Here is a 144,179-nt window from a genome sequence, read left to right on the forward strand (position 1 = left end):
TATCCTTGATTTAAAAGTCCTCTTGGTACCTGGATAAATCCATTCAGAGCCCACATTCGCTTGTGAGCACCACTGGCATTGTCCACAAATTTCCTGGGTAAACGTTTATTCATTATTTACAGCTTCATCTTTTTCCTCAAATTTTTGTAAAGACAAAACCTCTCCGATAGTTCGTCCTCTCTTAAAAGAAGCTGTCGGGTATTGTTGAAAACATGGGTGAAGTTCTAACACAGGCCAATGGGACTTGATACTTTGAAAAAATCTACTACTTAAATCTGTATAGGGGAGTACACAAACCAAATTCTCATCTATCTCATTATTTTTACTTTCTTGAATCAATAAGGATCTTTGAGCATATTTAACACGGAGATATGCTTTCCTGATAGATTTTTTTGGATATTGTCTTTCACGAAATCTCTGAGTCATTATTTCTGATTGTTTTTCAAACTCATCTCGATCAGAACAGATCCGTCTTATTCGTAAGAACTGACTCACTGGTATGTTATACTTCAAAATGTAAGGATGGTAACTCGAGAAATGTAAGAAATTGTTCCGTTCAACTTCCTTCCTATATAGAGTAGTTTTAATAGATTGATCTTTAGTAATCATTAAATCCAGATATGCAATCTTATTAGGATGTGCTGTCATAGTAAAGGTGAGATGCGGATCCAAGGTATTCATCCATGTAAGGAAATTTTCCAATTCTACATATGATCCACCCCAGAAGATCAATATGTCATCCAAATAGCGTTTCCATAATTTTACATTTTGAAATATTGGTGCAGGATATATATAATCTGCTTCAAATTTAGAGACATAAAGATTAGCCACCAAGGGTACTAGGGTCGCCCCCCATCGCGACTCCTTGTATCTGATAATAGAAATCACCTCGATACCAGAAATAGTTTGATCGAACCACCAGTGTAGCTAGTTTCATGAGCCAATCTGTTTTAAAACGGCCCAGTTCCATATTCTCCAAAGTTTCTTCAACAATCTGCAAAGCAGCATGTTGTGGTATTTGTGTATATAATGAGGTAATATCAAGAGTTACTAAATAAGTAATTTCAGAGATATTATTCACTATCTCCAGATTTCTTAACAGATGGGCAGAGTCTTTCAGATAGGAAGGAGCTTTCTTTACCTCAGATTTCAAAAAGTGGTCTACAAATTTTGACAACGGTTCTAAAACCGAATTTCTGGTAGAGACGATAGGATTCTTAAGATTTTTATGAATCTTTGGAAGTAGATATATTTTTGGAGTAGAGGGATAAGGCTCCATTAGGAATTGAGCCTCCTTCTTTGTAATCATTTTCCTTTTTGAACCTTCCTCCACTATTTCTTTTATCTCCGATTTCAGTTGTATTACAGGATCTTCATCTGCTTTAGAATATGCAACTGTATCGGCTAGTTGTCTCAAAACTTCTCTATGATAATCAGAACGATCCCAAATAGTAATAGCCCCACCTTTATCTGCTCTAACTACCAATATATCAAACCTCTGTTGTAATTCTTTTAGAAACAACACTACACTCAATAATGTGCCAAAAAATCCTAATATAATTCTTTTAGAGCAGTAGCCTCACTTCTAGAGAGATTAAACTCCCTATATTGGGAAGAATATATCTTCTCCATAATAGCCAGATCTATCTCTTTGGACAACACTCTCCTCTTCCCTGTCTCATAAGCTCACAACCTTGGGGTTCTAACCCCTCTCTCTCCTTCTCCACTCAGATCCAACAAACTACTAAAGTCTGTCACTTCTTCCTCTATAATATTACCAAAATCTGACCTCTCCTTTCTGAGCATTCTACTAAAACTCTTATCCACACTCTCATTATCACTTGCATAGACTACTGCAACTTGAACTCTTAGGTTTTCTGCTCATCCATCTTTCTCCATTTTAATCCGTGCACAATTCTGCTGCATGACTTACATTCTGTGAGAGCTGCTATGCTCACATTACCCCTCTCCTCAAGTCAATTCACTTGCTCCCCATCCATTTCCAAATACAATTCAAACTCCTTTTACTGACCTACAAGTGAACTTACTCTGCAGTTCCTCAATATCTCTCCACACTTCTTCTCCCCCTCCCCCCATGCTACACTAATGAACTCCATTCACTGTGCAAGTCCCTCTTATTTGTACCCTTCTCCTCCACTGCCACCTCCAGACTCCATCCCATCTATCTTGCTGCAACATATGCATGGAACAAACTGCTTAAGTCATTATATCAGACGCTGTCTCTAGCAGTATTCAAATCCAAGCCAAAACCCCACTTTATTGATGTTGCCTTTAACTCCTAACTCACACTCACCATAAAATTTCCTATGTCCATCCTATCATTCTCTCCACAAGAAACTCCCCAACACTTATATGTCCTGTCTGTCTGTCCAAATGAAAAGTAATAGTTTAACTGTATTAACTGACTATTTGAAAAAAAATGTATTTGCTCAGTCTGGCTATAAGTACACATGGAATGAGGGGAAGTATTCCCAAGAATGTGATTTCAGTAGGCTTGAGAAACAGCATGAGGGAAATTTGTTCCTCAAATCTATCGCATCAGTTTATATTGAAATTGTACCCACAGAAAAATACAGCGGCATGTCTATAGGTGTCTCCCCCCCCAACACCAAACACCCAAAACCTGCCCAAACTCTCCCCCTACCACAAGCATAATACCCTTCAGTATCCAGAATTAAATTGAACAAACTAACACAACAAAAAAAAGGTGGGGTGGTCTTGGGTGGGCAAATCAAAATCACTATCCTACTTCAATATTAAGCCCAGGAAACCACCCAAACCCTCCACACCTATCTTCCTACCTAATTTCCCACCAATCAAATCCTTAAGTATACGTACATGCATTTAGGTAGTAAGAATAAGGAACACGAGTATAGAATGTCAGGCGCAACTCTGGGTAAGAGCGAACAAGAAAAGGACCTGGGTGTACTGATAGATAGGACCCTGAAGCCGTCGGCACAATGCGCGGCAGCGGCAAAGAAAGCAAACAGAATGTTAGGCATGATAAAGAAAAGAATCACGAGTAGATCGGAGAAAGTCATAATGCCGCTTTATAGAGCAATGGTCAGACCACACTTGGAATACTGTGTCCAACATTGGTCTCCCAACCTAAAGAAGGATATAAAACTGCTGGAGAGGGTGCAGAGACGAGCAACGAAGCTAATAAGAGGTATGGAGAACTTGGAATATGAGGAACGACTCAAGAAACTGGGACTGTTCTCCCTTGAGAAGAGGAGGCTGCGAGGGGACATGATCGAGACGTTCAAAATGCTGAAAGGCATCGATAAAATAGAGCAGGAAAATAAATTATTTACATTGTCCAACGCGACACGGACAAGAGGACATGGTTTGAAGCTAAGGGGGGACAAGTCCAGGACAAATGCCAGGAAGTTCTGCTTTACACAGCGAGTGGTAGACGCCTGGAATGCTCTCCCAAAGGAGGTTATTAAGGAATCCAATGTGCTAGGATTCAAAGGCAAATTAGATGCACATCTCCTTACGAGAGGCATAGAGGGATATGGGTGACTAAAACTACATCAGGTGTATACCTGACTGGGCCTCCGCGTGTGCGGATCGCCGGACTCGATGGACCATGGGTCTGATCCGGAGATGGCAGTTCTTATGTTCTTATGTACCAATCCCCAACTCTCCTACCCCAGCAACTAGTCCATAATCAATCCCAACATTGCACCATCTTACCTATCCTCCCTCTTAACCCATTGCTGATTTTCTCCAACCCCCATCCCATCAGCACAACCCCCAACCCTTCCAAGCTTATAACAGTGACAACCATAGTTATTAGCCCACCACTTAATTAGTGGGCTTCTATAGCACTGCTTCTAGACATGCTGAATGTGTTTCCTGTTTCCTTTCTAGCCGTCTGATATAATCAGCATGTGATTGCTGCCTGGATTGCTGCTAGTCTGTTCCTCTGGACTAAGTGATGGTTCCAGTGCTAGATTGAGCATAGCACTCCCCTGAAAGCATTCACCACTAGGATGAGAAGGCACAAGTTTTCCATTTCTTTTTCAGCATGTTAAAGAAAAACAGCAGAAGGCACAAGAACATGATAAGCAAACATAGCCTAAAATGCTGTCATTACCAAGTTTCGCTCTTGTATTACATGGTTAGATGTACACTGCGATGCAAACTCCTAAGCTGACATAATCAAATGCACTCTGATAATCTGTGGGTCTCCCCTTTGGTCTTGTGCTTCTATCTCCTAGTTTCCCTACAACTTCAAGATCTTATTTTTCTATCTTATACAGATATTTTACCTGGTTCTACTTCAAAATATTTCTTCTCTTTACATTTGCTTTTGATGTAACTCCAATCCAGCTAAAGGAATGTTTCCAAGATCTTACATCCTCCAAATGCGCATACTTCTTACCAACAGAGTTGCCCTTTGAGATGAGGAAAGCATCATGCATCTTGCAGTTCAGGAAGATGGTTAAAACCAGATTATTTGGACAAGTGTTTGCCTCATAATTTGTTTGGGTTTTGGTTTTTTTTTTTGTAATTTTATTTTTACTATGCTCTTTCTGAGCTTGCTCATTTTAGAGTTGTACATTGAACAGTTAGAGGGGCATAATCGAAAGGGACATCTAAGTCCGTTTTCATCTAAGTCGCAAGTCGTCCAAAGTAAAAAAACAGCCTAGGACACATTTTCGAAAAATACGTCCAAAATTTTTTTTTTGTTTCGAAAATCATTTAACTATACGTCCTGCCGATCTGATCGTCCAAGTCACTAAATCGTCCATCTTTATACTACATTTTCGCCCAACTTTTTGTCCAAGTCAAAAATGCCTAGAACAAGCCCTATTGGATGTGGGAGGGGTCTGCAAAGTGATGGACTGAACACCCAGACATGCCACCTAAATAGTGGGGTACTTTACAGGGCACTGCTGTGAACTTCACAAAAAGGATGCCATGTCTTCTCCTTACTACAGCTCCCTTATAGGTCATGGTGAGTTGCCCAAACCACCTCCAGATTTCCCTAGACCCACTTATCTACCACCCCAATAGCCCTTATTTGCAGGAGCCACTTTTATGCCAGTAAAAAAGGGTTTGGGGGTGTATAGGGGAGTGCACATGTTTAAGTATCAATGCAGTGATTACAGGGGCTTATGGGCATGGCCCTCCTCTCTATAAATCCCTAACCCCCCTCCCCCCCACCCAAGACGACTTAAGCCGCCTCTGTGCTGGACGACTAGGATTTCCTATGCCAGGCGGCCAGGTGATAATGGTCTGGAGGCTGAATTTTAAAGGTGTGATTAATATTTTTATGGGGGTGGGGGGGGTCGGTGATCACTGGGGTAGTGTGTGGGGGGTCTGTTTTATGTGTTTGCAGTGCTTATCTGGTGACTTTAGGTGGGTTGTTGTGACTTAGACCATGTCTTAGACAACGTCCAAGTTCCGTCGATCCTGGGCTGTATAACTTTCGGTTATACATTCTGTACGACTAAGTCTAAGTTGGCCCACGTCCCACCCAACTCCCGCCCTCAACACGCCTCCCGAAACGCCCCGTTTAGCTTTGGTCGTTCAGCAGCACTATGAAGGCCTAGGTCGTTTTAGAAATATGTCCAAAACCCATTTTTATTATCGGCACTTGGACGAATTTGGGAAATGTTCATTCAAGTGCCGACTTAGGCCGGTTTTTAGACATTTTTCGCTTTCGATTATGAGCCTCTTAGTTTTTTTTAATTGTATTAGTTGTTTTTATTGTTAATCTCAAATGTCTTTAGAGATTTGTAGTTATATGTATTTGTGATTTATGTTATGTATGTTGCATTGTTACCCGTTTAGACTTGCTGGATATGCGGGCTATACATTTTTAAATAAATAAATTAAAATAAAATAAACAGATAAGCTAAACTAAACTAAACAAAGTGCCAGGTTTTGAAAAGCCATCCGAACCACCTGACATGTCCTCAAAAGGAGGACATGCCCAGGGAAATACAGACATCTGGTAACCCTACTCTTTAGTCACCTCTGTTCTCCTAGTCCCCTTTCATTTTTGTTTTATCTGTAAAGTTCTGTTCTTCCTTTGATTTACAGAAAATTGATTTATATTGTTCATAAACTGCTTTGATGTTATTTCCAAAGGCAGTTTATCAAGAGATCAAAAAAGATAAACATAAATATTAGGGAATGCTTCTTTACATTACAGAATGGTCTAGGAGCAATAGCTGATGTAGAAAATGTTGGTTGCATTAGCAGCAGGGCTTAATTTATAGAGAAAAAAGAAGTACTGTGGAGTAGAGAATGACACGGGGACAAATTTTTCCCTGTCCCCGTGGGAACTCATTCCCCTGTCCCGTCCCCACAAATTATTTTCCTGTCTTTGCCCCATTCCTACAAGTTCCGTCCTCATCTGCACAAGGCTCAAACACTTTAAGATCATAAGTAGCAACATTCTAGAGCTCAGACTGTGATGTCATAATGCCTCATTCCACCAATACCTAAGCTCCGGCCTCATCTGCACAAGCCTCAAACACTTTAGATCATAAGTAGCAACATACTAGAGCTCAGACTGTGATGTCATAATGCCTCATTCCACCAGTGCCTAAGCTCCGTCCTCATCTGCACAAGGCTCAAACACTTTAAGATCATAAGTAGCAACATTCTAGAGCTCAGACTGTGATGTCATAATGCCTCATTCCACCAATGCCTAAGCTCCATCCTCATCTGCACAAGCCTCAAACACTTTAAAATCATAAGTGTTTGAGGCTTGTGCGGTTAAGTCGGATCTTGCAAGAATGGGGCAGGGACAGCAACAACACTCAAGGGGAAATGGAGTTCCTGGGGGAAAGGGGAAAAATTTGTCTCTACCATGGAGTCTGGAGACTCTTGGGTAGGCTAGGAGCAACAGAAGAAGGGTTGGATTAGGGAGTAGCGACTGTTCTCTACTCTGCTCCAGGCTCACCACCTCCCCTCCTTTTCCCTGCAGGCTTATTGGAAGGGAGTAGATAGAATAGAATGTCCCTGCTGCACTGGAACCTGAAAATAAGTGGTGGAACTGCATTCTATAGAATGACACAGGGACACATTTGTTCCTGTCCCCGCGAGTTCTGTCCCTGTCCCATTTCTGCAAGCTCTACCTTAACCGCATAAGCCTTGAACACTTAGGATTTGAAAGTGTTCAAGACTTGTGCAGATGAGGACAGAGCTTGCAGGAATGGGACACGGACAGAGTTTGTGGGGACGGGACAGGAATAGAGAGATTCCGTGGAGATGGGGAAAGCATGGCCCCATTTCATTCTCTACTGTGTTCCAGGCCATTGCCCCATAAATTAAGCCCCGATTAGCAGTTCAATCCAGAAGTTGTACATTGGAAGCCAACAAATGTGAGGCTTTTTCTGTGGTCCTTGTTGAGAACCACAGAATAATACTGTAATCATGTAAGAAATATCATGCAAAAACACTGGCAGAAAGGGTGCATCAGATGGGAAAGTTCCAGTAACAGAAAAGTATTCTGAAAATGAATCTGGTCCGAGTGTTTAGTGGAAACCAAGTGACTAAAGAAGAAAACTAAGCATATCAGCGAGAAAGACAGCATAGAAATACCGTAGCTAGTCTCTTGTGGTTCGGTAAGTAATGATATAAACTTGATGCGTTCTCTCGGTCAGGTTATCTGTGCTCTCAAACAACCCCATTAAGGCCTAGCTAGCCTTTATGAAACTTCTTTTGCTCAATCAATGACCTTGTTGCCATGGCAGGCTAACACAAGGTGTCACTGATGATGACTTTATTTCCTTTCGCATTTGAAGTGGAAAGGGGGAAGACAGATTAAATGAAATCCCATCCATCTTAATGAAATACAATTATATTCTTCTTATTAATCATTTAAAAATCAATACATCTCTTCTTGGTGAACCTCACCAGAATTTGTCATTCCATGCCAAGCCTCAGTACGTCTTGTCTTGCAGTGATTTTTATAAGTTCAGTCACCTGTGTTTCTGGGTAAATAAAACTGCTTCTTGCACTGTGGTGGAAGACTAGAAAAGAACAGTGGATAAAGTGCTGTCTGTAATAATTTTGAACAGCGCAGTATTAAACCAGCAAGATGTAAGAAAACAAAATTCATTTTATATGTTGATCAAGAACAGCAACACATTATAAAGGAGAAATAAAATGGACCACATTCTGTTTGACCAGAACAACTGGCGCCCAGTGCTGTATAGGCACTCAGGGGCTCATAATCGAAACAGAAAAACGTCTAAAAACCGGCCTAAATCGGCACGTGGACGATCCGTAACAAAAGTCGTCCAAGTGCCGATAATCGAACAGGGTTTTAGACGTATTTAAAAATGACTTAGGCCTTCACAGTGCTGCTGAACGACCAGAGCTAAAAGGGGCATTTTAGGAGGAGTGGTGAGGGCGGGATTTGGGTGGGACTTGGATCATCCTACACTTAGTCGTACTGTGTGTATAACCGAAGGTTTTACAACACTGCCTAGACGGAACTTGGATGTTGTGACTTAGGCCATCTAAAACCAGGTCTAAGTCCACAAAAGATATCCAAAGTGATCAGATAAGCACTGCAGATACAAAGTACAGACCCCCACACACAGCCCCAGTGATCACTGCCCCCCCCCCCTAAAAAAATGTAATAACAACTTTACATATCTGCCTCCAGAACATCAGCACCTGGCAGCCTGGCATAAGAAAGCCTAATAGAGCCGCACAGGGGTGGGTTAGTGAACCATAGAGAGGAGGACCCAGGCCCATAAGCCACTCTAAACACTGCATTCATGGAGAAACGTGCACCCCCCAAAAAAAACCCAAACCCTTTAGTACTGCCATATAAGTGGCTCCTGCAGCCATAAGAGCTATTGGGGTGGTAGATAGGTAGGTCTAGTAGATTCTGGGGATATTTGAGGGGGCTCACCATGACCTATAAGGGAACTGTTGTGAGATGTTTATGTGGCACCCTTTTTGTGAAGTTCACAGCAGTGCCATGTAAGGTGCCCCACTACTCTGTTGCCATGTATGGGTGTCCGGTCCCTTACTTTTCTGGCCCCTCCCACACCCAAAAGGTCTTTTTCTAAGCATTTCTGAGTTGGACAAATTTTCGAAAATGGGGTATAAAGATGGACGACTTAGCGGTCTGGACGATCAGATGGCTAGATGTACAGTTGGATGATTTTTGAAAACAAAAATATGCTGGACGTATTTTTTTAAAATAGACCTTTTCCCGTGTCCGACTTTGGATGACTTGTGAGTTAAGCCAAAACGGACTTAGACATTTTTTTTGATTATGCCCCTCTCAGGGTCTATGTTATACGTGATAATCGGAGGGAAACAAGATTCTATGTATGTCATACCGCATAGTTGGTATATAAATTTTTAAATAAATAAACAGCATCTAGCAGTGTCTAACTCCTAAGCACCATTTGGTTGTCAATTAAACACGAGGCGCCATTCATAGAATTATGTCTACCAGTGCCTAACTCAACTTAGGTACTGGTATATTAGACCAAGGTTTTCCTGGCCTAATTTATTTATTTCTATTTATTTATATATTCATTTAAAAGATTTCTCAAACGCCTATTCCTAGGCGGCATTACAAAAGTAATAACTTGTACATTAAACAGGATTCACAAGAACTGACAGCAGCCATTCAGGGAGCAATGTGGGACCAGGTAGGAGTGCGAAAAGCTTGCGCCTACTTTGTGCGCCGCTCTGCCACTAGAGGAGGAGGCAGCTGTCCAACGAGGGAGGGGCAGGAATGTGGAAAGCTCCTGCTGATACAGCACTGGACCGCTGGAATTTTAAAAAAAGGTACCGTGGGGGAGGGGCTGTTTGTCTGTCTACCTGCCTGCCAGCCACTAGGCCAGTGTTTCGCCTGTTAACTGCCTCAGGGTATATAGGGTCTGATGATCTTGAGAACTTCATTCAGCAACCATCTACTTCGGTGTTTGTTGCTGATATCCCTCCCCTCCTCCTCCTTTATGTCCCATCCACTCAGAATCCCCAAAATTTTCCAGTTCTAATACATACCCACATCACAATAATGGGGAATATTAGGAGTAAATCTAGATGCTTATAGGACATCATTGCCACCCAACTCTCTCAGATATTGGAAGCACTTACCAGTGGGACAGGGTACACCATTTGGTTTAGAATTTTTTTTTCTTGGTTTTTTCCTCCTCTACACTAGGTGTGTCTTTATGGTCAGGTGCGTCTTATAGAGCGAAAAATACAGTACATTTTATTCCAATAATATTATGGATCTGAAAATCATTGATCTGGGGTACATGACTGAATGTGAGGAAGTGTTTTTTGTCAGCTACCTTGTGCAATTGCTGTCTGTGATATACGAGTTGTATATTGTAATTTTATCTAAACTGTAGTATTGCAAATGCGTAATACATTTGTTGTAGTGGTCCAGTCCAGTGGTCAATCCAGTCCTGAAAGGGACCAGCAATACGACTGAGCTGCTACAACTTCATCAATTTTTGCAGCTCACACAACTGGACAGGGGAAGGTGCCTTGGGCCAGGTAATTCTACAAGTGCTGACCATGGTGTCCTTCCCCCAAGTCCTTGACCATCACTCCCAATATCGGTACAATGGAATGCAGGTTGTGCACCAGCACACTGGCTACACTAGTGCCAAAATTTGCAAGTGGCATAGTCGCAATGTCCTGCATTAAACTGGAAGTAGAAATTGCCCTACCCTCACTGCTGATCCAGCGAGATAACTGAAGAATCCAATCAACTAAACGCAGATGGGCATGAGCGAACAGCCAGGGGGAATGAGTACAACCCCAGGGATCCCCCAAAGAAGAACATAGATCCCTAAGAGGCCCTGCGCCTATATCATTTCAACTAGCCAGATATCTACATCTCTGAAGCTCCAAGCATTCAATTTATCCACAATCAGACTACTACAAAACTGTTTGTTGTAATTCAGTCATGCTCACTACTCTGAGGGAACAAAAATAATATATAATTGTGATATATAATAAGCAACTACATTCACATCACAATATCAGACCATCATAGCACCATTTATGTCTGTACCACCACTTAAATCTCTAACCATTCTTTATGTATAATAACACCATGACTTATCTCTTATGGTGGTGAACTCGTAGTTGACGGTCACGAAACAGGCAGCTATGTGTTGTAAAGTGCTCATGCAACTTATTAAAAAGCTCCTGGAAGCCGAGAAACACAAGTCCTCCTCTCGACTCGACTTTTGTAGTAAGCGTGCTTCCTCAGGAAGGGATTATCTTGAATCAGCCCCCATGGAAAGAACAAACCATTCTGCTCTAGCTCGGCGGGCAATTAACTGACAAAGCATGAGCACTTTACAATATATCGCAGGTTGATAGAAGAGGGCCTAAATTTCATAGAACAGAGACCTAAAAGGCTTTTTTTTTTCTACCGCAATGCTTCTGCGGCAAAGCTCCATAATGTTACAATAATTCTCAATGTCTCATAATAAGAAGGGCTTAAAAGTAGGGCCACTGAAAAGTTCTCAGCCCAACCAAGAAGAAAATGATGTGGAGCCATGAAACTTACCTGTTACTCTACACTTTTTGTTTCATTTATGTCAATGAAACTAAAAATGTGAAATAACTTGTTGGTTTCATTGCTCCACATTATTCTCTTCTTGACTGGGCTGAGAACTTTTCAGTGGCCCCTCATACAGCATCCTGTTCTCTCACAGCTAGCACTGCTTCACCCTCTGGACTGTTCTTCAGTATCTGATTTCAGACACTCCATGAAGTCTTCTGCCACTCTGGAAGGATCTTTACTGCAAGTTTATCCTGGGACCTTTGTAAAAGGCCATATCTGTGTCAGGAGGTCACTTTGATAGTGTTTTATAAGCATGTGCTTTGCCTGACAAATATATTTCCCTTGCTTCTCAAATATTTTTTAAAGATCTAGTATCCGAAAGAGTAATACGTTCTAAATTGAAACTCAATTGTATAGCGCCAAAAATGAATCTGCACGGACTATACGAGGGGCCGCTGAAAAGTTCTCAGCCCAACCAAGATGAGAATGATGTGGAATCATGAAGCTTACAAGATATTCCATACTTTTCTTGACACTTTTTGTTTCATGGCTCCACATCATTCTCTTTTTGGTTGGGCTGAGAACTTTACAGCGGCCCCTCGTATTATGATATCATAATGCCTCATTCCACCAGTGCCTAAGAGCCAACCTCATCAGTGATGTCACAGTGGCTTGGTTTCCATATACTTGTTCCCATTTACTAGATGTATATGCTTCACTAAAACGAAAAGTGTCAAGAGAAGTATCTTTTCAGTGGCCCCTCGTAAGTTCACAATTTGTTGAAATGTTACCAGAGTGTTTTCTCTGCTGTAGCCTTTGCCCCTGTTTCTCCCTCCATTTCTTTTCCTTGCCTATTTCCCTTCCCTTTCATTATACAATTCTGCATGTGTTCCAGATCATGTAAAATTCTCTTCTAACATTTCCAAAAAGAAATCTAAACTGTTTAAGCTGAACATAAAAATCCATTGCATGTGCCAATGAATAAATTAGAGTTACTATACTTTGATGTTGACACAATAGTCTTCTGTAGTTCCTGTTTGTTTTCATCTTTCATTGTCAATAATGTGCTAGGTTTTATAGACAGCCAAACGCAGACCAGATGCTGTTCACAATAAAGAAGCAATTCAGAATTGTGGCATTTAAAACATATATGGCTGCTTAGCAAAATATGAGATAGTCTTAATAATTTGCCTCGGCCATTTTCTTCTCTTTGTTCTAATCATACATATGTTCTTTAGAATTAAGAAACATAGAAACATGATGGCAGATAAAGGCCAAATGGCCCATCTAGGGTGATTATGAGTCTCAGGTCATTTAAGTTCTCATGTATTAAAGAGTTCGTCCCATGAAAGATAATACAGATACAACAGGTAAAAATGCCACATTTCAAGTATTTGGAGGTCAATTCTGTTACATAGATGCTAATATTTACATGCCAATCATTCCCCGGATTCTATACATTGAACTCAAAATTGGGTGCCAAAAGAGCTCTACATTCTCCACAGCACACCAGCGTTGAAAGGACTTCCAGGACTTAGCATAGGCTGCCACTATCAATGGCTTCATAGCTCTGAGCAAAAAATGGTGACAACCACGTCCAAATAACCCTTGCTCATCAGGGCTGCCCACTCAAGAGCCATGCCATAAGTCCAAAGTGTTCCAGATTCTCAAAAGGGACAGGTCCTTGAGTGAGAAGGTCCACTTGGACCGGCAGTCTGAGGCCTTCAAACCTCTGGACACAAACTAGGTCCACATACCATGGCCTGCAGGGCCAATCGAGTGTCACTAACACTACCTACTCTGGATGACTCATGATCCTGCATATAACTCGACTGAGCACAGGCCACAAGGAAACACATATGAGAGCTCTTTCTCCAGCCATGTTGGACGAATACATCCAACCCCTCACTTCTGGGTTTGTATCTTTGGCTGTAAAAGTGAGATGGCTTTGTGTTTACCGCTGATTCCATCAGATCCATCTGTAGAAGCCCCCAGTTCTGAACTATGGCATTGAACACCTGGGAGGACAGAGATCATTCAGCCGGGTTGAGCGTCTGCTAACTGAGAAAATAGGCTTGCACATTTTCCATTCCCACTGCGTGCATGGCCAAGAGAGCTTGCAGATGTGTTTCTGCCCACTGAAAGAGGAGTTGAATTTCTAGGCACAAGGGGATGCTTCTGATGGCTCCTTGCCTGTTGACATAGACCATTGCTGTCACATGTCACATTGTCTGAGAAGACTCTGACTGCCTTGCCTTTCAGAGACTTTTCAGTGCCTGAAGCATTAGTCGAATGGCTCTGAGTTCCGCGTGATTTATGGACCACTTCTACTGAGTCAGCATCCAATAAACCTGCACTTGGTGTCTGGTGCAATGCCCCCCCTCCCCCAACCGTCAAGACTGACATCGGTCATTAGTATCTCCCAGGAAAAAATGTGAAGAGGCATGCCTCTGGAGAGGGCAGCCACCTGCCACCACCAGCACAAGCTTTCAAACTTTCGAAAACTACAAGAACGAGAGGGCAATCGGAAAAATTTAAAAGGGGACAGATTGAGAACCAATGCTAGGAAGTTCTTCTTCACCCAAAGGGTGGTGGACACCTGGAATGCGCTTCCAGAGGGTGTGATAGGACAGAGTACGCTACTGGGTTTCAAGAAGGGATTGGATGATTTCCTGAAGGAAAAGGGGATTGAAGGGTACAGATAGAGGATTACTATACAGGTCCTAGACCTGATGGGCCGCCGCATGAGCAGACTGCTGGGCGTGATGGACCTCTGGTCTGACCCAGCAGAAGTACTGCTTATGTTCTTCGCTACTGATAACCATGAAAGCGGTTACTGAAGCAAGTCCATCTGAGGACACCAACGAGAGAGGAGGGAGTCTTGGAAGAAGCTCATATGCACTCTTGCCCAAGGAACCACCTCTCTAACAGCTGTCATTGACCCCAGGACGTGCAGGTACTGCCATACTGTGGAAGTCAGCCTCTGGAGTAGATCCAAAATCTGCTTCTGGAGCTTCTGTCTATATGGCTTTGTAAGAAAACCTGGCCCAAAGCTGTATCGAACATGACTCCCAGGTATTCCAGGTGCTGGGTTGGCTCCATATTTGTGGAACTCTTTTCCAGTCAAATTACATGGTGAACTTTCTTATATTACGTTTAGAAGGCTACTGAAGACTTATTTTTTGGGGTTTAGCATTTTCTTAGATAGGATTTTATTTTTGAAGAAAATCTATACCTCTTCAGATTGGAACTTAGGGAGAGACTCCAGGTTGCAGCTTTTGTATTTTATATTTTTACACTTTTTTTTTAAATTCTTATAGCTATGTATTTTAATTTTCTCTTATGATAATAGAGTTCCTTTCTTTTTTGTTCTTAATTTTGTAAACCACTTTGATGTTATAGTGAAGAGCAGTCTATAAATATCAATAAACAAACATTAACTAATCCGTGGAGATGAAGCGGTATATAAACTTAAGGTTTAGTTTAGTTTAGTTTGCATGTGATTCTGAGATCTGTGCTTTGTGCATTCTCAGAACACTTCACTATGTTCTGAGCTCTGGGAGAGAGTTTCATTCTGGCATTATGAGGATATCATCCACTTGTGCACCTGACTCAATCCTGCTCTGAGAATGGAAAACCAAATGTTTACCACTAACTGACATTCAGTGAGAAATGATTACCACTCCTGATTATTATTGAAAATATTATTCAGCCTGTCATTAAGAGAAATATATATTTTGGATGAGTTCAGCACTTAAATTTTGTGTTATGAGGAGCCACTGAAAAGTTCTCAGCTTGACTGATAAGAATGTGGAGCCATGAACTTTACAAGTCATTCCACACTTTTCTTTTCAATGATATAAAATGAAACAAAAAGTTTCAAGAAAAGTGTGGAATACCTTGAAAGTTTCATGGCTCCACATTATTCTCGGTTGGGATGAGAAGTTTTCAGCAGCCTCTCGTAATTTAAACAAAACACCAGGTTTGCCTTGTGGTGAAATCTTTGCCTGAAAAAATGAATCCTTCCAGTATTTTCCATAGCATTTGCAGAAGTAGAATCTTTGTACAGAATTAGTCATAAAGAAGTCACCTCTGTCTATACCAGGGGTGCCCAATAGGTCGATCGCGATCGACTGGTAGATCGCCAAGACAAAGTGAGTCGATCGCAGAGCCCATCCCAGGCTCCGTGATAGACTCACTTTGCCTTGGCAACCTACTGGGCCGATCAGCCTTCCTCTCCCCGATGTCAATTCTGTCATCGGAGAGGAAATTCCGGGCCAGCCAATCACTACCTGGCTGGGCCGGAACTTCCTCTCCGACTGCAGAATTGATGTTGGGGAGAGGAATGCTGGTCGGCCCGATGCAGGGAATCATTGAGAGCTTGGGGTGGCAGCGGCTTTGGGGCCTGTTACCCCAATGGCAGCGACGGCTTGGGGGCCTGTTCCTCGATGGCGTGGCAGTGGCTTGGGGGAGGGCAGGGAGAAAGAAAGAAAGGGGGCAGGCAGGGAGACAGAAGGAAATAAGTGAAACAGAAAGAAAGAAATGGGGTATGAAGAGAGAAAAAAAGAAAGGGAGGCAGGGAGAAAGAAAGAAAGGACAGGAAGAGAGGAAGAAAAAGTTGGGGGAGGGAATGAGGTCTGGAGGAGAGGAAGCATACAGGCTGAAAGCAAACAGGCTGAAAGAAGGGAAGAAAGATTGGATGCACAGTCAGAAGAAAGTGCAACCAGAGACTCATGAAATCACCAGACAACAAAGGTAGGAAAAATGATTTTATTTTAAATTTAGTGATCAAAATGTATCCATTTTGAGAATTTATATCTGCTGTCTATATTTTGCAATATGGCCCCCTTTTACTAAACCGCAATAGCGGTTTTTAGTGCAGGGAGCCTATGAGCATCGAGAGCAGTGCTGGGCATTCAGCGCAGTTCCCTACGCTAAAAACTGCTATCATGGTTTAGTAAAAAGGGAGGGGGGTATATTTGTCTATTTTTGTATGGTTGTTACTGAGGTGACAGTGCATAGAGTCATCTGCCTTGACCTCTTTGAAAAAAAATCCAGAATATATATGATAATTAACATTTTCTCTGCGTACAGTGTGCTTTGTATTTTGTTTTTTATTTTATTTTATTGTTGGTAGATCATTTTGACTTGGTCATTTTAAAAATAGCTCGCAAGCCCAAAAAGGGCACCCCTGGTCTATACCATACAGGTCTGGGAGAGTACTTTAAAAGAGAACTACCAGGGATTTTGATTTAGGAATATTTCTCTAATGGGGGGGGGGGGGGGGGTTGGAAACATTCTGTTTTTAAAAAAATCAGTCCTTCTCTTTTATGATTCTAATGGCTTACTACAATAGTGAACTTTGGGTTCTGAGGTTCATGCTTTTGACATTATTGCAGTTTTATATACTGTATAGAACTTATGTCTTATAATGGTATCATAGGCCCCTTTTCCCCTTATTGCAAAATTATTGGAATCAACTAACAGTTTCCACATTAAAAACATAAAAAGAATTCCTTTTTTTATAATATGTGTTGTTTCCACGATTGCATCTGACCATGGTATTTGTAGCAATCATTTGTAATTACATACTAAACTATAAAAATGCAGACCAGATCTCTTTAAACATATTTCCATTCTGACTGGACTTTAAAACAATTATGTAGACTATAAAGTCTCTACAGAGCTATTTCTAAGTTCACAGTGGATGTGGGGAGAAGAAAATCCTTCTCTGAAAGTCTGTTGCATGCCTTTTTTGTTGAGGAGGAAAGAAAAAAACAATACAAACACTTGGCTGATCATTTAAATCATATGTACCCTAGACTAGATCCTAGAATTATTGATACTATTGTTGCCCAGAGGAAATTAAAAAAAAAAAATGGATGTGAAGGTACTGAGGAATGGAATATATATATGTAGTATAAGTGAAATAATCAGATAATATTCTTCTATTCCTCCTACTTTCATTTTTCTTTCTTTCCCTAATTTTCTCCTGCTGAAAAAAAAAAAAAAAGATTTGCAGTGTTCTTTGTAAAGTACAGGCATGGAAGGCTGCAACGAATCCTGTTACCTTGAAAGCAGCTAACAATACCCCGTGAATTTCAAAAAAACGTGAATGTGGTTTAAGGGGCTGATTGAAGGCAGGAGAGGGCAGCTAGGGTGCCGGCGGGTGCTGAAAATCATTTGTGGTATTTTCTGACTGCCTCTTCCTGGTACTAAAGTCAGGCTGCACCAATCAGGAGCTGCTTTGATACACCAGATAGCATGTCAAAGCAGCTCTTGATTGGTGCAATCATGACTTTAGTACCAGGAAGTAGCAGTCGGAAAATACTGTGAATTACTAAGTCCGCAATTTGCGAACCATGAATTCGCGTGGGGTTTCTTTACCTTCCTGTTGATTACTCATGGAAATATGTTGCTTCATATTATTTATTGAAAGTAGAGAATGACACGGGGACAAATTTGTCCCCATCCCCACAGGAACTCAATTTCCCCATTCTGTCCCCATGAGTCCTGTAAGCTCTACCTTAACCGCACAAGCCTCGAACACTTATGATTTTAAAGTGTTTGAGTCTTGTGCAGATGAGGATGGAGCTTGCAAGAATGGGGCAGGGACAGACTCCTTCTTATTTCATTCCTCCTATGTACACCATGTTTTGTGACCAGTCATGTCCTTAATGTACTGAGAATGTTTGATCTACTGTGAATGTTTTCGTTCTGTAACCCATTCTGAGCTTCCAGGAGGACAGGATAGAAATTGAAATCGAGGAAAATAATTCACGGGGACAGGATGGAAAAATGAGTTCCTGCGGGGATGAGGAAAAATTTGTCCCTGTGTCATTCTCTAATTGAAAGGTTCTATACTGCTACTAATGACTGGGGAGTCAATTCAGAGCGGTTTACATGAGCTTCTGTAATGGTGTTACAATACATGAGCTTCTGTAAAGGTGTTACAATACATAAGCTTCTGTAATGATTGTACAAAACAGAATTGGAGTGTTTCTGTGATGGTTAATACACTCATCCTATGTATATGCACACAGCATACTCATATTGTGTCCTATATTCATTACATTACATTACATTACAGATTTCTATTCCGCCATTACATTTCGGTTCAAAGCGGATTACAAAAAGAGTTATGGAAGAAGGGTTACATTATAAAACCTACTTACTTACATGCATAATACCAGTATCGTGTATTATGTTCATCCTAGATTTACACACTTCTGATAATTCTAATTATCTGTACTTATTTATCATATTCTCAGCATTTTGAGTATATCTTTTGTGTTCACCCTGTTGTCATCCTAGTGGCCATTTTCTCTATTGCTGCTATTCCCCCTGTCTGTTACATTATTAGTTAAAGTAGTCTGTGGAAAGAATGGTCTTTTTTTTTATTTTTTTGAAAATTCTATTTTTGTTGATTTTGAAAAACATATATACAGAAAGTGCAGAAGCACTTATATACAACAAATATTGATTAGAATAAACCGTCTATCTAATAATCCCTCCCGTCCACCCTCCCTCCCTTTACTGGAAGTATAACTTGTAATAATCTGGTAAAATAGATTAATTTATGACAACTTCAGTCACCTTGAATGTGTGTTACAAAATCATCTAATGGACCACAGATTTCTTTAAATTTCCGGGTAACGCCCTTATGTTCTGCTAGAATTTTTTCAAATCTATAGTACATACATAGCGTTTCCCACCAAAATAGAAAATTTAACCTATCACATTGCTTCCAATTTCTAGTTATCATTTGTAGAACCACACCCATCATTATCAAAAGGAGTTTGTCCTTATGTTTTTAAGAGGGTTTTTATTCATTATAGAAGTTCCAAACATAATTATTCCATATGTTAATGGAATGGGAACTTCAAGAGTAACATTTATCTTGCTCCATATGGATTTCCAAAAAATTAATATTAAAGGGCATTGAAATAAAAGGTGATGTAGAGTTCCCACCTCTAGATTACAGTACCAGCATTTATTTGAGTTTGCATTATTTACTTTGTGTAATCTCACCGGCGTCCAATAAACTCTATACAATAAAAAGTATAAAGTTTGTTCCATCGATGCAGCCGAAAGACAGTGCACTCGGGAGTTCCAAAGCTGGGGGCCATTGTTTTAATGAGATATTATATTCCAAGCTCCAAATATCTCGCAGACCTGACTTATGTTTTTTAGTTGAGTATTCACCTAGTAACTTGTACCAATTAGAGGCTTGGTGACCTTGGAAGTTCACTTGAAAACAAGAATTGGAGGCTATGTTTTCCTATTAATGATCTCCATTCAGGAAAACCTTTTATGATTTCTTGGTAAGTCAAATGTTTGTTGTAGTTGGGTAAAATGTAGCAGATTATTTTGGGGACATACATCATCTAGTGTTCTAATACTGGTGTTTATCCAGTCTTTCCATAAGATTTTTGAATTTGCTATCATAATTTTAGAATTCAGCCATAGAGATTGAAATTTTGGGCTCCTTTTACGAAGGCGCGTTAGGGCCTTAACGCATGGAATAGCATGCACTGAAATGCTGCGCATGCTAGCCGTTACCACCTCCTTTTGAGCAGGTGGTAGTTTTTTGGCTAGCGCGTGCTATAGCGCACGCTAATCCGGTGCGTACGCTAAAAATTCTAGCGCACCTTCATAAAAGGAGCCCTTTGTTTTCTTAACTGGGAGTGGCAACATAGCATCCAAAGATCTTAGAGCAGGGGTGTCCAATGTCGGTCCTCGAGGGCCGCAATCCAGTCAGGTTTTCAGGATTTCCCCAATGAATATGTATGAGATCTATTAGCATACAATGAAAGCAGTGCATGCAAATAGATCTCATGCATATTCATTGGGGAAATCCTGAAAACCCGACTGGATTGCGGCCCTCGAGGACCGACATTGGACACCCCTGTCTTAGAGTCTTCCAAGTAGCTTGAAAAATTCTATTATCTTCATAGAGCCATCAGATTCGTTTCAAGAGCAAGCTAATCCGGGAAACATTCTAAAAGTTCTGGGAGAACCCAGTACATACCTTGATGAAGAATATATGCTTGATGATACTTATAAAAATTTGGAAAATTGTTTCTACCATTAATTTAATTTTTTTGTAACGAAGATAAGGCAATTCTAGGGGACTTACCAGACCACAAAAAATCCAAAAGAGTTCTATTTATTTTTTTATAAAAAGAGATCTGAAAATAGATAGGAAGCATACTCATCTGGTAGCAAATTACCGGCGCAATCATAATTTTAATAGTTTGTACTCTCCCCCACCAAGTACGATGTAACGGATTCCATCGCTCACACATCTCCTTAACCATTATCAATTGGCAAGAATAGTATCATCTAATGTTCTTTGGATTATTATTCCTAGGTATTTTATTCCATCATCTTTCCATAGGAATGGAAAAGGGTCAAATAAACCTTTAACACCATGAACATTTAACGGGAGGACTTCAGATTTGTTCCAGTTTATCTTATAACCTGAGATGGTTCCAAAATTCTTATAACCTGAGATGGTTCCAAAATTTTCAATCAGTTGAAGCAAAGAAGGAATAGATAATTCCGGATTAGTCAAATGCAACAAGATATCATCTGCATAGGGAGAAACTTTGTACGTTTGACCTGAATATATGATTCCCTTTATATCCACTGCTTGCTGAATTGCCAATAGTATCGGTTCTAAAATAAGATCAAAAATAAGTGGAGACAAGGGGCATCCTTGTTGAACTCCCTTTCTTGAGTTTTCCGGTGCCCTGGTTCTTTCACTACTAACTACAGCTTCCAGTTCAGGTGTTATCAACCCAATTCCATGGACACCCCCAGTCAATAGAGTTCCAAAATGTCTGCAATGAATATGCATGAGATCAATCTGCATACATTGCCTCCATTCTATGCAAATTTTATCTTCTGCCTATCCATTGTAAAGGATATCCTGAAAACCAGACTTGGAGGCCGATACAGTTGCCTTGTGTTACTGCTGTGTGCTAAAGCCCAACCCATGGTTTCCTAACACAAGTTTAATGCAAAAATGTTCACCTCCAAGCTTGTAAGTGCATAGTATACTAATAGGCTGAACACAAAAAAAACAAAAGTCTCATTAGCATGAACCTGAGCAACTATCTTTTCAGGCACAGCCCCCACACTTTGGAACTCAATGCCTACAGAACTATGCGAAAAAAACAATACTAGAGTGCTTAAAAAAATATATAAAACATTTTTATTCAAAGATGCCTTTGACATCTAATCTATTCTCTTCCCTTATCCGACAGACGGGCCCCCTCCTTTTGTACTACCATTCAATGTCTCTCTGTCCTATTTTTGACGTGTAGTTCTCCCCCTTCATCCCTTTTGTCACAATATGTCCGGGTGTCACAATCTATGTAACCCAATTTTATATTTTTAAAATGTGCACCGCTTAGAAGTTTGATACGTGGGATATCAAATTTTAATAAAAGTTGAAACTTCAGCATTTGGCGCGCAATAACAAGCACAGAAACCTGGTGTTAACCCCAGTCGCGCACTCACTGTAGCTTTGAGCATTGGCATCAAATGATTTTAAATGTGCTGTTGACATGAGACTTGTGCATTAGTTTACTCGTGTGCAAAGTGTGCTTCTACTTAGCATAGTATTGTCAACAAAATCGGCACACAAAGGGCTCCTAGCGTTTTTAGCACACGCACAAGATTAGCGCACACTATAGCACACACTAGCTGAAAAATTACCGTCTGCTTAAAAGGAGGCGGTAGCGGCCAGCGCGTGCGGCATTTTAACGTGCGCTAAAACCGCTAGCGCACCTTTGTAAAAGGAGCCCAAAGTCTAGTGCACCTTACTGCTTCAGTCCCTCAGTGAGTCCTGAGAACTGGGCAGAAAACCCCTGTGGATGCTCAGTGATTAGTTTACCTTGCTTGTTAAGAGATTGTGAACATATTAGTGAGCCAGTTCAAACCCTTATTGGCAACCTGCTGCAGAAAAGCTCAGACTGTGTCCAGGGTATTCAGTCTCAGTTATTATCCAGGTCTGTGGGATATGAAAATTCTTTCATTGCTACAAAGCTCAGGCTGACAGAGAAGGTTTTTTTTAAGTAAAGCCAGTCTATTTTTTTTTTTTTTTTTTTTACACTTAAGACTGTTTCAGAATTGTAAACTGCTGATGTCAAAAGTGTTGTACCAGAGGACTGGAAATTGGCGAATGTCACACCTATCTTCAAGAAGGGATCGAGGGGTGACCCCGGGAACTACAGGCCGGTGAGCCTGACTTCAATTATAGGGAAGATGGTGGAAGCTATGATCAAGGACGGCATTTGCGAGCACATCGAGAGAAATGGCCTACTGAGAACAAGCCAGCACGGATTCTGTAAGGGAAGGTCGTGCCTAACGAACCTTCTGTACTTCTTTGAGGGAATAAGCAGTCGGGTGGACAATGGGGAACCCATAGACATCATTTACCTCGATTTTCCAAAGGCTTTCGACAAGGTGCCACATGAAAGGCTGCTTAGGAAGCTGTGGAACCACGGGGTGGGAGGGGATGTGCACAGATGGATCAAGCACTGGTTTTCGGGTAGACTGCAGAGGGTCGGAGTGAAGGGCCAATATTCTGACTGGCGGGGAGTCACAAGCGGTGTGCCACAGGGATCGGTGCTGGGGCTGTTACTCTTCAACATATTTATCAATGACCTGGAAAAGGAGGCAAAGTGCGAGGTTATAAAATTTGAAGACGATACCAAACTGTGCGGCAGAGTTAGGTCCAGGGAGGAGTGTGAGGACCTGCAAAGGGACCTGGACAAGCTGGAAGACTGGGCAAACAAATGGCAAATGCGCTTTAACGTGGAAAAATGCAAGGTCATGCATATAGGGAAAAAGAACCCGTTGTTCAACTACAAATTTGGGGGGTCATTGTTGGGAGACAGCAGACTTGAGAGAGACTTGTGTGTGCTGGTGGATGCATCACTGAAGCCATCTGCACAGTGCGCAGCAGCCTCGAAAAAAGCCAACAGGATGCTGGGCATCATAAAGAGGGGCATAACAACCAGGACACGGGAAGTCATCATGCCATTGTATCGAGCGATGGTGCGTCCACATCTGGAATACTGCGTTCAGTATTGGTCGCCGCACCTCAAGAAGGACATGGCGGTACTTGAGAGAGTCCAAAGGAGAGCAACGAAACTGGTAAAAGGGCTGGAACACTGCCGATACGCCGAGAGGTTGGATAGGCTGGGGCTCTTCTCTCTGGAAAAACGGAGGCTCAGGGGAGATATGATAGAGACCTTCAAGATCATGAGGGGCATAGAGAGGGTGGATAGGGACAGATTCTTCAGACTGAAGGGGACAACAAGTACGAGGGGGCATTCGGAGAAACTGAAGGGAGATAGGTTCAAAACAAATGCAAGGAAGTTTTTTTTCACCCAAAGGGTCGTGGACACTTGGAATGCGCTACCGGAGGAAGTGATCAGGCAGAGTACGGTACAGGGATTCAAACAGGGATTGGACGGATTCCTGAGGGATAAAGGGATCGTGGGATACTGAGGGAGGAGCTGGGATGTAACACAAGTATAGAAAGCTAACCAGGTAATAAGTATAGAAACCCAACCAGGTCGTGCATGTGCAAGACCGGAGGGTTAGGACTTCGATGGGAAGATAGGACTTCAATGAGAAACCAAGGTGGCAAGGGATCCCCTTCTGGTGATTCAGACAGGTCGTGACCTGTTTGGGCCGCCGCGGGAGCGGACTGCCGGGCAGGATGGACCTATGGTCTGACCCGTCGAAGGCATTGCTTATGTTCTTATGTTCTTAAATACATGTACATCCTTTGCAATAGAAAGGGAAGGGGTAAAACGCGGACCTCACAGACCTTACGGACCTCGCAGATCTAAAACCGTACGTCCTTAAAAATCTGAGGTCCGTGCCACTTGTAGTTTCTGGCTCTGACAGACCTCGATGACAATTTAGCTCTAACGGATCCTAATGCTTTTCTTTCCCTATGCTGAGACTAGCGGCAAAACTTTTGCCCTGAGGTCTGTGGCACTTTTAGTCTCAGCATAGGGAGGGAAAAGCATTAGGATCCGTCAGAGCTAAAATATCATAGAGGTCTGTCAGAGCCAGACACTAAAAGTGGCACGGAACTCAGATTTTCAAGGATGTGCAGTTCAGATCCGTCAGGTCCTTGAGGTCAGACCTTTGCACACATTTTTTAACCACCACCCCTCCCCCAAACCCAGCTATTTACCATCCATTATATCGCGGGGGCTCTCAAAATCAGCACAAAGGGAGAGATCTGGAGGAAGGGACGATCGGGCTAGTTAGCAAAAGCCACGGTGTGCCTCCTCCCTCCTTAGCCATTAGGGAAGGCAGAGCCGGGGGCCTGAGCTGATCGTGTGGGGAAAGCAGTTGAATATGCTAAAAGGTGGACTTGTCAATGCATGGACCTCAGATTTTTAAGGATGTGCGGTTTTAGATCCGCGAGGTCCGTGTTTTACTCATTCCCCAACAGAAATACTTGAGAACAGAAAGAGAGACTGAAACTGAATACATGGTAGTTGCTACTCTAATATTATTTCTCTTCTGATTTCTATTGAGGAGTAATTATAGATAAAACGTCTGTAAATGTAAAGATAGAATATCCTTTCCTTTTTCTTCTTTTTTCATATTTCTTTTTATATTGATTCACTCCTTTCCTGTTAATGAGGGCTTGATGGAATTAATTTCTGTAATAAGATTATGAATTTAATTTCCTGGATTTCCATATCTTGTATATGTTTTGGAAACATTTATTAAAATTCTAATTATACTGTGTATATATATAAAATCTCATTTCCACTGAGGATGCCAATCTCTAGGTACCGCTAATGAGTACAGCAGACTGCTGATTGGCTAATTAGCCTACTGCTGCCATAGTTCAAAGGCCACCAATGACTCCTGTGCAGCTTTTACTGTTTCAGTCCAGTGCTGTTGGGTTCGACAAGAAAGACCTATAAAGATGATATGTTTGCTCTCCAGTTCCCCGATGAGGCTTCAATGTGTTACCTGGATCTAATTATCTCATCTCCAGTTGACAGAGAGGTTTCCATGAAATGCTTTCCATCACTGGGAACCTCACCCGGGCTTCCAGTGTGTTAAATTGTTTAAAAACACCAGGGAGATTATACTGTGCAACCTATATCCTAGGCTGTCTAATGGCTTGATATATTTTTGAACCTCTTGCTCATTGGATGACCACGCTAGAGCAAATCATGTATTGACCTCAAAGCATTTATAAACTGTAGAACATTATATTCTCATCAGAGCCATAGGGGCAGTAAACTATAGTTTCTCTGGTGTGAAACATTGGTTTTGTTATGCACTGTGTTACTGGTGTTGTACCTAAACAATAATATATCATTTCTGGCACATGTCGCCTTCTTTATTGAAAGGCAAAACAAAGAGTTGAGGACAAAAATCATTACTTCTTTAGCAATTTTTCACAAAATGCTTTTGTTTTGTACTTGACACACAGAAGGGACATTGCACGGCAATGGAAATGATGTATAGCGGTGTGACAAATTTAATTTCCTTTATAAAACAAGAACCAGAAGGGTGAGCAAATTTTGCCAAGTTGTCTTACATTTTCCCTGTTCGGAAATTTGACTCTAAAACCAAAGTCCTGTGGGAGTTTGTTAAAGAAAAAAAAAAAAAAAGAAAAACGTATTTTCAGCACATTCATTTTCCTGAGCAAATATTGATTAAGGTGCTTATATATCCTAAAATACAGAACAGGAAACTGGCTTGTTCTACAGCTCTTACATCAAAATGTAAACAAAAGGAGAGTAAAAATACAATGAGGGCAGTTCTCGAAGTGAGTGTGTCCACTTAAGATGCCCCCGTGCTGGACAGTAAGGGGTAAATTCTCTATTACTGCGTTTAACTTAGGCATGCTTTGGACGTCCGATGTAAGTGAATAATTACGGAGTTAAGGGTCTTAATTAATGTTAATTGGGAAATAAACGACACATAGACGTCCCTAAGAGGTAGTTGACGGACTGACGTCTACAGAAAGCATAGTCCCGTCTCCAGCTCTGGACGTGGGCGTTCCGTGGGCGTTCCGTGGGCGTGCCAAATGGGGACGCTAGATAGGCGCTACCTGAGCGAACGCCTGCGTCTAAATATCATGTATTATGTAGACGTAAGAAACCCTGGTCTAACTTGGATTTCAATGCCGTTTCAATTTTCGTAATTGCGGCTCTTTGTTAGACGCGAGGCAGACGTTCGCTGTGTTTTTCATCAATAATTCCAATAGTGAGTTTGAATAGGTAATTTTCATCTTTTCTCTGTCCTAATAAATATAATATCAGTGGAACACATTATATTGCATGGATAACAAACCACATTTCTGCCCGAACAATAATATAATTTACACATGGCTTTTACAACCCCCTTTTTTTTCTCAACAAACAGCACTGCAATCGACTCTCTTTTGAAAGCAAAGAAAAATCAGCACACATTATCAGCACTTAAAAAGAGAATAAACAGATACACACCTTAACATTCAAGCTTCCCTCATTGCAAAATGGAGGTCTTCAGTTGCACAAAACTGACCTCATTGTGACCTCATCAATCTGCACCTTCAAAGTAGTATGCCACAATTAAAAGATGTGCTGGGTGAAGAACTCACAACCTCTGTATGTTAGGAGCATAGGCTGGCTCCTAACACATAGAGCTACAGCTGCTTCTACTTAGGGCCATCTCACCACCCTTTCATATTATACTTGACTGAGCTGTCTATGCTTCATTAGCTATCATATCAGGATGAACTCAAATAAGTTTAAGCAAAGGAATGCCTAAAGATTTGGAAGGTTTTCAAGTAGAAAACAAATATCAAATATGTATTAAAGAATTGCAGCACAATTGACGCTGATCGGTAAGGGCAAAAAAACACCACTTTTCCGGTATGACGCCTAAACGGAACAGATTACTTACAGTCATATATCGATTAGTACAGTGCTTAGAATGAAGATTAGCGTGTGAGAAAAATGGAGCTCCACCTCACATGCATTCAAGCACACTTGGGAATATGGGTTTGGGGCTCAGTGAAAGCAGCGCATTTAACCATTGAGCTACCACTCTTTTGTCTCAGCCTACTATGACATTATAGCTAAACTCCTTTTCCCTTAGCACTTCACTAAGATATGATATGACAAGGGAGCCAGAGACATTTGACCAAAAGTTGATGTAGCTCAGTGAGGAAAGGCACTCTCTACCAATCTTCCGGGCTTTGTGGGTTCAAATCCCAGCCTGTATTTTACTTGTGGCATATCTGCCTTCCAGGTGCACCTTGATGATGCTTTCCACTTCTTATAGGAGTTGAATATAACATTACTGTACAACTTTGCTGTGTAGCAGAAAAATAAACTTTTCCCCCTTCCATGCTAAGAATTTGAGTTCAACTCATCTTATATTTCTCCTTTTAAACATGGCATACTTTGTTAGTTTTTATCATGGTAAAGTATACATTTCTGAAATGGTGAAGAAACAATAATATACAACTGCAGTGTTTTGTCTCACCAAACTGCTATAAGCACTAGAAAGCATTTCTAGGTCAACACGGTAATGCTCCTGTTCTGAGCTCTGACCTCTGAAACTCCCCTGGTTCGACTCCCACCTTTGCTCATTTTAATAAGGTCCTAGTTTTTTCCTATTAGCTCTTATAACAGGGTCTACATGGTGGACTTTGCCATTTGTAAGGTGCACATTTCCCTTTCCAGGCAAACCTATTTTCAACTTACCATGGCTCGGACATCCTAAGCAGTGATGAGAGCACATTAACCAGGCGATCCACAAATGTCATCTTGCTGTCAGAGGAAAGGTTTCCTCTCATCACTGCTTAGGATGTCCGAGCCATGGTAAGTTGAAAATAGGTTTGCCTGGAAAGGGAAATGTGCACCTTACAAATGGCAAAGTCCACCATGTAGACCCTGTTATAAGAGCTAATAGGAAAAAACTAGGACCTTATTAAAATGAGCAAAGGTGGGAGTCGAACTAGGGAGTTTCAGAGGTCAGAGCTCAGAAAGGAGCATTACCGTGTTGACCTAGAAATGCTTTCTTGTTCTTATAGCAGTTTGGATTTGCTTATACCGCTTCTTATAGGCAGTTAATTCTGCTAGGAGAAAAAACACTGCTGTTGTATATTATTGTTTCTTCACCATTTCAGAAATGTATACTTTACCATGATAAAAACTAACAAAGTATGCCATGTTTAAAAGGAGAAATATAAGATGAGTTGAACTCAAATTCTTAGCATGGAAGGGGGAAAAGTTTATTTTTCTGCTACACAGCAAAGTTGTACAGTAATGTTATATTCAACTCCTATAAGAAGTGGAAAGCATCAACAAGGTGCACCTGGAAGGCAGATATGCCACAAGTAAAATACAGGTTGGGATTTGAACCCGCAAAGCCCGGAGGAGTGGTAGAGAGTGCCTTTCCTCACTGAGCTACAGCACCTTTTGCTCCAATGTCTCTGGCTCCCTTGTCATATCATATCTTAGTGAAGTGCTAAGGGAAAAGGAGTTTAGCTATAATGTCATAGTAGGCTGAGATAAAAGAGTGGTAGCTCAATGGTTAAATGCGCTGCTTTCACTGAGCCCCAAACCCATATTCCCAAGTGTGCTTGAATGCATGTGAGGTGGAGCTCCATTTTTCTCACACGCTAATCTTCATTCTAAGCACTGTACTAATGGATATATGACTGTAAGTAATCTGTTCCGTTTAGGCGTCATACCGGAAAAGTGGTGTTTTTTTGCCCTTACCGATCAGCGTCATTTGTGCTGCAATTCTTTAATACATATTTGATATTTGTTTTCTACTTGAAAACCTTCCAAATCTTTAGGCATTCCTTTGCTTAAACTTATTTGAGTTCATCCTGATATGATAGCTAATGAAGCATAGACAGCTCAGTCAAGTATGATATGAAAGGGTGGTGAGATAGACCTAAGTAGAAGCAGCTGTAGCTCTATGTGTTAGGAGCCAGCCTGTGTTCCTAACATCCAGAGGTTGTGAGTTCTACACCCAGCACATCTTTTAATTGTGGCATACTACTTTGAAGGTGCAGATTGATGAGGTCACAATGAGGTCAGTTTTGTGCAACTGAAGACCTCCATTTTGCAATGAGGGAAGCTTGAATGTTAAGGTGTGTATCTGTTTATTCTCTTTTTAAGTGCTGATAATGTGTGCTGTTTTTTCTTTGCTTCAAAAGAGAGCCGATTGCAGTGCTGTTTGTTGAGAAGAAAAAGGGGGTTGTAAAAGCCATGTGTAAATTATATTATTGTTTGGGCAGAAATGTGGTTTGTTATCCACATTTTTCTAATGTCCAACCCAGACCATGCTCACACGCTAATCTTCATTCTAAGCACTTTCACTTTTGTTTCCTTGCATCCTAACAGTTCTCAGAAGTGGTGGAATTTGCTGTTTCTCCTCAGCATTCTGCAGCCACAGGTGCATGAGATACTTTCATTTGCTCCTAACTGCAAGCCATTCTAGTAGGAATGTGTTTCTTTTGATGCAATATAGGCATTGGCCAACAGCTATGAGTTAAATCAAACTTCAGAGGGCTTGGACAGGTGTCGAAGAATGATCCAGTTAGGGGGGGATGTTTTTGGTGGGGGGAGGGTGTTCAGCATGAGAGAGAACAGGTTGCATTAAATATTAGACAATGGGCTGCACATAATAAAAGCTGAAGCAAAATATTGATATGTAAAGGCAAGACTAAAGAACATAAGAACATAAGAAGTTGCCTCCACTGGGTCAGACCGAGGTCCATCTCGCCCAGCGGTCCGCTCCCGCGGCGGCCCATCAGGTCTGCGACCTGTGAAGTGGTTTCTGACCACTTTTATAACCTACCTCAAGTTCTATCTGTACCCCTCTATCCCTTTATCCTCCAGGAACCTATCCAAACCCTTCTTGAACCCCTAAAGAGTTACCAGATGTCCTGGCTGAGAAATGAATATAAACTATTTGCTAACCTTACTCAAGACTTGAACCCCCTGATGTATGGAAGATGAAAAAAAAGCAATGCCTTAAGGCATAGAGCTATAGAGGTAACTTTGTTTAGAACATAGAGCTTCGTATCAAAGCTTAGAGATGTGAAGGAAATGACTACAACGTCACTACAGCTGTATATGGCAAAACGACATCCAATGCACATCCAATTAGATTTGAATCCTAACGGTTCCTATGACGTCAGCCGCTAATTAGGCGTGCTTAGTATATAGAAAGCTTTGGCACAGCCATTTTTCCTATGTAAGACCCCCTCATGTGAGTTCCGTTTCCTCAATGATGAAACTTTGTGCTATGACTTGGCTGTTCTCCTTTATACTCCCTTCTACCTTTGACACTCCTCCCCACCCCCATTATCTGTATTTCTTTAGTTTATGGATTTTTCTGGGTGTTGGTGTGAGGGATTGTTGAGGAATTAGGTTTTGTGTTAAAGTGTGGAGGGGAGTCAATTGTTAGGGAAAAGAAGGGGCCAGGCCAGGTTACACACAGATGCCCACACCCACCACTCTCCCTGCTTTCATAATGTCATGGTCTGCCCCACCTCCATTTTCCATATCTGCAACTCTCCATGCAAGAAATTGGATTTCCGTTTTGGAGCCATGTTGCAAGGTGTAGTCATCTTTTCAGGCTACTTGTAGAACACGTTCAAGCACACCCCCCATAGAACACCCAATGAGGTGTGATGGGCGTGGTTAGGAAGCGGGCCAAGGAACCGCACCCGAACGGCGCCCAATAGGCATAGAGAAAGTTTTCCCGCCCTGCTGACGTCAGACGCTACATAGGCGTGCATGGGTATAAGAAGGTCCAGGTGAGCAGTGTTTCTTTTCTATTCTGTCCTATTGCTTATGCAGATGTTTGAGACTTTACTCTGTCTTAGTCTTTTACATTTTTTTTCCTATCTCTACCTCCCATTTCTCTCTATTCCACAGAGCCATTAACAAGCTACATGTCATTCTAATATGTTGTTTTATCTTTTCTAGAAGCAGCTCAGATAGTAAGTCCAGGTGAGAATGATATTTTGTAAGCTACTTAGGTGTCCTTATGATAGAACTAAAGAAACCAACCAGCAAAAACTGACTTCTCTTTATGGGCTTTCATTATGTGCTATTGTTTATAATAGTTATTTTATTTCTGATATCTCTTACTCTCCATTCCACAGGGCTGACAAAAATGACTGAGAAGACTGATAAAGACCATGCTGGTAGAAATTTTGCTGGGAGAAATATGGATATGTAAGTAAAATGGATGTGTTCATACATCTGAGAGGGTTTACTCATAGAGCTAGTTAATTCTTTGTAGAATCAAATTACAGGCAAGTTAAAATCAGGTGAGGAATGGTTCTGTTTACTAACTCATTGATAAGAATAGGTCGGGTGTTGAGGGGGGGGAAACACTGCAATTCAGTGGACATCCAATCAGTGTACATGGTTCAGGTGGAAAACTCCTAATGAGTGGCTAATGGCTGCCATTTTTAATAAGGAGTCTAAAGGTATGTTAGCAGCTCTGTTACTTCTAGGTGTGTGTTCTGCCACAACTTCAGTGTTTAATTTTGGAGACATAGGTCTTTGTTAACAGTTTCTCTCTATTCTTCATTTCAGGTTAACTCTGCTCATCACCTATGTGTTTGCCAGAGAGAGACCAGACGAGCAGCTCAGCACACCAGCTTGCACCTAGCCAAACAGTTGTAGGTGAGAATGATATATGGTAACCTTTATTTGCTTACTCTACTATTCTTCACTTGAGTCACTCTTCTGATGAGTGAAATAAATGTTTCACACTTCTATTGTTCTCTTCACACAGGTATCCTTGATGACTTTCAGGAACAATAGTAAATTGATAATGTTGGCCTCATAGAACACCATGGCACGCATTCCTGCTGTTATATGCACACAAACTTTTTGTTTTCAGTTAGTCTATTCCTTCACATGAGTTCTAAACAGTAGCAGTGGAGGATTACAGGTGATATTAACCCACACCATCAGCGAGTTAAGGCTATTGCTTTAACAACTATACCACAGTGACATCTAAGCAGCTCAACATAAATGAGGTTAACACTTTGCTTCAGGGAAGGGAGGACAGATATGGACCTTGGGGGTTGAACCCCCTGTTTGTGAACCTTGTGTAAACCAGCTTCTTCTCTTTTCTGTTTTCAGGCAACTGTAGTTGTTCCTGCAGTATTGTCAGATGGGGTTTTGTATTACTGAGAGCAGTGCAGCTGTGAGCATCTTTGTGGTTTCCACACCTGCTTAACCAAAATAGTGCAGCTCAAGAACCAGGAGGATAGATTGAGGTATCTGGCCTTTACTTCCATCACCTTCCGTGAAAGGAAGAAAAACCCACATGTCTCATTTGGATTCTCCTAGGGTGGAGCCAACTCTTACTAGCAGTAACCCTATTCCTCAACAACAAATCTACCACAGTGACTTATATTCTCTTCCTTATGTAGCCATTTACTTTGGAACAGGGACTGGCTTACTTTGCACATCATAGCTGAGATGTCGTCATCTACCTACAGTTGCATATACCCTTGCATTCACTTGCTGCTTTCCTAGATTCTGCAATGATTTGACATCAGAGTGGCTAGCAGGTAATAGAATGAATGACAGACCCCAATAAAGATTGTCAAACTTTCTATATGTCGCCTTGTTGTTATATTGAAAAGGGCCCATTCAGCAGTCCCTCCTGAACCCCTATCTACCTTGGACTCTGTCCACTAAACTGCTGATGCTACAAGGTTAAAACCACACAGGAAAGTTTAAACAATTTTTTTATTCAAATATAAAACTTTTTTTTAAATTTAAACTTTTGAACAAAATAACTATTTACATAACACATAACGCAGGGAAAGAGGGTGGGTGCCCCCCAAGAGCAGCTTGAGCTACCTCAGGCGAGGGGGGCGGAAGAGGTGCAGTTATTGAGAAAGTGTATGGCTGCTGGCACCATGCCCTCTTTCGGCTACCAGCCGCAAGAGGGCATGTTCCATCCTCTCAACACACCCTCTCAATACCTGCACCTCTTCCAAGAGGGTAGAGTAGGGCTCTATCTCCTTGACCACCCCCTCCTGAGGCTGGTCGGGCTGCTCCTGGGGGAGAACAGCAAGGAAAGGGGGTGGGATGGGAACAGGAAGGGCAGGAGAGTGAGGGGAAGGGCTATGGGTGGGGGAAGGGGAAGGTCTAACAGGGGATGGTGGTGGTGGTCCTGGAGGTAGTGGTGGGGCAGGCGGTGGGGGTCCAGGGGGCAGTGGTGGGGCAGGCAGTCCAGGGGGCAGTGGTGGGGCAGGCGGTGGAGGTCCAGGGGGCAGTGGTGTGGCAGGCAGTGTGGGTGGTCCTGAGGGCTGCCAGGCCTCCTCCTCCTCTTCCCTCTCCTCTTCCTCCGCCGAGGACCAGGGTGGGGCTCCCTCCATTAGTTGCGGGGCCTCCTGAGGGGGTGCCTGCGCTGCTGCTTGACAAGAGAGAAATAGGATACAGTCAGATATGTCCACAACACTTTTGAACATGACATTCTTTACTACGTTATTTTCTTCAAATGCTAATAACAGGATGCAAAGCACCTACTCCACTGTAAACATCAAAATGTAGTGTAAGTAAGTGAGGCAAGTAGAACACCATAACGCCATTGTGACATGATATCACAATAGCAGCTTTACTGCAGATTTTATGATTAAGAATGGTTTACAGCTACTCAAGCATTTTCATCTATTTATTCTGGTAGGCTGATCACAAAGAAACACACGCTGGACTCATTACTCACCGGCTTCAGCGCGCAATTCCTCCCTCACCCCCTCAAGGAAGGCCCGCTCCTGGCGCCTCAGCAGCCGCCCCCTTTTCCTGAGATCCTCAACCTGGATAATAGAGAGAGAGAGAAAGAACAGAGAGGGAGGGATATGATGAGTGCCATCTAGCACTGTGGCATAACATGTTTACTTAAGTACTGACCTCTATAAGCACATAAAAATGGAGTACGCTGCCCTCCAAGAGCCCCTATCTGCTTTGCTGCCTGCCTCCACCCCCTTCTGCCACATGTTTTACATGAATGTATTCATGTACTCCAGCATTTTCCCCTTTCTGTGCTGGAGGCATCGCTATCTCTCTACTGTACCTGGGACAGTGGGGGGGGGGGGGGTGAGGTGACATGGCCAGCATCACAAGGAGGAGTGTGGGATTGAACTCACAACCCCAGGGTGCTGAGGCTGTAGCCTATCAGCACTGCCCCACATTACAGCATGTCCTGGTGAGCTTACAATCATGCAGCAGGGGCAATAAAATAGTTTGGTCAGAAGGAGCAGCGTGGCTTGAAACCCCTGACGTCAGGGTACTGACGCTGTCACTTTAAATGTCATGCCACTATCTCCCTAGACCAGCAGATTGATACAGGAAAGTTGAAGGTATTTGAAATGACATAGCAGCACTTTAATATATTTGTTTTCCTTTGGCAAAGTTGATTTCAAGATGTTTCTATTACAAATGCGATGCTCGTGACCCAAAAATTAGTTGTGTGCATGTTGTGAATGGAATAGATGCCTTGTAGGAGCTGAATTTGTCTTTGAAATCCTACTACTGCTCCTTTGGGATGTGCTTTAATTTTATTATTCAATGTAAAAGATTTATAATGCACAATTGTAGTTTTAAAAAGGAATCACAAAAAACATGACCAATTTGATCGAGACAGGTTTCCATCATAATTACTTTTTACATGATTAATTGTGAGGGCCTGACTTGGAATACTTACTTCCCTGGGACAGGAGGCTCTATGATTGTACCGCCGGGTCAGGCGGGTCCATGAGTCCCTGAATAGCAGGTATGACCTGTGATGGCCAGGCACTACAAAATAGTGGTGCTCCCGGGAGAGAAACAGCCTGGCCAGCAGCCTGGAGTCCTGGGTGGAAAAGTTTGGCTGTCTTCTGGCAGCCATTTTATGAGAAATAACTGCGTATGAAGAACGAGCGATTCTATGACATCACAACGCAAAAAACGCAATGACGTTTTTGTGCCACTTGGGCGTGTTTGCAGCGGCCGCTCCACGCTACATCAACACTGTTGATTACACCCTAAAGCACGCCAATATCTCTGTTATACAAAAAAGTATAGCACAACGCTTAGAAGCTTACCATGTAAACCTAATGAAACTTCACCTCCCCCAAACACAATGACAAGTTATCTATATATATAAAATCGGAGGTATGTATGTGTGTATGTATGTGTGTGTGTATGTGCCGCGATCACGCAAAAACGGCTTGACCGATTTGAACGAAACTTGGTATGCAGATCCCTCACTACCTGGGATGATATGTTCTAGGGGTCTCGCGGCCCACCTGCACACGTGGGCGGAGCTACAAACATAAAATCAGATTTCACCCATTCATGTCAATGGAAAAAATGTAAAAAGCTGCCATTCTCACAGTAATTCACAACCGGCTTGACCGATTTGAACGAAACTTGGTATGCAGATCCCTCACTACCTGGGGTGATATGTTCTGGGGGTCTCGCGGCCCTCCTGCACACGTGGGCGGAGCTACAAACAAAATCAGATTTCACCCATTCATGTCAATGGAAAAAATGTAAAAAGCTGCCATTCTCACTGTGACCAATGGACGAAACTTGGTATGCAGATCCCTCACTACCTGTGGTGATATGTTCTGGGGGTCTCGCGGCCCACCTGCACACATGGGCGGAGCTACAAACTGAAAATCAGATTTCACCCATTCATGTCAATGGAAAAAAATGTAAAAAGCTGCCATTCTCACAGTAATTCACAAACGGCTTGACCGATTTGAACGAAACTTGGTATGCAGATCCCTCACTACCTGGGGTGATATGTTCTGGGGGTCTTGCGGCCCTCCTGCACACATGGGCGGAGCTACAAACAGAAAATCAGATTTCACCCATTCATGTCAATGGAAAAAATGTAAAAAGCTGCCATTCTCACTGTGACCAATTTGGACGAAACTTGGTATGCAGATCCCTCACTACCTGGGGTGATATGTTCTGGGGGTCTCACGGCCCACAACTCTATTTTGCTTGCTCAAGGGTGGGTTCACCCAAGAATTTATATGTTCTTGCTCCAGGAGGTGAAACTAAAATTGTTGTTTATAATCACGTTTTGCGTTAGTTGTATTGTATTCATTGTGTCAAATATTTCACTTTATAATTTGAATATTGTACTTTTTATTAAGCTGTAAAAAAATACTTTCATTCACCACTATAAAGTATCTTTATTTGAATCCATTTACAGTGTTATTGCTATAATTAAATACCCGTGCAATGCCGGGGCATCAGCTAGTAAATTAAATAAATGAAGATTGGGAAGTGAGGTCCACATGCTTAGCTATGCATGTTTGGGTGGGTGGAAAATAAAAAGAATATTATGTCTTTGGTAACTTTAATCAGGACTTGAACCCCTGACCTTTGGAAGATACATGCAGTGCTTTTAAGCACTGAGCTATGTTGGAGATTTGGGAATGGGAGTCTCCAGAAATGACTTTAGGTACAAGCTTAGAAGCTTACCATCTAAACCTAATGAAACTTCACCTCCCCCAAACACAATGACAAGTTATAAATTAAATACATGAAGAATGGGAAGTGAGGTTCACATGCTTAGCTATGCATGTTTGGGTGGGTGGAAAAAAAAATATTATGTCTTTGGTAATTTTAGTCAGGACTTGAACCTCTGACCTTTGAAAGATACATGCAGTGCTTTTAAGCACTGAGCTATGTTGGGAACTTGGGAATGGGAGTGGGAGTCTCCAGAAATGGCTTTAGGTACAAGCTTTGACAAGGGGTAATCATTGCAAGTATCTACAGGTGTATTTGATCTGAGAACACCCAATGAACGTCCAAAACGATTTCAAAATTCTAACGGCTTCTATGACGTCAGATGCTACTTTATGGTTAGGGTTAGGGCTACAGTTAAGTAGCTCGGTAGCTCAGTGAGTAAACATGCTGTACCAATCATCCATAGGTTGTGAGTTCAACTCCTGGCTTGTCTTTTACTTGATTATAACATGAGGGGTTTATGCTGCAGGAGTGTGTTGTTGGGGTGTTGCAGGGGTGTCTAGGATGACAGAGAATAGTCACTTGCATTTTCAACAATGCATTTGAATTTCTTAAGATGAAACCTTAGTGAGCCGGGGGAGGAAGGTCACCGCAGCCTCGCGCCTCAGATGAAAAGGTTAATTTTTTAGGGACTGTATAAGCTGATTTGGGACAGTCTTCAGCGACTCGGAGCCCTCCTCCCAGCTGGGCAGAAAGAGGAGGCTTTGGCGGTGGTGGTTTTGGTGGTGAGTGAGGGCGGGAGGGGGGAGTCGCCTGGCTGCTGCATCTGCACTCCTGCTGGCCACAGACCTACTGATCACAGAGCAGAGATCACAGAAGCACGCAGGTATGTGCGCATGCGCGGCTAGGGTTTTATTATATAGGATATACACCTATCGCATCTCATTTTCATCACAAACACATTAGCGAGATTATACACAATACATTACAAAGTTGAGCTTGGGTTTGATAAAATAAACAGCATAATTTTGACTCTGTATTACATTTATTGAACCATACTTAAGAATATGGGTGTTGCATCCGTGACAATGGTGCTTTACACCATTGAGCTACCAGTCTTTTGCCTCAACTGACTGTGATATGATAGCTAAGTAGAGTATACTTTAGCACATCACTAAGGTATGCTATGACAGGGAAACCAGAGACACAGGTGTAGGTCAGTGAGTAAAAGCACTATATCGATCATCTGTAGGTTGTGAGTTCAACTCCCGGCTTGTCTTTTACTTGTGGCATATCTACCTTCCAGGTGCACCTTGATGATGTCACAATGAGGTCAGCATTGTGCTGCTTGCTACTTCCTCTTCCTGTGAACTAGAAGCCACATTCAGGTCTAATCTGTGTTTTGATTCTGTTTCTAAGTTGGGCCAGTGTAAGTTATGGGATTTACCTTTGTTCTGAAGAATGAGCTGATTGTTGCAATGTTTTAAGACCAGGAGAGTGTTCTTTTGAGCAAGATATCACTTCTAAACTATCCTCTCTGAAATAATGTCTCTGGGAAATCGAGAGAAAGCTTATTGGATGACTTTCCTGCCAGTCTTTGTGGAACTTAAACGAAGTTTATATGGTGTTCAAAGTCCTATCCTTTCCACTTCTAATAGGAGGTGAGTATGACATTTCTGTACAGCTTTCTGTGTAGCATACATCTACCGGTTCCCACCTTCCATAATGATAATGTAAGTTCAACACCCACTCGGTACGTTTCATCTTCTAGTTCTCCTTTGAAACATAACATATTTTTTTCCCTTGTATTAATGGTAAACTGTACAATTCTGATATCCTAGAGGAAAAAGATACAACACAGCAGTGTTCTCTGTCTGCCATTCCCTACCTCACTGATATTGTTAGATCAACTAATATATAGTTTACAAAATGGTATACTGTGTTTTGGTTATCTTTTTCATCATCCTATACTTACAATGCTGAATGAGTGATAATAAAGAGTATAAATAAAGTATAATCTAAAAAAAATAAAATAAAATAAAAAAAACCGTACCCACGTCTATCACGGGTCCATTGGAGACATCTTAATGACGTTTCAGAAACCTGCGTCTATCTTGCGCGAAGAGGTTGTAGGGACGTCTACTGCACGCCTAAGTACCGTTTGATTGACACTTGCGTTTGCCGGACGTCTAAAGCACGCCTATGTTAGACGTACTAATAGAGAATTTACTCCTTAATGTCTATATCAGATAACTAAGTTTTTAAAATATTCACATTTGATTGGAGATGACCATACTTGTCCTCTAGAACCTAAATTAGACCTCAGTTATGCCCTCTGCTTGGGAATGTATTATTGAGTTTATAGGGGAAGATCTCACATTGAAGGAAAGTGCAGTATACAGTATATCTGGTTGACTTCACAATGCATTCCATTCCATTATTGCAGATGGGCAGACTGGATGGGCCATTTGGCCTTTTTCTGCCATCATGTTTCTATAAGGCCTAAGATGATGCCAACTGACAAAGGCTGCAGTATCAAGCAGATCGTGGGGTCAGACCATACTCTGTACATTTTGCCATCAGCACCTTTCAGCTGAGAGCACAATACTTCAAAGTCAGATCTGCTTCATAGGGGATAGATCATTCAGTTCTGATTTGGAGAGCTCACTAAAGGAATATCTGGAATTTAATGGTAATTGTCAAGTGTCTATACCGACACTATGGAGTGCATTTAAGGTAATGATGAGGGGAAGGGTATCTCGTTTAATGACAGCTTTTAAAAGCCGGTGAGAGTGACAAAGTCACTACTTTGATAGTCATGTTAGTCCAACAGAAGTATACCTCCAGATCTGGTTTTGGAAAGAGGAAGGAAGATACTACCGAGGGATCAGTAAAAGGGGAAAAATCTATTTTAAAAAATGTGCCAAGCATTATTACTCCTTTTTCATTGGCTCACATATGGGCTTATTTTCAAAGAATTTAGGGCCTCTTCTATTAAACCGCGCTAGCAGTTTCTAGTGTGGGGAGCCGCATCCCATACAGCTTCTAACTAAGTAGATATAAATGTCTCACTACAGACAGATATCAAGAACAAACTGAGCACTGACCTGAAAGTGTTGTACTAAAAGCATCAATGAAGTTGTGTCTTTAAATTTCCCAGTTTTGGGAGCAAGGAGAATAAGGTAACAGAAACACAGCGAGTCGCTGAAAAGGAAATAATGATCTTTAGGTACTAGTGACCAATGGGACAATAAAAATTGTAGAGCAGAAAAGGGAGGAGGGAGGTGGGCCAAAGCTAAAACCTCTGCCATAACACTTTGGCAAAGAACCTGACATAGTATTTATATCACAGCGGTGTAATGTGATTAAAATTGCAGTTACTCTTTCTATTGATTCTTTCTGCCCTGGGGAAACTGTTGGTACACAACAAAATGTTGGCTAATAAAATACCTGTAGTCTTGGCAATAAAATGAACTCCTTTTGAGGGAAGGGAAAAGAAATATATGTTCTAATGGAAATGTAGGGAGGACAGCACAAGGATGTGGAAATTCAATGGATAACCTGGCTGACACTAGAAATGTGGCAGAGTGCTTGATTCTAACTCTTGTAGGAAGACATTTCACAGTTTCCCATCAATTCCTTTTTTTAATCAAAGGTACAGGGAGACAGTGATGTTCAGAAAAAAAGATTTTCATGGTCTTAAGTGTGGAGGGTTTGTTTCGTTATGCACGGGGAATGTAATTTTCAAAGCCATCTCCAGGATAAAACTGTTTTTGTTTTCAAAATTGTCCGCCCTATACTCCTCATGGGTAAATTGCATGCATTGTAGGGGCACCTAGTGGTAAGCCAGCATACGTTTACATACGGCTAGTGAAAGCAAGTTGACAAGGTGTTTGCGGTTGCATTCGCAATTTAGAAAATTTAAATTTCATGGGGAGACGATGTGCATCAAATAGCAAGTTTAAAACATTTGGTCATAGTTTTCTTGGGGTAATTTTCAAAGTGAAATAATTTTTTATGCTTTTGCAGTGATAACCAAACCTTTCCCAGGATGTCCTTGACGGAACTTAGGGCTCCTTTTACTAAGCTGCGCTAGTGTTTTTAGCGCAAGCAGGAAATTACCGCACGCTATGCTTCTAGAACTAACGCCAGCTCAATGCTGGCGTTAGGTCTAGCGTGCGTGGCAAGGTAGCGTGTGCTATTCCGCGCGTTAAAGCCCTAGCGCACCTTCATAAAAGGAGCCCTTAGACGTTCTGAGCTAGACCTGTTTTAGAAGCATCTAAGTGCTACAAAGGGACCCACACTGATCAGATGGCCACTGGATACATGAATGTATGATCCCACACACACTCTCCCACTGACCCCCTCCAACCCCCAAAAAATCTGAATGAAAGAGTACATACTCATACCTGTCTCTAGAGCAGCACGCAGGTGTCTTAACCGGGTGGGCGGGCTAGTGAACCATAGAGAGCAGGGCCCAGACCCATAAGCCACTCCAACCACTACATTTATGGTAGAAAGTGTGAGGCCACTAAAACCCACCCAAACCCTACTTCTACTGCCATAAAGATGCCACCTGAAGTCATAACAGCTATTGGGATGGTAGATAGGTGGGTAGAGTAGATTGGGGGGGGGGGCTCATCATAAATTATAAGGGGGCTATGGTGAGATGTACTTCTGGCATCCTTTATATGAAGTTCACAGCAGTGCCCTCTAAGATGCTTCAATGCTCTGTTGGCATGTCTATGTGGCCAGTCCATCACAGTGATGGTCACTCCCAAGTCCAAATGGTCTGATTTAGGATGTTTTCAACTTGGACATTTCTGTGGTCAAAGATGGGGTATAAAATTAGGCATCCTTAAAGAATGGATGTCCTGTTGGCCAAGATATCCAACTAGGTGATTAAATATATATATATATTTGGATGTCTAGCAGACTGGCTTTTGAAATTGGATGTTTCTGTGCTTCAGACTTTGGACATTTTGCGGGAAACGACCAAGTTGGACATAGACGTCCTTTTCAAAAATGTCCCTCCAAGTGTACTGTTTATAGAATACAAGGGGGTTAAGCACCTATCTGACAACAGCTAGGCACAAGGATTTGGCATAAGAGCTTGCAGCTACAGTTAGGCACAAAATTGTGAACTTTTGCTAGTATTCTCTAAAGGCAGTTCCTGTCTCCCTAAGTGTTTCAGTAGTACCTCTTAATGTCAAACAAACATCCAAGTCAGAATTGGGAAATCCCACTCATAACATCCCCCAAAAAACAAAAACCCAACCTATCTCACAGCCATTTTTGAACAGGAAAATTGTTGAGGTTTCCTATTCAGAAATCCATGAGAACATCCAAAATGACAAGCTACTTTCCAAAATAAAGCATCCACATTATGAACACCCAAAAAAGTAGGGACAAGGATGTCTGTATGGCAGCATGTGTACAAAAATAGTCACACAGATGTCCCTGCAGAACAGAGGAGCAGCCTAGTGGTCAGTGCAGTAGATTTCAACAAAAGGCACTAGGTATAGGGTTACCGGACGTCCGGATTTACTCGGACATGTCCTCTGTTTAGAGGGAATATCCGGGCATCTGGATAGCTTTTCAAAACCTGGCACTTTGTCCAGGTTTTGAAAAGCTTCTTCTTCGGGACCACATCGGGAGGGCATCTGCACATGCACAGATACCCTCCCGACCGTCGTGAACAATTTGAGGGGGCGGGGCATGACGTGGGCATAACAGGCCTGGGGTGGGCCTATGGGTCTGGATTTTATGTAACTAAAATCCCAGTAACCCTAATCAGGTACGAATCTCACAGAAAAATACCTACTGTATCAAACTGCACTACTATAGTAACCTTTAGGCCTGCAGGTGTCTCCTATAAGTAGCTACAGTAAGCATTTTGTTGTATTTGGAGGGCTCACAATTTCTGCCAGAAAAGAACTAGTTATAGTGGGATTTAGAACTGGGTCCCCTTGTTTACAGTCCACCCCGCTGACCAGTAGGCTACTCCTGGGAGCTGTTTTCTGCTCAGTTGGGTATATCCATAATACCTCATGCTGTCATAGAGCCTGATATCCCCTTCAAGTTTCATTTCATGAAGGGGTGGGAGGGGGAAGCATCAACTGGATAATTCAGAAGGGGGTCACGTGTTAATCCCTCCAGGAACCTTTTTATTACTTGAATGTGATTGAAAGAGGTCTAAATACAAATGTACTGTTTTGACTTGGATGTTTCTTCCTGTTCTATTATCTCTGAAAGATGTCCTAATTTTGGGCCCGCTCAAAACGTGCCTCCAACAAGCCCCCTACCCCCTGCTATTTAGATGAATTACAGTGAAAAACTTCCTATTTTTGTTTTTCAAAAATCGGCATTTGGACATTTTTAGCAGATGGATCTTTTTTTGGCTGTTTTGACACATCCATCTCTTCAAAAATCAGTGTCATAGTAATGTAGTAGATGATGGCAAATAAAGACCAGCATGGTCTATCCAGTCTGCCCAACAAGATAAACTATTAGTATATGATAACATATGTATACTTGATCTTGAGTTATCCCTGTTGTTTTAGACCAGAGTATAGAAGTCTGCCCAGCACTGGCTTAATTTTCAACTACTGGAGATGCCGTCAAAGTCTGCTCTAGCCCGACCATATCTATCTAGCCATGGTCAAGACACAAATTATAGAAATCAGCCCAGCACAAACCTTACTTCCCAATTACTAGATTTGCCGTTTAAGCTTACAGATATTTGTGCCTCAAGCAATGGCATAGATAGGGTGAGAGGCGCCCGGGGCAGTGGTGCCCCTTCCCGCCCTCTTCTTTTTCCCCACACCATCCGCTCCTTCCCCCCTCCTCCTGCTGTGCACGCGCACACCCCTTCACTTTCCCATATCTTTTTAATGTTCGCAGCATGAGCAGTAACCCCAATCTGCTACTCGCACTAGCGTTGGCTCTTCCTCTGGTGTCACTTCCTAGGCACGGGTCCAGGAAGTGACATCAGGAAGAGCCTGTGCTGGCGCGAACAGCTAGCTGAGGTTGCTGCTCGCACCACAAACGTTAAAGAGGTAAGGGGAAGGGAAGGGATGCGTGCGGTAGTGTGGGAGGGGGGGACGGGGAAGGAGTGGGGGGCAGAGAGGAGGACGAGTGCTGGAGCCCCCATGAAGATGGCACACAGGGCTGACTGCCCCTCATCCTTTACTATGCCACAAGGACAATTACATTACATTAGCGTCTTCTATCCCACCACTACCTTTCAGTTCTAGGCAGTTTACAACAAGAGTTGGCCTGGGCATTTCAGTTCTGATGTGGAAATGCAGGTAAGAGTTCTCTTGAATATCCTCCATATACATGAAAATCTATTGCAATTTCACCCCACAACCATCTGCAAATGCTGATTACATAGAAACATAGGACTCAAGTTAAATAAAGGGCAGGTGCCAAAAATCTGGGCACTAAGGTACTATATATACTCGAATATAAACCGATCCGAATATAAAACGAGATAACTTTTTTTTCTCCAACAAAGGGGGAAAAAGGTTAACTCAAACATATGTCAAGGGTTTATATTTAAATGCCCTGCACTGCCAGGCTCTGCACCCAGTCCCCCTCCACCCCTCCCTCCCCTGCCCTGCCAGGCTCTGTACCCTGTCCACACTCACTCCCCTGATGCTTTGCAGGCCTTTCTTCAGGCCTGCCGTAAGCCCTGTTGGTCTAGTGCAGACATGTCAAACTCTGTCCCATGGGCCAGGAGTACTACAATTTGGCCCGCCAAACAATTCCTTTTTTTTTAAATTTCTTTATTTAATAATTTTAATACAATAAACTCAGTACAGAACACAATTAGTAATGAATATACTTCATAAGATTACTAAACAAATAAAAATAATAACAATACATCTTGTCAATGCTACAATTAGAACATTCCCATTCCCTATCTCACCACCCCTCCCCCCCTCCCAAGCGACCTGGTTGCAAAACCATAATGATTAAATAGTTTCTTTCATATCGCTTCTTTTTCCCAATTCAATATAACTCTCCCATATATCATTAAATTTTGCCCATTGGTTAGTTAAAAGGGCCGAAAGTCTATATTTTTCACACACTATTCCTAAACGTTCCCTTACATCTCTCAAAGTAGGTACATTTAACATACGCCATTGCTGAGCTAATGTCAATCTAGCAGCTATAAATGCCAAGTCCATAAGTTTAGATCGAGAAACTGTTAAACCTTCTATTCTTACTCCCAGCAGTGCCCTTTCAGCATTAAGCTTAAGTGGGGTCTGAATTAGGCTGCTTATATACTCAAAAACTTGCTCCCAAAACTTCTGTGCCCTTTGACATTCCCACTACATATGATAAAATGTACCTCTTTCACCACATCCTTTCCAACAGCTAGCATCACTCTGCTTGGTATACTTGCTAATTAAAACCGGGGTAGTATACCAATGTACTAGAATTTTGATAGCATTTTCCACCAAAGTGGCAGCCCTAGCTGTCTGTAAAAGATGTAATGCAATTACCTCCTACTCTTCTATGGACCATTCCTTCCCCAGATCTTTTTCCCTTGCTTTCATATATGATGTCTTAGTTGCTTTATCTTCATTTATAATTTTATGTAACCAAGAAACACACCCTTTTGCTACTGGTTCTACTAACCTTTTTTCAAATTCAGATTTCTTTAGAATTCCTTTGCTCTTCACTTTATATGTTAATATATAATTTTTTTTATCTGAAGATAAGGGAAAAGATCTCTCATTTCTAATTGAAAATGATCCTGAATATCTATAAAAGCTTTTACCTCACCTTCTTCAACTAATTGACCAAAACATGCTAATCCTTTTACTTCCCACTTCCTAAAAATTCCTCCCTCCCTACCTGGTGTAAAGTCTTGTGCATATAATATAGGGGAGAAAAAAATGACGTTTTCTCTGCCGAGAAGTTTTTTCGTAACATTTTTCCAAATTTTCAGGGAATATTTACTTACAGGATTATTTATATTTGTTAAGTCTTTTTCTCCCAGCCATGGTAAGTATGCCAGTTTTCTTATACCATCTTTCCCCTCTAACATTGCTTGTTCTATCAGCCCACCAAACAATTCCTGCCATCGCCAAGATTTGGCCCACCGTTCCTTTCCTTCCTCCATCAGGTACAGCGCAACTCCACCAATGTGAAAAGGAGCTGTGTCAAAATCATAGCCCTGCTGCCACCGCAGCACATTCTCCTCTGCCGCAGTCCCGTACGTCAGAGGAGGAGTGGGACCGTGGCAGAGGGGAATGTGCTGCAGTAGCGGCAGGGCTCCAGTTTCGATGAAGCTCCTTTTCACATTAGCAGAGCTGCACTGTACCTAGAGATGGTTGTGCGCTGTTGGGCCCCTCTTTTGCCTCTGACCCTCACCTATCTATCTGCTCATTGTGGATGCTTCTTCCTGTCTCAGACCACTGTGAGGAGGTGCCTGTCTTCAGCGGCCGGGATTGAGGGAGAGAAGAAGAAAGAAGGAGACCCTGGCAAGCGAGTTATCAGAAGATAACCAGAGCCTGGGACCACAACATAATTTGAATTATGTCCAGACAACAAAAGGTAGAAAAAATAATTTTATTTCCTGTTTTGTGATTTCAATATGTCAGATTTGAAATGTGTATTCTACCAGAGCTGGTGTTAGACAGTAGGCATGAACTAGGTCCTAAAAGAGAGAGGAAAAGTATTTTTTATGTATTTTGTTTACATCACAGAGCCGGTGTGGGGTTGGAGAGGTTGTAATCCTATACTTCTACTACGACTAAGGCGTCCTTTTATTAAGGTGCGTATTTAGTGCACTAAATCAGTTAGTGTACCTTAATAAAAGGACCCCTAAGTATCTTAATAAAAAATTTGGCGCGCAACTTAGCCTATGTTTTAGATTTCGGCCCCTTATGTGATTGAGTTTGACACCCCTGGTCTAGTGGAACAGAAGGGATCCCTCCCACCTCCTGTCCCGGCCGACTCTAAAACATCACACCTCCCTCACACCTCCCAAACATCAATAAAGCCTATTATGAAAGCCCTGGTGGTTCAGCGGTGAACTGCGGCAGAAGCAATTTTCCTATGCTCCTGCCCCCTGTGAGCCGCTAACTAAAATGGCTGTTGCAAGTTCCACGTCAAACCTCGCAAGAACGCGTGGCACCCATTCTAGATAGCGGCTCGAACAGGGCAGGAAAGTAGGAAGATCGCTCCTGCTCTGGTTCACTGCCGGACCACCAGGGCTTTCAAGGTAGGCATTCTAGAGGTCTGTGAGGCGGGAGGGAGGTGGGATGTTTTAGAGTCAGCCGAGACAGGAGGCGGGACGGATCCCTCCTGTCCTGGCTCACCGCTGGACCACCAAGGTTTACAGCAGGCCTAGGGGAGGCCTTCAACAGGTCCAGGAGAGGGGTGAGTGGGCACCAACTCAAATATAAACCACAACTCCAATTTTCAGCCATTTTTTGGCCCCAAAATCTTGGTTTATATTCGAGTATATACGGTAGTATTCTATAAAGGCACAATTGTATGCCAGATCTGTCACAGAATACTAACATAAGTCCACCGTAACGTGCCCAACATTAAGTGTGACCACTTGCACCACGTCTATGGCTGGCGTAATTGGTGGTGCCCAAATGCAGCAGCTGCATATATAAAAACAAGTTTTCTGTAAAGTACATGTAAGGTTAGTTGGAACATCCCTAATGCACCCATTCTCCTTCCACATTAACACTCAGCCCCCACCCCCTTTTTAATTGCACAAGAGAGAAGTTAGGTGCTCAGTTTATAGAAAAGGTGAATGATCAATTATGTGCACAATTAGCTAATTATGTTGCCCGTGAAACTGACCCTATTCCATTGATGGGCATACAGCTGTGTGGGTAATTTTAGGTGCCATTTATAGAATTTGAGGGATAGTGTCTTCTGAAGGGCTGTCACCCTCATAGGGCAAATCACATACTGTATATGCAAAGACCATTCCCCCATCCTCCACCTCCATTTATGAGCACATAGTACCATAGTAAATGACGGCAGATAAAGGCCTGAACGGTCCATCCAGTCTGTCCATTAGCTATTCTCATTAAAAAATGCATGATTAGATAAACTTGTCTCTTCTTTGATAGTTCTGAGCCATAGACTAGAGTGCATCTGGTATTGTACTAGGTTCCAACATGTGAGGAGGCTCCTGAATCTTGCCCCCTCCCCCCAGAAATATGTCAAATACTTTATGTATATCTGTACATGAGGGTTGTTTGAAAGGTTCGGTACAAAAACAAGTTAAACAAATATATATTTACAAAAAAAACTGTTATATTTCTCAACATAGTCTCCATCATAGCCTGTACACTTAGTCCAGCAGGTATCCAGTTTTTCCATCCTATCAGAAAAATAGGTTTTGTCAAATTTTTTAAAAAATATTTGTTTAACTTGTTTTTTGTGGGTTTTTTTAACCAAACTTTTCAAACTGCCCATGTATCTTATGGACAACTACAGAGCTAATATCTCCCTTCCTACCCATATGTACAATTTAAATGCAGCCCTGGGATTCCCCATAAAAATATTACAAAACTAGGCACTATTATAGAGCTGTAATCTACTACCCTCCACCCAATTATTGGATACAAAAGCAGCCCTGGGAGCTCCATTACGAAATCAAACAAGTGCTTGCCAACAGGATCTGGTCTTTTGTCTGTCAGAGCAAACAGAAAAGGTTATCAAAGCATGATGATGCTATTGATACCATGTCCAATAGTCGGCTCTTATTAGTCTTCAGACCTCCACTAAATCAAACCAGCATAGTATCAACTGGAGAATCTTAAATACTTATTCAATACTTGCTCGACTGGTGATCAATCAGAATTTCTTCTGGTATGATGGAGAGTTCTATAATCAAATTCAGGGGGTTGCAATGGGGGCGACGTTGGCCCCTTCGGTGACAAGTCTCTGTGTAGCCAAGTTTGAACAACAGCTGGTTTATTCAGCTTCTAATTTTAAGCATGTTTTACTTTGGAAGAGATATCTGGATGACATTTTGATTTTTTGGGGACAGGTCCGAATCTGAATTGAATGCTTTTTTGATTTGGCTGAATTCCCTAGACCCTCATTTATCTTTTACTGTGACGCATCATACAGATTCTATACCCTTCTTGGATATATTGATAATGAGAGATATAAATCAGCATATACAAACTACCCTTTATAGAAAAGATGTGGATAGAAATCATTTTCTTCATTTTTCTAGTTTTCACCCATATTTTTTAAAATTCAACATTCCTGTCAGCCAATTTTTGCGAGTTAGAAAGTTATGCTCTTCTCAGGAGGATTTTGAGAAGCAGGCGAAAACATTGAGTAAACGGTTCTATGAAAGGGGGTACCCTAAAAAATCTGTCCATAGAGCATATCTACGGGCGAAGTATGCCCAACGGCCTCTTTTGCTCATTGATAAAAGTGAACAGAGTGATGAGAAACAAGATGATTGCCTTATTATGGTGCTCCCATTTACAATTCTAAGTGCTTTTTTTGACATTGTTAAACGGTATTGGCCGATATTATAGCTGAGTTTACAATTTCAAAACTACCCTATAGTGTCCTATAAGAGAGGGAGAACTTTGGGGGAATCATTGTCTTACCATCGTTTTGAGAATAAGAAAAGAGATAACTCTGTTACCTATGAACATTTAGCCTGCAGCCAATGCCAATGGTGCGAACATGCTATCACGGGTCCGACGTGGAGGCACCTGCGGACCAAGAATATATATCATGCCATCTCTAATACCTCCTGTCAGAGCTCTTTAGTAATTTATATGATCCAGTGTCCATGCCAACTTCTTTATATAGGAAGGACGAGTCGAAAGATTAGTGTTCGTCTGACTGAGCATAAATCTCAAATTAATATGGGGAATATGGAAGCCTCTCTTGTGCAGCACTGGAGGGAGAAGAAACATAAAATTACAGATCTTAAGTGGCGTGTCATAGATCAGGTTCATGTAGGGTGGGAGGGTGGCGATTCAAAAGAAAAATTAAATTTTAAGGAACAAAAATGGATTTATGTATTGAATTCCGTGACCCCTATGGGGCTAAATGCCGAAATTGAATGGGCTACACTGATATGAGGTCGGTGCAAGGAAGGGGGGCGTGCTTAACGCTAAGAATGATATCATCACATCTTTGAAAAGGGTTGGGTTATTTAAAGGTCTGAACGCCGCGGCCATGTTTCCTGGATTAAATCTACAACGCGGGGAGCATGAGCTGGTTGATTTAAGGTAACTGCCAAACGAGTATGAATGTTTCTTATTATCTTTTCTAGTATTTTTACTACTTTTGCTAAAGTTACTATTAGAAGATAGATCTAATATTCTAAATTATTTGTTGCAGGGGGATTTCCTTGATACAGCCCTTAGGGGCGAAACGTAGGTCTACGTTGGAGTGCCTACCCCCACCTGCGTAGCATAAGATGAATATTTAAATTATTTAAAACATTTAAAATATTTATATATATGAAAATGCAATTACTATAAGAGACCGATGACGATTAGGGGTGCCAATGCTCTGTATGTTCTAAAAGTTTAGTGGCATGCAGACAGTACCGCTGAGGTCTGTAAGTGTATAAAAAATATAAAATATATATAAAAAAATATAAAGAATATAAATTTGAAGAAGTATTTAAGATTCTCCAGTTGATACTATGCTGGATTGATACCATGTGACACATCTCTGTATATCTGTTGTCTCCCACTCTCTCATGAGTTCAAAGCTTTATTAACCTTTCCCATACAGGTGAGTTACACAAGGGATTGGTGCTCTATTCAAGGTCAGATTTTTCCCATCACAAATGACCTAATAGTAGGGTTACCAGACTTTCCATTCGGAGAATCCAGATCCCTTAGGCCCGCCCCCAAGCCCGCCCAGTTCCATCCATCCTCGCTCCATCACGCCCCAGTCCCACCCCCAATCCCACTCCAGCCCCGCCCCCTGCTGCCTGCTCTGGGCAGGCAGGAGGGCATGTGCGCATGCGACACGATGACACCATGCGCACGCACATGCGTGTGACATCATCGCGTTGCCTTACTGCCCGACAGCGATTTTGAGGGAGGCTTTTCAAAACCCGGACAAAGTGCCGGGTTTTGAAAAGCTGTCTGGAGCCCCGGTCCTCAAAAGGAGGACATGTCCGGGGAAATCCGGACATCTGGTAACCCTACCTAATAGGTCTGGGGTGGGTGCCAATGAGCATCAGACATGCGCAGGCCTCTAGACCTTTCGGTCTGCTGTACAGATATAACCATGCAAAGCCTTCTGAAATGACCACAAACAACATGTAAATGGTATACCCATGCAAAACCTTTTAGAAAATTTCAGAGAATCACATTGACTTACCGTATTTTCACGCATATAATGCGCGCGTTATACGCGTGAGCGCGTTGTACAAAAATTTTTTTACATAGTTCACCCCCCCCCCGCAGGACCGCTCGCACCCCCACCCCAAAGGATCGCTCGCACGCACCCGCACCCCCACCCCGAAGGACCGATCGCACGCACTCCCACCCGCACCCGCACCCCCACCCTGAAGGACCGCTCGCACCCCCACAGCCTCCCGACCCCCCCCCCCCCCCATCATGTAGAAGCTCCTACCGGAGTCCTGCTGCTTCCTCTTGGCGGTCCCGGCCCTTCTGTGAGCCCTGCGCCTGCGCTGCTTCTTCCGGCGGTCCCGCCCTTTCTCTGACGTCAAGCCCTCTTGCCTCGCCGACTCCCTGACACGATCGGGGCAAGAGGGAGCTCAAGCCCTCTTGCCCCAGCCAACCGCAGCACCCCCGACATGATCGGGGCAAGAGGGAGCTCAAGCCCTCTTGCCCCCCCCCCCCGACTCCCCGACACGATCGGAGCAAAAGGGAGCCCAAGCCCTCTTGCCCCGCCGACTCCCCAACTCCCCGACAATATCGGGCCAGGAGGGAGCCCAAACCCTCCTGGCCACGGCGACCCCCTATCCCCACCCCGCACTACATTACGGGCAGGAGGGATCCCAGGCCCTCCTGCCTTCGACGCAAACCCACCTCCCCCCAACGACCGCCCCCCCAAAGAACCTCCGATCGCCCCCCCTAGCCGACCCGCGACCCCCCTGGCTGACCCCCACGACACCCCCGCCCCCCTTCCCCGTAACTTTGTGTAGTTGGCCGGACAGACGGGAGCCAAACCCGCCTGTCCGGCAGGCAGCCAACGACAAAATGAGGCCGGATTGGCCCATCCGTCCCAAAGCTCCGCCTACTGGTGGGGCCTAAGGCACCTGGGCCAATCAGAATAGGCCCTGGAGCCTTAGGTCCCTCCTGGGGGCGGGGCCTTGGGCACATGGTCGGGTTGGGTATGTATGATGAAAAACACATGGAGCGGCATAATAAAAAAAAGTCTAAGTCTGTTTTGGGCCTAGGGCGCTAGTTGCCCAAAGTTCGCACTGTCTAAAGTCCATTCTTGAAAAATATGTTCACAATTTTTTTTTTTCAAAAATTGTCTAACTATACATCCAGCAGTTTACAACTAAGTCGTCTATCTTTACACTGCATTCTCATCCAAAAACTCATCCAAGTCCAAAACGCCTAGAACCAGACCATTTGGATGTGGGAGGGGTCAGCAAAGGGATGGACTGGCCACCCAGACATGACAACAAAGTAGTGGGGCACCTTACAGGGCACTGCTGTGAACTTCACAAAAAGGGTGCCACATAAACATCTCGCCACAAGTTTCAAGTTTCAAGTTTATTAGGTATCTTGATGAATCGCTTAATCAAACTTCAAAGCGATGTACACATTAAAATTTACATTTGTTAGGTAACAGTACAATACATACGAATATTTTAAAAAAAACAAAAAACTCACTTGCAGGTCATGGTGAGGCCCCCAAATCCTACTATACCCACCTGTCTACCACCCCAATAGCCCTTATGGCTGCAGGTGCCATCTATATGGCAGTACAGTAGGGTTTTGTTTTTTTGGGGGTGAGCTCACATTTTTTACTATGAGTGCAGTGGCTAGAGTGGCTTATGGGTCTGGGTCTTCTTCTCTATGGTTCACTAGCCCACCCCCCCTAGACTATGTAAGCCACCTCTGTGCAGCTGTACTAGGCTTTCCTATGCTAGGTGCTGATGTTTTGGAAATAAGTATGTACGTTTTTATTCCGATTTTTATGGCGGTGTGGGGGGGTCAGTGATCACTGGGGGAATGTGTGTGGATCTATACTTTGTGTCTACAGTAGTTATCTGGTCACTTTGCATACCTTCTAGGCACTTATTCCTGTTTTTAGATCACCTAAGTCACAATGTATAAGAGCTTCCTCGCCTCTCTCGGTTTTTCACCCCCCTCACCATCCCAATCCCATGAAAAGGGTCACACTCTAGACCTTATTACTTTCCTTGATCTTACCGCTTACAAAATCTCAGTCGGTGACACCCGCTGGGAACAGGTCCCCTGGTCTGACCACTTCCTTGGGACCTTCTCCATCCCCATTTTCATGTCACATCTCGGGGCTCCTCCCCTCTCCTCTAATTCCATCACCTTTCTCAAAAAAATTTCAAGCGACCTGCTCTGGATAAAATTTCTCAATCAACTCTCCTCTGCTCCTAAACCTGCAGACCCCGAATCCAACTGGCATAACTGGACCGCCCTCTCCGAATCCACCTACCACTCCCTCGCCCCCCTTTTCACCAAATCCATCTTTTATCCTCGCAAAGCCCCCTGGTACCTCCCTTATCATAGAGAACTAAAGCAGAAATGTCGAGCCCTGGAGCGCAAATGGAAAAAAATCTAACTCCCCTACAGACAAACAATCCTGTAGAGCCAACATTAAGCTCTATAATTCTACATTAAAAAAAGCAAGAAAGAACTTCTATGGCGAGAAAATCTCCAGATCCAATAACCAGAGTAGCACACTTTTCAAAATCTGGCGCTCTCTAACCTCCAAAAAAGACTCCACCTCTTTCCCCTCCTCTCCCTCAGCCGATGTTCTGGCAAATTTCTTCAATGATAAGGTCACTACCCTACGCTGCTCCTTCCCACCTGCAGTCTCCTACAACTCCCTAGTGCTTACTGACCCCAACCCTACTCTATCGGCCTCCAGCGCTATCCCAGCCGACAGACTCTGGGCTGCCTTCGACCAAGTATCCGATTCTACCATCCTCAAACTCTGTCTCAAAATGAAATCCTGCAATTGTTCCCTAGACCCTTTCCCCTCCTACCTCTATGAGGAAATACCCACTCAAGCCATCTCTTCCATTACCAAACTCCTAAACTCCGCTCTACATTCGGGCCTTTTCTCCCCAGAAATGGGCCATATCGCCTTAACCCCTCTATTGAAAAAATCCGACCTCGACCTTTCCACTCCATCCAGCTACCGCCCAATAGCAAATATCCCTCTCCTAACCAAGATGCTCGAGTCCATCATATCGACTCAACTCTCATCCTACCTAGAGAAATTCTCCATCCTCTTACCCTATCAATACGGCTTTCGTCCCAATTTCAGCACCGAATCCCTACTGACCTCCCTAATCTCCAAGGTCCAACAACTTCACTCCCACAACAAGTTTGCTGTCCTCTTGCAATTTGACCTCTCCGCCGCCTTCGACGTTGTTCATCACGACATTCTACTTTACCAACTTTCCGAGATTGGCATCACCTCCACTGTCCTTGAATGGTTCTCAAAATTCCTTCGTTCCCGCTCCTACATTATCAACATGAATGGTACCTCTTCCTCCCCCTGGACACCAACCTGTGGAGTCCCGCAAGGTTCACCTCTTTCTCCTATCCTCTTCAACATTTATATGTCCTCCCTAAAACTCCTCCATCTATCCCCCCTTGAAACAATTTACACCTATGCTGATGACATCCTTGTCCTTCTCGAGACCGACTCGAACCTCACCGATCTCCCATTGAACATATCCTCCTGTATCTCAAACCTCCAATCTTGGGCCCACTCCATCCAAATGAAATTGAACGAATCCAAGACAAAACTACTTTGGCTTGGCCCAAAATTAGCTCAGCTACCCCCCTCAATCCCACTGCCTTCTGGCTCCTCTCTGCAGCTCGAATTCTCCAGCAAGGTCCTGGGCGTCATCATTGATTCTATACTGTCCTTCAACGACCTGGTAAAAAAATGCTATTTCAGCCTTCACATGCTGAGGTCAGTAAGATCCTGTTTCCATCAAAATCATTTTGCCGTTCTCGTACAATCCATCATCCTCTCCAGACTGGACTATTGCAACTCCATCTTCATATGCCTAACGAAAAAAACCTCCACAGACTCCAGCGGATCCAAAATGCCGCGGCCAAGCTTATCTTTTCTAAAAGTAAATTCGATCACGTCTCACCACTCCTTTCCAAGCTTCACTGGCTTCCAATAACTTCCAGAGTCCACTTCAAATGCATCAGCCTAACCTTCAAGATCCTCCACAGCATCCTTCCTCCATTAATTCCTCTTTCCTGGAATTCCTCGAATCTTAGTACCTCCAGACCCACCCAAAAATCGAAACTATCCTTCCCCTCACTAAAAGGCATTTCCTACCCAGGAAAACTGGGGACTTCCCTCCTCTTCAGATTCACCGAGCTCTGGAATAACCTCACCTCCCCCCTTCGGAACCTGAGCACTCTCCAACCCTTCCGCAAACATCTGAAAACCTGGCTTTTCTCTAAAATCTAACCTCTCCCCCTCTCTAACATCCTAGCTCTCCAACTTTCTTCTCCCCTCCGCTCTTCATCTAACCCTTTCCCTGGAGTTCCTTTCTTATTACAATCCCTGTAAACCGTGCCGAGCTCCACGACCGTGAAGATGGTGCGGTATAAAAACCTAAGGTTTAGTTTAGTTTAGTTTAGTTTAGTTTAAGTTCTGTTTAAGCAGTCTCATCAAACTTTTAATTATCGCTGCTGGATGACTAAGCTTGGTCAGCCCACATCCTATCCACCTCCCACCCTAATCACTCCTTGAAAAATGCCCCTTATCGCTCTGGTTGCACAGCGGCAATCAAAAGGCTTAAGATGCCTCTAGATATATGTCTAAAAACCTGTTTCGATTATCGGTACTTGGATGACCTGTCTGTTGGGCGGGTTTTTAGACATATTTTGTACCTCATAGAACATGGAACACTTATACCACCTTTTACATGGTATAAATGCTCATGTCTAAAGTTACACAATCTTCTTCAGGGGTCAAGATACTGCATTCATGATCAAATAGAGCTAAACCATAGCTTTATATTCATCATCGCATTGGCAGTGCTGGGAGAGGTGGCCATATAGCATTCAACAAGCGGCCCTTTTTTACAAAGCTGATTACCATAGCGACCCATGGTAATTGCACTGAAGCCCAACTGAAGTCCATTGGGAATTAATGAGCTTCAGTGCCATTGTCACGCAGCTTTGTAAAAGGGAGGAGATTGTTAATTAATTACAAGAACTGGTTATACACAGTATATGTATATATATATATATACACATGCATATATATATATATACACATATATACACATATACACATATATACATATATATACACATATACACATATATACATATATACACATATATACACATACACATATATACACATATACACACATATACACATATATACACATATACACATATATACATATATATACACATATACACATATATACATATATACACATATACACACATATACACATATACACATATACACATATATACACATATACACATATATACATATATACACATATATACACATATACACATATATACACATATACACACATATACACATATACACATATATATACACATATACACATATATACATATATACACATATATACATATACACATATATATGGAAAAAAATGGATCAATGAAGATTTGTGCTACATTTGTGCATATTAGCTTGGTCAGTTATCTGAGGATCCACAAAAACATTTTTATGAGACAAATGTGTGATTGCTTTTGTTGTGAATAGGGTTTGCATGTCTAAAGTTAGGCATGCAACTACAGACTTATGCTAGCATTCTATCATGACAATTTCACATGGAACTGCCATTAAAGAATTGGTGTTTAGCACGCATAGTCCCAGTGCTTACGTTACAGCATTCTTTCTTGAATTTGCCTCTCTTAACGCAGCGCACGCTAACTTCTATATTAACTACTTCATGTGGTTAAGTAAAAGGCTTTAAATTTCCAAAAAGTTCAAAAGATAACTGCCAGCCTTCTTTGATGCCAGCTGGCTTGGTTCCTGTGTGATATTTTCAGGGGCATAGGTGTGCTGTATTATGTCTCTTGATATGTAAAAGAAGAAAAAACTGTAAAAAAAAAAAAAAGGGGAAAAAATCATTCTGTTTCAAATAATGAGCATGTGCACCTTTCCGCCTCAGGCCTTCACACACAATTTAGCTAGAGAGCCAGGGCTGAGCATGATTTAGCTTTTGACATCTTCTGCCTTCAGGCCAAGGGAGACTAATACAGATTTCTGACTCTCAGCTCACTGTGAGAAAAAAAAAAAGTGTGAGAGGCCTTTTATTGACTAAATGATAAAGAGGTTTCTAATGATAAATAACAGTCATTTTATTGTGGAATTCCCAGAAAAGACATATTTGGACATGTCCAAAGGAGTCTAAAAGCTGGGACCAGCTCCCTATGGATGTGATCTTGTTAAACTGCAACCTTCCTGGGCAGGGGGGAAAAAACCCAGATTGCAAATTAGGTGTTGCCACACTAAAAAAAAAAAAAAAAACCAAACTGCATAAATATGGCTTTTAATTACCCTGATGTGCTGTCTGGCAAGCACTAACAGAATTAGCTGAATGGTTGCATGCAGCTTTGATTCTGAAAGCCACTCTTGCGCTCTGGTACCAGGGCTCTTTGAGAAATCTCTGCTAGCTTTGATCGATAGTTTAATTGTAAACTTTGGGAGCAATAATGGATAATTTGACTTGAACCGTCCATTATGAACACCAATGCCTGGGAAAGGAGGCTTCAAAATTGAACAAGTGTTGGGCAACATTATTACATCTGTACTACTCACCCACACTTAAATAAATTCTGTTTACACATGCTGAGCTGACACATAAGCCCAGATGAATTGAAGAAGACTGAAAGGGAGAATAAAAGATGTTTTAATTGTCATATGGTATGCAAGCCTTGTTTTACTTCAGTTAACATTTTTGCACTTTATGGCAACAGTTCTATAAGTGGACGCCTCTTTTAGGTGCACCAATGCAATTGGGGGGGGGGGACACCTATTTTATAATGATATCTGGGCCCCCAAATACTACAGTCTCGATACAATCTTCGCTAATTTGACCATCCAGGGCCAGTGTTAGTCATGCTGGGGCCCAGGGCGGATATTAAGGAGAAGGCCCCCAATTCTTCTCCTCCCTGCCCTCTACCCCAATTTCCCCACTCACCCAATGCCTTCCTATCCAGCATCTCTCCCTTCTTCCTCCTCTCTCCCACCCCCAGATCCATCACATGCCCTCCCATTCAACATGCCTCCCTTCATTTAAAAATCAACTGCTTCAGGGGCCCCTGTGGATGAAATGTCCTTCCCTTCTCCTCATCCCATTCCGAAGCCCCCCTCACCTTTGAAAATGCAAAGGGGACACCAGCACAACAGTGATTCTCTAGCACTGCTGGAGAGTTCCTTAGTTCTGTTCCTCTGCCACAGTCTGCCCCCCTCTGAGGCAACTTCCTGTTTCCTCTTGGGCAGACCGTGGCAGAGGAACAGCACTGAGGAAGCCATCAGCAGTGCTAGAGAATTGCTGCTCTGCCAGTAACCCCTTTTCTTTTAAAAAAGTGAGTGGGATTTTGGAACAGAATGGGAGAAGGTAAGGACACCCAGGCTCACAGAGGCCCCCTAGAACTGTTGCCCTTAAGAAGTGCAGCTTCTCTTTCTCTTTTCTGGAGCAGCACAAAGGGAAATTTTGCGCTTGAGTCAATTTATTTTAAATAAAGTACCTTTTACTGCAAAACATCACTGTTGTGACCCAGGATCCTGCTTTTACTGCCTTTGGTTATGCATTATTTTAGGGGTTACCATTGTTTTCTATATTATCTGACTTTTCACTTATCTGACAACAGGTCGGTCCCATTTACGTCAGATAATCGAGACTGTACTGTACTAGCATAAATCAGCACTGGTATGCCTATGTCTCCCACGTACATTGTATACGTTAAATATATAAGGGTCCTATGACTAAGCTGTGATAAGTGATAATGTACTGCATGTGGAGGGCCATAATCAAAAGAAATGTCTAAGTCCGATTTGGACATAGGGCGCTAGTTGCCCAAAGTCGGCAGCGGCAAAATGTCCATTCAGGAAAAGTACATCTAAAATATTTTTTTTTTGAAAATCGTCTCTCTGTACATCCAGACGTTTAATCGTCCACACCGCCACTACATAGAGTGGCTTATGGGACTGGGTCTTCAGTAGCCCACCTCCCAGACTACTTAAGCCACCTCTGTGCAGTTCTAGGCTTTCCTATAGAAGGTGCTGATGTTCCGGAGGCAGGTATGTACGTTTTATTCTGAACTTTGTGTGGGTGCAACTGGTCAGTGAACACGGGGGGAGTGTGTGGTGGTGTTGTTTTTTTTTTTTACTTCTCTCTGCATTTTGCATAGATTCAAATATATTTTTTGTCTTCACATGTTGGTGATATTTATCACGGTCTTTCACCAATTCATTACTATTAGTTTCATTCACATCACTGTATCCTTCATCTCACATTGTCAATATTCTTTGCACGTTAGATATCACTCACAGTCTTAGATTTTATAACCACTACCTTTCATACCTTACATATATTCTTAACATACCCCTCATTATTTATAGGAACCCTGAACAAGACTTTTTGTCGAAACGCGGACCGTGTTGGGTCCTGCATCCCTAGTGGATTAGGTCCTTTAAGGCTCTTATGTGGATTACTTTACTTTTATGTGGATTATTTTATTTTATGTGGATGATTTTAGTGTACCTTTGGAACTTTGACATTTTCAAATAAAGTCCATTAAGGAACATCATCATTCCACAGAGTTTCTTTTGGTTTCTTAAGTATGTTCTAAGGTCACTTTCTGATGCAGATTAGTATAAAGACCCCTTAGTTCTTTCTAGAACAGGGGTAGGCAATTCTGGTCCTCGAGAGCCACAGGCAGGTCAGGTTTTCAAGATATCTACAATGAATATGTATGAGATGGATTTGCATGCACTGCCTCCTTGAGATGCAAATCCATCTCATGCATATTTATTGAGGATATGCTGAAAACCTGACCTGCCTGTGGCTCTTGAGGACCGGAATTGCCTACCCATGTTCTAGAAGAAAGACTTCAAGAACAAATGCACTGATATCCTGAATGTTTGTTTTTAGGTGTAAATTTTCAATTTTCATACACTAGTTAAAGTCACGGTAGGATTTGATGCTCTAACTGCTAAACCAGTGCTTCTCAGTCCTCTCCTGGAAGCACAACAAGCCTGATAGATTTTCAGGATTACCACAATGAATAAGCATGAGTTAAGAGTAATTACATATAACATACACTAATTATATACAAAGCTGTCTCATGCATATTCATTCTGGTGATTCTGAAAACTCGACAGACAAGGTATGCCTCCCAAGTTAATGTTGCCAGATTTTACTATTGTAAAATCCTGACCCCCTTAGATCCACCTCTAGGCCCGCCCATCTCTGCCCTAGTCCTGCCCCCTCCCCTCCCCCCGCTGCCTGCTTTGGTTTGGCAGGAGGCAATCCACGCATGTGCGGATTGCCTCCTGCCCAACACTATTAAGAGGAGGCTTTTCAAAATCCGGACAAAGTGCTGACTTTTGAAAAACCGTCCAGACCCCGGACATGTTCTCAAAAGGAGGACATGTCTGGAGAAATCCGGTCATCTGGAAACCCTAGCCCAAGAGGGTTGAGAAACACTGCACTAGGTTACTGCCAAATCCTTTTTTTTAATCTTATGCTGCCTAATTTATTTTATTTTCATTTTAAAATTGTTTATTGATTTTATAAAAACATCTTACAGAAAGTGTAACAAATTATCCATCAATAACATTCTTTTTTTTTTTTTTTTCAAAATTTTTATTCATTTTCAAAATTACATAAAGTGTAAGTACATATTCAATCAGATAATCAATGCAAATTTCACTTTCATTCTATCTTTGGTTAATTACATAACTTCTTACCCCTCCCCCTCCCATCCCTCCCTACCACATAACTAATAATTATATAAATATACATCAATACCACAATCCCCACCCTTTCCTTTTAAACTGATATATTTAAGGGAAACGTATCCAGTTACTCTGTACAATATCTTGTCAATGGTTTCCACACATCCTGAAACTTCTTAAAATATCCTCTTTGCAATGCAATGAATCTTTCCATTTTATAGATGTGACATAAAGAATTCCACCAAAAGGTGTAATTCAATCTCCTCCAATCCTTCCAATTGTATGTAATTTGCTGAATGGCAACACCAGTCATTATTAGCAGTAATTTATTATTATTTGCAGAAATTTGACTTTTTGCTCTCATTTCCATACCAAATATCACAGTATCATAGGATAATGCCACTGGGTTATCTAATAAATTATTAATTTGGTCCCAAATTGATTTCCAAAAATTCATAATATATGGGCAATGAAACAATAAATGATCTAAAGTTCCTGCTTCCAAATTACAATGCCAACATCTATTAGACAAAGAACTATCTAATTTTTGTAACCTAACGGGGGTCCATAACGCTCTATGTAACAGAAAGAACCAAGTTTGTCTCATAGATGCTGACACCGTACATTTCATCCTCCAAGACCAAATTCGTGGCCATTGAGATGCAGTAATTTCATGCTTAATCTCAATGCTCCAAATATCTCTTAAACCATTTTTTAATTTCTTTTTATTAAATCCGCCTAACACTTTATACCACTGGGCGGCCTGGTGACCCAAGAAGTCTGTCTGAAAACATAGAAATTCCAAACTGTGATGTTTATTAAGGTTTTTCCAATCAGGGAACCCCGCCTGAATGGCATGCTTCAGTTGCATCCATCTAAAATTTTCTGATTTATTAAGACCAAATTTGTTTTGCAACTGTGAAAATTCAAGCATGGTACCATTAGAAATAACGTCATCCAATATTCGTATTCCTGCTATCATCCAATGCTTCCAGACTAGTCTCTCCCCGCCAATTTGGATCTTGGAGTTAACCCATATAGACTGTTTTGTAGATTTATGAATTGGAATAGATGTTAAATTGCTTACATATCGCAACGTTTTCCATGTGTCTACTAGTATGATATTATCTTTACTGTAACTAGGCATTTTGATACTGAGTACCTGGCATAAACGCAACGGAGACATGAGTTGCCATTCTACCCATAACCAATCAGGGAGTGTTTCCATGAGTTCTGGGAGGACCCAATACATACCATGGCGCAAAATATAGGCTTGATGATACCTATAGAAATTTGGAAAATTTACCCCTCCCTCTGAAATTGGTCTTTGTAAGGATACCAGAGCCACTCTAGGAGTTTTACCCAGCCAAATAAATTTTAAAAGAATACTATTTAATTTTTTATAAAAGGACCCTTGAAAATAAACCGGCAACATTCCCATCTGATAGCAAATCACAGGTAAAATCATCATTTTAATAGTTTGGACTCTCCCCCACCATGAAAGATGTAAAGGATTCCATTGCTCACACATCTCCATAACCTTCTGTAATAATGATTTTTCATTTATTTTCATTGTTTCGTCCAATGTTTTTTTAATCCAAATACCTAAATACTTTATTCCCTCCTCCTTCCAAAGAAAGGAAAATGAATCAAACAATCCTTTTGTACAATGAACATTGAGTGGAAGAATTTCTGATTTATTCCAATTTATTTTATATCCTAAAAATTTTCCAAAATTCTCAATTAATTCAAGTAAGCAAGAAATGGTTTTCTCAGGATTTCTCAAATAGAGCAATATATCATCCGCATAAGCCGAGATCTTATATTCCCGATCTTTATGAGGAATACCCTGAATCTCCTCTGTTTGCTGAATGGCTGAATGGCTAATAACAAGGGTTCCAAAACAATATCAAAAAGCAAAGGAGATAAGGGACAACCTTGTCTAACCCCCCTTTGCAATTTAAAACCTTCTGATTATTATTAATATATAATTTAGCAATGGGGGAGCTATACAATGCTTGAACCATTTGTATAAAACCTGAGCCAATACCGAACCACTCCATCGCTTGATACATAAAGGTCCATTCAACACGATCAAAAGCCTTTTCTGCATCAAGTGATACAGAAAAAACTGGATCTATTAAAGCTTTGGATAAATTCAACATATGTAGTGCAAGCCTAGTGTTGTTAGAAGAATGTCTTTGAGCAACGAATCCTGTTTGGTGCATACCAATAATGAAAGGGAGAGCTTTAGCCAAACGTATAGCCAAAATCTTAGCTAAAATTTTCCCATCAACATTAATTAACGAAATAGGCTTGTAATTTGACACCAGTGTAGGATCTTTATTTGGCTTTGGCAAAACTATAGTTAATGATTCAGCCATGGTACCCATAATACAACCTTTATTAAGTTGAGTCTGATACAAATTTAATAAAAATGGCAACAGGGTAATTTGAAATGATTTATAAAACTCCACAGAATAACCATCTTCACCTGGAGCGGATCCAACTCTAAGGGACTTCAGTGCTGCTTGCAATTCGTTTAATGATATTGGCTTATCTAAACTTTCTTTTACTTGCTCAGGAATTTTCGGTCCCTTAATTAACTTTAAAAATCTCAAACCATCCTTTTCTTTATCTAAATAAGTCTCAGAAGAATATAAGTTTTTATAAAAATTTAAAAATTGTTTTAAAATCATTCCAGTTTGAGAATAAGAATTCCCCTTTCATCTTTAATCATTACTATCTTTGTTTTCTGTTTTTTTGCTTTTAGATAATTTGCTAACATTCTTCCCGCCTTATTTGAATTTCCATAATACACTGCTTGTTGAGAGAATAAATCTTTTCTAATCAACTTAGAGGAAATTTCATTATATTTCCCTTTCGCTTTCATGAGATCTTGTAATACAGAATGTTCCCATTTCTCAATTAATTTTGACTCTAATATCTTTATTTCCTGTTCCAAATTATAAAATTGTTTTTTAATTTGTTTTTTAAGATATGCCGAAAAAGAAATAATTTGGCCTCTCATAGTTGCCTTAAAAGCATCCCATAATGTTTCTATAGAGATATCTTTCGTATTATTAATTTGAAAATATTCATTTATTTTCACTTGCATTTCCTCAATAAAATTTGGTTCCACCAGCAGTGTATTATCAAATCTCCAGATTGGTCTATTATCCTCCTTATCAATTATCTTTATTTTAATCCACACCCCACCATGATCAGACAAAATAATTGGATCTATGGAGGCTTGTGTTACTTGTTGAACTAATGTACTAGAAACAAATATATAATCAATCCTTGAAAAAGACTTATGAACATGGGAACAAAATGAAAATTCCTGATCATTAAAATGAAAGATTCGCCATATATCTTTCAGATCACAGTTTTGTATCAAATTATCTAGCCCTAATGATTTCATTACTCTACTAGGTTTTTTATCCATAATAGGATCTACAACAGCATTGAAATCCCCAGCCACAACTAGATTAGAAGCAGCCAGTGGTAATAATATTTGTTGTAAAGATTTAAAATATTCAAATTGATTAGAATTAGGTGCGTATATATTGAAAAGCGCCATGGAAATATTTCCCAGAACCATTTCCACATGCACCCACCTTCCCAATGGGTCAGCAGTGATTAGGTTAAAATTTGCATTACATCTTTTATTTACCAGTATTGCAACACCTGCTTTCTTCTTGACAGCTGGGGCATAAAAAACTTGCTTAATCCAACCACCTTTTAGCTTTTGAGACTCTACTGCTGACAGATGAGTCTCTTGAATGAAACATATATCAACACCTTGATCTTTCAAGAATAAAAGTGTTTTCTTCTTCTTAATTGGATGGTTTAAACCGTTGACATTTAGTGAAAGTATTTTAAGTTCCATTTAAATATTTATCACTGTCATATATCTTTCCCAACATAAATTTCAAATTATTATAATATTCCCTTTTTCCGAACATTTCCCTTAATTTATCATTACACAATTCCCTTCCCTCTCTTAAAATTTTATAAAATCTATGCATAATACACAAAAAACCCTCCCCTCTTCCCACCCTTATCCCTCCTCCAAGCATATTGCGATAACTTGAAGTCATAAGAACAACCCAGCAAATCCACTCTCCTCACCCATAAGCATTTTGTATTACTATTTCTTCTTTTAAAATATCTCTTATTCCAACCACACATTTTAAAAGACTATATAATCTCATTAAATATCTCCCAACCATATATCATATTCTACTGCGTATCAAGTTTATTCAAGTTTATTAGGATTTTATATACCGCCTATCAAGGTTATCTAAGCGGTTTTTACAATCAGGTACTCAAGCATTTTCCCTCTCTGTCCCGGTGGGCTCACAATCTGTCTAACGTACCTGGGGTTATGGAGGACTGAGTGACTTGCCCAGGGTCACAAGGAGCAGCGCGGGGTTTGAACCCACAACCCCTGGGTGCTGAGGCTGTAGCTCCAACCACTGTGCCACACACTCTACCCCATATAACTGAATAATTTAATATTTAAAACTCAGTGACAAAAAGCATAAAAACTGTAACATATCTTTTATCAATACTGATTCTTCCCCCCCTTTTTTTATTTTTATATATATATATTGTAATCTTGCCCAATACACTCTATTTTGAATATATTATATACCATTTAAACTATTATAGCATACAATCTTCATCTCTCCAGTCTTTCAAAACAAATCATAGCTTTTAGCACAGAGTCACTTTTTGAATCATATGAACAAACCAAGGACTGTTCCATTCTCAAATATTGAGTCATGAAAATTCTCATTCCTTAGGTTTCAGTCAGAATTCCAAACCAATATGTGGGATATATCAAGTTGTACTCTTCTGTTACACTGTACAGCCCAGAAAGTGTTAATTAATTAATATCCATCTTTTAGTATCCAATTTCAACACACTTTGAGCAATGTTTGAAGATAATTTCAGTGAGCTTTACATTAAACAGTTTCATTTTCCATTTTATTTTTCCAGCTTTCATTCATATGAGTCTTAAATTGTAGTTTTTTTATTTTTTTTTAAGTCATTAAAACGTTCCACATTTGAACTCACTGAGTATTATAAAGGCAAAGTCATAGTACAGAAGCGAGGGAGCGGATCAGTGTCCAAATCATCACCATGCGCTGTAGACCCAAAAAACAAAAAAACAAAACTGAATAACAAGCAGGAGACCAAACAATGTTCCAGATCTCTAATGTAAAATTCCGATTCTTAGAACCCTCTTCTGATTCAGATGAGGAGGGGAAGTGCTCCAAAGATCTGATGCTGAATCTCCTATCTTAGATATCCTGAGCTTTCCCTCTGAAACAACATCTTTAGCACTAGGAAAGTTCCTGGATATTTATCTGAGACTATAATCTTGAGGCCTCACTTACAACTCCACCCCCTCTCCCTCTTAGAATTCTTTTGATGTTGGGTTCATAAGAATGACTGAAAATTCTCTGTTTCCATCTGCTTTTCCCATTCTGTATTAGAATCTATTTCAAGTTATTTTGAAACAGTTCTATTCATTCCAATACAGTTAATCCTTCAGTTTCAGCAGCCATCTTATAACCAATTAATGTATATGAAAAAAAAAAAATTTTATAATTCATTTAGTTTCAAACTTTCATGCACACTATTCAAGGAAAATTTAAAATTCCCTATCCATTACCTAACATTTTATTTCTCTATCATAAATAATTTTTAGTTCATGGGTACTTCTTGTGATGATAAAAACTGTTTAAGTTTCCCTGGATCCTCAAATTGATAAAATTTTTCTTTATAAGTGACTCTCATTAGCGCAGGGTAATAAAGTCCATACTTAGCACCCATTTCTTTCAGTGGTTGTCTATATTGTAAAAACTGCTTCCTAATTTGAACAGTCTCCTTTGCAAAATCTTGAAAGAATATAAGCTTGGAATCTTTATATGACAACATCTTTTATTTCTTTTGCTGCTTTCAAAATCTCCAATACATGTTGGAATCTAACTACTTTAAAAATAACAGTTCTTGGCTTATCTTTATCTTGATTTTTCCTCACATGTGCTTTTTCAATAGCTAATGATCCTTTTATTTTAAGTGGAAGAATTTTTGGTATTATTTCTTCTAAAAATCCAATCATGTCTTTCCCCTCAATTCCTTCCTTTAAACCAACCATTCTTAAATTTTGATTTCTAGATCTATTCTCCAGGTCAATTATTCTTTTATTTAATTCAAATAGTTTATTATGATCTTCTTTATTACTTTGTTGAACATGTTCAATTTTTTCAATTCTATTTTCCAACTTTTCCATTTTGCTAGTTAATATATCAAATTTGCTGTTCATCATGTTCAACTCTTATTTCATTTCTATCATATTCATATTAACTTTCCTTATTTCCTCCAATACCTCAATTAAGTCCAGGGCAGGAAGAGGAATTTCACTGGAAGACTGCAGATCCTCCTTTAGTCTTTTGGTTTTTCCTGTTGATTTAGCGTGAGATTCTGGTATCTTTTGCTTATTTGAGGACATTCCTGCTATTTTGAATTAAATTGAAGAAATATCTGTTAATTAAAACAAATAAATATTGCTTATGAGAGGGAACTCAGCAGTTAACCAGGCTCCAAGTTCCGGAATCATCATCAATAACATTCTTAAAACAAACACTTATGTACTATACGTGAAAATACAAAATAAACAATCCCCTCCCCCATCTCTGGACTTGTATGTAGAATATGAAATCTTTAATATGATAGGTTCACATTACTATTAAAGCTGCTTAACAAATGAATCTAATGGACCCCAGATTTCTGAGAATTTTTGTGATTCATTTATTTTTTCTGCTAGCATTTTCTCATATCTATAATATATACATAAAGTCTCCCACCAGAGGAGACAAAGGTTGCCATAATAGCGGGGGAAAAATTTGTCTCCAGCTATTTCATAACCGATATAGGACAAGCAGTGGCATTCTCTGCTTTATAGCCCCAGGAAAATGGAGCGCTACAAAACATATACTTGAAGACTTCATCTTCCAGAATTCTCTAACATCAACTTACAACCTGCTACTAGGAGACATAAATCTCCACCTTGAAGACCACACCTCCAACCAAGTTGAAAACATACTTGCCTACCTCAAAGCACTAACCTACCAAATACTCAACCCCCAAACCACACACGAAAAAGACCACCAACTAGATATTGCTGCATACATGACCCAACATCCTCACACACCCAAAATTCACATCATCTCAAATGGGTCCTGGAACCCCTCCCTCTGGTCAGATTATTATAAATTCACCTTCAATATCAACTGGGTTTAAAGCAATTATAAACATAAACCCCACTAATCCCCCATCAAAACCCATCCAAAAATCGAACCAACCACTTTCTGGGACAAAGCAGACCCACAATCGAATCCATAGACCCCAAAGAATTCATAACGCAATGGCAAACATTAAGTGAAACAATCCTGAACGAGCTAGCACCAATAAAATCTAAACACAAAATCTGCAGACAATCTGACAAATGGTTCGATTCCGAACTTCTCCAACTCAAAAGGCACTGTAGACAACTGGAAAGAAACTGGGGAAAAATAATCTAGATCAGTCCAAAATAGCACGGAGAAGTCTAATCAAACAATACAAGACCAAACTCAAGGAAAAAAGAAAAGATTACTACTCAAACCTGGTAGGCTCAGAGTCTATAGACTCAAAAAAACTATTCAATCTAGTAAAAAACCTCACCGATACCAAACCTTACTAGCAGCTCAAGGAAAGCACCCACCAACAGCCACCCAACTCGCAGACTACTTCAAAAACAAGATTACAACGATCAGGACTATCTTCAATAACACCCCCCCCCCCCACACACACACCTAGACGAGATAATAACAAACCCTCCAATAGGAGAAGCCATTGCAGCAGACAGGATCTGGACCGAATTTCCAGCAGTACACTGGACAGACATGAATCAACTCTACAAAAAATACAGCCAAGCCTCATGCGACCTAACAATTGTCCCACTTATCTGATAACTAATGCCACCCCCAAATTTAGAGCCAGCCTCATGAAAGGATCCAAATTACACTCACAGAAGGTCAATTCCCACAGCTCCTAGGAGAAATCATAATCACTCCAATTGTGAAAGATCATAAAGGCCTAATAGATAACCCTGCTAACTATAGACCCATCGCTTCAATACCAATATATGTCAAATTAATAGAAGGACTAGTAGCACAATACCTCACTAATTACCTGAAAGACACAATCATCTCCACCCCTCACAATCGGGGTTCAGATCCAACCACAGCACGGAGACTCTACTAGTAACCCTACTAGACACAGCCCGACAGTACCTCAGCAAAGGCAGAAGGATGCTGATAATTCAACTTAATCTATCGTCAGCATTCGATCTGGTTGACCACACCATTCTACTACAGATACTAGAAGCCATAGGGATTTCAGGTAGGGTATATAACTGGTTCCAAGGATTCCTCAAATCTAGAACATATAGAGTAAAGTCAAATGATCTTAAATCAGAACCCTGGTCCAACCCCTGTGGAGTTCCTCAAGGCTCACCACTCTCACCTACTCTTTTCAACCTCTTTTTATCTTCCCTTGGTTCTACCCTTGATAACCTAAATGTAATTTCATTTAGCTACGCTGACGACATCACCATACTTCTACCCTTCGATTCTCCGGACCCCACTTCTACAGAAAAACTGGAAAAAACTCTATAAGCAGTAGAAAAATGGATGGCAGACCACAAATTGAAGCTGAACACTGACAAAACAAAATTCCTACTGCTCGAAAAGGACAAAATCCCCTCCATCACAGAACTAGAAATAAACACCTCCAAATACCCTATACAATCCACCCTTAAACTCCTAGGAGTAACAATAGATAGATGCTGCACAATGCAGGTCCAAATCAACAAGACCACCCAGAAAGCATTTCTAACCATGCACAATCTACGAAAAATTAGAAAATTCTTCGACAAAGAGTTTTTTCAAGTTTTTTTTTAGTTTTTATTAGGATTTTATATACCGCCTATCAAGATTATCTAAGCGGTTTTACAATCAGGTACTCAAGCATTTTCCCTATCTGTCCCGGTGGGCTCACAATCTATCTAAAGAGCAATATAGGCTCATAGTCCAATCCCTAGTCCTAGGTCTATTGGACTACTGCAACATCCTCTATCTACCATGCCCTGCTACCATGATAAAACAACTACAGTCAATTCAAAATACTGCACTCAGATTGATCTACTCGCTAAGAAAATTTGACCACATCACCACTGCCTACCTAGACTCACACTGGTTACCAATACAAGCGCGAATTCAATTCAAATTATACTGTTTATTATTCAAAGCAATAAATGGCACAGCCCCCAATTACCTAAACAACCGCCTGAACCGAAACCTCACCACCAGACAAAGAAGAACTAAGACACCATTTACCTACCCCCCACTCAAAGGCACCCAGCGAAAGAAGATGTTCGACAGTCTACTAGCGACACAAGCAGCAAAACTGGACCATACCATCACCAACTTGCTGATAACAACAAGCGACTTCAAATCTTTTCGTAAAGAAATCAAAACCCTACTATTCAAAAAATTTATCCAGATGCCTAACTCTAACCCTGACCCTAACCCTGGATTCCCCTCCATGTAATTCCCCAACCTCTCCTCTTCACCAGTTATCCTTACCCTTCAAAGCCTCAAGCATGTCAACTGCTTCCCAAACCGTATATATACTAGAACTGCACTATCTCCTATTTGTTCAGCTCCCCAAATTTTAAATCTACTGGAATAGCCCAATCCTCCTTGCTATATCCCTTTCCCTAAATTGCAATTCACCAATCTTCTTGTAATTCTCCTGGAAATGTCCAGATGTCTCGTTTGTAATCCTCCTTGCTATATCCCTTTCCCTAAATTGTAATTCACCAATCTTCTTGTAATTCTCCTGGAAATGTCTCTTTTGTAATCCGCCCAGAACTGCAAGGTACGGGCGGAATAGAAGTCAGTAATGTAATGTAATGTAATGTAATGTCTTTCTCAATAACAGACTATGGACTTTTCCTCCAGGAACTTGTCCAAACCTTTCTTAAAACCAGCTACACTATCTGCTCTTACCACATCCTCTAGAAACACGTTCCAGAGCTTAACTATTCTTTAATTGAAAACAAATTTCCTCCTTTTGGCTTTAAAAGTATTTCCCTGTAACTTCGAGTATCCCCTAGTCTTTGTAATTTTTGATGTAGTGAAAAATCGATCCACTTGTACCCATTCTACTCCACTCAGGATTTTGTAGACTTCAATCATTGCTCTCCTCAGCCATCTCTTTTCCAAGCTGAAGAACCCTAACCATTTTAGTCTTTCCTCATACGAGAGGAGTTCCATCCCCTTTACCATCTTGGTCGCTCTTCTTTGAACCTTTTCTAGCACCACTATATCTTGAACGCAATACTCCAGATGAGGTCACACCATGGAGCGATACAGAGGCATTATAATATTCTTAGTCTTGTTAACCATCCCTTTTTAAATAATTCCTAGCATCCTGTGTACTTTATTGGCTGCCGCCGCCCTTTGGATGAAAGGTTTGATCTTATTGTCTATGATGATACCCAGATCCTTTTCTTGGGCGCTAATCCCCAAGGTGGACCCTAGCATCCAGTAACTGTGATTCAGGTTATTCTTCACAATGTGCATCACTTTGCATTTGTCCACATTAAATTTCATCTGCCATTTTGATGCCCAGTCTTCCAATTTCCTAAGGTCTGCCTGCAATTTTTCACAATCCATATGCGTTTTAACAACTTTGAACAATTTAGTGCCATCTGCAAATTTAATCACCTCACTCGTCGTTCCATTTTCCAGATCATTTATAAATAAGTTAAATAGCACTGGTCCTAGTACAGACCCCTGCAGCACTCCACTGTTTACTCTCCTCCGTTGAGAAAAATGACCTTTTAATCCTACCCTCTGTTTTCTATTTGATAACCAATTCCTAATCCACAACTGAACTTTTCCACCTATCCCATGACACTTTAATTTTCTCAGTTTGATTCCAAATTGAGAAGCTTGGGCTGGTTGGTTCCACTGTGTGAGTTTATATTCCTCCAAGAGGATCCTTTCCAGTGGCTGCATACAGCTCTTCTTCTGACATCACTTCTTAGGCGCGGGTCCAGGAAGTAACATCAGAGGAAGAGATGATGCTGATGCAAAGGCAGGTTGGAGATTGCTGCTCGCGCCAGGAATGTTACATAGGTACAGGGGAAGAGAAGCGGCATGCATATGCAGCAGTGGAGGGTTGGGGAAGGAGCAGGGGGAAGAAAGAAGGACAGGTGCCCGCGCCTTCACCAAGACAACGCCTGGGGAAGACCCCCCCTTACTATGCCACTGGCTGTATACATCCTGACCAGAATCCCCTCACAAAAGAAACATAACACACATAAATCCTCAACAGTGACCCGTCCAATGCACGCAGGACACTGGCGCGCCGACAATCCCGCAGGACAAATGCACACCACCCTATTACTTCCCATTTCCGCTCTGAGGAGGAGTGGGGGGGAGGGTCACTGGCACTCTCATTCAGGGGTTGGGGGGGGAACCCACCCAGCCCCACTTCACTTACAACTCCCTCTGCCGCCCCATGCTTTCCTGTTTGCACTCCGAGGGGGGGAACCCCTCAATGAAAACACAGAATATGGTGGATGGGATTATTTAGGTACAATCCTCAAGCATAAAGTGAATCCTATTATAGGGTATTCAAATGGGATCGTGGAGAAAAATGGTCTCAGAAACCACTTGGATATGGATATTTCAATCCATGGATATTTTCATCTAATACCAAGTCCATTTAAGGTTTAAGATTTCCATCACTGACCAGATTAACTCTACCTCCTTATCTGTGTAAATCAAATTCTACTGTATTGAAAATTAATTCTTTTTTACAAACAGCAAAAAATTACTTATCTTAAAGTGTGCAGAGTACTGATAAGCCTGACGGGGACCAAGTTTTGCCGCTAAACGCAGCTTTTTCAAGGGTTCTCAGGACACTTTATTTTAGTCTCCCGCCTCATGTAGGGCAAAAATTGAACAAATGTTTTGCTGTTGTTAAAAAAGAATTAACTTTCAATACAGTAGAATTTGATTTACACCACAGGTGTCAAAGTCGGTCCTCGAGGGCCGCAATCCAGTCGGGTTTTCAGAATTTCCCCAATGAATATGCATTGAAAGCAGTGCATGCACAAAGATCTCATGCATATTCATTGGGGAAATCTTGAAAACCCGACTGGATTGCAGCCCTCGAGGACCGACTTCGACACCCCTGATTTACACAGATAAGGAGGTGGAGGTAATCTGGTCAGTGATGGAAATCTTAAATAGACTTGGTATTGGATGAAAATATCCATGGATTGAAATATCCATATCCGAGTGGTTTCTGAGACCATTTTTCTCCACAATCCCGTTTGAATATTCTATAGTGGGATTCACTTTATGCTTGGGGGAGAAACCCCCCTCCCATTACACTTGCACTCTCATTCGGGGGGGGGGGGTGCAATGCTTTGCCGACCCGCTCTTTTTTTCCTCCTTTGCTGCAAACCCCTCCCCCAATAAACTTACAATTGCGCCCTGACAATTCCACTCCCTTCATGTGCGCACTTGTTCATGCATGCATTTGATGGAGCAGAATTGTCATGGCACAATTGTCCAGCGCACTACTGTCGGTAAACTGTACACACATTGCCTCGCTCTAGTTTATAAGCTTCATGGTTTTTGGATATTGGCTCCTTAGTGTTGTTGACTATAGCTAGTATATAATATATATTAAGAACTTGTCTTCTAAACAGTCTACTAAACATATGAACATAATTTGAATCCACAGCCTGCTCAGATCCTTTCTGTGCACTTTGCCCTGTAGATCCTGCTTATATAACAGGTGAAAGTATGAAGGTATTTTTGTATCCATGGGTCTTGCAAGCCAGATTTGAAAGGGAATTTTCCTTTGAGAAGGATCTTAAAGTCACATGGTTATAAAGTTCCCCACTGTCCAGGCTTTGTGGAAAATTCTGAAACTTCACCAAAATTATATACAGGATGAGAAAGAACATATATTCATTTAAAAAAATACCCTTCCCAAATGTTATTTCAATTTTCTTAGTCCAAGTTATCCAGAGGTGTAAATCCACTATGAATAGCTCCTGAACTGGGCATGAGGGGGAGCATGAGCCAGTGAGGTTAATTCCCTTTCTAATGTGATTGTAAATAGAGAATGACACGGTGGCGGTTTACCCACGGCCACCGCATTTTAGCCGCGGGTCACCCGCCGAAACGGGGAACGAAAACTAGCAGTCGCTGCGGCGACGGGGACAAGGCCATTCACCGCCCGTGGGGCGGTGAATGGTCTTGCCCCCACAGTGAGGCATGAAGGATCGCGCGGTCCCCGCAGCCCACACCCGCCTGCCCAATCGATCCTAGTGTTTAGCCAGCTCTCTCCCTTCTCCTCACCTTAGTTTGTAGGTTTTCTTTTTCGGCGACCCGCACGCTATCAGAGAGCCGCGCAGCCGCTGCTGCTCAGTTTCGATCTTCTGCTCTGACGCAACCGGAAACAGGAAATTGTAGCAGAGCAGAAGATTGAACACTGAGCAGCCGCGCGTGCGCGGCTCTTTGGGAAAGCGTGCATGTCGCCGAAAAACAAAACCTACAAACTAAGGTGAGGAGAAGGGAGAGAGCTGGCTAAACAGTAGGATCCATTGGGCAGGCGTGTGGTGGCTGCGGGGACCGTGCGATCGCTCGAGTTCCCGGCTCAAATTGGAAGGAGGGAGTGAAAGGGAAAAGGATTCTGGGCCAAGGGGATGAAGACGGAAAGAAAAACCCACAGCAGGAAAGAAAGGGAAGGACAGGCAGGTGAGCCAGATGCTAGAAGCAAGGGGGGGGGAGGGGAAGAAAGAGGGAAAAAAGCTAGATGGGGTTTAAAAGAAGAGACACACTGGTATGGAAGAGGAAGATAGGGGAAATCTGGACACAGGAAGGTAACAGAAAGAGGGGAAATTATGTGCATGGGGCATAGGGACAGTGACATAAAGGGGACATGCCATGGGGATGGTATATGGACACAGGGGGGGGCAATGGCAGATACATAGGGGAGATATTAGAAATGGGGAAAATAGCACAGAAGTGAGATGGTTTGTGGGGATGGGACAGGGACCGAGCTTGCAGGCTCCAGTGGCTTGCACAAATTACATTGTAACGTGCCATGAAAATAAGAGGGAGGAAGGTAGGCCACGCAAGAGGAGCTGAAGGGTAGTAGAAAGGAACAGATGGTAAAGGAGGGAGGGAAGGGTGGTGGTGGAAAGGAATAGGACAGACATTGAAGGAGGGTGGAGAGGAACAGACCCCGAAGGGAAATGTGGAAGACAGAGTGGGAAGAAGACAGATGCCAGACTATAGGAGAGCGGAGGGAAGAAGATGGGTGCTAGACCAATTGGAGGGGGGGGTGAAGGGAGAGGCACAGTAACAGCAAGTGGAAGACGCAGAGAGAAGACACACAGTGGATGGAAGGAATTGAATGAGAAGATGTGGAAAGCAGAAACCAGACAACAAAGGTAGAAAAAAAAATTATATTTATTTATTTATTTTTTGCTTTAGGATAAAATAGTATATTAGTTGTGTTGATAAAAATTTATAAACAAAGCCCTACCAGCTGAACATCTCTTTCTCTAGTTCAGCAGCAGGAACTTTGATTTATAAGAAAGGAATAAGCTAAATATTACAGTACTAAGGCTTATATAGATGCAGCGGGGATGGTGACGGGGTGGTGAATGGGATGGCAGTGGCGGTGACGGGGCGGTGAAAGGGATGGCGGTGACGGTGATGGGGCGGTGAAGGGAACGGCAGTGACGGGGCGGTGCAGAGGATGGTGGGCCGGTGACGGGGCAGTGACGGGGACAGATTTTTTCCCCGTGTCATTCTCTAATTGTAAAACACATACAATGCACGGGGATATGAGGCTCAGCCCCTTTGATAGTAACTAAAAAGGATTTAAGTTCAGGAGCTATTCATAGTGGATTTACACCTCTGGATAACTTGGACTAAGAAAATTGAAATAACATTTGAGAAGGGTATTTTTTGAAATTCTGAAACTTCCCCAGGTTGTACAATTTTTATAATTTATTAGACTGAAAATATGACATAGAGTTAGCATAGCTATGTGTGTTACTCTCTACTGTACAAACTTAAAGCCTGACTAATCCTTAGAAAATTCATCCAATATCAGAATTGCATACTTTCCTGCTTTGCTTAACAACTATCCCCAAAGATGTTGGTAAAGACTTTCACTTTCTCCTAAGCTATTCTTAAATTTTTTTACTCAAATAAATACTAAACTAAACTAAAGCTTAACTTTAAGCCGCATTAGGCTTTTTTATCTCAGGCTGTGGCGGTATTAGCTCTGATGCTCATAGGAATTCTATGGTGATTAAAAAAAAAAAAAAATCTAACACAGCTTTATAAAAGGGGGGGGGTAAGTTATTTACATATTAGGTTAAATCAACGTCATCCATTCTAGCTCAAGATTCGGCCCACATTGTACCAACATATCAAGATAATAATCCATTTCTGCTTTTTAAAATTTAATTTATATGCAAAGTTTCCACCCTTTCACCCATTAAATTGCGCTATAATCCTACATCTATATATTATATATGTTTCTTATCCACCCAATGCTGGACCAAAGTGGCTTGAAGATTCCCCATAGTAATATGAGATTTAGGCTCATCTAAATTTAACCTGCCTGCTTGAAAGCCATACATATAGCAAATTAGAGGGGCATTTTATAATATATATTATATATATATTACATTAGAGCAGTGTTTTTCAACCGCTGTTCCTGGTGTTGCCTGGTGTGCCGCAGGGCCGCCATCAGGGCAGTACTACCAGTCCTGCATTCAGGGGCCCGGAGCTGACAGGGGGCCCGAGGCAGGGGCGCCAGTAGCTCGCCAAGGCAAAGTGAGTCGATCACCCAGGACTCACTTTGTCTTGGCGATCTAATCTATCGAGCCGATAAGTCTTCTTCTCCCCGACGTCAATTCTGCTGGGCGGAACTTCCTCTCCGATTGCAGAATTGACGTCAGGGAGAGCATGCGTCGGCGTCGGCTTTGGAGCCTGTTATCCATTGGTGGGTCCTGTTCCCCGATGGCAGCGGCAGTGGCAGTGGCTTGGGGAACGGCAGGGAGAAAGAAAGAAAGGGGGCAGGCAGGGAAACAGAAGGAAAGAAGAGAAACAGAAAAAAAGAAAGAAAGGTCAGGGAGAGAGGAAGAAAAAGTTGGGGGAGGGAATGAGGTGTGGAGGAGAGAAAGCATACAGGCTGATAGAAGGGAAGAAAGATTGGATGCACAGTCAGAAGAAGAAAGTGCAACCAGAAATCACCAGACAAGGTAGGAAAAATGATTTTATTTTAAATTTAGCAAAGTGGAGGCAGTATTACCACAGTTTTCAAAGGAATTTGCCCAAATAACTTAATAGTTAACTGGGTAAATTCCCAGAGATGAAAACTTCCCTTCACTTACTATGCACAGTTCTGAATTTATATCTGCTGTCTATATTTTACAATATGGTCACCTTTTACTAAACCGCAATAGTGGTTTTTAGCGCAGGGAGCCTATGAGCGTCAAGAGCAGCACTGGGCATTCAGCGCAGCTCCCTGCACTAAAAACTGCTATTGTGGTTTAATAAAAAGGATGGAGGGTATATTTGTCTATTTTTGTATGCTATAAAAACCAAATACAGAGAGAGACTGAGAGCTGTTGACGAAGAGCTACGTGTGTGTCTTTCTTCGATTCCAGCCAGAATATCAGCTTTGTGTTCAGCCAAACAGGCCCAGGTTTCGCACTGAATAAAGTATTTTATAATTTTTCACTATTCTGTTTACTTAATATTTCATAATAAAGTAATTATAAAATACTTTCTTTGTGTTTATTTGATTCCTATTCAAGAGAATTACTTTATATATAGTCAATATAGGCACAGAGTTAAATTTTTTAACATTTTCTAATGGTGGTGTGCCTCGTGATTTTTTTCATGAAACAAGTGTGCCTTTTCCCAAAAAAGGTTGAAAAACACTGCATTAGAGCATATTTCGGGTCAGACCCTAAGGGACATGGCACTTATAGCACACCATTGGCAACAACGACATGCTTCATGAGAGTAATTATCACCATAACTACCTCTTAATTCAAATCTTTGTAATGCTAAAATTTCTATTGTCTTCCCTCTTCTATAGGTAACCATAGAGAAAACAAGGGATTCAATTATAATTCATTCCAATGTTGTTCAATAATTGGAAAAAAAAAAAAAAAAATCTCCCACTCAGCAGTGAAAATGGAAGTACACAAAAACAACTTCTTGTTCTCTATCTAGACGATCTTGTATTAATCTTGTTCTCAGAAATGCTTGTCTGATCATCTGAGAGCAATATCCATGCTTCTTAAAAACACTCTTTTAATATGTCTGCTTGTTCATTAAAGTCTTTCATAGTTGTAAACAGTCTTCTCACCCTGAGAAACTGACTTATCGGCAGATCATATTTAAGATGGTAAGGATGTACCTTGTGACATTTCCATCCCTAAAGCTAGGCCAAGGCAAAAGTGTTTCTTAAAAAACAGAAAAGCTCTCTCACCAAGAGAATTAGAGGCTACAGAAGCCTGTGCTGCCTATCCTTAGGAGAGTGATTCAGAGCAGGAGGCCTGGACACCTTCATTAAACTAGCAAGACACTGACCACACTCTTAAGCAAGAACCAGGAACTTACACAGCTTTACCTAGAAAGCCCAGACAGTTCCCTGAAGGCAGAATGAAAGGTAATAAACCAAATGAACAGAGAGGGAGCCAGAGAGTTCCCTTTGCCATGCAGGTTTGGGTGTGGTTCTCACAAACTTAAGCAGAGCACACAGTGTTGCAGGGAGCATAGGAGGAGTTGCTTTGGAAAGCTCTCAGGGCCAAGCCCGTGCTATCCAAAAGAGTTCATGGAAGTTTCTGAACTGATTGTGCCTGAGTCTGAAGCACCTGAGCCCACAGATGTAAGTCTAGCATTGGCTTGCCAGTGGCTTTCTGTATGGTTTCTCTGTTTTGGGAAAAGGATTACTGCAAAAGCATGACTATGATGAAGTGGCAATGATCTTGCCTGAATGTTAAGACAGTCTTGAGAGTGTTTAGACTGAAGTTAAAAGACACAAAGGCCTCGATTCACTAAAGTCAGCAATCATCACTAAACCTATTTTCACAGGTTTAGCAATGATCGCTGCTTATCGACCCAATTCACATAACGGACCACCGATGTGTTTTCCCCTCGATCACCCATTTTCCAATCTGGCCATGCAAATTAGTAAAACCTCATGCCAAATAGAGAAGCGATTGATTCACTTACATTACTTGTCTATTTTGCATCGAGTTTTATATACCTCCTGCTCCCAACATTAAAATAGGACTTATGGGGGGGTGGAAGGAGTGGGCAACCCTCCTGCCATTTGTGGGTCACCTCATGTCATGGGGGGAATGCATTTGTCAGGGGGAGGTGTTTGTCAGGGGTCATTGGGGACGGGGTCGACAGTGGGGGATTTTTTTTTAAAAATTATGGGACACATATTTTGTGTGTGTAATACATGCCATTTAAAAAAAAACCACACAACCCAACAGAAGTCCTGACAGAAGCCCTAACAGTCACTACTGTTAGGGCTCTGCGCATGTCTCAATCGCTCACTGAGCGCTTGAGTCAGTGGTTTTGCATGCCTTTCCACAGGTTTTCCTGCATGTTCAAGTTATTTGTACTTCAGCAGTATAAATGGCCTTCTTCTATTTTATGCATTAATGACCGTGAATTAACGTTGCTATTAGTCTGTTGTGCATATATTGGTGTTTTTAGCATTGTGTATGTATTTGTTGTGACCTACTTTGTACAAAGTGGGATACAAATGAATAAACTATAGTGCGTGGACATTAAAAAAAAAAATACTGTATGCACTTACTGTTACCCATTGTATAAGTGGTAAGGACTCATGAGCTATCCAGTACAATAGCAAACTAAAAAAGGAGACTGTGATGAGGAGAATAAGAAACTTAGATGAGCAGCTGCAGAAGTCAAGTTTATATCAGGTGTGGTAGTTATAAAAAATATCATACTGGAAACCCAGACCTGATATATTCCATGTATTAAAAAATGGAGAAAGGAAGACCAAACAGCAGCCAGCATGGTTAACAAATGAGGTAAAGGAACTATTACAGCTAAAAGAAAATCCTTAAGAGTGGAAGAATGATCCATCTGAAAACAGGAGGAAGATTGGAGGGTAGCCAATGTAACACTGATTTTTTAAAAAAAGGGTCCCAGAGGTGAACCAGGAAATTATAGACTTGTGAGCCTGACATTGGTAGCAGGCAAAATACTAGAGACTATTATAAAGAACAAAATTACAAAGCATACTGTATACATAAGCATGGATTAATGAGACAAAGCCAACATAAATTTAGTCAAGGGAAATCTCGCCTTACCAATCTACTACATTTCTTCAAAGGAGTGAATAAACATGTGGATGAAGGTCAAACGGTCAATATTGTATATTTGGATTTTCAAAAGACATTTGACAAAGTACCTCATGAAAGACTTATGATTTTATGTAACAAACTTTATTAATAAGATTTTAGATTGTAAGCCACCCAGAAAGTTGTTTTGTTTTTTAACTCTTGGTGCGGGATAGTAAGATTTGAATAAACTTGGAAACAATTATGGGTTAAGAACTGATTAAAGATAGAAAACAGAGTAGGGTTAAATGGTCAATTATTCTCAATGGAGACGAGTAAATAGAGGGTTTCCCAGGGGTTTGTGCTGGAAGCACTGTTTTTTTTAACACATTTATCAATGATTTACAGATGAGAGTAACTACTGAGATAATTAAATTTGCTGATGACACAGAATCTCAGAGAGGGTGGGAGCTAGGCCTTGAGCATGCGCAGATGCTCAAGGCCCCACAGCAGCCCAGCATAGAACATCAGCGGCAAGCTCTTTCAGCACCAGCACATGTATGTACTGTGGGTTGGTGCATGCCGGTATCTGCTGGAGGTAAGGGTTTGGATCGCGGGAGGAGAGAAGCCGGTTCCCGGGGTGGATGATGTGGAAGTTAGCAGCGCTGTGGCCTCGGGGAGGGGGAGGGGAGGTTTGTTTTGGGGATGTGGAATTAATCATCTGAGTTTCCTTTACTTCCTATGAGGAAGCTCGCTTTGATATACGAGCGCTTTGGTTTACGAGCATACTTCTGGAACAAATTATGCTCGCAAACCAAGGTACCACTGTACAAGGCTTGATAAACATTTGGTCTACCCCAGTATAGGTAACTCTTATGTTCTTAATCAAGGGGCAGATTGTATTGTAGGCAGCAATAGGCATCCTACCGCTGTCTAGCAGCCATGCAGGATGCACATTAAAAAAAGAGACAGGCTGCCTACACTATAGGCGTTTGTTGCGGTTGAGGGAGATGTGTCGGATCACTTAAGCTTGCCCAAGGGTGGCTGTGGGTGTGGTTTCATTCAGAAGTAGCCTTGGGTGAACTTAAACGGCACTTGGCATCTCCTTAGAGCTGCAACAATGTCCTGAAATGTAGGCCAGCAAAATACAGGCTTAGATTTCAAATAGATGTGGCCACTAAGCTGATCTCCCCCTCTTGAAGAGCTTGGCAGGAGGAATGCCCACTCCTTCCTGCCCCTGAACCCCTAGAACTTTCCACCCACACCATAGAAGGGGCCTTAGGTATCTGGCCAATCAGAGTCTTAGACTACTCCTACCGCATCCCAGAATGCACCAGGAAGGAGGCCTAAGACTCCGATTGGCTGAGGATCTTAAAGCATCTGAGCTAATTAGGGCCTTAGGCCCTTCCCCGGTGCATCCCAGAATGCACCAGGAAGGAGGCCTAAGACTCCGATTGGCTGAGGATCTTAAAGCATCTGAGCTAATTAGGGCCTTAGGCCCTTCCCCGGTGCATCCCAGAATGAAGGAGAAGGCCCACCATTTTGGAGTGTCAGGCCTGCTGAATAGAGGGTATAAGCATCCCTCTAGCCAGACTTTCTTCTAGAAAGGTACTGGGGGTGTGAGGGGGCTTAAGGGTATTGGGGGGTCTACAAGTTGGGGATGTCAGGGGGGTCTTCAGGTATGGGGGTAGTCTGGAAGGGAGTATCACTGGTTGGTGGGGGGGATTGGGAAGTTCGGGGGGTTCGGTGGCAGGAGGGATTGGGCATCCCTTCTGCCAGGGTACTTCGGGGAGTTTGGGAGTTTTAGGATGTTCTGGGGGGTTCCAGCAGAAGGGAGTAAGAATTCCTCCTGCCAGCTGAATTCACAGGGGGAAGGGGGTTCCCTGCCACAGCCACTCAGCTAATTGTGGCAGGGGGACTCCCTTGCTGCGATCAGCTGATGGCAAGGGATCCCTCAGGCATTATTCGCTAACCAGCACCTGTGACATTAGTGCCGGTTAGAGAATCGGGGTGGTTAGGCAGGGTTAGGCATCCGTCCATTAAGGCAAGCATGATTCTGTATAGGATGCCAGTCTGCGATTCTCAGCCGCTTCTTAGGTGGCTGCTGAGATTGACGTCCTATACAGAATTTCCCCCTTAGTGTGTCGTAATGTAGCTGCGTTAACTGGATAGCGCAGGAAAGCCCCGCTTTGCCACCTGCTATATCCCCTCATAAAATATAATTTTTTTAGCATGTGGTTAGCGCACGCAGGTTTGTCAGTTACCAGAGGATGTCTGAGCACATCCCACAGGATGCCATTTTAAGCTGCGTTAGCTGCATTTCAGTGCCTAACACAACTTAGTAAAAGGGCCCCTTAATCAGCAATTAGAGGATTATCTGCTATCTATCACATGCATACTATTCTTGCTCTTTTTTTTTTAAGCTACTAACCATGCTGCAAAATTGCCTTTGTCCTGGTTCTTTCTTTTCTTCATTCTCCTTTGACAGTAATGTGCTATTAGAGGATTGTCTCGGAAAAACACCAAAGCTCAACTTTTTTGTCCTCCAAAGCAAGTCAGAGCTGATGGCTGAACCACATGGGAAACTGAACGGTCTCGTCTGACCTTTCCAAGGAGAGAGAGTTCTGCGAACGCCAGTCAATGAAGATCTATGTGTTGGTAATAAAAGACCAGCAAAGAAAATATATGACCTGCCGCTGGAATTACCAACAGAATCAAGTAAAAGGCATTTTAAGGCATCATCAGTGCAACAGATGCTGGAATATTTATTATCCATGGAGAGTACAGGCTAAAATATTGCTGGCAGTGCGCATTATTGATCTGCCGGTCACTGTGCTGATTGAGCCCATCTTCATTTTTTACTTTGGCAAGTGGCAGTCTGCACATTTAAGAGCACATGGCCTCTGCTGCTCCTGCCTCACTCCTGCCCTATTGTACTGGCTGCCCTTGCAAAATAGGTGATGCAAAGAAAAGGGCCTCTGGGCATTTGCCCTGGGCTCTGGACCACTGAGGTGCCCTCATAGGTAGCTAAACAACAAATGAAAATTATCTTTAAAAAAAATGAAAACAAAGTAATGCCCAATCTAAACATAGCATGGTTACTTCTATTACAGCTATGCTTCTTACAATATATTCCAGTAAAAATTTCACTGGGCTCCAAATACCTATTGATTTTAGGTGGCTCAGAATGTAATTAGGTCAGAATGCTCCCTACTATGTAACACATCAGTACAGCTCTTGTATTAAAAAGGTTTCCCTCATGTAAATAGCAACTTTTATACCTCTTGCATATGCATAGAGCAGTTACTGAAAATTGTTGTGTATACGTGGGGATCCATCCCACACAAAGATGTATGGAAGGGCATTTTAGATAGAATACCTAAACCGGATATCAGATGTCCAGGTCTAGACATCTTAAAGTTCTGCTAGTATTTTAGAACAGGATCTTTCAACATAGAGTCTTTTCTAAAATATGTGGCAAAATGGGTGTCTATGGCCAGATGTATGCAAAAGGAATGTCCATTTTACAAAAAAAAAAAATAATAATAATCCAAAATAGGGACTGCCAAAAAGATGCTATATAGACATTCCTGTCACAATATATGAGTTCTGTGTTGTAAAATAGCAACAAACTTTCAAAAAGACATAGGCAGTTACCCACCTTCACCCCCAGCTCCAATCTCCTTGAGCCCCTCTTGAGGTCTGATCCCTTTCTGACCCTCCTCACAAGCTCCGATTCCTACTCCTGCTCTAGATAAAGGAAGCAGATCACCCTCAAGCCCTACTCTCATCCACTCCTCAATCCACCCCCCAACTCAAAACCTACCAGTGATGCAGATCATGGTTAGTAGTGGTCTCGGGCTACAGCAGTCTCCCTCCGCTGCTGCCTGGACCAGCACCAGGATCAAAGATGGTGCTTCTGCCTTCCAGCTCTGCTAGAAGGCACAGGCAGCTGGATCCAAGATGTTCCAGTATAAAAAAACAACAACCCATAAATAAAGTCGACAATAGAATGATTTGTTTTTTAAAAAATAATAGATATAAATAGAATGTTAAAATAACATGTTCCAAATGCAAGAATAGTGACAGTTTGCTGGGATGATCCAGGTTTGATAGGCACTAGAGATATATGAGGGGCCGCTGAAAAGTAAGCCCAACCAAGAAAAGGATGATGTGAAGCCATGAAACCGACAAGTTATTCCACACTTTTCATTTCAATAATATGAAATGAAAAGTGTGGAATAACTAGTCAGTTTCATGGCTCCACATCATTAACAGCCATATTTATTTTATTTTTTTATTTTTAAATTTAACTGAACATACAAGATATCTCTGTTTCAAGAAACAGAGAGAAAAATAACAGAAAAGAACGGACACATTTACAGGAATTCCTACTTTCTTCCTTAGACCACAATAAAAAGAGGGGGAGAGTGGAAAAAGAAAGACAAGGAGATCAAAATAAAAAGGATATCTCTATAAACTATTATACAGTTCCCAAAGGTGTAACATGATTATCCTTCAAATATATTATCAGTCTAACACCAATAATCCTTAAATGTTTGTCTCCAAATCTAGAAAGGCTCCTAATTGCTCATGAACAAAGAAAAAAAAAATCATATTGGTTCTTCTGAACCTAACCGAGCATTTACAAGGATAGGCCAACAGAAAGGTCACTCTAAGATTTTTAGTTTCTTGTCTCATGGCTAAAAATGCCTTCCTTCTCTCCTGAGTGCTCTTTGTCATGTCTGGATAAATCCATACATTTTATCTGCAGAACAGCATTGTGAATGCCTGAAATAGTCCTTAGACAGCATTTAAATCTTGCTCAAAAACAAAAGATAGCAATAAATTTGCCTTTTTCAGAAGGCTGTTATGGATTCTTCCAGAATAGCAGATATATTTTTAACATCAGTTTGTACCTCATGCCAACAATCACCTTCCACTTCCCGATTTTTAGCAAATGAATAATTCTGTTTGGAGAATTATTAAAATGAAAATGTTTTGGGAGGGTCACATGATGGTAGCGACCTGAACGAATACCTAGACCTTAGCAGCTAATTTGGCTAATATATCCCAGCACGTTGGACTTTTAGTGATAAAAATGAACGGGCAGCTGAGTGAAATTGGTCTGCATTGCTGGAGGGAGTTTGTACTCATCGGATCGAGCCTGGAGGGGTGGCATGCCCGCTAAAACCCTACGACCCACTACGCCCTGCAGTTGCACATCCCCAACCAAGATGGCATCCACCCATGAGTCTACCTCAGCGGAGCTGCATCTACCAATGATTCAGCTGCAAGACACAGCTATAAAGGAGATTACTCAAAATCTTGTCCAAGTTTCCAAGTTTCCAAGTTTATTAAATGTCTTGATTTATCGCCTATTCACATTTCTAGGCGATGTACAAATTGTTCAAAAAGTTAATTAATATCTCATTTACAATAAAAACAAACACAAAACAGAAAAATTAAACCTTAAATGGGATTTAACTGACAATACTAAAACATAAGGAAAGTTATTTAATTCGAGGGTTACATACAGTTATTATATTTAAAAATTCAAGGGAGATACATTAGGTGGGGTAAACAATACATTCAAAGAATTAATTTGACAAAGCAAAGAGATTTAGTTAATAGTAGACTTAATCATTAAATGCATCTATAAATAAGAAGCTTTTAAGAAGAGCTTTAAATTTTCCTAAATTTTTTTCTAGTCTTAGGTAAAGTGGGAGGTTATTCCAGGACTGAGGGGCTGTTATAGAGAAGATTGTGGTAAGTCTTGTATTGATGACTTTCAATACAAGAATGTCGACATTGAGAATGTATTGTCGACATTCTCAATGAAGAGCTCTCTAAGTTGCACGCTGCCTTGGATGAGCTGAAGGATAGCACGGCAGGGCACGCGGTGCGCATCCAATAAGTGGAGGAGCGGGTCTCCAAGCAAGAAGACATGATGGGAGAACTTACCACAAAGACAATGACCCTGGAGAAGCAGGTGAAGATCTTTATAGATCACGTAGAGGATCAAGATAATAGAGGCAGGAGAAATGCATTATTGGGTTCCCAGAGGTCGTTAAAGATAAAGAACTGTGAGACCTGCTGAAGGAGTTGAGCTGGATGGCCTGGAGTTGGATGGTATGTGCTTAAAGGCAGATAAAGTACATCGTATTGGGGTCCTGAGAGAGGGAAACCCTAGGGCCTGGCCGGTAATCACCCGCATGTTCAATTATTCTGAAAAGGTTCAGCTCATGGCTTGATACCAGCAAAAGAAAGCTCTGGATTACAAGGGGCAGTAACTCTTGCTCTTTTAGGACTTTTTTCCATGTGTCTCCGAGCAACAAAAGCTACTGTCGCCTTATTGTTCACAGTTCTTCAAAAGGGGGGTAAAGTTTGAGTTACAATACCTGGCTTGGGTGAGGACAATAAGACTCTGCTACTTGACTCTCTGGTTGCTGTACAGTCCTTTTTTGGATAATCAGAAGTAGATCACCCAGTGGTAGGTATTTTCTTCCCTGTTTGGACATGTGCAGGCCTGGGCTGCAATCGAGTCTAGATGTCTGGCTACATTGAGTCCAGCTAAGATGTCAGAGTTCTTTTGTTGTTCTGCAATACGGGAGTTAGCTGGCAGTTTGTGGGGTCTGGCTGTTCTTCTAGTGTTCCTGCTGGTCTTGTTTGGCCATATGTTCGTCTGAGACTGTAGTGCTTTATTTTTGAATGTTGCCTCACTTTCAGCATCACATCTGCAGTTTTTTGAAGTTTTCCTTTGTGATTTGGACTATTTAGTCCCTGTGTTAGGATGTTTGCACTGCTTTGTCCCCCGTTTATTTTTACTACATACTCTCATTGCATCTTTGGATGTATTCATTTTTATATTTGTTAGGGATATATTGCATATCTTTTACTTGCTTTGGTATAGGGGTGGAAGATAAAGGGGGGGATGTTATAGATGGGGTGTTTCATGGGGGTGTATGCGAGAGGTGTCGGGGTGTGTTTGGCAGGGATATGAGTGTATTGGGTGGTTGTCTTTCTTTTCGGGGATGGGAAAGGGGGATATAGATGGAAGGACTAGCCTGGATCCTTCTGTGTTCCGGTGTATTGAATGTTAAGACCCATGTGGAGATGTCTTGTTCTATCCTTCAGTATTTTCTTCCCGCAGAGACTTGTAAGAGGGGTGGCTTGGCTGGGAGACCACCCTTAGTTTTTTGCCACTTTGTGACAGCTATTCAATCCCTTTCTCTATTCACCCTTTTTAAGAATAGTTTAAGAATAGCTACGTGGAATGTGAATGGGGTCCATTCCCCCATGAAATGCACCAAGATTCTCACCTACTGCAGAAGATTGAAGGTTGATGTCATAAATAAAGGTGTTCTTGCCCATATGAATTCTAATTGCTTAATTTAATTGCAAGCTTTTAGCTTTTTAATACATGTAGAGAACCTCTGTAAGTGTTCTGGTAGATTCCATAAGGAACTGGCGTTCTCATATCACATTATGGCCATATTTTAGAAGCCAAAAAGGACTGAAGACTCAAAACTATAATAATACCTAATTAATAATTTGATTTAAATTTACATTGAAAGTTATATTAGGGACAAGCCTCAGATAATGGAATACATCCTCCCATTCTGGGATATTTTCCAGAGAAAGAAAACATCTTTTCTCTAACTCCCTACCAAATTAATTAATTACCATTAGTTAAATTACTTCCTATAATTCATCAATCTTACTTTTAAATACTCTCAAATTTTATTTCATCCTTATTTAATATCTGTTTAATCATTTATTATATAAAAATCTCAGCTCTATAGTATATATGGTATGGGATTCATATTTCTCTAAAAAGTCTACATGCCAATTTGACACTTGAGGGAATTCGTTATTTGAGGGAATTGGATGCAGTTTTACCAAAAGCAATAGTAAGGGCCTGTTTTACAAAGCCGCGGTAACGGCCCCAAAGCCCATAGAAATTTAAAGGGCTTCAGGGCTGTTGCTAGTGCGGCTTTGTAAAACAGTCCCTAAGTTCTAAGGCATTTAGTACTAGCAAAGTCCGAAAGATACATCGGCAATATATCAGTAAAGCACTGGGCAAGCATAACATTAATTACTGCACATTTTTTAATCGAATATATTACACATCAGTTAAACAAGCCATTATTTAGGTAAGATACATTTTGCAAGTATATTTGGGTGTCAACTGTTTTACCAATTTCACCATTCGTATATGTTGTCTCCTTTCACATGCACACACATACACATAGGGCTTTTACGAAGCCACGTTAGCGGTTTAACGCACGCTAATTTGCCAGCCGCACTAGCCGCTACCGCCTCCTCTTGAGCAGGCAGTAGTTTTTCAGCTAGCGCAGGGGTTAGCGGCGCGCTATAAAGTTGCTTGCGATAAAGCCGCTAACGTGGCTTCGTAAAAGGAGCCCATAAGGTATCACCAGAAATGAGACCAGCTCTAGATGGAACAATGATTAATCAATTTACAAGCCATTTAAATTAGTGACATTCCAGTACTGTAGATTATTTTGATCACTGAAATTGCTTATTCAAACCTGTTTGTAAAACAAAAATGGTAAATGTTTTATTATTCTCGGGGCACCTTCAGTGCCACATGTGTTTAAATGTGCTGCAGACAAATACTTTGAGGGGTTTTAATAGCTGGTTGACAAGAGATTAAAGGCAGAAATATGGCATTTTATTAAAGCAAACATATCAGTATGCCTACCGTGATAAAATGATCTAGTTTCCTTTAGACACAAAAGTTTCTGTTGAGTGATACCTATGAAATTCCTTGAGGGCACCCTATTATTCACTTTCCCCAGTAGAGAACAGACTCTGAAAATGGTCTCCAGTTTTCAAAGAGTACTGCCTGGCCATTCTTTACTGTCAAAATGAAGAAGAGCATAAAAGTTGAGTCAATAAAGTAATATGAAATGCTTAATATAAAAATTCAGGAATGAATGATTAATCATTAAAAAGTTACAGCAGCTATTTCAGCCAAGGGAAAAAATTAACATTTCCCCTGAAACCTATTAAAAATCTCTGAAAACAATATTCTTCCATGAAAAATTGTGACCTTTTCTAATTCTCTACATACGTACTGTGCACAATTTTTCTAGAAAAAGCAAATTAAGTAGGCTTTTTTTTTTTTTCTTTCTTTCTTTCTTTCTATCCATCAGTTTTTCCTCCTGCTCCCTTGGGTTTCCAGGTCAGCCAGAACCAGGACTGTTTCTGGTGCCATGATGTTTCATTTACAACTATCTGTGGAACTTCTCCCTATTTTTAATCCCCTACCAACTTACTTTAGCCCAGTCATTGCAGAGACAGTTCTCAGTAATATTCCATGTATCAAATCCACTTGTGAACACAGTCCCTAAATCTGGCCCACTAGGTATTGCTATTGTGTGATCACTGACTCCTTTCCTTCAGATCAGCAAAAAGCAGCAGTTTTGTTAATGGTTGTCAGGCAAGAAAAGATGAATGCTGATATGTTGGGGCATAGCAATTGTTTTAATTTGGTTTGGGGCTCGTTGACATCTTTTGTTACTTCAACATAGCTGTATTGTATTTTATTTTTGTTTATTTTTATATATATCCAGGATAGGGTAGGTGGGGGGATATCTTTTTGGTTTATTTCTTAATTAAATTGTTGCATGGGAGGGGAGGGATATTTTTCTTCTGCATTGTTATTGATGGAATTTAAGTGCTTAAGTTGATTATTAATGTCTGTATAATTCCTGGCACTTTGTATTAGTTTTGAAAATTAATAAAGATTAAAAAAAAAAAATGGTTGTCAGGCATGAACCAGTGATCTTTCGGCTGGAGGGTACCTGTTTTCTAGCCAAGCCATTATTAGTGTTTTATGCTAATCTTTAATTCTGGTTTCCTGACTGGCAGAACTGGGACCAGCCAGAACAGGCTTAGGTATCTCAGCTCCGCCTTTGGGCTTGTTTCCTGCTGCTTCAGTATTGTTTACTTCTCCAACTGTACGTTTCGTTTCTGTTTCTGCTTTACTTCTTGATGTTTTAGGTTTCCACAGTCTTGTCAAGCTTTTTACTTTTAGTAATCCTTGGGCTAAATGAACTAAAGTCTCCGATCGTCTAATGGTCATCGCTAAACTGGTTTAACTGGTTTAGCGACCGATCAAATTTGTCAACCCGATGCACAATGTGCGGTTGTATATTCTCTGATTCTGGCATGCAAATGAGGTCATTAATATTAAAAACAGCCATTCGATTGATGGCCTAACATTGCATGCTAGAATCAGATTGGTACTACTGACCCCCAAAAAACAACAGGCCTGTCTGTTTTGGGGGGAGGTTTCTTTCATTTTTTTTTTTCTGTGGACATCCATAACAGACCTAGAAATTAAAGCAACCAAATACCCAATCCAGACCTCACTCAGAATCTTGGGAGTGCTGATAGACAGATGCTGCACTATGCAGACCCAAATCAACAAAACTACCCAAAAAGCATTCTTCACAATGCGCAACTTAAGAAAAATAAGGAAATTCTTTGACAAAGAACACTACAGGATAATTGTACAATCCCTGGTACTAGGTCTCGTGGACTACTGCAATATCCTTTATCTACCATGCCCCACAAACATGATCAAAAAACTTCAAACTGTTCAGAACACAGCCCTTAGACTAATTTACTCACTCGGAAAATTTGACCACATCACCAATGCCTACCTAGACTCACACTGGCTACCGATTCGAGCCAGAATTCAATTCAAACTATACTGTCTACTCTTCAAAGTAATTAACGGTACTGCACCCACCTACCTAAATGACCGCCTAAACCGTAACCTTCCAACCAGAACAAGAAGAACACTGACATCATTCACATACCCACCACTCAAGGGTACTCACCGCAAAAAGCTTTATGATAGCCTCCTGGCAACACATGCTGCAAAACTCGAACCTTCTATCACCAGATTGTTAACCACAACATCAGACCTCAAGACATTCCGTAAAGAAATCAAAACACTGCTGTTCAAAAAGCATATACAATCTACCTAACCTCCCTCACCCCATCCCCCAAGAAACCAAAACACTGCCGTCCAAAACATCTTCCGATGTTATTAAGTCTTTACTATCATTCTGTTATTAAGTCTCTATCCTCAAACTGTATTCACTATTGTCATGTACCATCCTGGAAATGTCCAGTTCTCTTCTTATGTAATCCGCTTTGAACCGCAAGGTACAAGTGGAATAAAAATCACTAATGTAATGTAATGTAATGTAATGTAATGTGTGTATAACACACATACATTATCTGGCCCATACAAAAATGCTGTGCTGCCAACCCCTCCCCCCCGATGATGTCATCCCCTCCCCCCTCCAATGACCCACCCTGGAACCAAAATAGAGGCAGGATGGATGCCCACTCCCTCCTGCTGCCGGGGTTCCCGCCCCCTTCTCCGCACCAGCCAAACTCTAAATAAGGGATGCCCATTCCCTTCTGTCATCACGAACCCAACCGATTTAGCGATGATTAGACTCATTGTGACTTTAGTACATCCGGGCCCCAGTTCCAAGATAAAGATCTTCTGGCCAGTCCTGATTTGAAACTTATGTCCCAAAGCAGTGTGGGATTTCCAGTCCCTGATTCTACCTGTTGAAATCCCACAGCTGCAGGAAAAGTTATTCTGAAGTTAGTGGCTGTAAATAAGAGGGACGTAGCTCTGGAGTTTGGCAGGAAATTGGAGAAAAGCCAGTTGCGATCACACATGAAGCCTTATGGAAAGTAATGGCTAGAGAATGACACGAGGACACATTTTTCCCTGTCTCCGCAGGAACTCAATTTCCCCGTCCTGTCCCTGCAAGTTTTGTTGCTGTTGCTGTCCCTGCCCCATTCCTGTAAGCTCAGCCTTAACCACAGAAACCATAAACACCTATGATTTTAAAGTGTTTGAGGCTTGTGCAGATGAGGACGGAGCTTGCAGGAATGGGGCAGGGACAGGAAAAGAACTCGCCGGGATGAGACGGGAAAATGAGTTCCTGTGGGGACGGTGAAAAATTTGTCCCCGTATCATTCTCTAGTACTTACTTTCTTTGGTGAATCACCTATAAAAATAACTAATAGCTTTGTACTCAATTTGAAAATGTTTCTCTTTAACTATCTGAGCATAATCGTCCAAGAACAGCAGGCTGCCAGTTTAGAGAGCTTAAATATCCAGATGAGTGAGTTACAAATTGTTAGAGCGGCACAGATAAAGGAGAGAGATTCTTTAGAAGAATGGAGTGTGGTTCACTCTATATAAGGCACAACAAAGGAGTCGTGAGGATGAGATGTCAATAATTCAGCCATGGGTATAAAGTCAAAGTTCACTCCATATAAGTGCATATCAATTAAGCACACATTCCCCCCCTCCCCCAATTCTGTATATGGTGCTATAAATTTGTGTGCCCAAGTTGATATGAACAACCGATTTGGGAGCAAAACTGAACTGTGTAACAAGATCAATCAGCGCCGATAATTGGCAATTAACACCTCATAATTGACACTAATTAGAAGTTACGTGCACTATTTGGCAGGCACATTCTAGAAAGTGCTGCACATCAGTTCTAGTTTGTGAATCTGAAAAGGGGAGTGGCCAGGGGAGGAGCATGGGTGAGTCACAGGTGTTCCTTTAAGTTAAGCGCGCTGATGGAATACGTCTGATCCACAGGTGAATTGTTTTCCTTGGCCTAAATAGGTGCGGCTTAATGTTAGTGATGCATAATCTGCTAAACAAGATTTTATACACAAGGGGGTCTTGGATGTGGTTCAATTAATGATCTGAAACTATGTCAAAAACATAGAATTTCATTTCTGCAAATGGGCACTTAATGAGATAAGATTGTTATTGCTTGGAGCTTGTTCTTATAAACATTTCAGAACCCAACTGAAAACTCATCTTTTCTCAAAATACTTGGTCAAATAATTTTTCTGTTATTATCAAATTGTCTTTAGTTTATAATCTTTTGTAAACCGCATAGAACTTATGGTTACGCGGTTAAGAAGTACGATGTTATGTTATGTTATGTTTTCAGCTACAATGGCAAAATAACGCTCAGAATTTAGGATGCTGGTTGGTTGGGCTGAGAACTTTTCAGCACCCCCTTATATGGTGTGTGCTTTTTATAGAATCACGCTAAGCGCCGTTCTAGTTGATTCCAATTTATTGGGCATTATATATACTGTACAGTAGAATCGGGGCCATTATGTTTACCTGCTCCAGTCCCAATTTTTTTCCATTCATTCCAATGACTTTCTTCAGTATAGCACACTTTCTACAAGTCAAAAATCCAAAAGAACTATACTATATATAAACAATTGAAAACAAAAACCCAAAATGGGTAAAAATAGTAAAGACTCCTAAGTCAAGTGAACTGTATATAGCTTTATCATTAAAAATTTGTGGAGAAAAAAAGAGACCTCAGAAATAAAGGAGCCCACACAGTTCAACATAAGAATGTCATGTAGTTAGGGCCAATCACAGTCATTGGTCTCTCAAAAAAAAAAAAAAAAAAAACCTCCACATAATACGATGTTCATTTTAGAAGAAATATATAATAATTTAGTACTGTCCTCTTGAACATAGGGGGGTACTTTAGGACAAAAGACAAAAACAGTCCAAAACGATTTTCAGCATACCAAAAGATACCAAACAAGCAAAAATCAAAACTAGACGCAGAGGCTTAAGGTTAATCCAGTGCATTCAAAAGCAGTTTTTATCCAGGCCCTTCTATGCACATGCATGGCTGGCTTAGTTGGCAATATCACTCCATTTGGGTGCACACTCGGAAAAGAAAGGGAGGGGAACCAGCTCTCTCCCTCATTCAGGCAGCAGATGTGAATTGTTGTTGTGCTCATGAAGAAGCTGAGGTACACTGGGTGGGAGTTGCGAAGGCCGTGGGCAGCGTGGTGAGAAATGCCAGATCTGGGGATTGCAGAAGAGAGAGAGAGAGAGAGAGAGCAAGATGTAGGATAAAGGGGAATAGTTTTGAGAGGCCCACACAAAATAACAGGTCTAGCTATGCCACTGGTCTGCCTACCTTCATATGAACTCTGCCAGAGGGTTTTATTCTATTGGAAGATTGAAGTAGAAGCACCAAAGATTCATACAACACTCCTTACTGTTGAATTCCTCAGGCTGCTAAACAGGTAATGAATTCCATTTTAGGTTCTATTACACCTAAAATGGATTGTCTAATATGATCTAAATGTACAATTCAAAAAGACAGTACTACGAATAATGTTCTGTGGGAAGATTTTTATATCATTGCTGGTGATTAAATTTGCAGACGATATGAAGTTATTCAGAGTAGTGAAAACGCAGGGGAATTGCAAAGATCTGCAACGCGACATAATCAGGTTCGAGAAATGGGCATTGGCGTGGCAGATGAGGTTCAACGTGGACAAGTGTAAAGTGATGCATGTCGGTAACAAAAATCTCATGCACGAATACAGGATGTTCCGGGGCAGTACTTGGAGAGACCACCCAGGAAAGGGATTTAGGAGTTCTGATCGACAAGTCAATGAAGCCGTCCTCGCAAAGTGCAGCAGCAGTGAAAAGGGCAAACAGAATGCTAGGAATGATAAAGAAGGGGATCACGAACAGATCGGCCACCTGGAATACTGCGTACAGCACTGGTTTCCATACATGAAGAAGGACACGGAACTACTCAAAAGGATCCAGAGAAGAGGGACTAAGATGGTTAAGGGGTTGGAGGAGCTGCCGTACAGAGAAAGATTAGAGAAACTGGGCCTCTTCTCCCTCGAACAGAGGAGATTGAGAGGGGACATGATTGAAACATTCAAGGTACTGAAGGGAATAGATTTAGTAGATAAAGACAGGTTGTTCACCCTCTCCAAGGTAGAGAGAACAAGAGGGCACTCTCTAAAGTTGAAAGGGGATAGATTACGTACAAACGTAAGGAAGTTCTTCTTCACCCAGAGAGTGGTAGAAAGCTGGAACGCTCTTCCGGAGTCTGTCATAGGGGAAAACACCCTCCAGGGATTCAAGACAAAGTTAGACAAGTTCCTGCTGAACAAGAACGTACGCTGATAGGAATTATCTCAGTTAGGGCGCTGGGCTTTGACAAGAGGGCTGCCGCGTGAGCGGACTGCTGGGCATGATGGACCACTGGTCTGACCAGCAGCGGCAGTTCTTATGTTCTTAATAGTCTGAATAGAAAAGGGGTTGACCCACTTGAGAAAATGTCAGCAGAGTCATCTGATCTATGATCTTTGATAAAAGAGGCACCAGGATTCAGCCGTCACGAATGGAGTGACGTGATCAAATTAGCAAGAACCAGTGAAAATAAACCTCAAAAATAGGGACTTGTATACCTAGGGTTTCCAGATTTTCCTTTGGGAAAATCTGGACCCATGGCCACACCCCCAGGACCGCCCAGTTCCACCTCTACCACACCCTATTCTGCCCCAAGCCCCGCCTCAGATGGCATCCATGCATGTGCGGACATGACGCACTGATGTCACTTGCTGTGTCCGCGCATGCGCGGATGCCCTTTCCCAACACGATTTGTTTGGAAGCTTTGCAAAACCCGGACAAAGTGCCATGTTTTGAAAACCCATCCAGACCCCCGGACATGTCTTCAAAAGGAGGACATGTCCGGGGAAATCCGGGTGACTGGTAGCCCTATGTATACCAGCTTTTTGTAGTTTTACAACCACACTCAAAGTACTTCAAGCGTTATCCCTATCTGTCCCAGTGGGCCCACAATCTACCTAATGTACCTGAGACATTGAAGGATTAAGTGACTTGCCTAGGGTCACAGGGAGCAGTGCAGAGTTTGAACCCACAACTTCAGGGTGCTGAGGCTGTAGCTCTAACCACTATGCCATACTCTCCTTGAGCAAGTGTAAATATACTAGTCTGTAAGCCCGTTACATTAACGGGTGCTAGAATAGATGTGTCTGTCTGTCTGTCTGTTTCTTTATCTCTCTCTCCTTGGCCGCTGTCTGTATCCTTCTGTCCCCCCCCCCCCCCCCCGAGCAAAGCTGTCTGCCCCCAGGACACACCTCCCCCCCAAAGCAGCCACCTTTCCCTCTCCCTATCTCTCCATGGCCCCTTCTGTCTCCCCCCAGCACACCCCTTCCCCCAAAGCAGCCTACTTTCCCTCTCCCTATCTCTCCATGGCCCCTTCTGTCTCCCCCAGCACACCCCTCCCCCCAAAGCAGCTCCCTTTCCCTTTCCCCCTGGCTCCCGGTATTGATTCCCTTCTTACCCTCCCAACATCCAGGCGTCTTCTGGCCTGCTCCTCTTCACCAAAGCAGCCTGCGATCATGGTGGACGGCTTTAGCGAACCTCGCAGGCTGCTCTCCAACTCGGTAGCATGTTCCCTCTGACACGATCCCGTGCGTCAGAGGGAGCGTGCTACTGAGCCTGGAGAGCGGCCTGCGAGGTTCTTTAAAGCCGGCCACGATCGCAGGCTGCTCTGAAGAGGAGGATCAGCGGCAGCAGCGAGTGAGGGCGGGAGGTGACACGGTGACTCCTTCTTCTGCAGGTGGAGAGCGGCTTGCGAGGTTCACTACAGCGGCTGGCGAACCTCAGCAGGCCGCTTTGAAGAGGAGCGGGAGGGAGGAGTCACTGGTGTCTTTGGCGCAGGCGCCCTGAGGACTGGCACAGAAGCACACCTCAGGGTGCCAGCACTCACGAATTTTTAAGAGCGCATGCGCCTCTAGCATTTTATTATTATTGATGCCTGTCTCTGCTGGTAGCCCTGTTTAAGCAGCAGTTCTAGCAGGGTAAATGGGTGTATTTTTCCCTATCTAAAATCACATTTACCGACCATATCCACATCGAGGCCCAGGTCTTAAATGCTTCATATCTTACTTCCATATATTGAGCAAAGAAATGTAATCTACTTAATTGTTGATGATTCAATAAATAATGAAACCTGCTACAATGGAAAAAGTGAGTGCAGAGGAAGAGAGAACATTTGGAATAAAGATTGCATTTTCGAGATTGAGTCACATTTGCATTTGATTCATGGTTTCCATAAAACACTTTTCAATAGTTTTCTATTAAATCATTAGCCTCTCTTGTGTTAAAATTGTACAGCACTCTGACATTTAGAAATATGATAAACTTGCTTGATAAGCAGGTACCCAGACTACTGCCTTAAAACCTATAATAAAATAAATGCACGTAAATGTCAGCATTCTACTTATTAATGTGAACACAAACGTGTTTGCATGAGCAGATTCTGGCTAATGGGTATCTGTGAATATCTGTCTAGATGTTATGGTGCGTCCTTTGTGGGTAGGCTTTCATATAGGCAGAGTTTTAGTGATGCATGGGTGGCGTGCACATTCATGCATGTTAGATTATAAAAATATGTAGGTCTCTACTAGTCAAGGGGCTAGCTTTCAGGCTACTTGGGAACCATTCTGCAACACAATGACCTCTGTTATCTGTAGTAGAATTCTGAATGGGTAATTATCAGAGGGTGTTGCCAGTGTATTGCTGACTGCAGTCAGAGGGCAAACTCTATTGGGACCCTTGGGGAAGGGAGAGGGTTACTGTTATTGTTTGTTTTCATCTGAGAGAAATTGTCTCACAGCGTTACCACTCTTCATTCACACTTATGGTTTATTTTTCATTTAATTTTTCACTGTTCCTCAGCGGGCCACCAACTGACGCTATGGTGGTTGAATGTTGGTGAGAGGGAGTGGGAACCTTGATAAAGCCCATCAATTTGCACAGGCGAAACATGTCAGTGTATTCACACAAACTCCCCTGCACAGTGTCTCGCTAAAAGCTAAGTACTTTTAGAATATATAATTTATTTATAAATTAAGCGCAAGAAGTATATATAAAAAAACATATGCTGGTTCCAATGAGGAGTGGGAGCGTAAAGCCATGCCCTATGAGAACGCTTGAGTGTGTGGTGGCCCGCTGAGGGACAGTGAAAAATTAAATGAAAAATAAACCATAAGTGTGAATGAAGAGTGGTAACGCTGTGAGACAATTTCTCTCAGCTGAATTGTATATTGTCTACATTGTCTAGATTCTTCATTCTAAAAGACTTTATTATAATTGTGCTTAAGTTTACATTGTTTGTTTTCATTGCATAAATGAGTGAATATATGGAAGAATATTGGTTATTTTGTGATGTATTGTTCTGTTGCTCAATAAAAATTGTTTGACTATAAAAATATATATAGCATGGCTACCTTCCATAGTCAGCGGCAAACCTAGGTATACAATGCTTGGGCCATATCCGGCCATCAGCATTGAATTTCCAGGTTCAGTTCAGCCGCTGTAGATTTAGCTAGCCGGCTAAGGCATAGCGACCCAAAGATAGCGGCTGGCGACTTAGCTGGCGACCCAATGAATATTGGCAGTGACCAGCTATGTTATGGGTCATAGCTGGTCACAGACCAATCTGTTGACCGGGATATTCAGTGGGAGGTAGCTGACTATCTCCAACCAGACATCAGTGGCTAGCCAGTTTAGCAGTATCTATCCTGCCAGGCTATAGATTATCATGTAGATAATGTATAGGCAGGGGCACTTATATCAGCTCTGTGGCTGCTGTATTTGTACCATAAATATATCAAATTAATATTAAGCACATGTAACAATATTGTTCTATGTTAGTGTATCTTCAAAACCAGCATTAATAACCTTTTCTTGTTTTACTAACCCCAGATCCTCAGAGACAACACACAAGGCTTAAACTTTTCATTTGCCTGGTGACTAGCATGTCGCTTCGTCACTGGGTCAATTTATTTATCCTGCAGTTCTTAAATTTTAGTTTGTGATATTTTGTGAATAAAAAAAATACTTAGCTTTGTGGTCATTTGAGGGATTGGATTATCGCCAACATGTTTCACGTAAAGTTTTTTCAAGACAACAAATCTCTACTGATTTTGTACCATCTTCAAAGATAGTGGTCGAATTAGGTGGTGTAAAAGCAGTAGAGATTTGTTGTCTTGAAAAAAACATTATGTGAAACATGTTGGCGATAATCCAATCCCTGAAATGACCACAAAGCTAAATATTTTTATAAAAAGTTGTGTATTCACAAACTATCACAAATTAAAATTTAAGAACTGCAGCATAAATAAATTGACCCAGTGACGAAGCGACATGCTAGTCACCAGGCAAATGAAAAGTTTAAGCCTTGTGTGTTGTCTCTGAAGATCTGGGGTTAGTAAAACAAGAAAAGGTTATTAATGCTGGTGTTTGAAGATACACTAACATTGAACAATATTGTACCATAAATATAGGCATATTCTCAGCCATTTATGCTAATCAAGGTACTGGAGGCACTTACTTTTCTTTATAGGCTTCAAAGACAATAATTCTAAAAGAAAACGCCTAGAACAGAGGTCAGCAACCTTTTTAAAGCAGAGAACCATTTTATCCTAAATGTTTGACCCAAGATTTACAAAGAGCCGCAATAAGGGGGGTTTGAGATATAATTCTTAATGCAATATGGGTATATATGCATTTAACACAAAAAAACAAAACTTCAGGTACTTACAGAAAATAAAACAAATTAATGAGACTTTTGACACTTTCTGCACAGTTATTTCATATCCATTTCCCCCTCTCTCCCCGTGCACCATCTCTCCCTCCCTTCCACACCTATATCTATATCTCCCTCTCTCCCCATGCACCATCTCTCCTTCCCCTCCGCCTTCATGTCCATTTCTCCACTCTCATCCCTCCTGCAACATATTTCCTTCCCCCCCTCCACCCCAATCTCACTCACAAATATTATGCTGTTTCTCGCTTCAGTGGGTCAGCGGCGATTCCTATAGCTGCCTGCCACTAACCCAGAAGCCTATCTTCTGTCGCGTCCCTCCTGGACAGAAACAGGAAGTTCTAACAGAGGGAAGTACGCAGCAGAGAAAAAGCTACCGGGTTAGTGACAGGTAGTTGTAGGAATTGCTGCCGCTAACCCGTTGAAGCAAGAAAAGAGCTGCAGCCACATGGTGAAAGAGTCGCATGCTGGTTGCGAACTGCGGGTTGACGACCCCTAACCTGCTCTTAAGTGATAGGAAAGCACCTATTTAAAACTTATTCTAGAAGATATGCTCCATAACTACATAAGGCCTTTATAAATCAGAAAGCAACTTGTGTTGTCGTCTTTTGCATATCTCCTGAACAGGGCATTGTAATAAAATCATAAACCAGTCTCTGTGACACCAATAGGACAGACCTTCAAGGTAAAGAATATTAGCATGCCTGAGAGAAAGAATTCTTGCTTGTATTTTCCTTTTATGGGATAGTCACCCTTCACCAATAAAGTACATTATTTTATTATAGGTTTTAAGGCAGTAGTCTGGGCACCTGCTTATCAAGCAAGTTATCATATTTCTAAATGTCAGAGCGCTGCGTAACTTTTACACAAGAGAGACTAATGATTTAATAGAAAACTATTGCAAAGTGGTTTATGGAAACCATGAATCAAATGCAAATGTGACTCAAACTCAAAAAGGCAATCTTTATTCCAAATGTTCTCTCTTCCCTTTCACTCATAGATTTTGTTATTTATGGAATATCAACAACTAAATAGACTACATTTTCAGGACGTCCGTTCTTTCTTTTTCTTTCTCCATATTTAAATACGAAGTGTTTTAGAATTGTGCACCTAAGCGAGTGTGTGTCTGGTAAATGTGAGTTTAGAAAAGAAGAGTGCACACATTTTCCTTCCTAGCACTGCATATGTGCATATTTGCATCTGCTGAGAGTTGCTTTTCTTGTTTTTGAGGTTCTGGTTTTAGATTCCTAACCTACCCCAATGCAGATTGCAATCAAGGCATAGGTGCTGGAAAACACCAACCTTAAAAGTCATTGATGCTGCTAATGTAAGCAGTAGCCTATTTATTAGGTTGTCTGTCAGTGGATTTCCTCCAATTTTAAGGAAATTCTCTGCTTTTTTTCTTTGGATTTTGATTCTCTAAGTGGGGGTTCTGGTAGTCTTTATATGTTTAAATAGATATAAGATCATCTGTGGTTTATGGAGAAGGGTCTGTGTTGGGACCGCTGCTTTTTAACATATTTATAAATGATCTATAGATGGGAATAACTAGTGAGATAATTAAATATGCTGATGAGATAAAGTTGTTCAAAATAGCTAAATCGTAAGAGGATGGTGAAAAATTGCAAGAAGACCTTGCGAGACTGACAGACTAGGTGTCAAAATAAGAATATAAGAATTGCCGCTCCTGGGTCAGACCAGTGGTCCATCGTGCCCAGCAGTCCGCTCACGAGGCGGCCCTTAGGTCAAAGACCAGTGCCCTAACTGAGACTAGCCTTACTTGCGTATGTTCTGGTTCAGCAGGAACTTGTTTAACTTTGTCTTGAATCCCTGGAGGGTGTTTTCCCCTATAACAGTCTCCGGAAGAGAATTCAAGTTTTCTACCACTCTCTAGGTCAGGGGTGTCCAATGTCGGTCCTCGAGGGCCGCAGTCCAGTCGGGTTTTCAGGATTTCCCCAATGAATATGCATTGAAAGCAGTGCATGCAAATAGATCTCATGCATATTCATTGAGGAAATCCTGAAAACCCGACTGGACAGCGGCCCTCGAGGACCGACATTGGACACCCCTGCTCTAGGTGAAGAAGAACTTCCTTACGTTTGTACGGAATCTATCCCCTTTTAACTTTAGAGAGTGCCCTCACGTTCTCTCTACCTTGGAGAGGGTGAACAACCTGTCTTTATCTACTAAGTCTATTCCCTTCATTATCTTGAATGTTTTGATCACGTCCCCTCTCAGTCTCCTCTTTTCAAAGGAGAAGAGGCCCAGTTTCTCTAATCTCTCACTGTACAGCAACTCCTCCAGCCACTTAACCATTTTAGTCGCTCTTCTCTGGCAGATGATGTTTATTGTGAGCAAGTGCAAAGTGATGCATGTGGGAAAATGGAACCCAAACTATAGCTACATGATATAGGGTTCCACGTTAGGAGTCACTGCCCAGAAAAAGGATCTAGGTGTTATTGTTGAGGATACATTGAAACCTCAATGTGTGGCAGCAACTAAGAAAGCAAAATGAATGTTAGGAATTGTCAGGAAAGGAATGGAAAACAAAGATGAAAACGTTATAATGCCCTAGTATCAGTGGAGTAGTAAGGGGGGGCAGGGGGTGCGGACCGCCTCGGGCGCTGTGCCTTTGGGGGCACTGGCACCTCTACGCCCTGCCACACCACGCTCGTTCCATCCCTCCCCCCACCCCGTACTCTGTAGATCTTCGCTAGCGTTAGCAACTTATGCCTGTTGCTTGCACCAGCCTGGTTCCCCTCTGAATCACTTCTGGGTCACGGGGCCAGAAAGTGACATCAGAGGGAAATCCAATGCAGGCACAAGGATCTTGCTGCAGAAGCCATTCGCGATGGCGAAGATTTAGAGGTATGGGGGGAGGGAGAGCAGAAGTGTGGAGTGGGAGTGGGTGGGAAGGAACAGAGGGGGCACGAAAGGAGTGGGGGTGCAGAGAGGATGGTGCAGGGGGTGCGCCAGTTGCGCCACCACCCTTTAATATGCCACTGCCTAGTATCGCTCTATGGTATGGCCGCACCTCAAATACAGTTCTGGTCACCGTATCTCAAAAAAGATATAGCGGATTCAGAAAAGGTATAGAGAAGGGCGACAAAAATGATAAAAGGGATGGGACAACTTTCCAATGAGAACAGGCTAAAGCAGCTAGGGCTTTTAAGCTTGGAGAAGAGATGATGTGAATTATGGGTTGATGTGAATTATGAAAGGGTCTATAAAATACTGAGTGGAGTGGAAAGGGTATATGTGAATCGCTTGTTCACTCTTTCCAAAAATACTAGGACTAGGGGGCATGCGATGAAGCTACAAAGTAGTTCAGTTAAAACAAACCGTAGAAAACATTTCTTCACCCAATGTGTAAACTCTGGAATTCATTGTTGGAGAATGTGGTGAAATCAATTAGCTTAGCGGGGTTTAAAAAAGGTTTGGATACTTTCCTAAAAGATGGCTTGAGGAAATTCACTGCTTATTCCTAGGATAAGCAGCATAAAATCTGTTTTACTACTTGGGATCTAGCTAGGTTTTGGAACCTGTATTGACCACTGTTGGAAACAGGATACTGGGCTTGATGGACGTTTGGTCTGTCCCAGTATGGCAATTCTTATGTTATCTCTTTCTCCATATAAGGAGAAGGCTGACCTCTAGCAGTAGACCAAAAGATGACTGTTGATTGTCATAAATGCCATTTTGGAGGATGGCTGAGGCCTGGGCAGAAAGAGAAGGAGAAAGCTTCTGCCTGGAAATGGTAAGGTATCAAAGATGGGCCCCAGAAGGTCCCATGGAAGGATAGGGGTAGTGGGAGATGAAAGGCAATTTTTTTTACGGGGTGTGGGTGTGTGTGTGAATTTTCTGCAAGGGGGCAGGGTTTCTACACAGGGATAGGATGGGACCACTGGGAGGTACTTGGATATTTGGCAGAGGATTTAGGCCATGGATTTAGGAATCGGTGTTGCAGGAGGATAATGGCATGCCAGTATCTTTGATGTGAAAGGGAGGGATTAGGGAGATGTTCGGTTCCTTGATCTGGAGGAATGATGGTGTGTGTGTGGGGGAGGGGAGGAGGGGAGGGGGGTACTGCTGTCATACCAGGACGTGATGGTCATTTATTTATTTTATGGAGGCCACAGTGCATCATCTGCAACCGTAGGCATCGCTGGTACTCCTATACTAATATCCGCCACTCAAAGTAATGCAGTACACTGCATTACCAATCTGCCCTGTACGGTAAATGCAGGGCAGATGCCAGGCATGCCCCCTGCATTTACCACATAGGTTTTGCAGTTATCACATGTTAAGTTTTGTGTTAAACATGTATTAACTGGAAAAAAAAAAAACCCCAACCACAGTTCAATAGAAGGGCCCCTAAATTTTGTAGTCCAAAACAAAGTTAAAATTTTGCCCCTATTCTCTTCTATATTAATTCTGTGGCCTTGATTATTCAGATGTCAGCTATTATCCAGATAATTCCTCTAGGAAGCACTGTCTGTGGATTAAATAGCACTATCCAGGTCAGACCTGGGCATTGAGCATGTGCTCAATAGCAAATTAGGAATCAACCATTCTACATCATACACACAATACAGCTGTTGGTGTTTTTACTATGCCTGTTTCATATTTTCATGGCCTAATCGTAACATATTCCTGTAACAGCTAATCAAAACCATACAATTTACTGCTTTTAATAAAGAGATAAAATTAATGTAAAGCAGAATTGAGTTCAGCCTATTGGTCCGGCCCTTCAAAAAAGTCTTAGTTTCTCATGTGGCCTTTTGGGAAAATTCATCGCCCATCCCTGATCCAGATAGTGCCCCTACAAATCTTACAGACCATCTTGACACTGTTTGGATTATCCTACGGACATGTATGGAGTGCCACGTTATCCAGAGTGGCAATATTTAGTCTCACAGTCTGGATAGCTATCCAGATAAAGTTAGGATTACATGAAAGGTGATCTATCTGGCTGGTGGACCAAATATCTCTGCTCTCCAGATAACAATAGTGCAGTTCACAGTGCCTAGATATTAAGTACGCTCATTGTCTAAATAGCAGCACAGGTTGAAAGCAAGGAGCTTCAAGCAGGGTTTAGAGGTCCGGGTGAAATGTGAAACCTGAAGTGGAATCCCCTGAATTGAGAGGGCTAATCCCTGTCTTGCAGCAGCTGTGAGGAGGGGTTAGGGGACTCCAGCAACCAGGAAGGAAGAGGATGGGGATGGGGACGGGGACAAACAGAGAAAAAAGTAGAGCCAAAGCGCAGACAAGATCCAAGTGAAGAACTTCCAGCCCAGAGGAAGAAGAGAGGATCAAGAGAGCCTGGGAAGGAAAAGAGGGCTAAGAAAGTCAAAGAGCTGGCGAGAAATGAGGGCTAAGAGAGCAAGAGGTCCATGAGGGCCAGAGAGAGGAGAGAGAAGGGGGAAGGGAAAGTCCATCCTGGGCTCTGAGAAACGGCCAACAGGAGGAAGCAGGCTGGGACAAGGAAGACCCCAAAGGTAAAGGCTGAGCTGGGAAGCTGAAGAAAGAAAAGGAAAGTGGGTAGGGTTACCATATTTGTGAAGACAAAAAAGAAAATGGACACCTGACTCCGCCCACACTCCACCCATTTCCTTGGTTCCCCTTCCTATCCTCTGTAACTTCTTAATGCTTCTCTCTCTCTCTTTCTCCAACCCTCCTCCCCCAATGGGTGCTTCTCTATCTAATTTAATCTAATCTAAATCTTAGATTTATATACCGAATCATCTCCTGAAAATAGGAGCTCGACTCGGTTTACATAGTTAGATTAGAAAAAGATCAATTAGATCGATACAGAATACTAAGACCTATCATTTATTAGAGGTGTTACCTAAAAGACGTTTAAACAGCTCAGTTTTCAAAGTTTTTACGGAAAATCTGAAGAGAACAGATTCCTATATAAGAGGGTAATTCATTCCAAATTACTGTACATAGATATACAAAAGAAATGAGAAATTTTACTAGCAGATTTTATTCCTTTCAGAGATGGAAAAGAAAGCTTATTTATATGAAAGATTCTAGATCCTGAAGATCTTAGATTACGTAAAGAAAAAGTGATTAGAGGTGCAATAGGCCCATGTAAAATTTTAAAAACCATACAGACACATTTAAATAGCATTCTCAACTGATTACGGTATTCCGCAAGGTTCAATCCTATCCCCTCTGCTTTTCCATATTTTCTTAGCTCCTCTTCTAACTTTAGGCCAATCCATCGGTTTTACAACTTTTGCCTACATGGACTACATCCAATTAGTACATCCAATAGACTTAAACAACCCAAATGAAATTACCATTATTGATGAAAAATTAGAAAAGATTAATTCTTGGCTTGATGCACATATGCTTTCCTTGAATATAAATAAATCTAAATTAATGATTTTTCCTTTCAAAGACGGCCTCTCATTACTAATCCCCCCAAACTCAAAAATCTCCCTATCAAAATGGTACCCTCTTTAAAATTACTAGGAGTCACTTTTGATTGCAAATTTGCCTATCACCAACATATTAGCACAGTGGTCCAACGTCGCTTTCATCGGCTATGCATGAATAAAGCTTTAACAAAACTGTTAGAGCCTGCGTCCTTGAATATTTTAATCCATTCACTTGTTATCTTGTGCTTAAATTACTGCACTGCCCTTCTTAAGGGCATTACAAAAAAGGAAATAAAAAGACTTCAAATGGTTCAAAATACTGCAGCAAAAAAAGAAATATGATCATATCACGCCTCTTTTACATAAAGCTCATTGGTTACCAATAGAGCATAGGATCACCTACAAAATTCTACTACTAACCTTTAAAATGAAAGTAAATAGCCAGCCAGAATTTATTAATAATTTGCTTATCCCCTATAATCAAACTAGGACCCTTCGATGTACTGCTCATAAACTCCTTACTGTTCCCTCATTGAAAAATATCAGTACAATAAGGACCACAATTTTTTCCGTTAATGCTCCTTTTCTCTGGAACAGTATCTCTAACTACTTGCGGAAAAATACAACATTTATCAATTTTAAGGTGAAGCTAAAGACATTCCTTTTCCGCGATGCCTTTGTAACCTAAACTGTCCTTTTTAGGATGACTTAGATTTAATAAATATTTCTACTTTCAGTTCCCCAACCGTTTGTTCTTCCCCTTAAGTGTTTTCTTTTCTTTTTCTTTCTATTAATTGTAGTTCCACTCCCCTTTTCCCTTTTGTTCCCGTTTGTCTTTGTCCTTAAATTGTCTTTTCCCTTGGTTTATTTTTGATTAAATTACATTTTAATTGGTATATTGTTATGGCATTTTTGTACACCACCTAAAAGGCTCGAGTGGGCGGTATAATAAATTTTAAATAAACTTGAATCAGACTTCTAACCACTCTCTCTCCTGTGTGTGCTTTCTCTCTCTCCTTCCACTCCCCCCCCCACTCCCCATGGATGTCCCTCTCTCCTTCCAACCTCCTCTCTTACTGTTTCTATCCTTTCCCATCCAGCACTACCCTACGCCATGCACTTTTCTCATGCACTCTATAACAGTTCTCCAGCCACCCCTCCCTCCCTTCATGCTGTTTCTCCAGTCCCTCTCCCTCCCTCCATGCTGTTTCTTTATCCCCTCCCTCTCCCTCTATGCTGTTTCACCAGCCCCATGCTATTTCTTCAGTCCCCTAGCCTCCCTCCTCTGACCTCTGATGTTACTTCCCCTCGCGATCTCTCTATCTCATAACTCCCTTTCCTGCCTTCTCCCTGGCTAACTGCTGTAATTTAATCTTCGGGCAGCCAGCGACAGCAGCAGCAGTGAGGTGAGCCTGCTACTGCCAGCCTGCCCTGGAAGTCACCTCTCTGCAATGACTTCCTGTTCCCGCATAGGCAGAACTTGCAGAGGCGGCTTCTGGGGCAGGCCAGCAATAGCAGGCTTACCTCATTGCTGCTGCTGCCGGTTGCCCAAAGATTAAATTGGAGCGGCCGGCCAGGGAGAAAGTAGGAGAGGGAGTCAGGGGATAGAGAGATCTGCAAAGGAAGTAGCGTCAGAGATCAGAGGAGGAAGGGTGAAGGACTGGAGAAACAGTGGGGGAGTCAGGAGAGCCAGCTAAACCCGGACAGCCCCTCCCATTTTTCAAAAACCATCTGGGCACCCGGACAGTCCTCAAAAAAGAGGACATGTCCAGGTTTTCCTGGACATCTGGTGACCCCAGTGGCGTACCAAGGGGGGTGGGGGGTCCGGTCCATCCCGGGTGCATGCCCAAAGGGGGTGCACAGCCGGCCACACTCCCTATTCTGCCACTGCTCCGTCTCACCACCGCATCATGGCACCGGCTCCCCTGCAGAGTCACTCCTTAACCCGGCCGGCCGGCAACTGCGTGGTAGGTGGAGACAAAAGGTGAGGCGGGCTGGTGGGCGGGGAAAAAGTGCAGGGCCCATAAGACTTCACCTCCGGCGTCAATTCTAACATTGGAGGATAAGTTCTGGGCCAGCCAATCGCTGGCTGGCTGGCCGGCAACTTCCTCCCTGTTAGAACTGATGCCGGAAGTGAAGACTTTTGTGGGCCCGAGGCTTGTACGTGCTGGGCCTGGCTCGGGGAAAGAGCAGGGAGAAATCGACTGCTGGCTTGGGGGTGAGGGTAAAGAAAGAATTGTGGAAGTGGAAAAATCGGCACGATGGCTTTGTGGGGGCTAGGGGGGGGAGAGAAAGAAAGGCAGAAATAAAGAGGGGGGCCAGGGGGAGAGAGAAAGAAAGGCAGAAATAAAGAGGGGGGCCAGAGGGAGAGAGAAAGAAAGAGGGGGGGGGGCAGGAGGAGAAAGAAGAAGGACCAGAAGAAGGACCAGAGACTCATGAAATCACCAGACAAAAAGGAAAAATGATTTTATTTTCAATTTAGTGATCAAAATGTGTCCGTTTTGAGAATTTATATCTGCTCTCTATATTTTGCACTATGGCCCCCTTGTACTAAACCGCAATAGCGGTTTTTAGCGCAAGGAGCCTATGAGCGTCAAGAGCAGCGTGGGGCATTCAGCACAGCTCCCTGCACTAAAAACCACTATCACGGTTTAGTAAAAAGGGCGGGAGTATTTGTCTATTTTTGTATAGTTGTTACTGAGGTGACATTGCATAGAGTCATCTGCCTTGACCTCTTTGAACCCCCCCAAATATAAATGATAATTAACATTTTCTCTGTGTACAGTGTGCTTTGTGTTTTTAAAAAATTTTATTGTTGGTAGATCATTTTGACTTGGTCATTTTAAAAGTAGCTCGCAGCCCAAAAAGTGTGGGCATCCCTTCTGTAAACAGTGGTGTCCGTCCCAGCTTCTGCTCCCTCCGGTGGTTGCTTCACTTCTGGCCGACTCCCCTGCTCAAAGCCGTGGGTGTCGGCTCCTCATACAATCCACGGCTGCGTCGGAAGCATTCCCTCTGACGTCACAATGTCAGAGGAAAAGGCTTCCAACGCAGCCGTGGATCGTGTGAGGTGTAGACGCCCGCTGCTTTGAGCAGGGGAGCTGGCCAGACATGCTGGGCAGGGAAGAGATGTTCCTGCTGCACAGGGAAGGGGGGGAAGACATGCTGCATAGGCAAAGGGGGAGAAATGCTGCTGCTGCACAGGGAAGGGGGGGAAGAAATGCTGCTGCTGCATAGGGAAGGGGGGGAGAAATGCTACTGCTGCATAGGGAAGGGGTGAGAGAAATGCTGCTGCTGCTGCACCCAATTGGGGAGAGAGAGGGAAGAAGGGAGAAGGAAGACAAGGGAGAGGAACCAGAGATGCCAAGTCCATGGAAGGGATAGAAAGGAAAGGAGATACCAGACCATGGAGGGGGAGGAAGAGATGCCATGGCATGGCGGGAGGGAAGGGAAGGAGATAGAGATAGAGATACCACACCATGGTGTGGAGTGGGAAGGAAGGAAGGAAGGAAAGGAGAAGAGAAGAGAAAGAGATAGATGCCAAAGCATAGGAGAGGGGGTGGAGACAGAAAAATGGAGAGGGGATGAAACTGAAATGAATCATGTGTAAAGGAGAGAAGGGACCCCGGATATACAGTTTATTGAAGGGACATAGAAAGACGGAAGATGCCATATGGAAGAGAGAGAGGGTGGACAGTATATGGAAGGGGCAGAGAGAGTGTGGGCAGTAGATGGAAGGGGTAGAGAGAGAGGGCAGAAGCTGGGTGGAAGGGGCAAAGAGAGGGCAGATGTTGCATGGAAGGAAGAGAGGACAAGCGCTGTATAGAAACAAGAGAGCAAAGAGAAGATGATTAAAGCAGAAATGACAAAAGGTAGAAATATTTGTTTGTTGTTGCTTTACTTAGAATCAAGTAGTATTGTAACTGTATTGATAAAAGTTTATAAATAGGAAATGGAAATAAGGCAATTTTTGGGACTACACCCCTTTCCTCAGGACAGAATAGCATAACAGCAGTATACTGTACTGTTCTGAACAAAGATTTGGCCTCTGAAAGCTAATTAAAAAATGGATTAGTCCAATAAAATGGTATTTTCTTATTTCTCGTTATTGTTTTATTTTTATTTGTTAATTTGTAAAGTGGTGATTGTTATGTATCAGTTTTTTCAAATTTACATCTACTGTCTTTATATTTTGCACAGTATTAGGGGACATGTGTCACTGTTTTTGTGATGTTGTGGTGTTACATTGTATGCAGAGTCTGGTTTCATGGCGGTTCAGTTTAACTTTTGTCTACATATTTCTATTTTTAGTTTGTGATTATTCCATATTGTGTGAAGGTGTATCTCTGTTCTGTGTGTATGAAAAGGACATAGTTTTCAGTTGGCATTGACTGCAGGATCAATTGACTGTGCGTGATCTGGCTTGTTTAGTTTTACAATGTATGTGTTGGTGTTCTAGTGCTCACTGCAGTGTTTAAGATGCTGCCTTTTCCTAGGTACACTCTTGTTGTGCGATATGTGGATTGTTACTAAAAATCATATTTTTCATATAGATGGGGGGGTGTCAAAAATGATGGGCCCCGGGTGTCACATATGCTAGGTACGCCACTGGGTGAACTTAAATCTGGGGATCTCGGCAAGGCTGACCTGTGAGTTGGCATGGAGTGGAGAGAGCCCCCATACCTACAAAGAAAGCTGTGGCGATTGAGATAAGCCCTATAACAGTAACCTGTTCACATTGATTTAATTATGTTGCATGCCTAGCCAGGAGTTGTGTGTGTGTGTTTAGTGGTACTTTTTCTATGGCAACAGGGAGGTCCAGGGTACAGTAAGCAGGGAAAAGGAATAAAAGCCCAGAGCGGAGTGTTTTGTTGCTGTGGTCATGAACTGCTTGGGAAGCTGGAAGAAACTCCTTTTTGGAATAATATCAGCGACAGAGGACTGTTAAGCTACACGCAGGGGAAAAGAAAGGGGTTGAAAAGGACTATTTCCTCTGGACTGAGTAGGGGGATGGTAGAACAGAAAACGGGGGTTTGCAATAGGCAAAGAAAGAAGACTTGTACTTGAGTTACTGCAGAGTTAACCCAGCTGTCTGAGTTAAACCTATGTTCTATCAATAAACCTACTGCTTGTGTCTGGAAAGAAGAGTGTTATTGCCTTGTATTGGGGGGGGGGAGAGGGGAGGGAGTCAAGCAGCACCAGAGCCGGCATTCCCCTGACATAAATGGTGTCCAGTATGGGGTTTTGAAGAGCTACAAGAAGAGTACTGTAGTAAGGGGAGTTTTGAAGAGCTGCATGGGGAGTGTCATGGTATGGGAACTTGAAGAATTGCATGAGGAGCAGGGAGCCTTGAGGAGCAATATGCCTGCCAGAGAGGCCACTTGTAAGCTAGTTGCTAACCAGAAGATCAGGTGGTGAGGACCAGCAACACTCCACGTTACAGGTACTTTCCAGAGGCCGCTTATGTATGGTACCTGGGAGAGTGCTGCTGGATTATTAAATGCTTTGGGGTGGAGGAATCCTATGGAGGACAGGTTTAATGGAGCTCATTGTGAAAAGGACCACATTTGGGTGTGGGTTTGTGTTTGGTTGCAGCAATCAACCAGGAGATGCAGAGGCGTTGGTGGAATCCAGCTGGTGATCCCGGGAGATGTGGAGATCCAGTCTCGTGTGGGGAAGAGCACAGCAGAGGACACAGATCCCCAAAGACAGAGGCCCTGGTGGCAGGAGTTGCAAAGAAAGAGAAAAGAGCAGCAGCATAGCCTGAAGGACATTTGTGGACTGGTGGTGGGAACCACAACACGGAGTCCTTTCTTTTACTTATGTTTGGAGGAAGCAAAGGCTAGTTGAATGCAATGGAAGTACTACGCGGATGTCTCAATCCCTCCTCATTTCTCTAGAGTCGGGAAGTTAAAACCCTGAAAAGAGTGAACATGGCCTTAAAGATCAGTTAAATGAGGCTCAGGCCAGTAAAAGACATTAGACTTAAGGAGATAGGAAACAGGAAGTCCTGAGTCCTCATAAATAGGCCCTTATAGGACATAAGAGTGTGATAAAGGTGAAGAGTATGCCCTGACAGAGACTGACCCACATGAGATGGGATCCGAAAGGTTCCAAGAAATCCTTGTGTCAGAATGAAGTAAAAGAAAATAGTACCCCACAGCAGCAGATTGGGGGAGGGTGCTTCCTCCGCCCGACGCCACTCGAGCAGGAGAGATCTGCCCTGCACTGCTCATTTGCGAGCCTTGCTCTCCCCAGCCCATCCGAGGGCTGCTAAAGACCAATCTTCCAGCGTGACCCGGCTTCTCTTCAGCCCATTGCGGGCCGCCGAAAGTTTTTCTGTTCCTCTTCAGCGACTTCAAGGCATAGGAAGGAGGAAGCTTCCTCCATCTTGTCCCTCCTTCCTCCGCCCAACGCCACTCGAGCAGGAGAGATCAGCCCTGCTCCTGCTTTTCATCTGAACTCCGCCGTCCATAGCCCACCCAGGAACCGCCGAAGTCCGTGCAAGACAGTACAAGCACATTCAGACTCCTCTCTGCCTCACCTCACCACCTTCTCCCCTCCTTGACTTATCGAAGTCCACTGGGGGCCCCCAGATTCACAGCTCCCCTTATCCAACCTGGTTCCTGCCCGCGGCCAAAGTTTACCATTGTTTATATTCCTGTTTCGGTGTTATACTCTATTATTGTCTATGCTCTTGTTTAGTTGCCAAATTTTACTCTGTCTCTGCTTAGTTCAGCACCAAACTATATTTCTTCCAAAGGTTTCACCAGTCTCTCACCTCCCTGTTGCCCTGTCCCACCCCCAGCACATCCTTGGGCCACACACTAACCTTAACTGCGCATCTACCCTGTTATCCATCTATTGCCCCAAGCCTCTCCATTTCAAGCTCCATAAGGAAAACGCTCAGCTGCTAATTACCTTCACCGATAAAGCCCCCCCTTTGACCTACTCCTAAAAAATATATATATATATATCTTTTCCCACTCTTAGCCCTACAATCAGCCAGCCTAATTCAAGTTCCCCTGCTCCATTCCTCAACTAACTCTATCCCCCCCCCCCCCCCTGCTGCAGACTCTCACACTCCAACCACCCGGTCCTAACCCCGCCATGAATCCATACTTCTGGCTCCTTCTCCTCCTACTCTGCTCACCCCTCCATACTTACCTCTGTCTGAAACCTCCCTCTCCCAACCTACTCGACCCCTCTAATACCAATAACATCTGCCCTGGACTCAGAATCCCCACACTACTACGCACCAGAAATCCACCTTTCAAGAAAAACCCCCGAAAAGCTAACCAAGATTCACTAAAGCCCCTGCCCCCTGCCAATCTTCCCTACACTGCCTCGGACTCTCTCACCCCAGTCCCAACACTTTATTGCAATGCCAGATCCGCGTGCAATAAGACCCAAATCTTGAAGGACCTCCTAGACGAGCTTGACCCCGGATTCCTGTGCATCACAGAATCATGGATCGCCAAAGACGACCTATTCACACAAAACGAACTCCTCCCCCACGGTTACCAAGGCCTTTTCTCCCCCAGACCCAATCGAAAAGGAGGTGGTCTGGCTCTCCTCTATAAATCTTTCTTTGACGTCCAGCTCCTCGAGACGGGCACTCACGCTTCTCTAGAATATCTGCTGGCCTCAGTCAACGATGAACTCTGCACCCACCCTTTGGGCATCCTGTTACTATACCGCCCACCTACCCTTTGGGCCAATTCCTCCAACCTTGTCTTTGAGGCCATAACAAACGCCTTCCTTAAATTTCAATGACTTCTGATCGTTGGTGACATCAACCTCCACCTTAACGACTCCAACAGCAAGGACACGACTGAATTCAACAACTTCCTTTCTTCACTAGGTTTTCCCTCACCCACCCCATCTCCAACCCACAAAAAAGGGCACACACTAGATTTCACCACTTTCCTCGATCTTACCGCCTACAAAACTTCAATCGACGACACTCACTGGGAACAAGTCCCTTGGTCTGACCACTTCCTAGGGACTACCTGCCTCCCCATTTTCATGTCGCATCTTGAATCCCCACCCCACACCTCTCATTCCATAACCTACCGCAAAAAAATCTCAAGCAATCTATTCTGGTCCAAATTCCTCAAACAACTCTCTTCCAACCCTAGACCTACAGACTCCAAATCCCATTGGCGCAACTGGACCACCCTCTCAGAGTCCACCTACCACTCCCTTGCTCCAATATCCACTAAAACCATCTCCTACCCCCGAAAGGCCCCCTGGTACTTACCTCTCCACAGAGATTTGAAACAGAAATGTCGCGCTCTGGAGCGCAAATGGAAAAAATCTAAATCCCCCTCTGATAGACAGACCTGGAGGGACAATATTAAGCTTTACAATTCAACACTAAAAAAAGCCAGGAAGAACTTCTTCGGAGACAAGATCTCTAAATCCAACAACCAGATCAGTGCACTGTTTAACATCTGGCGCTCCCTAACTACAAAAAAAGACCCACCCTTGCTCCCACCATCCATATCAGCCGATGCCCTTGCAATCTTCTTTAATGAAAAGGTTACCACCCTAAGACGCTCCTTCCCACCCACAGTCTCCTACAACTCCCTGGTCTCCACTGACCCCAACCCTACCTTACCTGTCTCCACCCCCATTCCAGCTGACAGATCCTGGACCGTCTTCGAACTTGTTTCCGAATCGCAAGTCTCCAAACTTTGCCTCAAACTAAAAACTTGCAAGTGCACCTTGGACCCTTTCCCCTCCTACCTATTTGAGAATACCTCTACACAGGCCATCGCTTCCCTCACCAAACTTATAAACTCAGCCCTAACATCGGGCCTCTTCTCCTCCGACATGGGACATATTTCATTGGCCCCTCTATTGAAAAAGGCCGACCTTGACCCCTCCATACCATCAAACTACCGCCCAATAGCAAATATCCCCCTCCTAACCAAGTTATTAGAATCCATCATATCCACTCAACTTTCATCCTACCTAGAAAGATTCTCTATCCTCCTACCCCACCAATTCGGCTTCAGACCCAACTTCAGCGCCGAATCCCTTCTGGCCTCACTAATCTCTAAGGTGCAACAACTCAATTCTCGCAACAAATTCGCTGTTCTCCTACAATTCAACCTCTCCGCAGCTTTCGACGTCGTCCATCACGATATCATTATCTTCCAACTCTCCGAAATAGGCATAAGCTCCACAGTCCTAGATTGGTTCTCGAAATTCCTACGCTTCCGCTCCTACACCGTTAACTTAAACGGTACTTCATCCCCCCCCTGGAAACCGAAATGTGGAGTCCCGCAAGGCTCCCCCCTCTCTCCGATCCTTTTCAACATCTACATGTCCTCTCTGAAACTCCTTCATCTATCCCCCCTAGAAACTCTCTACACCTACGCCGATGACATCCTCATCCTCCTCGAGACCGACTCGAACCTCTCTAACATTGCTGAGAACATATCCACTTGCATTACGAATCTCCAATCCTGGGCCCAATCTGTACAAATGAAACTGAATGAGTCCAAAACAAAACTACTTTGGCTCGGCCCAACATTAGATCATTTACCCACCTCCATCCCATTACCTTCTGGACCCACTCTTCAGCTTGAGTTTTCAAGCAAAGTCCTAGGCATCGTCATAGACTCCTCTCTCTCCTTCAATGATCACCTCAACTCTTTGATAAAAAAATGCTTCTTTTGCCTTCATATGTTGAGGAAGGTGAGATCCTGCTTTCATCATTCTCACTTTACCGTCCTCGTTCAATCTACTATCCTCTCTAGACTGGATTACTGCAATTCCATCTTTATAAGCCTAACTAAGAAAAACCTCCATAGACTTCAGCTAATTCAGAACGCCGCGGCCAAGCTTATTTTCGCAAAAGGCAAGTTCGATCATGCCTCCCCACTCCTCTCCAAGCTTCACTGGCTCCCAGTATACTCCAGAGTCCTCTTTAAATGTGCCTGCTTAGCCTTCAAGATCCTACATGGCATCCTTCCTCCCGTTATCCCACTCTTTTAGAATTCCTCAAAACCACACTCCACCAGACCCTCCCAAAAACTGAAACTATCATTCCCCTCTATAAAAGGTATATCCCGCGCAGGAAAACTTGGAACATCTCTCCCCTTTAGAACCACAGAACTCTGGAACAACCTCTCATCCCCACTCAGAAACTCAAGCTCCTTCCAATCCTTCCGCAAACACTTGAAAACTTGGCTCTTTGCAAAAATCTAATCACCTCCCATTCCCCAGTATTCTGTCCCTCTCTTTCCTCTTAGTCCCTCTCCTTTATCCCTTATTGTAGTTCCTTTCCTCTTTACTCTGTAAACCGTGCCGAGCTCTGCGCTTGCGGAGATGGCGCGGTATACAAACCTAAGGTTTAGTTTAGTTTAGTTTAGTTTAGGGTGCTAAGGGGTAGGGTTACCATATGGCTCCAGAAAAAGGAGGACGGATTGAGACATCTGGGTTTTACTTCCATTTGTTTCAATAACAAATGGAAGTCCCAGATGTCTCTATCTGTCCTCCTTACTTCCATTGCTTTCAGTAGAAATAAAACCCGGATGTTTCAATCCGTCCTCCTTTTTCTGGAGCCATATGGTAACCCTTCTAAGGGGGAGAATCTCAAGTGAAAAGGAGTGATAGCAGGGTGACCCTGAGAAACAGGATGGTTCCCTGAGTTAAGACTGGGAAGGAGAAAGTTACTGAGAGGATGGTCAAAATGAAAGAGTATAATGGACTCCCCAAACTAGAGAAAGTAACTAAAAGGCAGAGGAGGACTAGAACCTCCAAGGGTCCAATAGCACCATTAGGGTTTCAGCTAAGGAACAAGATCCAGGGGACTAGAGGCAGGAACTTTCAAACAGTAAAACTTGGAAAGGAAATTAAGAGAAGGAGAGTGGGAAAGTTTAAATAGAAATTAATCTCAGGAGTTCCCAGGAAAGTCTGAGCCAAGAGTCCTGGAGAGGTTATTAAAATACGCAGAGGGCCTGAGGAAACTAAGAAAGGTCTCATAGCTAGGGCAGGATCAACCCAAAATATAGGACTATGCCTATAAGAAGGACTGTGATTACAGATCTGAGCCCTAGATCTCAGAGGCATGGTGATCTGAACCAGCGTACCCCCGACGCATGATTTAAACATCATGGCTGGAGTTGAAAACAAACACTGACTGCGGTGTTTATATACTGTCCAGTGTACGCATAAACATAGGAATTCTGAGAAGAAAAGGAAAACAAAGCCCTCTTCTCCATCATCTACATGTTGTGTATTACTGGGCCTATAAAAAAGAGACCTAAAACAAAACCAAAACAAAACACCCCAACCCTCCCCCTTTTACAAAGCCGCACTAGCGGATGCCGCTGTGCTAACTGCCCCAAAGCCCTTAGGGATTTAAAAGGCTTTGATGCTTTTGCTGCTCAGCAGCCTTGTAAAAGAGGAGGCAAATTAATGGCAAATGGTGCAGATCAACTGCTAATAAGAGACCCCTAGATTCTCTGAAGGGCACATCTCTCTTGGTTTTTCTTTTTCTACCCTGCACTCTGTTCCCCCAATAGAAAGGTTTGAATTTTGCAGTAGAGAATGACAGGGGGCCAAATTTCTCCCCGTCCCCGCGGGAATTCATTTTTCCATCCCGGCAAGTTCTTTTCCTGCCCCATTCCCGCATGCTCTGTCCTTAGCCTGCACAAGCCTCAAACACTTTAAAATCATAAGTGTTCGAGGCTTGTGTGGTTAAGGCAGAGCTTTCAGGAATGGGGCAGCGACAGCGATAAAACTCACGGGGAAATTGATTTCCTGCGGGGATGGGGACAAATTAGGCCCCGTGTCATTCTCTATTTTTTTTAAGCTCAAAACAAGAAGAAGACATTCAACCAACCCAGCAAATAACGGTCACGGAAAAGTGATAATCGCTGGGCTTTACTAAACAGCGGCGGTAGAGGTTTCTACTGCAGGCTGGTGAGTTACATGCTCTGACACTCATTGAATTCCTAGGAGAGTCAGAGCATTTAACTCGCCGTCCTGCAGTAGAAACCTCTATCGCCGTTTAGTAAAAGGAGCCTAATATCTTTTATTTGAAGATAAATTTGAAAATAAGCCTCGCCCAACACTGCCATGTTTTGGCTTATGCCTGTATCACATTTGATTGAGTGCAATAATTTTGAAGACTAAATTGTTCTGCAGTCCAGATTCCGGGAAGGGATAAAACGCAGGCCTTGCGGATCTCAACCGCAGGGCCTTAAAAATCTTCGTTTATTGACACCTATGAAACCTCAGCTGTCAATAAATGAAGATTTTTAAGGACCTGCGGTTGAGGTCCGTGTTTTACCCCTTCCCCCAGATTCCTTCTATGTTACTTATACGGTTCAAGGTGCCGATTCATGCATCAGAAATCCAGTTCATCAAAAATGCTGTAGCATGTTGTGTGTATTTCATAGTTTTAGACTGATTTAGACTGGAAATGTATTCCTTAAAACGTAACAATTCATTATTATTTTTAGCTATTCATTCTAAATGGCTTCATCTCATTTCTGGCATGTTTCATAGTACATTCATTTCTTAAATAGATCTTTTCTTTTCACAAGTATTTAATTAAGGGTTCCTGCGTTTTTGCTCTTTGCCTGAAGTCATGACTTGCAATATTGGGTCGTGTCAGGGCTCTTAAAAAAACTCACCAAAGTCTAGGGCGCATCTAGTTCTTTGAGAAGAAAGGGCTGATGGTCTTGGTGACGGAAATGAAAAGATTTCACCCTGCACAAGCCTGAATGTAATGCAAAGCTGCCTCCCTTTATTCAGCATTTTGTTTGCTATTTTTCTCTCTTATGCATTCAAATTGACAAATGCCCTTGTAGATTACTCTTCACCCTCAGACCGACTAATACATCAGTATCTTGTTATGCTGCCTTTGATTTCATTGCTTGCAATGCTAGTATCACTAGCATAGAATTGCCAAGGCACTAAGCCCTCCAATTTCTCTTTAATTTCTCAGTAAATTGACAGTTTTATGAACTGTCTCTTTACCTATGTCCCATAAACATGTCAAGCTGTGGAAACCCATTCTAATTAAATCCCAGGAGCCCTGCAATGCAAGATTATAGCTTCTCGGCAGGTTATTAAAAAACAGTTGTTCATATATACACAAGTATCTTTACTGGGACCTAACACTTGACAGAACAGTGGAGGAATTAACCCCAATGGCAATGCTAAATGGCACCTCTGCAGAAAGAAAAATGGAATACAGACTACAAAACTTTCAGGAGCTGTTATGTATTTCAGTGAATGCTTTTATGAAGCTGCTAATTCAAGGTGTTAGTTGGGATTGTCACAGTTCACCTTTGGTTACTAACCCCCCCTTCCCCACCCCACCCCACCCTTTTTATGAAGCCGCGCTAGGCTTTTCTATCGCCGGCCGTGGTGGTATTAGCTTCAACGCTCATAGGAATTCCTATGAGTGTCGGAGCTAATACCACCAGGGCCGGCGATAAAAAAGCCTAGCGCGGCTTCATAAAAAGTGGTGGGTGGGTAATATCTTAAAAAAAAAAAAAAGAATGTATGAAAGTGCATACAAGAACTGCTGCATCTTCTTAGGTTTATTTCTTTTGCGCCCAATCGCTTTTATTAAGAGCAGGTGTGAAATACAGCTGAAATGATTTTCTTATCATCTTAACTGCTCAGAGGAAACACTCCCCCAGTGATCACTGACACCCCCCACCGCCATAAAAATCGTAATAAAAACTTCATATATCTGCCTCCAAAACATCAGCACCTGGCTTAGGAAAGCCTAGGAGAGAAGCACAGAGGTGTCTTAAGTAGGCTGGGGGGGTGGGCTAGTGAACCATAAAGAGGAGGACCCAGGCCCATAAGCCACTAACCACTGCATTCATGGTGAAAAATGTGCATCCCCCCAAAAACCCTACTGTACTGCCATACAGGTGGCACCTGCAGCCATAAAGGCTATTGTGGGGGTAGACAGGTGGCTATAGTAGGTTTTGGGGGGGGGCTCACCATGACCTATAAGGGAGTGGTGGTGATATGTTTATATGGCACCCTTTTTGTGAAGTTTGCAGCAGTGCCCTGCAAAGTGCCCCACTACTGTGTTGCCATGTTTGGGTGTCCAGTCTATCACTTTGTTGGACCCTCCCATGTCCAAAAGGTCTGGTTCTAGGCGTTTTTGACTTGGACAAATTTTTTAGACAAGAATGGGGTATAAAGATAAACAACTTAGCGGTCTGGACAATCAAACGGCTGGTCGTATAATTAGATGATTTTCAAAAAAAGAAATATTTTGGACGTATTTTTCGAGAATGGACTTTAGACACTGCCGATTTGGGGCGACTAGCGATTTAGGCCCAAAATAGACTTAGACGTATCTTTTAATTATGCCCTCTATAATTCTACCCTCCTTCTCTCCATCTATTTTGTCTTTTAAAAAAAAATTTTTCCTAATTGTTTTATACTACTGATTTACTCCATTTTAGAATATAAATAGAAACAAAATGTTTCCCGGAAGAGGTGGTGGAAATGGAGACTGTGTCTGAATTCAAGAGGGCCTGGGATAGGCACGTGGGATCTCTCAGAGAGAGAAAGAGATAATGGTTACTGTGGATGGGCAGACTAAATGGGCCTTTTGGCCTTTAACTGCCATCATGTTTCTAAAATGAGATGATGCCCTTTTATATTGGACTAGCAATACGTTTAGGTCCAAATTCTCTAAACAGCACCATTAGTTAGACTGCAGTAGGAACTCTACCATTGCCTAACTTACCCACCCTTCCCCCCTTTTACAAAACTGTGGAAGTGGTTTTTAGCACAGACCGGCACACTGAATACTCTGCGCTGCTCTTGACATTCATAGAGTTCCTACAAAAAAATGATGCCATAATTGTATCTACAGAGGTGCCAAAGGTCAAAGTAAGCGTGGTGTTTGCACTGGAAATGACTTCAGGTGCTTCTAGGTGCTTCTATAGCTGCGATTCTTATCAAACATAGGCAAAACCCTGGCCTATATTACCGGCACCTATATTTAACAGTAGGCCCAATTCTGTAAATGGCACCATAGCATGATTGGCACGTGATTGGTGGTGTTTTTGTGGGCAGCTTCCGAAGTAGGCGCTGTTTGCAGAATGCGGCCCTTTGTGATTAGGTTTTGAAGACAGTACTTTCTGATCTGAAGAAGAAGAAATTGCCTTCAAAGCTAATTTTAAAAAAGTATTAAACTGGTATAATCATAAGGGCATCATTACTTTCTTTTCTGTGATTTGTTTTATTTCTTTTTATTACCTTCAAAAGTGGATTCACAGGACTAACGCACCACATTATTATTTTAGAGTAAGCCGCTCAGACATCATATTGATGGGTGGGTAGAAAGCTTTTAAATAAACTTGAAACTTGATGAGTTCTTAACTGACCATGCAAGGCTAAAATTTATTTATTTACTAGTCTTTAAGCCCATTACATTAACGGACGCTAGAATAGATGTGTCTGTCTTTCTTTCTTTCTCTCTCTCTCTTTAGCCGCTTTCTGTCTGTCTGTCTGTCTGTCTTTCTCTCTCTCTCCTTGGCCACTGTCTGTCTGTCTCTCTTTCTTTCTGTCTCTCTCTTTCCTCGGCTGTCTACCACCACCCCTTGCTTGCTCCCCCTGTCCAGCAGTAATCCTTCTCCCTCCCTTTTACCTCCCCCCTGTCCAGAAGCACCTTTTATTTGATCCCCCTGTCCAGCAGTAGGCCTTCTCCTTTCCCTGTTCCCCCTGTCCAGCATCCGCTAGCCCGGGCAGCCTCGGGGCTTTTGTTAGGCCAGCCCACCTCACATTATCGAAATGGGCCAGCCTAGCAAATGCCCCACGGCTGCTGCGTTTGCTGGTCCAGGGGTGAAAAGAGACGTCCCGGCAGCGGCAGCATAGGAGTCAAACCGCCGTCACAAGCTGCCCCACGTGCTGGATATCGAATTCAGCATGTAGGCAGACAGCACGGCGGCAGGGATCACAAAACCCTAAGGGGCTCATAATAATAATAAAAACGTCTAAAAGTGGCCTAAATGGGTACTTAGACAATCAAAAAGCCTGATTGTCCAAGTACCCATAATCAAAGCTGGTTTTAGACGTATCCTAAAACCAGCTTAGGCCTTTCCCCTGCCTCTAAACGCATAGAGCAAAAAGAGGCGTTTTTAGAGGAGGTGAAAGGGCGGGCGGTGGGCAGGAGGTGGGCTGACCTAGACCTAGACGTACAGCAAGTATGACCAAAACTTTAGGCAGGTTGCCTAGTCGGCACTTATACGTTTTGGCTTAGACCAAGTCAAAACAGGTATAAGAGCTGAAAAAGGGGTTGCTGAGCTGATCGCTGCAGCTCAGCGGCCCAAGCAACATGCTGTGTAGGGTCAACCCTGAAATTGACCCTACACGAGGCAACTGTCCGCTACATAAAATCGGTAAATAAACAACAAAGAAATAAGAAACCCCAATGGTTCACAGATGAGGTCTCGTACCTCGTCAAGGAGAAGAAAAAGGCATTTCTCTCCTACAAACGTACCGGGGAAGGGGAAGCTAACATTGAATATAGGACCAGGTCTGCAGCGGTCAAAACAGCAGTCAGGGAGGCCAAACTTCGAGTGGAAGAAACTTTAGCAAAGAACATTAAAAAAGGTGACAAATCCTTCTTTAAGTATATTAGTGACAGGAAAAAGAACACAGACGGGATAGTACGCCTTAGAACACCGGACGGAAATTATCTGGAAGCAGATTCTGATAAAGCCAAACTACTGAATTAATACTTCTGCTCAGTCTTCACCTGCGAGAAACCAGGGCATGGGCCACAGCTGGAGGCAACGCCAAGCGCAGAAGACCCGTTTCAGAAATTTGAGTTCACACCAGCTGATGTTTACAGCGAACTGTCAAGACTCAAGGTGAACAAAGCCATGGGACTGGACAATTTGCACCCAAGAGTGCTCAGAGAGCTGGCTGATGTCCTGGCGGAACCGTTAGCCATGCTCTTCAATCTCTCCCTAAGTAAAGGGAGAGTCCCCCTGGACTGGAAAACAGCTAATGTCGTCCCTCTGCACAAAAAGGGTTGCAGGGCAGAGGCTGCGAATTACAGACCAGTGAGTCTCACATCAATAGTGTGTAAACTCATGGAAACACTACTTAAACGTGAATTAGACACGATCTTGGATGAGGGGAATCTAAGGGATCCCAGTCAACATGGTTTTACCAAGGGTAGGTCCTGCCAATCCAATCTCATAAGCTTCTTTGACTGGGTAACAGGAAAGCTAGACTCGGGAGAGTCTCTGGACGTCGTGTACTTAGAGTTCAGTAAGGCTTTTGATAGCGTCCCACATCGCAGGCTGTTAAGCAAGATGAAATCAATGGGGTTAGGCGAGACACTGACTACATGGGTCAACGATTGACTGAGTTGCAGACGTCAGAGGGTGGTAGTCAACGGCACCCTCTCTGAGACTTCAGAGGTGACCAGCGGAGTGCCGCAGGGCTCGGTCCTGGGTCCACTCCTTTTTAACATATTCATAGGGGACTTGACTCGAGGGCTTCAAGGTAAAGTAACATTATTCGCCGATGACGTCAAACTATGCAATATAGTAAGTGAAAGCAACTTGCAGGACAGTATGGCGCAGGACCTGCTTACATTGGAATGCTGGTCCTCGACCTGGCAGCTGGGCTTCAACGCTAAGAAATGTAAGGTCATGCACCTCGGTAGCGGTAATCCATGCAGAACTTACACCTTGAATGGAGAAACATTGGCTAGGACTTCAGTAGAACGAGATTTAGGAGTAATCATCAGTGCAGATATGAAGGCTGCCAAACAAGTGGAGAAGGCCTCATCCAAGGCAAGGCAGATGATGGGTTGTATCAATAGAAGTTTCGTCAGCCGGAAACCTGAAGTCATAATGCCACTATAAGAGCCATGGTGAGACCTCATCTGGAATACTGTGTGCAATTCTGGAGGCCACATTACCATAAAGACGTGCTCAGAGTCGAGTCGGTTCAGCGGATGGCCACTAGGACGATCTCGGGGCTCAAGGGTCTCTCGTACGAAGAGAGACTGCACAAACTGCAGCTCTACACTCTTGAGGAACGTAGGGAGAGGGGGGACATGATTGAGACATTTAAGTACATCACAGGACGTGTCGAGGTGGAAGATGACATTTTCTTTCCCAAAGGACCCTCGGCCACAAGAGGACATCCGCTCAAACTCAGAGGAGGGAAATTTAATGGCGACACCAGGAAGTACTTCTTCACGGAAAGAGTGATAGATCGCTGGAACAAGCTTCCAGTGCAGGTGGTCGAGGCCACCAGCATGCCTGACTTTAAGAATAAATGGGACACCTACGTAGGATCACTACGAAGGTCAAGTTAAAGAATTGGGTCATTAGCACACAGACTAAATTGGGTGGGTCAGTAGAGTGGGCAGACTTGATGGGCTATAGCCCTTTTCTGCCGTCATGTTTCTATGTTTCATATCGCTGCAGGAGAGATGGCTCATCTCTCCTGCCATGATGGTGATTGCCCACCCCTCTCCGAACCGTGGCACTTCGGGGTGAGCATCATGGCAGGGCATCTCCCCTGCCGGCGATCCTCACCCCGAGTGCCGTGGTTTGGAAGGGAGTGGGCAACACCATCACTGGTAGGAAAGATGAGCCATCTCTCCTGCAGCGATCAGCCCTCTCCCGGCTATTATGATCGGGCAGGAGGGGGCCCAAGCCTTCCTGCCCGGCAACATCTAGAACCCCCGACAGCATAAGGGCAAGAGGGAGCCCAAACCCTCTTACCCCGCGATCCCCCCTCCCAAGTCTGATGGGGCCAGGAGGGAGCCCAAGTCCTCCTGGCCCGGCGATATCAAACCCCCCTCCCCCCTCCACGATCCAGCCAGGAGGGAGCCCAAGCCCTCCTGGCCCGGCAACACCCCCTAACCCCCACCCCCCACTAAAATATGGGCAGGAGGGATCCCAGGTCCTCCTGCCCTCAACGCAACCCCCCACAACTGCCCCCCTAAACCCCCGATCGCCCCGCTGCCGACCTGCGACCCCCCTCTCCGTACCTTAAAAATTGTTGGTCGGATGGACGGGTGTCAAGCCGGAATGGCTGGCCTTAGAGCCTGATTGGCCCAGGCAGCTCAAACCTCGCCCACAGGTGGGGCTTGAAGCGCCTGGGCCAACTGGAATCGGCCCATTTGTCTTAGGCCACTCCTGTGGGCGGGGCCTTAGGCACTGCCCCCTAGAATTCCCCACCTCCCCTGCCTTATCCACAAATCCTGTTATCTTCCATCTTTTGCTTACATTAGTAATCCCCAGTACCCACATCACAGCCTCAGTAACATTCCATTTTTAACCCTTTGCTTACCCACTTCTACTTATTTCCATAATTAAAATTTGTTATCCCCCTCCCGCTCCCCCCACTCCGGTCCGCCCTTTCCATTATATCCTAATCTAAATTACAGGATCATATGAAGCTCAGCCAATGTTATCTGCCCTCTGCCTGAACAGAGGGCCTACTTTATTCCTATTTATACTTTGTTAATGTGTTTTCAGGCAGTGAAATATGCTGCTACAAAGGTTATTACATGTTGATTCTTCACTACATGCCTGTTCCCTCTACTAGTGCCAATTTCATTATAGTCTCCTGAACTGTCTGGCAAAAGCGAGTCTCTAAACGAACAGAGCAAGAAGCATCTCTTTTCAGCGCCCTTCAACGATCTTTTGATTAACCAGTAACTATAAGTGATGGGCAGGGTTGGTGTTAGGGCATGCAAACAGGGCTCTCTTGATATGGGGCTCTTCTAAGCCTGCTTAAAGGTGAAGGAGAGGGCTTTTAAAGCACACCGCACTGCAACGGACTGCTGCCCAAAATGTACCTCACCTCATGCTACTCTGGGTTATATGTTTTGGCACTGTCCTCACATTGCTTCATTTTAGCACAAGCTTTTTACCCATGTGGCCCAGTTTTGGTCTTGTTCATGGCAGCTCAACCCACGTTCCTTTTTACTTTGAGACTTACTATGTTCCCAAAAAACCCTGGGTGTTCAGCTTTTACTGGCAAAGCTAATCTAATGGGCTAATCTAATGGGCGATCTTGCAAACTTGGTTGTCTGCCCAGGCGCTCACGATAGCTTACTAGAGAACTTTGATGATACAGTTGGCGGGATTGGAACACCAAGCACTCTCTAATTTGGACTCTAGATAGGGGTCTTTGTTTTGTCACTGTTGGTTGCCATTGTGCAATACTTTGACATCAGTTGCCAGAAGCAGACTACTGAATTAGTCAATGATTATTTTTGCTCCTAAATTTTGTACCTTCTGTTCCTTGAGGGGGAGGGGGGATATCGTGGTTTTTGTTACTTTGTCAATGTTCTGTTGTTCTTGAGTTATATGTAATTCCTTTGAAAATTAATAAAAAAATGATTTAAATATAAAGGTGAAGGAGGCTTTAAGGCCCCCTCCCAAGTTTCCGTCTGGGGCCCCAGCTTGTGTGACACCGGCCCAGTCACTGGGCTGGAATTTGAATTCCCACTGAGTTTAGAAATGCCGCTATAGTGATAAACCCAAAAAACAAGGGCTTAGAAAATGAGGTATCAATACAAATCTCTGTATAATGATTTAACCAGTAGAATACTCTGCATGGAATACATCACTGTGTGTTTATGACATGTAAAGTAGAGTCTGCTGCTTACACAGTTTGTTTGGGTTTTGGGGTTTTGCACTTACAAAAATTGTGTGCCAATAGTACAAGGTGGGATTTATTTACAGTGTCAAGAGCCTGTTTCATGGAAGAGCCTGGCTATGGTAGGAAGAATGAGATACAGGTGCACTGCTGCAGTATTATGATTGTTTGGTGGGTGCACAGGAAAGACTTGCAATAGTTTTATGTTACTGCATAGAAGAAAGAATGAGATATAGTCACAAAGGGTAGCAGAGAAATTTCCCTGTGTTTGGTCTTTTCACTTAGGGCAGGCTTCGGGAGGACAACCTCATAAAGCTGTTAGGCAGATCTTTGCCATAAATCATAGACAGTAAGGAAATATTTCCCAAGCCAATTGCAAATCATTGGTTATACCCTGAGTGTAAATTGCTGATGATCAGCAGTGGACTATCTTAGAAGCACAGCAAGAATATTTCTCTGATTTACCTGAGGTGACTAAACCGGTTTTTAGACCAGAAACTAACTCTGTGTTATAAATGTAGCTTTTTATTTTTGAATATGGATTTATTATCAACCGGGTAATGAGTTCTGTTATTCAGTTTGGACACAGCAGTATTTGATGACCCAAAAATCACTGCTTCCAAATAATTTAAAGATCTAATTGAAGCTGAGAAATATATGACTACATGGGAAAAGGCAATCATAACTATTTATGCCCTAGTTTGATTTATTATTATTAATGTAGAAGAGATGGGCATTTGTTTAAACTGAATGCCATTGACCGTCAAGAACATGCACTATAGCCTAACTTACCCCCCACCCCCATACACCCCCACCCCCCCACACACACCTTTTATGAAACCACATTAGGCTTTTTTATTTCTGGCCACAGCGGTATTATCTCCAACACTCATAAGATTCCTATGAGCATCATCACTAATTCTGCCACAGCTGGTGATAAAAAAAAGCCTAATGCGGCTTCATAAAAGGGGGGTTAATGATTTAAAAAGCTTAATTGGCACCACTAATTAACAACTTGTAATTGACATTAATTGCACTTAATTGGATGGTAGGTGCTGGTATAAATATGGTGTATCTAAGGTTAGGATGCCTATCAGTACCTAAGTCTACTTTAGGCATTGCTAGGTGCAATTCTATTAAGTATGCCTAACATTTATAGAATCACGCCAAAGCACCACACCACTTGGCACCTAAGTTTTAGGTTTCAAAACAAAAACGAAAACGGATCTTTTACACTAAATTTCTACCCAAACTCAAACAGATCTCAGTAAATAGGGCTACAGGAAACTATCAAATTACCTCATATTATTCAAAATTAATCACAAATGTGCTTATACACCTCATTTCTTCTTTTATGATCAAATTCAAACACTTTGCATCCATAGCTGTGTTATGCTTATCTCTTCAATACATTCATTGGTAAACCCCCATCTATAAACTAGGAGGGTGGTATATCATACGATGTAAACTGATTTCAGTGCATAGGACCTCCCATAACTTATGTTATCACAAGTCCATATTCTGTTCAGTAGTGAATAATCATTTATACCAGAAACCTCCTTCCTAACCCTTAATTTATTAATTAAAAAATCTTTATTAGCTTTAATATTTTATTAAAATGAGTTCCTTAATTTTATCAAACTTCATAAAAAATTTTTATCTTCCTAATTCTTATTATAACTTTGAAATATCTATAGTGAAAATCAGCAACACTTATCTTTAGCAGCACATTGCTGATCCAACGTTGGTTCTCCGATTATAACTGCCCAACGTTCTCATTATACACGCAGCTCCTGATTGGTAAGGCCCGACTTTAGTGCAGGAAGAGGCGGTCGGAGCATACAGTGAGTGATTTCCTTCACTCGCCAGCGCTCCGGCTACTCTCTCCTGCCTCTCCCGCTGCCCTCTCCAGTATCCCCCACGAAAAACCGTATTTGGGGTTTTTCAAGATTTGCGGGGATTCTTGGAACGGAACCCCCGAGAATATCAGGGGAGTACTGTATAACTTATAAAGTACTATTAATTTGGGTAAAGTTAGCTTGCTTGATTAAAACTTAGCTCTGTAATAATAATTAAATATAATATAGGTGAATATTTATTCAAGGGCTAAGACTCAGAACATTTATAAACAAACTGAAGGTTTATTTTCTTTTTAGAGCCAGTATAAAATTACACAATCAAGCCAGTAGAAGCAGTTACAGATAGGATCTTTAAGCAAAGAATTACTAGAAATACACTAGACAAAATTTCTCTAAGGTTAAAGGATCAAGTTTACTCACATTGCTGGTTGAAAAGTCCTTAGAAGGCCACATGGCCTAGCTGAAGAGCTAAGTACATGGAAATGCTGGTTGAAAAGTCCTTAGGCCTGAGCACATAGCATGTGCAAGAAGCACATGGCCTGGAGAGGTTGCAGCTTGGTCCATCCGAAGGAAGAGGACAGAGAGCATCTTTCCTCTTAGAAAGGATTCCACTTTATATTTATAGGGTTGAGACCTGTTCTAAAAATAGAATCCCAGGTCTCTGGACCCATGATGCATAGCAGTTGTCCCAACCCTGAGGCTGACAGGGCATCACATCCAATCATAGAGCAGTCTTTCAATTCCCTCTGTTTCTAGGTGATGTCATGATTCAATTATACTGGCTTAAAATGGTGTATTTTTACTTTTCCTTGTTGAATGTGGTGTGAATCTATGTCTGAGTGGTTTCCCTCTGTTCTAGGCAGATGAGGTCATCTGATCGAATCTTCTTTGAGTAGCTTAAAATGGTGTGAAGAGCTTCTGTTGATCTTGCAGACTGGAGTTGAATTTGGTGTGAAGGGCTTCTGTTTGATCTTGCAATCCAGAGGTGAATTTGGTGTGAAGGGCTTCTGTTTCATCTTGCAGACTGTTCCACTGATACACCTTCTATTATGGGGTAAGACTTTCTGAAGGTGATTGGCTCAGTCCTTTCTTTTGTAATAGGTGCATTTAACACAAAAATGAGCTTCTATTCTTCAGACTGGGGTAGTTCAGAGATGCATTTGGTCTTCTGACCTATATCCTGTTATCCACCCTGGCCAGGTATTTAACACTTTCTGAAGGCAGATGGCTCAGTTCTTTCTTTTGTGTTCTATTGAATGTGGCATTTCACACCTTTCTGAACAGATGACTGTGCTGGCTCAAAGACCACATCAGAAATTCACTTTTAAATCCATCAAATTAATAATTATAAAACCATCTTAACTCCAAGCAGAATTATAAAAACATTTTAACTCCAAGCAGAATTATAAAACCATATCATTTTTACTTAAGTCCCTCAGAATAAATGATCTATTGGGTCAGTCAATAATTCAGATTCAAAATATATAACCCCAGCAACGTTAACTATATCATGCTACATATTTTTAGATCATATCAGAATTATAAAATCATTTCATGCTACACTGTAATCCACCTGATTCCAGAAACTTCACCATTCTCTGTTTTAAAAGTATTTCTATCAATTTGCTTACCACAGAAGTCAGACTTACTGGCCTGTCATTCCCTTCTTCTGCCTTACTTCCTCTTTTGTGTAGAGAAACACATCCGCCCTTCTCCAGTCCTCCAATACCATTCCCAAAGGTCAGTCAGCGGAGTCACCAGATCTTCCCTAAGTTCCTTCAGCAACCTCGGATATATACCATCTATCACCATCACTTTGCCTACCTTTAATTTAGCTAGCTCCTCATGAATACAATCCTCTGAAAAACGATCAGCATCTACCACTACTCTATTCCTATTTGTTTATGTCTTCTGTGGTCATGTTCCCGGCGCTTCAGCCGTAAACAGATCAAAAATATTTTTTAAGCAATTCAACCTTTTCTTTATCAGCTTCTACATATTTCTCTCCTTCACTTTTGAGTCTCAGAATGCCACTTTTGCACTTCTTCCTATCACTAATATATCTAAAAAATGTCTTGTCTCCCCATTTTACCATATCAGCTATTTTTTCGTCCATTTGTATCTTTGCTTTTATGACTACATGACCAGCTCTCTTAACTCTTCCAGATATTTTTGCCTGTCTTCCTCTTTCTGCGATCTTTTATAATCTATGAAAGCTAACCTCTCATTCTTTACCTTCTCAGCTACTACTTTTGAGAACCAAAGTGGCCTTCTTTTCCTCTTACTTTTACTTACTTGCCTCACAAAAAGGTCTGTCGCCCTTACAATAACTCCTTTCAGTTTTGCCCACTGCATGTCTACTCCTTCCAGATGTTCCCATCCAGACAATTCCTTGACATAATCCCCCATCCAAACAAAGTTTATTTTTTTTAGTCTAGAACCTTTAATTTTGAATGAGCCCTCTCTGTACCCATCTCAGTATTAAACTGTACCATGCAGTGATCACTGGATGCCAGATGATCACCCACTGTAACATCAAAAACACTTTCCCCATTTGTAAGCACTAACCATGCCTTCTACTATCCCCTCTTCCCCCTTAGAGATCCAATGTACTTGTCCCAAGCTTTCTTGAATTCAAATATTTCTGCCTCTACCACCTCCACTGGAGGCCATTCCATGCATCTACTACTCTTTCAGTGAAAAAGTATTTTCTGAGGTTACTTTTCAATCTATCCCCTTTTACTTTCATCCTATGCCCCCTCATTCCAGAGTTTCCTCATTCCTAATTGTTGCAGGTGCAAAATTTGATTCTGAGCCCTCCAGGGACAGGGAAATACGTGGGGTACCTGGATGTAACTCAACTTGTGCTACTACTGAAAAAAGTGTTAACTAAATCCAAATAAATAAATTTACTGAGGTAATTTTTCAAAGCTTTCTACACAGGTAGACAACATTTTATGTGCTTTTATTGTTGTCTGAACATTTACTTTTATTAATGCAACATAAATTTAGAATCATATGAGCACTGTTAATCATATTTAGGGAGGATTTGCAATGTATTTTTACGCGAAGGAATGAAAAAGTACTCAAACATATTGCATTTTCAAATCCTTGCACATACTTTTCATCAATAAAGTTGTGTATTTATTTGCGCACATTCAAAAGCAACAGACACTTAAAGGGGCATTTTCGATAGGACGTCAAAGTTTGAGTTTGGAAGTTTTGGGAAAGATGTCCAAAAATCCAGTAGAGAAAATGTCCAAGACAATTATATATATATATTTTTTTAGAATTACCTATGTAGATATTTTGGTCCTTAGTACGTCTATCTTTTTTGGTCATTCTCAAATATAAAGATATCTGCATTAAAAATGCACAAAATCCAGTTTTTCGGATGTTCAATCAGCTAGCATTCTTAGCAAACTGTTCACAGACAGCTGAGCATTCCTCAGCACTGCAGAAGGATTACTGTAGAGAATGTCATATTAAATATCCCAGGTGCAGATGTCACTTTAACTTGATTCTTTTGTATGGTGAACCCTCCAAAACCCACCCAAAACTTACTGCACCCACCTATACCTGCAGGTGTCATCTTAATGTAGGCATAGTAGGTTTGGAGGGCTCACCATACAATAGAAGCAAATTAAAGTGACATCTGTACCTGGAACTTTTAATGTGAAATCCACTACAGTGCTTCTTAGAAGAGCACCTCTTCTCTCTGGTCTCAAATGTCTATGTTAACATCTGAAGCTGCTTCAGGTGAGAACTTTTCTGCAACCTCTCATAATACAAGCTAGAATGTACTTTTTTTAAAAACATATTATGTATCTATGTAGAAATGAAGTGACCATTGGGGGAGTAAGGAGGTGTCATGCCTTAATCTCTCCAGTGGTTATCTGGTGAGTTTGGGTACTTTTGTAGCATTTAGACGCTTTTAAAACAGGTCTAGCTCCAAACATCTAAAAAAAAAGCCCAGGACCTTTTGTTAAAGGTTTAATTATGTCTGAGGAGCATCCAAGTCCTAAGCCGACCCAAAACACACTTCTAATACGCCCCCTTAAGATTTGGATGTACTGGAGACAAAACAAACCACTTGGACGTTTTGACTAGTAAGACATCCAAGTGCTGGTTTATGCTGTCTTTTGGACGTCTGTCTTTTTTGAAAATGAGCCCCATGGGCTATGGTCATTTTGGCCTTGATTCTTTGAATGGTGCCATCGTCAGCAGTCACCTTAAAAGCAGCTACCGATTGTGTATCAATCACGCAACAGAGTCGTTTTCAAAATTGTGCTTTTGGGAAATGTGCCAGAAAGGTAGGGCAGGGATTTCAAGGCCTACCTCTTTCAAGGCCTACCTCTTAGGTGAATCGCGCCTATGGAGTTGCTTTACAACACCTAGGGCTCCTTTTAATAAGGTGCATTAGCGTTTTTAGCGCACGCTAAAGATTAGCACAAGCTAATCACGCGCTAAATGAAAAATACTAACGCAAGCTCTATGGAGGCATTAGCATTTAGCGTGTGCAGCATTGTAGTGCGCGTTAAAACCGCTAGCGCACCTTAGTAAAAGGAGCCCCTAATGTGACTTCCGGCATTGGGCATTCCTACAGTGCTATTAGGCACCATAAAGCGTGATTCTGATGCCATATTTTTAGATGCCAGTAGGCACCTTGAAATTTGTTTTAAAAGTGCTTTTAAATGGCATTTTGCACTTAACCTAGGCGCTGGTAGGGTGTTTACCAGCACCTAAATAAAGGCACCATTTAAAGAATAAGGGCCTTTCTGCCTAGTCTTCAAGTTCATACCACCTGCTCAGCTCTGCCGCCTTCACTGATATTATACAATAATTAAGATGTTTGCTTTACAGAGACAGAATATGTTTGTGATAAAAGGTATCAGAGCCTCCCTTCAATATATTTATGTAATGAGGACTGACTATCTACTCTTAGCTTATCACCCTTTAGAACTAGATTCGCTATTTGAGGATGTTGCTTTCAATCAACTTCTACTTTCCTGAAGTGTTTTCCCACCGGAATTCTTGGCTTATTGATGTAGTTAAAAAAAAAAAAAAACACACCTTGTTTTCATCCAAGATCTGATTTGGGCAATGGATCAAAGACCATGTCAAAAATATACAGACATTGGAAACTGTCTTCTCAAGTGCTCAAGTGCCACATCCTCTTTTGTGCATTCTGCATAAAGAGATCCTTTCATTTTCCACCTGGCATGAGTTAACATGTTTAGGCTATTTTTTCTTCATTAAAACCACTATGCCTTTTTTTAACTCATGTTTAATATCTCTATTCCACTTAATTTTAAGACTCTGTTTGTTTCTGCTTGTCTTTGGACAAGACTGGAGAAAAACTGGTTGGTGAGGGAATTTGTTTCCATTCCTGTGCCAAATTAAGTAACTGGGAACTTAAGATTTAAAAAAACACAGTATAAATTCAAAACAGCATTGCTCCATTTTTTTGTTCAATGTAAAGATTACTCAAATTTTGCTTTGCTTATTTTCTCATTGAAAACCACTAACACAGAAATACGTCCCCAAAATGGAATAAAGTGGCACTTGGACATTTTTCTCGCCAAAACTTCCAAGTGCCGATTTTCAAAACTGACTTTATAGACATCTTACTGGTCATTTCCCCTCCAGTACATCTGAATCTTAAGAGGGAATTTTGGGTGGCCTTAGGATTTGGACATCTTAAGGGATAATGAAACCTTTTTGAAGATGTCCAAAGTATCATTTAAACCATTGGTTCCCAAACCTGTCCTGGGGGACCCCCAGCCAGTCAGGTTTTCAAGATATCCCTAATGAATATGCATGAGAGAGATTTGCATACCTGTCACTTCCATTATATGCAAATCTCTCTCATGCATATTCATTAGGGATATCTTGAAAACCTGACTGGCTGGGGGTTCCCCAGGACAGGTTTGTGAACCACTGATTTAGACATTCAGAGATAAAGTTCATAAGAGCCAAAAAGGTACCCAAAATAACCAGATGACCACTGAATGCATGAGGGCCTCACCCCTCACCACACTTCCCCAGTGGTCACTGACCCCCTTCTACAACCTCCCTCTAAAAATAAAGTGAAAAACAGTGCATACCTGCCTCTGTGACAGCTTCAGATATTATGGGAAATCCTAGTAGAGCAGTAAGCAGATGCCTGGTGTAGCCTGGTGGGTGGTATAGTGGACCATAGAGAAGGGAAATCTAGGTCCTTATTCCACCCTCCCCACTACATTTGTGCTGGAAAGTGTGAGCCCACCAAAACCCACTCAAAACCTACTGTACGGCCATATAGGTAACACCTGCAGCCATATGGGCTATTGGGGTGGTAGACAAGTGGCACCCTTTATGTGAAGTTTACAGCAATGCTTCCAAAGTGCCCCACTGCTCTGTTGTTCATTAAAATGCGCTTCATTTGGACATTTTGCATTTGGATGTTTTGATTTTCAAAAATAGCCCACAAAGATAGACATCTTGAGGACCAGACTGTTTAGACGAGTCATTTTCAAAGAAAAAAGATAGACCTCTTGCAGTTTCAAAAATGGTCATTTCCTGACCCAACTTTTGGACATCTTTGCAGAAACGTCCAAAATTGGACTTAGACATTCTATCAAAAATGCCCCTCCACAGTGGCAACTCTGTATAATGATATCAAGATTTAGGCACCCTAATGCCATGTGCATAATGCCAACTGGCTAATACCGTCTGAGCACTAAGAATTTGATAGAGAATTTAAACATAAGGCAGCTTTGGCATGCTTAAGGTTAAGTGCGAAGTCAATGATGGTTGTAACTGTTGACACCTAATTGTGACTCAACTACTGTACTCATGATTTAGTATTAGAAACATGATGTCAGATAAAGGTCAAATAACCCATCCAGTTTGCCCATCCACAGCATCCACTATCTCCTCCTCTTCCTAAAAGATCCCATGTGCTTGTCTCGTACTTTCTTGAGTTCTATAAATATTCAATAAGTTACATATTTAATTCAGAGACACACCCATGACCTGCCCCCTCTCTGCCCACATGTGCACTCCCTCAAACATGTGTTAAGGGATTTAGGAGCATATGTTCTAAAAACGTGCCTAGCACTTATGGATGTAAATGCAAATTAATGGCACAAATCACACACTTAAATGCTATTATTCTATAATCTAATCTAATCTTATCTTCCATTTGTGTGTCACTCATACCTATACAGGCTCTAGACAATTTACAGGGAGAGGGGTCAGAAGAGGGCCAGAGGGGGGACTGGAGGGAGGGCTAAAATTGAGGGAGAGGGGAAAAGGTAAGCGCATAGGTCAAGTATCGAAGGCAGAGTTTTCAACTTCTTCTGGAGAAGAGTAAAGGTTTGACATCAGGATTGATAAGGCACCAGCTCTGCCTACCTCCTCATGAGCTTTTTTTCCTTTATAGATTTAGTAGCACTTGAGGAAATGAGAGGACCCTGCCTGCTCAGAACCTTAGACTAAGTATTGTGAATTCCGAAATGGCAGCTCTATCCTGACACCACTGGATAACATCACTCACTTGTGTGTCTTAGCAATCCTGATGCCCTGCTGTTTTGTTTTGGCACCAGAACCAGCCTGAAACCTAAGTTTGGGTTTTGTCTGAAATGACAGAGCATTTTTGGCTGAAATTGGAACACCTCACCCACTTACTACCCTCTACCATCACATGAAGGCCCATACCATACCTATCTCTAAATCTCACGGTAGGCCAGTGGCTCCCCAGGGCAAGAGCGGACCCCCATTGCTCCAGCTCCCTCTGGTTCCACAGCCAAAATGACCACAGGAGGTCTCGGCAGCTGAGACCGGAAGCAGCATAAGCAAGATAAATCTTCAAGTCACTCCCACTTATGCTGTTTCCAATCTGAAAATGGCTGTCGAGACCTCCTGTGGCAGTCTTGCAAGAAGTCCCGGCAGCCATTTTGGCTACAAAAATAGTAATCACTAAAACAAAGAAGGTGAAGATGGAAAGCGAGGTAATATCAAATCTTGCAACAAAGAAAATCCTCACTCTTTAGGGAAATACTTCCAGAATCAAAACTCTTCGTTATCACACATCCAGAAATCTAGACAGAACACACGGTGATTCTTAATCTTTATCTTTATTTTTCTTAGATATTGCTTGCCCCAACATTATGGCCCGACGGGACCCGTTTCGCCTCACAAGAGGCTTTCTCAAGGGTTCCAGGGGGAGCGCTCTATTAGCGTTCTCTCACTCACAGGGCAGGAGCAGATGTGTGATAACGAAGAGTTTTGATTCTGGAAGTATTTCCCTACAGAATGAGGATTTTCTTTGCTACAAAAATAGTACACATTATAAGGTAGAAAACATTAAAAAAAACAACAACACTCAAAAATGTTATAAGTTATGTACCAATCTGGTTCTATCTGTAGGTGCCAATTTATAGCTTTGACATTTAAGCTATTTCCATTGCTAAGCAATTTTTTCACCAGCATAACAGAATTTCTTTTTCAGTCACTCTCCCAATGCATGCTATCTGAGGAGTGAAATATTATTTTTGTAAGGTGCAGTGCTAATCAAAAAGGAAAGAAAATATAAAAACAAGAAAATATAGAGTTTGAACACCAAAAGAGTATACAAGCCTTCAAAACTGGGACCAAATGTTCTTTATTGATAGAAGACCTGACATTGCCAGTGTTTCGGCCTATGGCCTGCATCGGGGTCTTTAAAATTGTCTTTTGTGCAAATTACCTATAGAGAAGTGATGCTTGTATTCGCATTCAACGTGCGTTCAAAGCTTTTTTTCTTTTTTTTTTATACGAGTTTGGACATTTTGTAGAAGAGGCACAAAACTCCAGTAGCGAACATGACCATTTTTGAAACCGAAAAATGTCTTTTTGTTTCAAGAATGGCCATTTCTGAGATGTGCTTGTCTTCAGTGCCTCTATCTTTTTGAAGTATTTTCGGGAAAAAAAAAATGTGCAAACGTACAAAATAAGCCATTGGGATGTAGCAGTGGGCCAACAGTTTTAGTACTCTGGTCACATAGATATCCCAACAGAGCACTAGGACACCTTATGGGGCACTGTAGTGAACTTCACATAAAAAGACCCAGGTATACATCTCACTATAACCCCCTTATAGTGTATGATGAGCCCTCCATAATCGACCCAACTGTACACCACATTGATAGTCCTTATGCTTACAGGTGTCACCTATATTCAGATACAGTCAAGGCAGGATTAACCAATAGCCCAAGTAGGCACGTGCCTAGGGACTGAAATGGTCAGGGGGGCCCAATGAAGGAAGGCATCAACATTGTTTTTTCCAAACAACGATGGGTCCCTCCAGCATCGATCGGCAACACGCCCCCCTCCCCCAATCGACGGAAAGTAAGGCAAGCAAGCAACGCGAGTAAGAAAGGCAACGGGAACTGTAATTGTGCAAGCGGTGCTGCTTGCCCAAAGCTTCCCTCTGATGCAGCTTCCTGTTTCCGCCTGGGTGCATGGTGGGGTGGGCCCAGTGTACTTGTATGCCTAGGGGTCCTCGACGAATTAATCCTGCCCTGGATACAGTGGAATTTGGGTTGGTTTTGGAAGGCTCACATATTCCACCATATGTAGTGTAGTAGTTAAGAGTGAGACATGGGCCTGAGTCCACATCTTTATAGCTCACAACACTGCCAACTAGGCTACTATAGGAACCTGATTGCTGCTTTACTAGGACTGGTTATAACATCTGAAGCTATCATACAGGCAGGTATGTACTGTTTCATTCACATCTTTGGGGAATGGGATGGGGTCAGTGACTACTGGAGGTGTGCGGAGGAGGGGGGTCATGTTTTCATCCCTGCAGTTTGGGCACCTCTTAGGCACTTATTTGTTGTTAAAACAGGTCGAGCCCCAAATAATAATAATAATAATTTTATTCTTATATACCGCCATACCGAAAAAGTTCTAGGTGGCTCACAACAAGGTGAGCTAATACATCGGATACAGATAAAATACAAATTACAATTAAAAACAGATAAAGACAGAAAGCATTTACAATATAATGCAGAAAATACCGGCATGGCAGGGAAAGAAGTAATACATAGAACAGATAAAACACATCAAGTTGAATATAAGGAACTTGATTGAAAAAATGAAGTGCCCTGGACATTCTCTAAAATGTTCAATTATTGCAGGAAAACGTTCAAATCACTAGACTGCCCCAGTCCCACCCAAACATGCCTCTAACATACCCCCTTGAGATTTAGATGCTCTGTGGACAATCACCATAGAAATCCTTCTGCAAAATGGGATTTGAAAATAGCAAATTGGAAGGATTTGGCAAGAAAAACATCCCTCTGCCCCTTTATGCCACACTTTGGATGTTTTTCTTTTTTGAAAATGAACCCCATAATGTGATAAAGGGGCAAGTGTAAGTTCTAGAAGTCGATGTATTAAACTGTTATAATTGTATGTATGTGTTAACTCCAAGTAAACAAAGTGAGGTTCAAAAAAGAGATTGTCCAAGGCAATCAGCAGTAAAGAACAATCTATTTTATTGAAAGTCCAGCTCATGTACCCGGTAAGTCCTTCATGAGGCAGTCAATACCAAGTCTATATCCATCTTTATAAAGCAAGCAAGGCTTAACATGGCCATGTTTCGACAAATGTCCTTGCAAATATCTGGCAGAATACTGATATCGCAGAACTGAAAAATGTAAATAAAGGATCTGGACTTGAAAATAAGCACTACTTGCACATGCAAATCCAATTGTAGAATAATCATAAATGTTGTAGAGACAATTATCTAAGGAACTGCCTAGTGACACATATAAGTAGCCACATAAGTGTAAATCTCCTCTTAAAGAATACCAACCGTTCGAAGAGTAAGCACCTTGATTTGATGGTGTATACTTTGTAGGTGAGCAATAGAGATGTGCAAGCAAAAAAAAAAAAAAAAAGGATTTGTTTAGTTTCCTGTGCCGATTGTATACTTTCATTTTGATTTTATAAATATTTGATTTGTTTCCCTTTTGTTTTTTTATAACATTTTTTTAGGGCACAGCTGAAAAAGAACAGTGGTGCAACAGAAAACAACCCCAGATATGGGGCAGAAATGCTTAGTCATGCCCTGAGGTGACTCTTGCTGTGCTACTTTAAAAAAAAGGAACATAGATTACCAGAAATGCAAGACACAGGTAAGTATGTGCTGGCTATAGCAGATTCTCAAGAGATAGAGAAGCTTCATCTGGTAGTTGGCTCCTTTCCAACCTGGAAGGCTAAGACTGGGGCTGCAGCTGCTGGGGGTAGATGGATGGGAGCAGCACCCACTTGCCTATCCTTAGAAGCGACAACTTTAGCCTTTCTCTGTTGCCCACCTGTCCCCAGCAGCTATAGTTTTAACTCCTCCCTAATGTTAGTTAACCTGTTCTCAAAAGCAGCAGTCTAAAGCCATCACCTATTCAGCCATCCCAGCAGCAACCTTAGTGTCACATTCTTTAAGTTTTTATTTTTAAGTTTTATTAGGATTTTTATATACCGCCTATCAAGGTTATCTAAGCGGTTTTTACAATCAGGTACTCAAGCATTTTCCCTATCTGTCCCGGTGGGCTCACAATCTATCTAACGTACCTGGGGCTATGGAGGATTAAGTGACTTGCCCGGGGTCACAAGGAGCAGCGCGGGGTTTGAACCCACAACCCCAGGGTGCTGAGGCTGTAGATCCAACCACTGCGCTACACACTCCTTTACCCGGCAGTAGCCTCTCTCTCTGAATCTCTTCTTTCCTTCTCCTCCCCCAATAGCAGTAGCCTCTCACAATTCCTCCCCCTCTCCCCAAAAACCACAGATTCTTTAAAAATGTATATACATTCTACCAACAGAGCTGCTGGAGACTCTTCTCCATAGAAACATGATGGCAGATAAAGGCTAAATGGCCCATATGCAGCATCCACTATCTCCTCCTCCTCTCTGAGATCCACTTGCCTGTCCCATGCTTTCTTGAATTTAGACACAGTCTTTGTTTCCGCCACCTCTACCAGGTCCCTTTTCTACGCATCTAGCATCCTTTCTGTAAAAAAGTATTTCCTTAGATTACTCTTGAGCCTATCATCTGCTAGTTTGGGTTAATCTTCAATTATCTTTAGGAAAGTTCATAGAAGACCAGGGTCAAATTGTGATAACACCTTTTAAAAAGAATAATAAAGAATCATCAAATAATACATCCAATTTTAGACCTTTTGCAAGCATTCCACTGGTCACCAAGCTAATGGAAGGGATGGTAATTTATCTAACAGCTGGAATAACATTTGCAGGGTACCTCTGGGTTCCCGACAAGTCCAAAACTCCACCTCACTCTACTAGAGGAGGAAATCAATGGCTTGGTCTCAAAACTGAGAACAGCCACCTCCAATATGTTGTAAGATTAACAATTAAGGCATTTTATCAGAAGTAAGACAATTTTATCAGAAGTAAGACAAACCAGATATGTGAGATAATTCATTCATTTATTTTTCTTCCATACAGCAGAGATACTAGCATGCCCCCGACGGGACCCGTTTTGCCCAAACAGGGCTTTTTCAAGGGTTCACAGTGGGCGCTCTGCATAATACAAAAAGATTTTTAATACAACATATCATACAAATCTATTTATCCAATATTAATATTATCCAACTCTATTGAGACTGTGTAAACTGTCTTTCAATTTATAAACCAAGACCCTATTCAAAACACACAAAATCTAGTTCATAATCAAATACTAATTAAAAATGGAGAAGTATTCTTGCTAAATGATCCTAAATACATAAATATAACTGTAATCCATACAAATATAATCCATACAAATATCCGTACAAGTATTAATAAAAATACATAAGTATACATTTTATAATTATAAGTTAAGTATGCTAAAAAAAATATCAAAAACTCATCATTCATTCTTTTATAAATATAAATCTTAAATAACTCATTAATATGTATAAAACAATCTATATGTAGTTGACCATGCTTCTAACACTAATAGAATTCATAGTACTTATATTATTATTAACTTACTTCATCTAAAGCTAATTATCTAATTCATTTTAAACTTACTCAATACTTAGCCATTACCTCTGGGTTCCCCCCTATCTCTGACATTGTTCAATATCTATCTCATTTCACTGGGCAACCTGCTGCAAAGCTTAAAGCTCAATTTTTATATTTACGCAGATGATATCACCATTGTGATTCCATTAACTTGTTTGTCGTCAGATTTTATTTATCTTTTAGCTAACATTTTAAATCAAATTGAGCTCTGGATGATTGCTTTCAAATTAAAACTAAATACTGAAAAAAACAAGTTTTTTCTAGCAACTCTCAATGAAATGATAAAAGAAGACTCGATTCAAGTGAGCTGACGAAAATATAAAATTGAACAATCCATAAAAATACTAGGGGCTCCTTTTATCAAGGTGTGGTAGGCGGTTAACGCGCGTAATACCGCACGTTCAACCGCCTGCCACGCTAGTCGCTAACACCTCCATTGAGGAGGCGTTAGTTTTAAGGCTTGCCGCAGGGGTTGGCACGTGATAAAATGTCTGACGCACTAACCCCCATAGCGCACCTTGATAAAAGGAGCCCTAGGTGTAATTCTTGACAAACAACTGACCCTGGAAAAACACACAGATCTATTGTTTAAGAAATGTATTTCAGTCTTATGGAAGTTTCGCACTATTAAGAAATTTTTTGACGAACCTTCCTTCCGTCTACTGGTACAAACATCCATTTTGAGTATTTTGGATTATTGCAATATTATATATTTAGGGGCTTATAAAAAAGTACTCAAAAAATTAAGACTAATTCAGAACACCGCGGTTCGCCTTATCTTTGGTCTGAAAAAATGGGACCACATCACCCCTTACTATCAAAAACTTCACTGCTTGCCAGTGGAGTCTAGAGTCCTGTTCAAGTTTTCCTGTATTAGCTACAAAGCAGTCTTTGGGATGCTACCTGATTACCTTGCCTCTCAGTTTTCTTTGAATTGTTCTAATAAGATTACTCGCAGAGTAAACCTATTTAATTACCCTTCTTTTAAATCATGTGAATACAAGAAGTTCTTTGACAGAATTTTATCATTCCAGGCCGCCAAACTGAATACATGGCTAGGAAAACTAATACTTGAGGCCACTTATTACTTTGATTTTAGAAAATCACTAAAAACACGCTTATTTGATATGTCTTCTTGGTCATGTTACTGCTTAATCTATCCTGAATTCTTAACAGTTTTTTATATCTTAATTGTGCCATTGTCTTAATTTTATTGATCTTATCAGATGTATCCTTTTATCGACTGTTTTTATTTTGCATTTAGATATTGACTTTATTCTGTATTTTAGATATTGACTGTATGTTATTTTTTGTTGTGAACTGCTTCGAACTTCTGGTATAGCGGTATACAAGAAATAAATTATTATTATTATTATTATTAATAACCTGGAGATACTGGAGTTTCCTTTCAATTGAAAAAGACTTGCCTCATGTCTATTTATGCTACAAAGATATTTAAACGTCTCTATTATATCTCTCTTCTGCCCCCTTTCCTCCAAAGCATACATATTGAGATCTGTAAGTCTGCCCCTGTACGCCTTATGATGAAGACCATCAACCATTTTAGTTGCCTTACCCTAGACCGATTCTGTCCTGTTTATTTCTTTTTGAATGTGTGGTCTCCAGAATTGAACATAAATTCTAAATGTGGTCTCACCAGAGCCTTATACAGGGGCATCAATACCTCCGTTTCCTACTGGCCATTCCTCTCCCTATGCAAACCCAAGCATCCTTCTAGCTTTCACCATCGCCTTTTCAACCTGTTTGGCCACTTTAAGATCATCACAAATTATCACCCCCAAGTCCTGCTCCTCTTTCGTGCACTGAAGTTCTTCACCCATTAAACTGTACAGTTCCCTTGGGTTTATGCAGCCCGAATGCATGACCTTGCATTTCTTAGCTTTAAATCTTAGCTGCCAAATTTCAGACCATTCCTCAAGCTTCACTAGGTCCTTTCTCATGTTTTCCACACCATGAGGGGTATCTACTC

The sequence above is a fragment of the Geotrypetes seraphini genome, chromosome 2 (assembly GCF_902459505.1).
Source record: "Geotrypetes seraphini chromosome 2, aGeoSer1.1, whole genome shotgun sequence".
Taxonomy (NCBI): Eukaryota; Metazoa; Chordata; class Amphibia; order Gymnophiona; family Dermophiidae; genus Geotrypetes; species Geotrypetes seraphini.